Source organism: Dendrobates tinctorius, unplaced genomic scaffold, assembly GCF_039654945.1.
Source record: "Dendrobates tinctorius isolate UK_male_01 unplaced genomic scaffold, ASM3965494v1 ptg000016l, whole genome shotgun sequence".
Classification (NCBI taxonomy): Eukaryota; Metazoa; Chordata; class Amphibia; order Anura; family Dendrobatidae; genus Dendrobates; species Dendrobates tinctorius.
In genome coordinates this window covers 12,350,254-12,494,432 of record NW_027361684.1, presented here as the reverse complement: position 1 = coordinate 12,494,432, position 144,179 = coordinate 12,350,254, and the positions used below count along the sequence as shown (strand labels likewise).

The following is a 144,179-nucleotide window of genomic DNA, read 5'->3' as shown; positions in this document are numbered from 1 at the left end:
CCTTTAACTCCCGGTACACCGCGATCGCGTTTGATCGCGGTGTGCAAGGGGTTAATGTGTCGGGGGCGGTCCGTGACCGCCCCTGACACATTGTGCCGGGTGTCAGCTGTGATAATCAGCTGACACCCGGCCGCGATCAGCGGCGCTCACCACGTGGGCGCCGCTGATCGCGGTAGACGTACTATCCCGTCCCCGGTCATACGGGCCCGGGTACCGTGGACGGGATAGCACGTCTCATGTCAGGAAGGGGTTAAACTTGTTATCAGTATAAAAAGACACCTGTGCACACCCTCAAACAGTCTGACTCCAAACTCCACTATGGTGAAGACCAAAGAGCTGTCAAAGGACACCAGAAACAAAATTGTAGCCCTGCACCAGGCTGAGAAGACTGAATCTGCAATAGCCAACCAGCTTGGAGTGAAGAAATCAACTGTGGGAGCAATAATTAGAAAATGGAAGACATACAAGACCACTGATAATCTCCCTCGATCTGGTGCTCCACGCAAAATCCCACCCCGTGGGGTCAGAATGATCACAAGAACGGTGAGCAAAAATCCCAGAACCACGCGGGGGGACCTAGTGAATGAACTGCAGAGAGCTGGGACCAATGTAACAAGGCCTACCATAATTAACACACTACGCCACCATGGACTCAGATCCTGCAGTGCCAGACGTGTCCCACTGCTTAAGCCTGTACATGTCCGGGCCCGTCTAAAGTTTGCTAGAGAGCATTTGGATGATCCAGAGGAGTTTTGGGAGAAGGTCCTATGGTCTGATGAAACCAAACTGGAACTGTTTGGTAGAAACACAACTTGTCGTGTTTGGAGGAAAAAGAATACTGAGTTGCATCCATCAAACACCATACCTACTGTAAAGCATGGTGGTGGAAACATCATGCTTTGGGGCTGTTTCTCTGCAAAGGGGCCAGGACGACTGATCCGGGTACATGAAAGAATGAATGGGGCCATGTATCGTGAGATTTTGAGTGCAATCCTCCTTCCATCAGCAAGGGCATTGAAGATGAAATGTGGCTGGGTCTTTCAACATGACAATGATCCAAAGCACACCGCCAGGGCAACGAAGGAGTGGCTTCGTAAGAAGCATTTCAAGGTCCTGGAGTGGCCTAGCCAGTCTCCAGATCTCAACCCTATAGAAAACCTTTGGAGGGAGTTGAAAGTCCATGTTGCCAAGCGAAAAGCCAAAAACATCACTGCTCTAGAGGAGATCTGCATGGAGGAATGGGCCAACATACCAACAACAGTGTGTGGCAACCTTGTGAAGACTTACAGAAAACGTTTGACCTCTGTCATTGCCAACAAAGGATATATCACAAAGTATTGAGATGAAATTTTGTTTCTGACCAAATACTTATTTTCCACCATAATATGCAAATAAAATGAAAAACAAACAGACAATGTGATTTTCTGGATTTTTTTTTCTCAGTTTGTCTCCCATAGTTGAGGTCTACCTATGATGTAAATTACAGACGCCTCTCATCTTTTTAAGTGGTGGAACTTGCACTATTGCTGACTGACTAAATACTTTTTTTCCCCACTGTATATATACACACACATACATACATACATACATACACACACACACACACACACACACACACACACACACACACACACACACACACACACACACACACGTCATTGAGACACACACGCACACATTTTATATTTCACTGAGTTCTTCATAGCAGAATAGCCCTCTAATTAAATTGCCGGCTTCTGTCAAATCATTCCCCAACCCGACATGAAATGACACATGGTTTACATACAGTAAACCATTTCAGTTCATGTTTTTTTTTTATATATGTCCCTGACTAATAATTACATGAGGGTTTGTGTGCAAAATTTGTAGTTGTTAATTTAAGGGCTTAATTCGTTGTAAAAAAAAAAAAAATGCGTGGGCTCCCGCTGTAAATTGTCAGTGAGAGTCCCCGGCTGATCTGTGAATGAGCTAATGACCGTGGGAAAAAAGTCAGAAACTTTCCCATGGTAATTAGATCATCTACAGGCAGTATTTGAGGCTGCGCAGACGTGAATCAATTCATTTTGTAGTAGATTACAGTGAGGCTGGTCGCATTTGCATCGGCCCTCAATGTAAACTATTTAACCCCTTCTGATGGATTGCAGCGTGGGACATGACTGAACGGTGGAGAGGTAAGGATATTGGTGATTTTTTTGTTATTTTTGTTGCAGGTCATGGTTTTTTGGGATTACCAGACTAATAAAAATTTGTCAAAAACTTGGTGTATTTATTTCATTAAAAGACGTTTTAATTACTGTCTGTGTGATTTTTAACCCTTTCTTAGTATAGGGTCAATAATGGATCGATGTCTTATTGACACGTCTCCATTATTAATAATGGGCTTAATGTCACCTTACAATCGAATGGTGACATTAACCCTTTGTTATATTAACCCATTCACCACCGCTACAGGGCAATGGGAATAGAGGATAGGTGCCAGAATTGGCGCATCTTATAGATGCGCCATTTCTGGGGTGTCTGGGGGCAGATTTTTGTAGCCAGGGGGGTCCAAAAACAATGGTCCCTCTCAGGGCTATTAAAATCTGCCCTCACTCACCTGCTTTACCTCTCTGGTTGACAAATTACAGCAGGAGCCCACGCATTTTTTTTACAAACAATTAACCCCTTAAATTAACACCTACACCACGCAAATTTTGCACACAAACCTTCATCTAATTATTAGTCAGGGACATATAAAAAAAAACAAAACATCAAATGGTTTACTGTATGTAAACCATGTGTCATTTCATGTCAGGTTGGGGAATGATTTGACAGAAGCCGGCAATTGAATTAGCGGCTATTCTGCTATGAAGAACTCTGTGAAATATAAATATACGAGTATATACATATGAGTCTCAATGACATGTGTATATATATATATATATATATATATATATATATATATATATATATATATATTTTATGTGTCTAGATCTATTCTTTCATTTCTTTATTAAACCTATCAGTGTGAGTTTACTGTATCGTGCACTGAATTGCCGGCTTTTCTAAAAGACACCGGGCGCGAATTTCTCGCAAGTCACACGTGTGGTCCGTGTGTAATGCGCATTTTTAGCGCACCCATAGCCTTGCATTGGCGTACTACGGCCGTAGTACGCTGACAATCGCAGCATGCTGCGATTGGCACGGACCGTAAAATATACGCAAGAAAAATATGGCTGATGGGAGCTGCCCCATAGAGAATCATTGGTCCGTGGGCAATGTGTTTTTTTAACGCCTCTCACTCATCCGTATTCCTCTCTAGTGTGACGCCGGCCTTAGTGAAAATTCAGGACTTAATTTCCAGTGTGAATAAAAACCAGTTATTGAAAAAAGCAAAATTAAATTCATAGAATATTAAATTCATCTATATAGTGCTGCAGAATATGTTGGCGCTATAGAAATAAAATTATTATTATTATTAAGACAGGACATCCTGGAGACAGCAGCAAAAAACTTTGCGTTTCGAAATGGAATTTGTAAGTCAAAAGTTTTTTTTTTTTTTTACATATTTGTCGTTGCATGCTAAGGGTTTCCAGATGTTTTTGGATGATTTATCAATTGTGATTTTTTTTTTTTTTTTAAACTGAAGCAAAATTTTTTTTCACAAAAATGTACTCTAGCCCCCAAAGGCCCCTCTCTCCTCGCATTGAAGTGACTATGTCCATCTAAATTGTTTGGGCGTGCAAGGTTTGTGACATTTTAGCTCAAAAAGTCGTGTGTTCTGCTAAAACGTTTTCACAAATAAGTTAAAGGCAAAATGTATGAGACAGGTACACGACTTTAAAGAATTTTCCACAAAAGAGAAACCAATACCACAAGACACACACAAAATTTTTTTACCAAATTGACATAAAAAAAAGAAAATTGACCAATTGGCCCTTAATTCTTGTCTTGTGACATTCTATTCAGATTCCTGCTTCCTGTTAACCTACAAGCAGTAGCCGCAAGGACAGACTGCAGGGAATGCTCCATGACTGTGTTGGAAAAATAGGATATTGTGAAACAGAACTATTTGCCAGATTATTCAGTTGCCAATTTCAGATCTAATGGCTTCTACTCTTTAGCTGCAATTTTTTTCCCATATAACATGGACTCACGGGTAAAGTGGGAAGTATGGGACAGAGGATGCACTCAAACACATTTATAATTCCACTGTAATTAAAGGAGCCCGTCACCAGGAATAACACTATTACCCTGCAGATATGGGGTTAGTCTTCATGTTAGTAGCGTTCCTAACCTGCCCGGTGCCTGCATGTAGCAGGACACTGCAGGGAGAACATTAACTTTATTCCCCCCGGCAGCATTCAGTGTCAGTCATGGGGCGCTGGCGCTTCAGTCACTGCTCTGAGAATAGAGTGGCGGCTGTAACCGCACCCCCGGCCCTGACAGACAGCCGGCCCCAAGACAGAGCAAGCGTCAGTCGCTAAGTGCTACGGGCTATTAGCCTCGGACCCCAAGTGCAGATTTTGGGTAAGGCCTCTAAGAGAATAGAAATCAGCAGGTAAAGTGCTGTGATAAAGAGATATACACTTTCTATACCTATGCCATCTATATATGCGCCTCCCCACTGCTGATTCCTCATTGATACCTCTTAACTATAGTCAATCATTCAGCATTACTATTATATATAGTGTATCTGAGGTAATGAGTGGCTATATCACCATGGAGATGTACATTGGCTAGGCATTAACTATTTGAGCACTGACACTTTATATAAATTGTTGCTATTCTATTGGTCTTCCCATCCACCTAAATATGCTGGGTCCTGTTGCTTTACACCTTTGTTCCAAAACTGTCTACTTGGTCACTATGTTACGTTGTTATTTTCAGTGTATTAGTATTTTGTCATAATAAAATGTTACTTTTTATCTGGGATGTTTTTGCTCTTTGCTTTTATGTGTTTCTTATCAACCTGCAGATGTGGGGTTAATCTGCAGGTTAATAATGTTCTGAAGTTGCCTCGCTCCCAGGATGAAATTGACTTTACTCCTCCCGGCAGCCTCGGGTTTTCAGTTACCACACGCTGAGCACTGACTGACAGCCGGATTTTATGCCGAGTCAGGCTATGTGCGCACGATGAGTATTTGCTTGCAGAAATTTCTGTAAGGTTTCTGCATCTCTTGGCAGGAAAAACACTGCGCACTCAGCTACAGTGAGCTTATTAACACTATTCCAATAAACCCTCAGTGGTTAAATGTTGCACACAGCCTGGAGAGTATCCCACTTAAAAGTAAATTAAAACAACCTTTAATGAACCATTAAAAAGGACATAACACACAAAAACATTACAAAAAAGTGCTTTTCTATTTTTCCCCTCATCAGTGGGGGTGTCCACTACCGGATCCACTTGGGGCCTGTCCTTTTTAGGACAGGAGTAACGCTAGGGTACGACAGGGAGTGTAGGGGAATACTTTACATTAACACTGGTTTTCCCATGTCTCAGCTCCCCATGAGTGGATCGTCTCTCCAGCAGGATACGCCCTGATGCTGGAATGCTATATCTAATACCAATGGCGAGACCAAACCATTTTTTTTTTTTTTATTGAGCACTGGTTCATATGAGCAGTTTTTTGTAATGTTTTTGTGTGTTATGTCCTTTTAATGGTTAAAGGTTGTGTTTTAATTTACTTTATGTGGGATACTCTACGCTGTGTGCAACAGGAAAAACACTGCAGCAAAAAACAACCATTTTTGGCCCTTTTTTTGCATGCGTTTTGTACAGCAATTGTTTTCTGAGCTAAATAAAGATGTTTTTAAAGTTTTGTGACAATTTCTTGGTTCAACGACACCTTTTTCATGCTGATGCAGTGGCATCAAGGTAATAGGATTAGGGCTTGGTGTCAGCAGCTGTCATTGACACCTAGCCCTAGGTTTTAGTAATGAAAAGGTGTGAGCCCAACACCATCATTACTAAGCCAAGTAAACACAAACTACACAGCAACTGTTAATTTTAAAGAAAAAATATGAAAAAAAAAAAAATTGCACAGGCTCCCGGGTAATTTTAATAACCATCAGAGGGAAAGCAGATGGCTGATGTTAATATTTTGGGAAGGAGCCATAAAGGGTCCCAGTCGATTAATATCACCTTACAGCTGTTTACTTAGCTTTTACTGGTTAACTTACAGGGGGACCCCAGAATAAAAATTGTTATAGCGTCCCACTATAAAATCTAACCAGAAAAGGCTAGGCAGACAGCTGAGGGCTGATATTAATAGCCTAGGAAGGGGCCATGGAAATTAGCACCCCCAGACTAAAAACATTAGCTCTGAGCCGCTCCAGAAAAGGCACATCTATAAGACGCGCCAAATCTGGCGCTTAGCCTCGCTCTTCCCACTTGCCCTGTAGCAGTGGCAAGTGGGGTTCATATTTGTGGAGTTGATGTCACGTTTGAATTGTCAGGTAACAACAAGCCCACAGGTTAGTAATAGAGATGTGTCTATAAGACACCTATCCATTAGTAACTCCAGTTATTGTATAAAAAAAAATAAACTCCTTTATTTGAAATGGCAGAGTCCTTTAATGAATCTGAATTAAACCATAATCACCGAACGCCTAATCCACTGAAGCCAATGCCTCCTGCAACAAAAATAAAATAAACCACAATATTCCTCAACTGTCCGCAGAGAAGATAATCAATAATGTCCCACGATGATCCTGATCAATCACATCAGTGACTACTCTCAAAGTGCTCTCAAAGACAGCCGGCGATAAACTGACAGGAGTTAAATCGCAGTGTATAGCACTGAGTTGCTGTTAGAAAGTTCTCACGCTGCGGTGAAGTGAGAGCACCGGAGCTTTTCAGCTGATGAACTCTGGTGAACTCTCATGGCTCAGCGATACACTGCAGGAGCGATTACCTCCTGTCAATGTATTGCCAGCGGCTGGGTAGAGCAGTCACATCTCCCACTGTGACTGTTCTACACGCGAGATAGCCATGGGACACTTGGGATTACATGGACAGGTGAGCATATGGTGTTTTTTTTTATTTTTCTAGACTAGGGTTTTGGTGTTAGGTGAGTATAATAGTTTTTTAATAGTTTTTTATTTTTATCTGAATATGTAATTTTTTTAACTATGAACACAGGCGTCGGCTGATGAGACTACGTCTCCCATCAGCAGCACCTGCTGTCACTTATCAGTGACCGCAGACGTAGCCCGATGGGAGCAGTAGTCTCATCAGCCCGTGGCTGTTGACTTGTAGTAAGCTTTTTAATGCGGGTGACAGTCACAGCTTCGGGGTCACGCTGACATCAGACTGCATGACCCAGCAGCGCTCTGACCAACGGTCTTACCGGCAGTAGCATAACCGCAGATAAGAACTTCCGTACTGGAGCTTCCCACACTGTCACACAGATGACAGGGTGGGAAATACCATAGGAAGTACGTGAAAACGCAAACTCAGCAAATCCGCAAACATTTTTATGCCTGAGTTATCGACTGACTCAATTGAAGTGTATTGCTGAAAAATGCTACAAAAACGCACAAAGAATTGACATGCTGCAGGAAAAAAAAAAACGCACTGCAAATACTCAAAGGAAATTTACTGATCATGTGCACAACACTTCAGGATTGTCAATGAATTAGCTTGCATAAGGATTTCAAAGCGTTTTCAGCCCATTTCCAAGTGAAGAAAACGCGTCAAAAACGCACCGTGTGCACACAGCCTCAGCACCAGGATGTGGTTACAGCAGTCATTAGGTACTTAGCGGTGACTGAAGCCATGGCGGCCGCGCATCAGTGACTGATAGCCTGAGGCTACCAAGAGGACTAAAAGTTAATTTCCTCCCGGTAGTGGTGTTCTCGGTCCAAGTGCTGGGGAGTTCCAGATTCACTTGATTAACCCCATATCTGCAAATTAATAGCTTTTTTTTACATTACAGGTTCTTTTAATGTGCATTTACACTACACAATAATGAATAGAAAAATATTCAGGATTGAGAGTCCTCAGTAGTTGATACCTCTTAATGGCTAACTGAAAAGATGGTAACACATTGCAAGCTTTCGAGACTACTCGGGTCTCTTCATCAGGCTAGACTAATACAAAATCTGAAGTCACATATTTATGCACAATACAGCCTAGAAAAAATGCAATAGATAAGACAAGTGACGTGAAGCAGAACTATCAATATGGGAGAGGGAAAAACATAAATATAAACATTGGACCAGTTCATAGATAAGGAGTCCGGATGTTTTATGGTCCTCTGATTGGGGTCTAGTTTTAAAAGGAAATTCCTTAATTGATGTAAAAAGACATAAATGAATGTGTCGCATTGATTTATGTCTTTTTACATCAATTAAGGAATTTCCTTTTAAAACTAAACCCCAATCAGAGGACCATAAAACATCCGGACTCCTTATCTATGAACTGGTCCAATGTTTATATTTATGTTTTTCCCTCTCCCATATTGATAGTTCTGCTTCACGTCACTTGTCTTATCTATTGCATTTTTTCTAGGCTGTATTGTGCATAAATATGTGACTTCAGATTTTGTATTAGTCTAGCCTGATGAAGAGACCTGAGTAGTCTCGAAAGCTTGCAATGTGTTACCATCTTTTCAGTTAGCCATTAAAAGGTATCAACTACTGAGGACTCTCAATCCTGAATATTTTTCTATCCACTGGCTAACACGGTACAAAGATATACATCTTTCCTGTACAATAATGAATAAAAATTCATGGAAACGCCTATTTCATAGTAGTGGTGAAGTCTAAACAGGCTGCAACTCACTCAATGAGTGAGCAAAATGCTCTTATGGTTTGCCCAAAAAAATCATTCTCATCCGTGTAAACAGAACATGCGCTGTCAAAAACAACGACAGGCTATCCTCAATGCACGATCTATTACTGATCGCGGTGTGGGCATTGGAAGCAGGCTATTAGTCAACGGTTGACTGACAGTGGACGTCCAACTCTGCACATCGCGCAGTGAGCAGTCACTTATCTTGGGAGTAGCTTATACAGTAGTGTTCAAAATAATGGCAGTCCAATATGACTATCCAGATTAATCCCTGTTCTGGGTATAAATTTTGCCACATGTCAAAAAATTTACCAGTTGGTGCAGTAGATGATCTGCAGGTTTTTGAGTCTGTGTATTAGAATAATTAATTTATAGGGGAGTGTTCAAAATAATAGCAGTGTGGAGATCAATTAGTGAGGTCAATCATTGTGTGAAGAAACCGGTGTGAATCAGGTGGCCCTTATGTAAGAAAGAAGCCAGGACATGTTCTACATGCATTTCTCCTTGAAAGTCTGAGAAATATGGGTTGAGCGAGACATTCAAAAGAACAGCGTACTTTAATTAAAAAGTTGACTGGAGAGCGAAAACTTATGAAGTGCACATAGTGATAGGTTGTTCAGATAAAATGATCTCCAATGCTTTAAAATGGAAAACCAAACCAGAGAGACGTGGAAGAAAATGGAAGACTGCCATTGGAATGGATGGAATAGCCAGAATGGCAAAGGCTGAGCCGATGATCAGCTCCAGGATGATCACAGACCGTCTCAAGTTACCTGTGAGGACTATGACATCTAGAAGACGCCTGTGTGAAGCTAATCTCTTAGCAAGAAGTCCCCACAAAGTCCCACTGCTAAATAAAGGACATGTACAGAAGCGGATACAATCTGCCAAAGAACACGTCAACTCTGGCCCAAAAAGAAATGGAGAAACATTTTGTGGACTGATGAAAGTAAAATTGTTCTTTTTGGGTCTAAGGGCAGCAGACAGTTCATCGGACGACTCCCAAACTCTGCATTCAAGCCACAGTACACTCTGAAGACAGTGAAGCATGGTGGTGCAAGCATCATAATATAGGCATGTTTCTCTTTCTATGGTGCAAATTGAGGTTTGGAGTGGTCAGCCCAATCCTCAGACCTTAGTCTGATAGAACACTTGTGAGGTGACCTCAAAAATGCCATTTCTGAGGTGACGCCAACAAATGTCAAAAATTGTGGGATGTAGTGCAAGCATCCTGGGCTGGAATAACAGGTGCCAGACGTTGGTTGACTATGCAACATAGATGTGAAGCAGTTCTAAAAAAAACTGTGGGTATACAACTAAATATTACACTGTGTGCAGAATTATTAGGCAAGTTGTATTTGAGAGGATTTTTATTATTGAACAACAAATAATGTTCTCAATCAACCCAAAAGACTCAAATATCAAAGCTTACTATTTTTGGAAGTTGGAGTGGGTTTTTTTTTTTTTAGATTTGGCTATCTTAGGAGGATATCTGCTTTTTCAGGTAACTATTACTGTGCAGATTTATTAGGCAACTTAATAAAAAACAAATATATACCCATCTCACTTGTTTATTTTCACCAGGTAAACCAATATAACACAAAATTTAGAAATAAATATTTCTGACATTCAAAAACAACCCCCCCCCCCAAATAAACTGACAAATATAGCCATCTTTCTTTACGATGACACTCAAAAGCCTTCCACCCATAGATTCTGTCAGTTGCTTGATCGGTTTATGATCAACATTGCGTGCAGCAGCCACCACAGCCTCCCAGACACTGTCCGGAGAGATGTAATGTTTTCACTCCCTGTAGATCTCACATTTTATGAGGGACCACAGGTTCTCTATGGGGTTCAGATCAGGTGAACAAGGGGGTCATATTTTTTCTTCTTTTAGACCTTTACTGGGCAGCCACACTGTGGAGTATTTGGATGCATGTGATAAGCATTGTCCTGCATGAAAATCATGTTTTTCTTGAACGATACATACTTCTTCCTGTACCACTGCTTGAAGGTGTCTTCCAGAAACTGCCAGTAGGTCTAGGAGTTGAGCTTCACTCCATCCGCAACCAGAAAAGGTCCCACAAGTTCATCTTTGATGATACCAGCCCATACCAGTACCCCACCTCCACCTTGCTGGCGTCTGAGTCGGGGAGTGGAGCTCTCTGGCCTTTACTGATCCAGCCTTGGGCCCATCCATCAGTCCATAAAACCTTAGAAAAATCTGTCTTAAGATATTTCTTGGCCCAGTCTTGACGTTTTATCTTATGTTTCTTGTTGAAAGGTGGTTGTTTTTCAGCCTGCTTTACCTTGGCCATGTCCCTGAGTATGGCACAGCTTGTGCTTTTTGATACTCCAGTAACGTTGCAGCTCTGAAATATGGCAAAACTGGTGGCAAATGGCATCTTGGCAGCTTCACGCTTGATTTTCCTCAATTCATGGGCAGTTATTTTGCACCTTTTATCAACACGCTTCTTGTGACCCTGTTGGCTATTTGCCATGAAACGCTTAATTGTTCAGTGATCACGCTTCAAAAGTTTGGCAATTTCAAGACTGCTGCATCCCTCTGCAAGACATCTCACAATTCTTGACTTTTCAGAGTCCGTCAAATCTTTCTTCTGACCCATTTTGCCAAAGGAAAGGAAGTTGCCTAATAATTAAGCCCATCTTATATAGGGTGATGTCATTAGACCACACACCTCAGAGATGCAAATCACCTGATTTACATAATTGGCAGTTGGCTTTCAAGCCTATACAGCTTGGAGCAGAACATGTATAAAAAGGATGATGTGATCAAACTACTCATTTGCCTAATAATTCTGCACACAGTGTAGCTTAGTGATTCACAGGAATGTTAAATTGGCAAAAAACAAGTATATATTTTGAGTTTGTAAAGACAAATGCAGATGCTATTTTTTTTTAGAACTGCCCAATGTTCGTTTTTTGTTATTTTCTGTAAATTGGTTAAATAGTAGTGCTGGAGAACCTCTTTTACCAAATAACCAAACATCACAAATATGTGTTGTACTAACACTTAAAGGGAATGTCAGTAGTATCAGCCCTCAGGTTGTTTACATATTGCGTTTAGCTACACATTCATGGGGCTTGCGTCCGAACCCCGCCACAAAATGCATCACTTGTATTCACCTCCCAGACGGACACCCCGTCTCTGCTTTTGCAGCTGTAACCTTCTCATTCCATATGACCAGAACAGATTGAGGAATAGAGCTGGGAGAGTGGAGGCACAGCCCACTTCTGGAAAAAGAGAGCGGGTTTTATTTTCAACCCTGCAACCTTCTTAAGTTGTAACGTGGTGAGTTTTTTTTTTTCGGCGTGCTCGAAAAAGATGCTCGAGGCGCCGCTGCATGTCTTGTGGCTGTTCGACAACCGCAAAACGTGCAGGGATTTCCTGTTGGTTAGGCAATCAGTGCATATGTAGAGGCTGTCGAACAGCCGCGAGGCATGCAGTCATGGGGACTCAAGCATATTTTTCGAGCACGCCACACTCCATAATGCCACACTCGTTCATCACGTATGCAGGCACATCTGTGACTATTGAAGACCGTTTTGCGAACTTGAGCATCATTCATAAGTATTTTTCACTTTGTGAATTTCATTAAAAGAACATTAACCCATTTTAATATATGAAGCTATTCATATCAGGGGTGAGTTTTTATGTGGAAAGTGTCCATTTTTTCTCTCAGTTACGGATGAAAATTGCACGCAGAAGTCTATTTGAGAAAAAAAAAACCTCACGGAAAACAGCCACAAATTGCCATAAAAGCGCAATCAATGTCTGTTTGAGGTAAGGCGGAGCTTTGCAATTTTTTTTTTTTGACAATGGAAAATCAGTGATGGAACACTGATGCTGGAAACGTTCACATGCTGAAAATCAGATCCAAAAACACTGATAAAAAAATCTTTTTTTTTTCCTACCAATGAGAAAAATCACCATTTCCTGAATAAGGGCTTCATGCTACAACCAAAATAAATTGATTACAATTATTTCCCAAAAATAAAAGTTCATTGTAATCAATAGATTTTGGAATAATTTCCACAATTGGATGTGTTTAAGTAAAATGTCCCTGTGCCGAGAATCTTATAAATGTGCCTCTTCCCCCCATGGGATTGGGGGGGTCTCCATATCGGGACCCCACACATTAAACAGGTGCTACAACGCATGCTTTGTCATGCTTTTAGGAACGTAGGTGTTCTGTGCAGTATTTAGACCTCTTCAGTATTGTGAATTTTGCATTGTTCAATCTACCAACAAGAAGTGACCTGTTCTCTAATTCAGCAGTTTTGGAGATACAGGAATTCGCTTTTACCCACAATCATTTCATGCAGCGACAACATGGAAACGACCTTCACGTAACTGCAGAGAAATGTTTTATTAACAAGTTATTGAATTGGAACATAATACTGGACAAGATGTACAAACAGTGTGATGGATATACCTCATGTTAACAAACCGAAAGAAAAAGTGATCTAGTATCAGGGCTGTGGAACCGCACAAACAATAAAACATTCCCTGCATTAAAAGGCCGAGTAACAGCGTAACATAGCACGTTCCTGGACATCGAAGAAAACATGGTCATGAGTCGGTTTTTTTGGCAAATTAAGACCATTCTAGACAGAAGCAATTGTCTACCCAAATATGTCTCCCTGATTGGATAAACCTAATAAAAAAGTGTGAAAAAAAAACTACGCTACATTATTTTACCAACATGGACTGGTTTCAGATGCCTACAACTGTGTTACTGGCCTTTAACCAAAAAAAAAAAAAAAAAAAAGAAAAAGAAAACCACTAACCCCAAATCACATGCTGCTTTATAAAAGTGTTAAACCCCCTCTCGTCGCTGAAATACAGCACTTTTTGCTCCCTTTGATGGCGATACAGCATCTGAAATTGAACACCCCTTGAGGGCTTGTATATGGGTACAGGTAAAAAAAAAAAAAAATTGACAGTATTAACTGGTATTTTACAAAGTCAGTCATGCAAATAGATTTCTTAATATCTTATTGGTCAAGCATTATTGTTCTGATACAGATCCAAAATCTTTAGGGCATAAAAGCAGAGTAAAGTAATAATAGCATAGACAGAGATAACGGATAAAATTCTGCGTGCCTGCAGCTTTCAAAAGGGGGCACCGTAGGGCTTTCTGCACACTGACTCATGAGTCAACAGAACGAACAATCACTTTACAGTAAGTTCGTATGCTCCCACCAGTGGTGTCTAAGGCTAGTTTCACATTAGCGTTTACGGCCGCAGCGTCGGGCTGTGCACGGCCGCCGTCAAGCCCCGCCCCCTGCCGCGCCTCCGACGTAGCTACCGGCGGAGGCGCGGCAGGGGCGGGGCTTAGCGGCGGCTGTGCGCATCCCGACGCTGCGGCCGTAAACGCTAATGTGAAACTAGCATTAGGCTGCTTTTACACTTACCATGTTTTTGTGGGCCGATTTTGCCGCCCCAATAGATTTCTGTTTTTGCTTGCTCGATCTTTTATATGGCGTATGGACACGGCCCCCATTTTAATCAACGGGGCCGCAAAAACAAACAGAAGTTTGTTTTTGCGACGCACCGTGACTTCCAGTTTTGTGGAACGCCATTTTTTTCCCCCAATACTTTTTCCATAGTACTGGAAAAAAAACATGGCGATCCAAAAACTTTTTTGCAGTCCGTTATTGCGGCAGACCACAAAAAAGGCCGCAATACGGCCCGAAAAAAATGTGATAAGTGTAAAATAAGCCTTGGCAGGATGTCACACCCTAAACTACAAATATGCAGATAAAGCGCTTCCAAAATCCAGTCATACCTTTAACTAGCAAATCAGTTCCTCTGTAATTGGAAAAAATTGTGATTTCAATTGATATTCAAATGAGGATGAAGGAAGTTCTTGGGCCTGTGGAAGCACTTCTCAAACCTTTGATCTTGCCAGCTCCATTCCCCACCAAGCTCCTTTGCCTGAAGTCTCACAATAGGCTGTCAGTCAAGCAGAAGACAGAGCTGAACGGGAAACTGAGCTGGCAGGAGAGCAGAATTTAGGAAAGAGCCTCTACATGCCCTCAAAGCACTTCAACCTAATTTGCAAACTGATTCAAATGCAGATTTCTCAGTTATGGAGGGACAGAAGTTCTATGTAAAAGGTATGGATGAACTTGCCACACGCGCATAGAAAACAGTGACTGAAAATTATTATGTTAAATATTTTTGTACTCTCGATTAGGAAATAAAACCTGGTCTACGACCCAGCTCATCTCTACTAGAAACACAGTTAAACATTGCCGTTTTATTTACAATATTATTAAATTATAGGTATATATGACTTGAGTTCAGCTCAGGAGATCCCTCCAGTCTGAAAATCATGGCCTGTTTATGGACAATAAAAGAAAAGTGAAGTCCATCTTTTGTCAAGACGTCCATGAAAGAGTCCGTGTGTAGACCACGATAAACGGACTTGGCTGCAGGTCTCCCAAGCCAAACGTTATGCTCATGAGGCCTTTGAGCTCGGACCGGGGGTCTATCTGTATATCACGATGTGTACACAGAGGAGTTTGGATATTTTTTAATACTTGATTTGCAATATGCAAACTTGCCGGGTGTCAGCTAGACCTAAACGCTTAGACGAGCTTCTCTGGTAAAGCAACTCGCCATAACCAGGTCTGTACAGACAGCTCTGGCTGCAAAAATGATAAAAGTAGCGGGTTGTTTTTTTTAGCATAAGATTCTGCTTTTGCCATTCAATATTTTGTTATTCACAGCTGTCTGGAGATATATACCTATATGTGAAGGCAAAGGTCAAAAAGCCAGCACCGCGAGAACAACTTCATGAAAATTAAGCATAAATGAATAGCAAACTGAAAAACAGATTGTGGGGATTTTGCAAGAAGCGGAATAAACTGGGATAAAAATAGGAATTTGTTTTTTACTCATATACCCAGTTGCCAAAATCTGGAAAATTTTCCAACGAGTGCTTGTATTGATGAGCCAGAAGACCTTTCACCAAATTATTCAAGTTGAGCTAGACTTACCACGTAATACCGACTACAAATCAGATTAAAACGTTTTTCTTATTTCATCTCTCCGTTTTTGGAGATGTTAGGAATCAAGAGTATTGGCACCTAATGAGTTAGCCTAAGGGCCCCGTCACACATAGCGATCTCACCAGCGAGATCGTTGTGTGTGACAGCCATCAGACACCCTTCCGGTATAGCTCTTGGAAAGCCCTGGACATTTCTTTGATCGCTGGTCTCCCGCTGGCCAGCACACATCACTGCGTGTGACAGGCTGGAGACCAGCTGGTAACCAAGGTACACATCGGGTATCTAAGGGGCGTGCGTCACTTAGAAACCCGATATGTACCTTAGTTACCAGCTCCCTGCATCAGCGCGCTGGTAACTAAAGTACACAGCAACGCCGCGAGCCCGGCGTCGCTGTCAGCTCACCAGTGATCATGTAGCAACACCAGCGATCCTGACACGTTGATATCATTGTTGGGATCGCTGGTGAGTCGCTATGTGTGACGGGGCCCTAAGTCATATCCTGTTTTTTTTTTCCCCTGTAAGTTTGCTTCTCCTTAGTGGAGATGTTTGCAATAGAAGTATTGGGCACATAAGGAGTTTACTTTAGTTACTTCCAAGTGGATATTATCAGACAATTTTCACTGGGGGTCTGTACTTCTTCCCCTTGTATTAGTTGCTGTCTGAGAATACCCACTTGAAAGTTTACTCCTTATGTGCCAAATACTTTGATCGCAAATATCTCCACTAAGGAGAAGCGAAATTATAAAGAAAAAGCAACACATTGTAATCCACTCTTCAGCCAGTATTTGCGCCCAGTTCAACATGAAAAATTTGGTGAAAGGAGTTTTCCATTATAAAACAGTATTTCTGATTTTGCACAAAATACAGATCTGTTCAGTTATGGTTACATAGTTTCCGACGTGTTACACAGCAGAGATACATGGTTCCTTTAAAAGAAATGGCATTTAATTTTAAACTAAAAACTTTTCAAGTCAAAATCAGAATGGGACTCCTAAACCCATCAATCAGCTCTTCAGCAGGGGAAAAAAAAAAAAAAAAAAAAAAAAAAGACAATTCTGGAGAGTAATAGCAGCTGGAGAGAATCATGCTGGAGACTAAGGGGAGAAATAACACAAGAAAAAAAAATTAAAAGAAAAAAAAAAACTCTTATTGTACTTAAAAGGGGATAGTTATGACTTTTTTTTTAATAAAAAGTGCCTAAGAACTAACAGGCACCTACCTGCCTATTGTGCCTGGCACTGTTCTTTGCTGGCACAGAGCGATCACAGACCGCTTCTGCCGGCGATTCAGCTGCCTCTGCTGAGGTCATGTCGACAGAGGAGCGTTTTTTTTTCCGCCCTGTCAACGGGGCATGACTGTCGACATCATGCTGATTGACAGCCGGCTCCCCAGCGGGGATGCAATGGTTAATCACAATGGTGGCAGTCCTGCCCTGTCAACAGAGCAGGGGGGAAAAGAAGCCGCCGTTCTGTCAACGTGACGTCAGCAGGCACCTAATTCGGCGGCAGGAGTGGTCTGTGATCGTTCTGTGTCGGGGATGAACGGAGCCAGGCACAACAAGCAGGTAGGTAGAAACTACCTACCTGTTAGTGCTTAGGCACATTTTATTTTTACAAGACAAAAAAAACCAAAAACAAACAAAAAAAAAAAACTTTCCCAAATCTAAAAATTTAACTGTCCACCCTAGAAAAGGAAAGGCAGACATACACAGATTAAAATGGGTTAAACTGGTCATTATCATTGGGATTGGCTGGCAGTCTCTGGAGGCCTCCTGACTCTCCCTCAACTAACTATGTAAAAGACTAGCTGAAAAGTCAGATTTCCAACTGCCGATCCTTATGTGCTCTGAGATAAGCCGCCAGTCTCTAAGAGCGCTCGCCCAAGTCGAGCTCTCGTCAGTATGTAGGAGTTGTCTGGTTGCAACGTTCGGCCAAAGGATAGCTCAGCCTATAACTAACGTTGATAACGTAAAGACCAGGTGAGAACTGAAGGAGAGAGGTGTCTACAGTGTTAGGGTTCATTCTCACAGATACCACTTCTACTGAATAGGGCTGCTTACATGTCCGTGAGACGTCAGATTGTCGGTAACAATCCAAAGACATCTGTGTACTGTCCATTTATCACTGACTTCTGGATAGGAAGAAAAACTTTGTTTTTTATCTGAGAAAAACCCGATGAAGCTTAGACCAAACTGATGGTGAAAACGGGCACACTGACCAAACACCAATCATACTCAGATATTTATCATACGAGAAAATCTCTGAAATCTGATGTGCAAAAACCAGTTGAGACGCTAACTGGAGCCCTCCAAAAGTAAAAACACTTCCCTAAGTCACAAACCATTGGATGACACCACTTTGAATAAGACAAACAAGGACAAATCCATCAGAGATTCAACTTTTCGATTTGGGTAGAACTCACTTCAGGGCTACGTAAAAGGGAATGTGAAGGCATACTTTCCTGCCGGATTAAAGATTGGGTATGGAGAGACCCATATGCAGGGTGGGGCCAAAGTGGTGAGAGCAACATTAGGCTAGAGCTACACAGCAACTAGTGTCACCGAAATCGCAGCGAAACACTACAACATTGGATATAACTATCTACGGTGACGTGTTCAGACCTCCGAATGCAACAGCGGCAAATGTTTCCAAATGTGTTGGTTTTCTGTAGCAAGTCACAAACAATATACTTGCCATACTTAAACGCAAGTCACACGTGACATGCAACTTGTCTGCAACTTGGTTGTTTTATTTACAGCTCTAAAATAGTCCTAGAAAAGCAAGTTGCCCAAGTATTCTGGCCACCTGACGTGTCACTGCGGAGTCCCAGCCTAAGGCCAAGTTCACATTGGGAGTTTTTTCTGCTAATTTTCAGCTGCATTTGACAGAACCAGTTATGTCTGAGATTTCCGAAATCTCATGCACACAGCTTGTTTTGTCATCAGTATTTTGTGCTTTGCTGTGTTTTTTTGGACATAGCGCATGTCACTTCTTTCAGCGTTTTTCACCCATTGAATTGAACGGAAAAATCGCATGAAAAAAATGGACTAAAACGCCACAAAACCTTGCGTTTTAGCCGCAGCTTCTTTCCTGCCAAGCACTCAGGTTTTGCTGCAGAAAAAAAATGCAGCAAAAATGCCCAGTGTGGACTTAGCCTTAAAGGGAACCGGTCAGCAGGATTGTGTTGAGTAGCCTACAGACAGTGTCAGGTCGGCGTCGTTATACTGATTAAAATGATAATTTAGTTGATGAAAACCATCTTGTAGTTTAACTGCTACAGCGTAGGCATGGCTGGCGCCATTTTCAGACTTTTTTAAAATGTATGCATACCATCAAAAACAATTAAATACGCATTATAGAAGCTGTGCTGCCTGCAGAAAGTAATTTTTTTTAAAAAAAAAAAATATATATATAATATTCATTATGTAAACTAGGGGTCATGTCAGTGAGGGATCAGTGACCTGTCAGCAGCCATACTGATGAATACCTAATAAGACCACCACATGAAGACCCCCCACAGGCCGACCCAGAGCATGAACATATCATTAACTCAAAACTGAATATAAAGATTACACAACAACCACAAGATGGATTTCATTGTAATCAGTATAACAGCGCCGACCTGACACTGTCTGTAGGTTACTGAGCACAATCCTGCTGACAGGTTCCCTTTAATGTGAATAGGGTCCTTTCACAATACCCACTGGGCATTGAGACCGTTGTAATGATGAATGTACAGCACCAGTATGCCTTTGCCTCTCTTCATGACCAATGACATGATGGGAGAGTTTGCCTGCACAAACCCTTTAAAGGGTACGCCATCATCAGAAAATGAATTATTTTTTAAATCATGTTTTTATGTACACTTTAGTTTTCCACACTACAATCTAAATTACACAAAGAAAAGGAACCTTTCACACTGGCCACTATGTCCATTAGATTATTCTTTCCTGTACATCTCAGAAGGCTTTTCAACAGCCTCATTATCATCACAGACAGAATTAAAGTGGAACGTGACATCTCTATATACACAACATCCACCATTCAAAACAGCAGATGTTATAGCGCACCTCCTTACCCTACAATCACAATCACCTTTGCCCGGATCAGAGCATGATCAGTAACTACTTCTATACAAATAAATAGGGTCAGGGCTTAGTTTATTGATTCTTATATTCATGTGACTGCTGAATAGAACAGAATGGAGTCTAATATTTGGCCTAGTGGCCAGTGTGAGAATTGCAAGATTTATTTTAATATATACTAATCTTAAATTTACTTTTTTAATATAAAAATCATATTTAAACAATAGGTCATTTTCCAATGTCACATTCCCTTTAAGATCTTTGGCTGCCTTTATGGGCATACTGTTGATGCAGTGCTTCACAATACAATAATAGGTGTTCTAGATTTCTACAGAATCATCAGGTTAAGTTCACACGAAGAATTGTTCCAACTGCAGAACTCATGTTACTTAACTAAACACTAAGCAGATTTTAGGCCAATTTTTTTTTTTTTTACTTTTTTTGGTGTTTTTGTTCATTTTTACTTCATTGCCTTCAATAGAGTAGTTTCTGCACTTTACACAAACTTGTATATTATTTTACATGCAACAGTGCAATTTAGCTTTATGTATAGGCAATTCCTGAACGAATAAGAAAACAAAAACTTAGAAAAAGTCACATGTATAGAACGCAGACACGTGGCTTTGTGCAGTTTTGAACATGTTGCTCTGCAGTTATGGGTAGTAGTTGGGTTTCCATGTGATCGTACCCCTATTCTATTGACAGAAGGCCTAAATACTCAGCATCAACAAGCTACGCATCAAGACAGAACCATTAGGCCAGGTTTACACATTGCATTTTTTTTTTCCTCTTCGGTATTTTTTTTGTTTGTTTTTGCAGAGCAAAAAATGGATGATCCCAAAGAAAAGTCCGATCCGTAAAAAGAAAACTCACTCAGGGTACGTGCACACGCTGCGGATTCCGCCATGCGGTTTCACCATCTCCACAATGGAGGAGATAGGAATCCGCAGAAAGAATTGACATATCAATTCTTTCTGGGGTTTAAAAACCGCAGATAATCCCCGCGGAAAATTCCGCAGCGTCTGCACAGCGGTTTCCATTTCCCATAGGGAATAATGGTACTGCACACCCCATCAGAAACTGCTGCGGATCCGCAGCGGCCAAATCCGCTGTGGATCCGCGGCGTGTACACACACCCTAATATAAAAAGTGAATATATGCAATGTGTGAACCCACTTCTCATGTAATATTTAATATCATATCACAGTTTGAGACAATAAATACACAAACCGCTTGGCAAATAGAAAAAAAAATATACCGGTATATATACGACAAGACTACTTTCTGTATGGTTCCCAATATAGTCAGTAGTAACTATATGTGGCCATTTACAGAGTACAGATCTCGCCACAAAAAGGCTCAATTCAAATAAAATCTAACTAGTTAAGGATAGACACCTACAGGAATATTAAAATATATATATTCACTTGCATAACATGTATTTTGGAGCTTAACATTTTTACAAGTAGGTTTCATAAAAAAAAATTGCACCATTTAGCTTTTAATAGGAAGCATATTGCTGGCTGCAAACGGAGTTAAACGATTATCAGTCAGCGAGTCTGCTGCAAGATAGTCAAGGTGAGGACGGACAATGCAGTCACATCATGGCCAAGAATTGCAGCGGACAGGCGCTGTTGTAGGTTTCAAAAATGGCTCATTAAACAGTTGTTTGAAATTCCAAATGAAAACTGCTCTTTCACCTGGAAAGCTCAGCGGCTCCAACAATTGGTCAAGTAATTTTGTGAATGGGAAAAAAAAAAAAGCTGTTCCTGCTGTAAAATTAATAATTGTTTAATAGGTCATTTGAAAACCAGAGCGTCGCAGTGAAAGCCCCATAGTTATATTACTTTTGGAGCTCCTTTAAGTTGATTTATGAAGACAAGCAAAAGATTAGCTGAACTGTGATGTGGTCATAAATGAGAAGCGAAGCTCATAAACCGATAAGCGTTCCAAGCTCCTGATCAGGACCAGCTCACTGACAGATCCTCAGTTAACTTGTTCTGCAGATAACAATATGCAAGGAAACAAACCCAAAGTGTGAAAGCCTTGCAAAAATTTTTTTTTAGCCCAAAATACATGCATTTAAGAAAAAACAAAAAAAAGTGTCCCCATCCTTTAAATTATTAGGTATCCTAAACTGTTGGTTTTGTGGGATTTTTTTTTTTTTATTTTTTACACCTGGTAATGTTATCCACATATGCAATAACCATAAAAACTCACAATATCGTGAAGGAGAGAAATTTAACAAACTGAATGGTTATCAACTGTTTAGCATTTTGTCCCTATTTCCAGCAGTAAAATAAATAATTCCAAGCATGAATTAACCGATATGTACGATTTTCAATTCTCCTACAAAAAAATTAAAATAAAAAAAAGATGCAAAATATTAACCAAGCAGCCTTTCTAATAAAACATTTTTTTTTTTAATCAGAGTCCACGTACTGCATATTAATCACGGCGGCAAGAAATGGTTAAATTACCTTTCGACCTGGGGTGATATCAGGTGGACTTTTTGCAACCAAGATTAACCCCTATAAACGATGGAGGGGTCTGCAACAGGATAAAAAAAAAACCCCAAAAAAAAACACCTGTGAATTCTAAATATATATTTATAGCACCATTCGATTCTATATAACATTTGTTTTGTTGCAGAGGCACTCTCAACTATTGCCTGCATAGAAGCCCAACACGGTGTGCTCTGCATGAGTGATACATAACGAAGCATACAAGCATGGAGGACATTGCTTGAAGACAAAGCAAAAGTGAGCGACCGAGGAGCGGCGCTCCCAACGAGTGCCTACATACTGCATCAAACCTCCCGGTAGCATCCAATGCATTGCAAGCCACCCACTTAATGGAAAGGGTCAATACCTTTATTGCTAAAGTCCTGCTTCCAGTAATGTCCTTCATACACAAAGGGCACTCAAAATTATTAAAGAAAAAAATAATCCATAAACATTTTAGAAGCATACAGTTAAAAAATATATATGTAATCAGACCCCCTGTCAGAGCCATGGAGGATTTCATGGATGTTCATGTGCAATCAGCCGATATTCCATCCAACACAAGGGAAAAGCGGATACCCAAACGGACAGGAATTTGCAACACACAAGGAGATGATGCAGCCGGAGTCCAGAACAGCCTCGCGCAGCTTGCTCCCCTCTTTCATACATTGACATCAAACAGGGAACAGATTTGACTCTTTATATATATCTTTTCAATATATTAAATGCCTAAATAGATTAATTTTCTTTTGCGTTTTACTATTTTTTTTCTTCTTTTTTTATATTTTTTTTTTGTCTTTTGATTTTTAAATTTTAAAGCAACTTCTCTAGTCTTCAATAGATGGGACACAAACGGCAATGGTCAAAATTAAGAAACCTGCTTGTCCGATTTTTTTTTTTTTTCATTATCCAGAATTGAAAAGTGCATCTGTCTCCAGTTCTCATAAAAAAAAAAAAACTCAAAAATGAATTTAAGACAGCTTGCGTTTTTGTTGTTGTTGTTTGTTTGAGTTTTTCATTTGTAAGTCACAGAGAAAAACAGGAAAAAAAAAGCAATAGAAAGAAAAAAAAAACAAAAACTGATATATAAAGTGTTATTCCCAAACATAAAAAATGTGTTCATAGTTTTAGCCGGGATAAGTGTTGTCTACAGAAGCCATTTGAAAAAAATAGAAAACAAAATAGAAGGTAGAGGAATAAGACTGGGACCGTCTGGACAACCCCAAAAATGATACTATGTGCTCTCTCGTCATTGGCAAATAAGTACACAAGCATGATTTTTTTTTCCTCTTTTTCAAAGTGATCGCCACTTAATATGAGTGTCTACAAAGCTTATGTACTCGTTTCAGCACTTTAGTCTTTTGTGATGACAAAAGGGAAAAAAAAAAAAGTAAAAAAAAATGTACCAAAAATTCTTATTTTCTTCCTAGGAAAGGAGGCTACAGGTCCTGACGGGATCAAAACAGTTTTAATAATATTTTCATTTTAAATTTGTTTAAATAACTATATATTTATAGATATTTATATAGATAGACTTTTCTATACATAGTTATCTAAACAAAATATATATACGTGTATATATATATATATATTTATATAATTATATATCCAAAGATTTGATTCTGTTATGTTCTTGCTCTCCCCTCGGTTTCTTGCACGATTTTTTTTTTTCTTTTTTATCTTCTTTTTTCTTAAAGGAGCATGACAGCCAGATAATGTCCCTCATGCACTGATGAAATGACTTCGGAAAAGAAAAGCCAGCAGTCCCCTGGCAGTAATCTCAGAGATCGGAGCGGTCCATGGCTTCATTATATGTGATTATCCTACTGGGATCTGGGAAAAAAAAAAAAAAAAAAAAAAAAAAAAATTAAAAGCAAGTAAATTGTACGGTGCTTTCATTCGTTTGCTGACCCCCAGCATTCACACACTTGCAATGTGGCCCATTCACTATCATTGCTGCATTCAGTGACAGAATGTATAGTATAGAAATTACTAATAGCGTCCCAAAAAGAAACCAAACACATCACTCATTCATCAACTACTTGGCCAGTCGATTGGGCGTCAGTTTCCAGACTAGTCGGCTCTTTTTCCATGTTACCATGCCCCTGTAGGTGTGATATTTGCACGAGCCGGCCTCATCGTCAGTTCAGGCAAATCTACAACATGCGGTTGTTAGGTTCAGCAGCGGCAATGCTTCTATACAGGCGGGTGTACACTTCCTGGCTTGAAGCACACTGCGCACGGTCTGAAGATGGCTTCCGGTCATGAAGCCGGGAAGAGTACACCCGGCTTCAGACATGCATTGATGCTTCCGAGATGAGGGGTTCGCATGCGCTAGATTTTCAGGAGACCGGCTTGTGCAAATTTATCCCGCCCACAGGCGGCATGATAACATGCAAAGAGGGCTGACTAGTCTGGGCAACTGACACCTCATCAACTATTCAAAGCCCTCATTAGCATAGGAAAAAGGGACATTATAAAGGCTTTTTTAAAGCATTTATTTAACAGATTAACGTTACACAGGGCTGGTGAGGCAGGGAGTTTAATCATACATGGTTGAGAGGGCATGGCGATTGCAATTCCCAAATTATAAACTATTCCAAACAGAGCAACGAAGCATGGGCCAAAAAGGTAAAATTAAATGCCTACTAGGGTAGTGTACCTATAGACCAGTGTCATCATACAAAGCCTATCTTGTAGACCATAGTTATCGCAAATCTGCCAGGAAAATAATCCCAAACACAATAGCTTTTAAACCAAAGTTCAAATACAGCCAAAAATACATAATGTTTAAATCAAGTGTCATGAATCTGGGTGGCTGATTAGCAATTCTATTTAAACTTAATGCTTAAAGGTAAGTATATAGGCAATGTATTTAAAGGCTACTTATTAATACTGATTTAAGCTGTAAGATATATATATATATTATATATATAGAATTGCTGGTCATGCAAGTGGGACTGCAGGTCAATAAATATGGTACACAAAATGAAGTGCTGGTGCATATAGTGTCTATGAAGACTACAGCAATATGAACAGACGCCATTTGCATGTGAATCAAGAAGGTAGATGCCTCATGTGCAGCAGCAATTTAAATAGCAGCAGGATAATCAGTAAAGTGACCTGAGCATAGGTTAGCATAGGTTATAAGACCTAGTCAGGCAGTGCATGTTTCCCAGTGCAGCTTCTTTCTGGGGGAAGAAACACGCGTGGGGGATCTGCACTGCCTGACTAGGTCTTATAACCTTTGCTTACTTATGCACAGGACCCTATACTGATTATCCTGCTGCTTTTATCTGCTGCTATTTAAATTACTGCTACACATGAGGCATCTGCCCTCTTGATTCACATGCAAATGATGTCTGTCAATATTGCTGTAGGCCTCAGACACTAAATGCACCAGCACTTTATTTTATGCACCGCATTTATTGACATGCATTCCCACTTGCATGCCCAGCAATTTTACATGTCTTACAGCTTAAATCAGTATTAAGTAGACTTTAAATACATTGCCTATATACTTCCCTTTATGCATTAAGTTTAAATAGTATTGCAAAGAATTTCTTATTTAATCAGCCACCCAGATTCATGACAGTTGATTTAAACAATTTTACATATTTTTGGTTGTATTTAGTCTTTGGTTTAAAAGCTATTGTGTTTGGGATTATTTTCCTAGCACATTTTTTGATTACTATGGTCTACAAGATAGGCTTTGTATAATGACACTGGTCTATTCAAGTATAGGTATACTACCCTAGTAGGCAGTATCTTTTGCATCTCTATTTTATTGCTCTATTTTAGATTATTTGTTAAGAGGATTTAACTTTACCTTTTTTGGCCTATAGCCTAAGGCTATGTGCACACGCTGCGGATTCACCCGCGGATTTGTATTTGCAGATCCGCAGGTAAAATGACCTGCGGTTTTCCCCTGCGGTTTGACATCTGGACAATGGAATAGGTGGCAAACCGCAGCGGAATCCGCAGACAGAATTAACATGTCAATTCTTTCTGCGGATTCAAAACCACAGCTTTTCCGCAGTTGAAAATCCGCAGCATGTGCACAGCAGATTGTAAATCACATAGACTTACATTGTACTGTACGTTGTCTGCAGAACTGCTGCGGATCCGCAGAGGCCAAATCCGCAGTGGATCCGCAGCATGTGCACATAGCCTAATACGTTCCTGAGGAAGTAAAAAACCTTATGAGGCAGATGCCCATTGTCCCATACATAGGTAAAAATTCCTTTCGACTCAAGATATGCCAATCAGACAAGTTCCCTAGATCAGTGCCCAGGACGCGGTCCATCAGCCATGTGGAAGATTTGTGGCCAATGGTCAAGAGACCTTATAAGTCACCTTCCACCTCCCGGCATTAGCAGCTCTTCTTTTGATCAGCCAGCATGGCGCAATGTGGCAAGATGAAGATGTGACATCCCACCGGGCTGGCTAGTCTAATGAAGAGCCACACATGCCGGGAGGTAGGCGGTGCTTCTCAGAGATTACAGACATGTCCAATTGACCAAGTCCTGCCAAAAGGTTCACACAAACTCCAGTTAAGATGAAAAACAGACATGCTCAACACAAACGCTAAAAGAGCGTGTGCATGTGGCATTAACCAGCCTGACATTGAGTTCTACTTTCAGCCTCATTTGGATGTCATAAATCACGTTTGATCCAATAATTTCATGGCTAGAACAAGTGAACTATTGAAGACTATGGGCCAGTTCACATAACTTTTTTGCAGAAAAAGTGACCGATAATGTCTGTAAAGCGCTGTAGAATTAATGGCGCTATATAAGGGGGTAAAATGAATAAATGAATGAAAACAAGTCCATTTTGAACCAGAGTCTGAGATCAAATCATCGCTTAAAATAAAAAAAAGTTTTTGTTTGTTAAATTTAGTTTTATTTTCTTATATCATAAATCAGTATTAAAAATAAAAAATAGAAATCTTGCAATTTTCACACCAGTCAATGGGGTTTATGTAGACTAATTTCCCATTTCAGGATTTCCACATGCACCATATTAGCCACACTGGTCAGACTCCGACCCGATCTTTTAAGATGAAGCATCTAATGCGAGTACGCAAAGTGGGAATTGGAAGGAGCTGTGACATGGCCTACTGTGATTGGTGGATCCTGTGTTATCAGCTGTATGTAGAGGCGTTGCCAGTCAGTGTAATCCTGCCTCTGAAGAGGAGGAGACTGCTGAAAACTTTTCCAGAAAGGACAGGAAGAAGGCGTCTATCAACAGAAATCAGTGGAAATTGCAAGATTGCCGTACTAATTTTACAATCAGAAAATAACTTGTAATTAAAAGATATATATTAAATGTAAATCCATTGACAACTTTGAATCTTTTCTTGCTTTCTCAAGTAAATAGTGCTTTTATACTTACAGAAATGATGCATCAACTGCTCAAGACATGATAAAGCACTTAAAGGGAATCTGTCACCTTTTTTACGGCTTGCAGCTGCAGGCATAGACATCGGGGGCTTATTTACAGCATTCTGTAATGCTGCAGATAAGCCTCCGATGTAACCTGAAAGATAAGAAAAGATGGATTTTTGGTTCTTACCGTAAAATCTCTTTCTTGGAGCCTTCATTGGGGGACACAGAATACCATGGTGTGTATGCTGCTGCTGCTGCTAGGAGGCTGACACTATGCAAAACAAGAACATTAGATCCTCCCCGGCAGTATACACCCACCGACAGGCACTAGGCACCTCAGTTGGTGCAAAAGCAGTAGGAGAAGCAACGGAAACTCTCTAAACATATGTACCAACCCAACAGGGGACTCAAAGACCCAACACGGTACAATTTAAACAGGGAGGGTGCTGTGTCCCCCAGTGAAGGCTCCAAGAAAGAGATTTTATGGTAAGAACCAAAAATCCATCTTTCTTTATCGCCTTATTGGGGGACACAGAATACCATGGGACGTTACAAAGCAGTCCCAAGGGCGGGAACAGCAACAAGGAACGAAGGAACAGCAAAGGCTTAGGTCGGCCGGTGCGCCACCGCCGCCTGCAGAACCTTCCTACCAACAACTGCATCAGACGAGGCCTGGGTATGAACCCTGTAGAACCTCGCAAATGTGTGCAAGGATGACCAGGTCGCGGCCCTGCAAAGTTGCAGAGCCGAAGCCTGGTGTCGAACGGCCCACGAAGCTGCCACAGCCCGGGTGGAGTGAGCTCTCACTCCCGGAGGGGGCCGTCTTTCCTGAAGTCGGTATGCTTCCTGAATGGTAGAACGAATCCAGCGAGCGATCGTGGATTTGGATGCCGGAAGCCCTTTCCTGTGACCTTCAGAGATGACCAGCAATGAATCGGATTGACGAAGTGAAGCGGTCCTAGCGAGGTAGACACTCAAGGCTCTAACAACATCCAGCTTGTGGAGTGACCTCTCAAGAGGGTGAGAAGGAGCTGGACAAAACGATGGAAGAACGATATCCTCGTTGATGTGAAAGGAGGAAACCACCTTTGGCAGGAAGGAAGGAACAGGCCTGAGAACGACTTTATCCTGATGGAGCACCAGATAAGGAGAACGGCATGACAAGGCCGCTAACTCAAACTCTTCTGATGGATGTAATGGCGAACAAAAAGGTCACCTTCCATGACAGAAGCGACAAAAGGAATGTCCTGGATGGGTTCAAACGGCGCCTTTTGGAGAGCGCCAAGAACGAGATTGAGATCCCACGGTTCTATTGGTGAATGATGAGGAGGAGCCACATGAGCGGCTCCTTGGAGGAACGTCTTAACCTGCGGGAAGGAAGCGAGCTCTCTTTGAAAGAGGATAGACAAGGCAGAAACCTGGCCCTTCAGGGTGCTGAGAGACAGACCCGAATCAAAGCCAGACTGGAGAAAACCCAGTATGGACTGAATAGAAAAGGCCATTGGAAAAACTTTTTTATCGTCGCACCAGCGGAAAAAAGCCTTCCAACACCTGTGGTAAATGCGGGAAGAGGCTGGCTTCCTAGCTTTGATCATCGTCTGAATCACCTGGTTGGAAAAACCTGATTCTCTTAGGATTGCGGCCTCAACGGCCATGCCGTTAAATTCAGAGACCGAGAATTCTCGTGGTAAAGGGGGCCTTGCGAGAGAAGATCCGGACGGACTGGAAGTCTCCAGGGAACGTCCGCGAGCATGTTCACCAGTTCCGCATACCAAGGCCGTCTCGGCCAGTCTGGAGCCACAAGAATTACTGGAACGCCTTCCGATTTTATCTTCTTGACCACTCTTGGGATCAAGGCAAGAGGTGGAAAAAGATAAGGGAGTTGGAACTGGGACCACGGAATTACTAGGGTGTCGCAAGCGATGGCTAGAGGGTCCCTGGACCTGGCTACGAAGGGTGGAACTTTGTGGTTCATCCGAGATGCCATGAGGTCGACGTCCGGAGAACCCCAGCGCTTGCATATCTGATCGAAGACTGAGGGATGGAGAGACCATTCGCCTGACGCTAGGCCTTGACGACTCAGAAAGTCGGCTGCCCAGTTTTCCACCCCTGGAATGTGAACGGCGGAGATTGCTGGGACGTAACGTTCCGCCCAGCGCAGAATCCTGGCCACTTCTGACATGACTTGGTGGCTGCGCGTGCCGTCCTGATGGTTTATGTACGCCACAGCCGTGGCGTTGTCCGACTGAATGCGGATCGGCTTGCCGACGAGAAGGGGTTGCCAGCGAAGAAGGGCCAGAAAGATTGCTCTGATCTCGAGCAGATTGATAGGAAGAAGAGCTTCCTGAGGGTTCCAGTGTCCTTGAGCCATCCTCTGATGAAAAACCGCTCCCCAACCCAGGAGGCTGGCATCGGTGGTGATGACTTGCCACCGAAGCGGGAGGAAGGACCTCCCTTGGAGGACTGATGAAGACATCGTCCACCAAGTGAGGGATTGCCTCACTTTGAGAGGGAGAAGAATTGGCCGGTCTAAGGACCTCGTCGTCTTGTCCCAGGCTGAAAGGAGGGACAGCTGAAGAGGACGAAGGTGAAACTGTGCAAAGGGCACTGCTTCCAAGGAAGCTACCATCTTCCCCAGAACTTTCATGCAGAATCGAAGGGGAATGGGAGTCGGCCGTTTGAGGGCTCGAATCCCTTTGAACAGAGCCGCAAATTTTTCCCTCGGAAGAAACACCCTGGCCAGGTTCGTGTCGAACTCCATGCCTAAAAAAGGTCAGACGCTGAGTGGGGCTGAGGACGGACTTTTCTTTGTTGACTAACCATCCGAGACGGTCGAGAGTATCCAGGGTTATCTGAAGACTTAGGAGACAGTCTTGACGGGACGAGCCCTTGATTAAGAGATCGTCCAGATAAGGAATGATGAGAATCCCTCTGGATCGAAGGATGGCCATGACCGTCGCCATCACTTTCGTGAAAACACGGGGAGCGGAGGCTAGGCCGAAAGGGAGAGCCGTGAACTGGTAATGATCGTCCTGAATCGCAAACCTGAGATATTTCTGATGCTGCAAGCAAACAGGGATGTGAAGATAGGCATCCCGTATGTTCACAGAACAGAGAAATTCTCCAGGCTCCATTGAGGCTATCACCGATCGAAGAGACTCCATTTTGAAGTGAAGAATCTTCACGTGGCGATTGAGCAACTTGAGGTCCAGGGAACGGGAACAATCACTCCGGCGGAAAGAAGGGAGGAGACGGCCTGAAAGAATCCTGGAATGTGGGACCGTTGTCTTGGCGGACGAGAAAGGAAAAAACGCCTGTCTGGCGGGGAAGAAAATTCGATCTTGTAACCGGATGCGATGATTTCTCTGACCCAAGCGTCGTCGACAACCGACAGCCAAGCGTCCACGAAAAAGGAAAGTCTGCCTCCCACCCTGGAAAAATTTCCAGGTGGGGGTGCCCCATCACTTGGAGGCAAACCTACCGGAACGGGCACCTGAGGACCTGGAGTATTGTCCTCTAGATCTCCAGCGGGGAGCGGGCTTGTAAGAAGGTTTCTTCTGCTCTCGCTCCCTAGAAGCGGAAGGACGCTCTTGCTGGACAGATCTCTCTGTGGACGAGAACGGACGAAAGGGCCTAAAGCCCTTTCTATTAAAGAAGCGTCTTGGTCGAGACTGGGGGAGAGAAGTACTTTTACCCCCAGTGGCATCGGAAATTATTTGATCCAGTCTGGCCCCAAAGAGCCTAGAACCATGGAAGGGCAGATTGGTGAGCGACTTTTTTGAGGTGGTATCCGCATTCCATGACTTTAGCCAGAGAACTCGGCGTACAGCTACTATATTGCTGTTAGCCCTAGCTACACAACCGGCCGCATCTAAGGAGGCGGCTAAAAGGTATTTACCCGCGTGATTAATTTGATCTGCCAGATCTGCCAGCTCGTCCTGGGGAGCTGCCGTTAAGATGCCCCTGCGAAGAAAGATAGCTGAGGCAAACGTTCTAGGACCTGGACCAGGGACTGAGAAACTTTGGTCAGATCGGATACCGACTGAGACATGTCTACGGCCCATTCTGGGAGAGGAGAAGTGCCCCCATCACGGGGATCTGTGTGCTCCTGAGAGGCCGACATAGCTGCAGGACGGGCAGAAAGGAGATGGCTGACCTGAAGCCCACTTCCTTTTACAGCGCGCACAGGCGTAATGAGTAGCGGTGGGCCTGAAACAGAGATCCCCTGCAGGGTTGGGCATAAGGAAAACTGCGCTGAATGTCCGCGGAAATTGGGGAAAGAACTGCGGAGGAGGGCTAATATCTCTGCATAGAGCAGAGCCTACCTAGTTCCGGCGAGCAGCAGAAACGCTGAAGTGTCCCCCAAGCAGCGCAGAAAGCAGGATATGCCTGATGAGGAGCGGTGGGCGGAGCTTAGCGGCTGAGCCGCAATTGGAGCAGAGATGAAGGAAGGGGATGAGGAGCCCTGTGATGGGCTAAAAAAGGCGCGAGGAAAGCGCGCTCAGAAAGAGGAGGCGGCGCTCCGAGAGCGGGCAACAAAGTGAAAGTGAAAGTAAAAAGCAGCGCCGCAGCCCCGTGATTAAAACGACCAGGAGGAGAAGAGAAAGTCCCTGTAATGGAGGTACTGGCGCGCAGGAGAGCTGTGGGAAAACATGGCCAGCTATGAAAACAGGGAGAGAAAAAACCCCTGTATTCAGCCTTGTAATATGAGTGGAGAGGCGCGCGGCTGGTGACAGCGGCGCCCGACAGGCAGGTGAGGGGCGGGAAATTCAAATCCTGGTGATGTCCAGTTACCCACCAATGTGCCTTTTGGGGATGCTGCGGGCTGGAGGGATCGTTCAGGCACCTACCTGAAGTCCCTGAAGAGGAAGACCACAGGGGCCTCTCACTAGGGTAGTGGCCGCTGTCCTCTGTACCCGCTTTCTGCAGAAGACGGCATTAACCTCTTGATGGCGAGGGGAATCTTGCGATCGCCGTCTTCCTCTCAGCCCTGTCCCGAGAGAGGGGTGAGGAGGGGGATTTTTGGCAAGGACCAGCCACCTGTCCGCATCCCATAGCACCCGGAGGTGATATGGGACAAAGTCCTGCCAGCGCACTGAGAGTTGCGATGTGGGATCACCACACTGCTCGCTCAGCCGCCTGATATGGGAAATCAGAGTGAATTTTCACCCTGTTTCCCGACTTGAATCTGCAAATTAAAAGACAAGAGAATTAAAAAGTTCACACTAGAACACCTAAAGGAAGAAAAGGTTAATTGCGGATCTGGGAAGATCCCGGTCCGCCTCCTACAGACACTAAGCACAAACTGAGGTGCCTAGTGCCTGTCGGTGGGTGTATACTGCCGGGGAGGAGCTAATGTTCTTGTTTTGCATAGTGTCAGCCTCCTAGCAGCAGCAGCAGCATACACCCCATGGTATTGTGTCCCCCAATAAGGCGATAAAGAAAACGAGTTAGATTATACTCACCGGGGTGGGCGGTCCGGTCCGACGCCTCCCTTCTTCATGTGATGACGTCCTCTTCTCCCGCCCTGTAATGGCTGCAGCGCAAGCGCACTGCTCTGCCCTGTTGAGGGCAGAGCAGAGTCCTGCAGCGCGCAGGCGTCGGGAGAGGTCCGACGCCTGCGCACTGCAGAATTCTGCTCTGCCCTCAACGCCGCAGCCATTACAGGACAGGAGAAGAGGACGTCATCACATGAAGAAGGGAGGTGTCGGACCGGATCGCAACGTCCACCGGACCGGACCGCCCATTCGGGGGGGGATAATCTAACTCGTTTTTCTTATCTTTCAGGTTACATCAGAGGCTTATCTACAGCATTACAGACAGCTGTAAATAAGCCCCTGATGTTTATGCCGGCAGCTGCAAGCCAAAAGGGTGACAGATTCCCTTTAAAGCTCTGCGCCCAGAACCAGCCTCTTTAGTTTGATAGCGCTCTGTCTGTGTGACCAGGGCTGTGGAGTCGGTGCTCATTTTGGTGGAGTCGGTAAAAATGGACCGACTGATAAAATATATAATAAATTGGGTAAAGTAGTTAAATGCAGAATGTGCTGAATATTTTTTCATAGGAATTTGGGAAAGTTATGAAATGTCCTATAAATGGCTGTTCTAAGGCATGTGTCACACACAGCATTTTTCCTGCGTTTTGAGGATACGTTTTTCAGCTGCAAAAGCAGATCAGATTTTTAAAAACCACATCACCTGAAAGGTTTTTGAGCTCATAGATGTTTTCAATAGCAAAAGCAGATTAGAAATCTGCTCTATCTATCCATTTATCCATATCTATCTGTCCATATCTTATCTGTACCAAAAAGAATGAAAGCCGGGTAGCACACAGACTTAGGGCCCCGTCACACATAGCAATCTCGCTTTTGTGACACAACAGCGATCTCACCAGCGAGATCGCGGTGTGTGACAGCGATCAGCCCCCCTGCCGGTATCGCTGCAAGAAACCTCTGGACATTTTTTTCGTCGCTGATCTCCCGCTGGCCAGCACGCATCGCTGCGTGTGACAGGCGGGAGACCAGCGATCAGATGTAAAATAATAAAAAATATTGTTATTCTCACCTTCCGGCGTCCCGCGCAGTCTTCCCGCCTCTCTCCACGCTCCCGGTCCCAGTAATCCTTTGTAAGAATGACAGCGAGACTTCACGATCCCGCGAGAACGGACGTCATCGCGGTAATTCTCGCAAAGGATTACTGGGACCGGAGCGTGGAGAGAGGCCGGAATGCTGCGCGGGACGTCGGAAGGTGAGAACAATATTTTTTATTTTAATTCTATTTTTGACATGAATATTTCATCAGCGCTAACGAACACAGCGATGCCGTGCGCGCGGCGTCGCTGTGCTAATCGCTGGTGAAGCTGTCTGACAGCTCACCAGCGATCACATAGCGACTTACCAGCGATCCTGACATTGATATCGTTGTCGGGATCGCTGGTAAGTCGCCATGTGTGACTCCAGCTTAAGGGTCCCGTCAGATTTAGCGATGCACCAGCAATCCCGACAACGATATGACCCGGTCAGGATCGCTGGTGCATCGCTAAATGGTCGATAGTGAGCTGCCAAACAGGCAGATCTCACCAGCGACGTAGCAGTAGTCGGCGGTCGTTACTTACCTGTCAGACGCAGCGATGAAGACGTCCTCCCGCCCGCGTCCACGCGTCGCTCGTCGGCGCCAGCAGGAAGCAGCAGACGAAAAACGGTCCAGGACGTTCTCGCGCGATCAGCGATAGCCAGGCATCACACATAGCGATATCGCTAGCAATATCGCTGCTGCGTCGCAAAATCAGTGACGCGCTAGCGATCTCGCTTATTGTGACGGGCCCTTTAGGCTGTTCGTTTGGATCAGATGACTCATGGTCGATCCAGACATTGCGGCTGCATATGGATATCTGAATTCATCCTTAAAGGGAATCTGTCACCCCATTTTAGCCCTATCAGCTGCCGGCACCGCCATCAGGGACTTATCTACAGCATTCTGTAATGCTGTAGATAAGCCCCGATGTAACATGAAAGAGAAGAAAAAAAGAGATTATACTCACCCTGGAGTTCTGTCCGGCGCCTCCCATCTTCACACGATTATGTGCCCAGGACAGGCATTGCTCGTCTTCAGTAACACATCAACATTGATAGTTGGAATAAATAGACTGCATTCATCACCACATCTTAAGGTGCTGGCTTTATTTTCAAATGTAGGGGTGTGCAGTATGAGGTTCTGCAGCAGCTGAGGTGTGCAGTATGAGGGTCTGCGGAACAGTATGAGGTTCTGCCCCCCCCCAGGTTTGATCCTGGCTTCGCCCATGGTGTGAATGTAGCCTGAGGATCTAGGCTTTGTCTTAGCTGAGAGAAGTCATAATGAGAGAGATTATATATATATATATATATATATATATATATATACACACACACACACACACACACACACACACACACACAGATAGATATATATAAATATATATAAATAAATATATCTCTATTACAGACCAAAAGTTTGGACACACCTCATTCAAAGCGTTTTCTTTATTTTCATGACTATGAAGATTGTAGATTCACTCTGAAGGCATCAAAACTATGAATTAACACATGTGGAATTATATAATTAGCAAAAAAGTGTGAAACAACTGAAAATACTGTATGTCTAATATTCTAGGTTCTTCAAAGTAGCCACCTTTTGCTTTGATTACTGCTTTGCACACTCTTGGCATTCTCTTGATGCGCTTCAAGAGGTAGTCACCGGAAATGATTTTCACTTCACAGGTGTGCCCTGTCAGGTTTAATAAGTGGGATTTCTCGCCTTATAAATGGGGTTGGGACCATCAGTTGTGCTGTGAAGTCTGGTGGATACACTGCTGATAGCCCTACTGAATAGACTGTTAGAATTTGTATTATGGCAAGAAAAAAGCAGCTAAGTAAAGAAAAACGAGTGGCCATCATTACTTTAAGAAATGAAGGTCAGTTAGTCCGAAAATTTGGGAAAAACTTTGAAAGTGTCCCCAAGGACAGTGGCAAAAACCATCAAGCTCTACAAAGAAACTGGCTCACATGAGGACCGCCCCAGGAAAGGAAGACCAAGAGTCACCTCTGCTGCGGAGGATAAGTTCATCCTAGTCACAAGCCTCAGAAATCGCAGGTTAACAGCAGCTCAGATTAGAGACCAGGTCAATGCCACACAGAGTTCTAGCAGCAGACACATCTCTACAACAACTGTTAAGAGGAGACTTTGTGCAGCAGGCCTTCATAGTAAAATAGCTGCTAGGAAACCACTGCTAAGGACAGGCAACAAGCAGAAGAGACTTGCTTGGGCTAAAGAACAGAAGGAATGGACACTAGACCAGTGGAAATCTGTGCTTTGGTCTGAGGAGTCCAAATTTGAGATCTTTGGTTCCAACCACCAAGTCTTTGTGCGACGCAGAAAAGGTGAACGGATGGACTCTACATGCCTGGTTCCCACCGTGAAGCATGGAGGAGGTGTGATGGTGTGGGGTGGTGCTTTGCTGGTGACACTGTTGGGGATTTATTCAAAATTGAAGGCGTACTGAACCAGCATGGCTACCACAGCATCTTGCAGCAGCATGCTATTCCATCCGGTTTGCGTTTAGTTGGACCATTATTTATTTTTCAACAGGACAATGACCCCAAACACACCTCCAGGCTGTGTAAGGGCTATTTGACCAAGAGGGAGAGTGATGGGGTGATATGCCAGATAACCTGGCCTCTACAGTCACCAGACCTGAACCCTATCGAGATGGTTTGGGGTGAGCTGGACCGCAGAGTGAAGGGCCAACAAGTGCTAAGCATTTCCGGTGACTACCTCTTGAAGCTCATCAAGAGAATGCCAAGAGTGTGCAAAGCAGTAATCAAAGCAAAAGGTGGCTACTTTGAAGAACCTAGAATATAAGACCTGTTTTCAGTTGTTTCACACATTTTTGTTAATTATATAATTCCACATGTGTTAATTCATAGTTTTGATGCCTTCAGAATGAATCTACAATTTTCATAGTCATGAAAATAAAGAAAACTCTTTGAATGAGGCGTGTCCAAACTGTTGGTCTGTACTGTATATATGTAAGCGATATTACATAGTGTATTACATATTTACATTTTATTAGTTTGTGTTCTAAAGTTGTATTCCAATAAATATATATTATGTTCTATCTAAATATCTTGATTATTGTATCATAAAAATGATTTAATGTCTGATGTTCACATTGTACTACAATAAATATTTCACTTAAATATAAGCAATATATGTGGGAGTCGGAGTCGTGGAGTCGGTGTAAGGGAAATTGAGGAGTCGGAGTCGCAGGTTTGGCTTACCGACTCCATAGCCCTGTGTGTGACGCCAGGCGATAACAGACAGTAAGCAATCGATGAAGCAAGAGGCTGGTGGTGAGCGGGGAGACCGTGGCTTGTTAAGTGCTGTGGCATGCCCAGAGCACTTGCCACCATATTCACATGTGAAAGAAAACGCCAATTACTTGAGAAAGCAGCAACAAAAAGATACGAAGGCGACGGTGGATTTAGATTTCAAAAATACGCATGCCCATTTGTGTGTGGTTTTAGGAGAATGGGAGTTGATCTTTTAAGACAGATACCCTTTACCCATTACAAGATGCTATGAACAGCAGGGGTCACCGTGTCAATGTAACAATGGCCTTCATAAACAGCCCAGTGCTAGGAGTGGGCCTGGGCCATGTTAATGATTACAAGAACATGAAAGAAACAGATAAGGTACTTGTTTAGTCAAGGTAAGTAAATGCCAGCCCAATACCTTTAGGTTTCAGCTTACCTTGTTTTTGCAAGTTCAAAATAGATTCCATTTCTGTTAACAGAGGAGAAAGAAGATGTTAAGATCATGGAGAATTCTGGATAGAAACCACATTGGAAACGTACAATAATCTGGTTCTCTGAAAACACAATATTCTTATATACAACTTGGGCTGATCTGTTTCAGGGAAGAAGCATCCTGATAACAGGTTAATGTAATAAAAAAAAACTTTGGGCAAAAAAAAAAAAAAAAAAGCGTCAACAGTGGCACGCTCACTTCAAATGAGTGTCCTTTTTTGTATGAAGAAGTGAGAGTGAAGCAGACACTGATTGACAGCATGGCTCACGTGACAATGTCACACAAAGCCCGGGAAATCAGGAGCTGACACGGCTGGATCGGCGCCAGCATCGAGGCGATTGTATCTGCTATTATTTTACCTTATTATGTACCAACGTAGTAGACAACACCTTTAAAGAAATAACTTCCTTTCCATCATGTCTGAAAGTAAACCTTCTGCAAAGAGCTGAACTTGTTCAAAGGTTATTTTTGGGATGGTTTAAGTTATACATCTGTGTACATTAATTAAAACATTTTGTCTTCCTAAAATAAGCTATTCGTGTCAGGTGAAAACCCAGAAACCCCTGTAAGGAATAGTCTCTTTAAAATGTATCCCGCTAAACAGATTTTCATTGGGAAATCCATATCACTGCAGAGAAAATATAGTAGTACACAGAGCTCAGATGAATGGCCAACCACGTAGTACAAGGAGTCCTGACTCCAGCAAAACTGGTGCCGCTTGTTATTAAGGAATGTGATGTCCACACGCCCAATTTTTTATATTTTGTAGGGCCTTTAAAGGCATTATCTAAAATGTAAAGTGCTGTGGAGTATGTTGGAGATATAGAAATAAATTATCCTTAGGACAGATCATCAATATCTGATCGTGAGTTGAGCGAAATCTGGCACCCCACCAAACATCTGTTCTCAGTGCTGAGCAGATGTGCTCAGTTGTGGAGCTGCACAGCACAGTCATGCCACTATGGATTTGATCAGTGGGAAGATGTGCAGTACCTACTCACTGCCACTATCCAGTTAACCAAGCTGTTCAGCTCTGCAACGGTGAACATCCAGCCCCTGCCGGGAGCAGGAGATTGGCAGGGGCACCGGGTGTCGCACCCCAACTGATCAGATATTTATGACAGCCTAAGGATGGACCATCAACTAAAAAGTCATAGATAAGCCATTATCGAAGGTTGCGGGTCTTTGAAATTCCCACCCATCACTAAGACTGCTCAGAAGCCTTCAGCTCAAGAGGCAGAAGCATTCAGCTCCAAAGATCATATAGGGAGCAGCATGTGAATGCAATAGAAAGTCTATGGGTCCTTACACTGCTCTGCAAACGATTAGGCAGGAGCTGCACACTCATGCTCAGTGTTTTGGGTAATCAGTGGGGTTCCAGCTCGTGAGACTGAAGGACATTTACTAGGCCACAAAATAAGGGGAATGAAACAAAAAAAAAAAAAAAAAAAACCCTCAAAAGTCTGGTTACACTTAACCCCTGGAACAACATGCACTTTCTATGACCATATTAGAAAAAAAAAATTGTCTTTTCTTTATACTTCTTTTTGGATCTACTCCTTTCCTTAGATCAGTGTTTCCCAAACTCCAGTCCTCATGGCCGTCAACAGATCATGTTTTTAGGATTTCCCCAGTATTGCAAAGGTGATGGAATAATAAATCAAGACATCAGAAACTGTGCAATACTAAGGAAATCCCGGAAACATGATCTGTTGGGGGCGGTGAGGACAGGACATTGAGAAACATTGCCTTAGAACAAAAGTGTCCACAAGAACTGTACTTGTGATTTCAGCCTGAAAATGCTCATATAGACCATTTATTGTGATGGCCACAAACTCATCTCACAGCAAGCGTGCAAGAAAAGGCTTGAGTTTAGTAGATTTACACATGCCAGATCCCATATTTCTCCTGGAGGCAAACCACAGCGAGAGGTAACTACTACAAGGGACTAAACCAATACCTTAAAAACACATGCACATTAGCAGAATGTAAGTCAGGAGGACTCGCTCTCCACTCCATTATAAAAGGATATTTCATGTACATAAATGGGAGCGCCTGCTGACTCTTCTACTGAAGTTTATAGGAATATTAGGTAAGGAGCATTCTGCCTATGCTTTCAGGAAAATATATACATTTCCAGCACTTCATATACATGCAATCAAGATATGGATCACAAAATATAAACCAGGCACACACATCTTATTGTGTTGGTCACACACATCTTATTGTGTTGGTCTGAGGAATGGTCCACAGAAATTTTAAATCCCTCCTAAAACTGGCAGAATCAACCATAATTTAGGCATTTATTGCCATCACTGAGTGTGCCTGATGCCGAATACTAAACTTCATTTTTCCTCATAAATTACATAGGACCTTTACCTTTAGTGTGATAGATTATAGCAGCCCTCAGGTCAAAAGAACCCCAGGTATCTTTGCAGTCAAGATCTCCATGGTACCTCTTATCTTTGGCGGAGGTCTGTAAAGTGTTTTTCAGGAAGGTCTGAGGAATTTCTTCGCTTTCACAGACCCTGGCTTGAAACACTATCAAACCCTGGCTAGCAGCTTCTGGCTTTAGCAGTTCCCCTATATGCAGGGTTTCTAAGGATAATGCACCTCCATCTACTCCAGAAGCATGAGCTGCTTTCAGTGTGGTACCATCTGGAATTTGAGGGCTAGTCCGTTTCTCCAGCTCGTAGGCCTTGGGAAAAACAGGGCGCACATTTCCTGAGGGAACAGTTTCAGCACCCTGTGAAACAGGAGGGGTTGGGTGTTCCCAAACCATCTGTCCAGTGTCTGGCTTATTGGTTCCAGCCTCAGGGCCGGCACTTGGTTCATTTATAAAAGACAAACCCCACTGGTTCTGGAAAATGTCTCCCAAGCTTTGCTGATTGGACTGTCCAGACTGGTCTGCCTGCAAAGCATCTGGCAGGGCATGTTGCATATTTGAAGGATAAGTAAAAAGGCCAGATTTCTTTTGTTCAGAGGGGTTTGTAGAGGCAGAAGAGGATTCGGTGGGCAAAGGCTCTACTCCCCCAGGCAGTGTGTGTGAAACAGTACTAGCAGCAGTAGCCATAAAACCCCCATCAGCTCCTACTAAAAGGGGTCCATTGGCAAAATTAATTGTAGATACAGACTTCATGGCGGACATGGGAACCTGGGACACACAGTTTGATGAGGTCATTTCCCCACTTTGACAGGAGAAGGAGAGGGGTGAGGGAGAAGTTGTGTTGTTCTGGGCTGCTTTATTGAGGTTCTCTTTAACTTTACTTGCATAACTAATTTTGGGAACTATTTTAGCACTACTGTTATCAACAGGGAAAACAGGAGGGGGTTTAAACAATGTCCAAGAGTCCTCCTTAGTGGAGCTAATTGGAGATGCCTTCCCCTTGGGCCGGTCATCAAACTTCTTCCCTACAACGGGTTTGCCATCAGAGTTCTTCCTCGGAATATCTCCGGTGCTTAATTTACTCCGACCGATGCCCGTGGCTGAAGGTTCACTTTTCCAAGTGGCTTTCCCGTTATCTGCCCGAGATATTGTTTTCTGATCTGCAAACAAATCTGGCTTTAAATTTTCAGAATCCAGTTTTGTTTCAACGTCTGACATTTTGCCACTCAAAAAGCTGGAGTTCTCGATAGGCTTGGTGATCGTGAACTTGGCTTTCCTTTTGTTAGCTGTGGCATATCCACTCTCGGAACCGCTGCCATCGTTCTCAGCACCTTTGCCTACATAGCCGTTAGTAATAAAACCAGAGCTGTTAGACAGCAAACCATTGTGAATCTCCCCTTTGTCTGTGCATTTGATATCCCTAGGTTTGCTTTCATAAGATTTCTCATTCTGTTTGTCCATACTGTTTTTATGAAGCAAAGTTTTAGGTTTGTTGTTTGCCTTTCCAAAGTTAATAGTCTTTGCTAGGTGCTTGGAATTGGTGCCAATTTCTGCAGGGCCTTGCTGGCTACCGTTGGGAATTCTGGAGGCAGTCTGGTTTGCAGATTTGTCAAAACCCAGGGTCTTGCGGTTTCCTGTAGTACCATTTAGCTCTCCATGTACTAAAGGAAGAAAAAAAAAAAATTATTATGAAACAGAAATTACAACATCCAGAAATTCTCACCATCTCATTACAAAGGTAAAAGAACGAGCACTGCTGTCATGTTAACACTACCATACCGCTAAAGTATGCCAAGACCTAACAACCGGTGAGAATCGGAAGGATAAGACCACCACCAAGCATCTACATGATAAAAGAACATCTCCTGACTATAAATGTGTAGAAGAAAAACTCTGCAGCTGTGCCTCAATTCTGGTGACCCTCCTTCCGCACACATTGACTTTTATCCAAGCAGACCTGCCAATTTCATGAGGATCGTCTGACTAAGGCCGGGGTCAGACATGCGAGAAACTCGGACGAGTCTCGCATGTCAATACCAGGCGCTGCCACCAGCACTTTGATAGGAGCGTTCAGCTGCATGTATTTCTATGAAGCTGCACGCTCCGGTCCCGAGTGCCGGCGGCAGTGCCGGGGTATTGATGAGTGAGACTCATCCGAGGTTCTCGCAAGTCTGACCCCGCCCTAATGTGCATAGAAGTCTCTCAAATGTCCTGAGGGTATATGCCACAGAACATGCTTAATACTTTGGATGAAGGGTCTGGTAGTTATTTATTCTCCTCAATCCATTAAAAAGAAAATAAGAGTTCTTAGCCGGGTGTGCATAGTTAGGACTAGTGATGAGGGAACGTGCTCGGATAAGGTGTTATGGAGCATGCTCGAGTGCTAACCGAGTGTCTTCGGTGTGCTTGAAAAACGAGTAAATCCCCGCGTGTGCATGTATCCCGGCTGCCGCAACACATGCATGCATTGCCTAACAAAGAGGACATCCATGCATGTGTTGCAGCTGTCGAAAAGCTGCGAGACATGTAGCTGCAGAGACTCGAGCATAGTATTTGAGAACGCTGAAGACGCTCGGCTAGCACATAAGCATGCTCAGATAACTCCTCATCAGAGCATGTTCGCTCATCACTAGTTAGGACTTCTTGACTGGTACAACATACTGCACGAATCAGACACTACCATGCATGTCTTAGCTACACTCAAACAGCCAGGTGTTACTATCCGAGAGAAACTGCCCTTTTTCTTAGGTGTAATCCTAGATGCTTTTTAGTTGCATAAATTTCCTACTGGAACAGAAAGTGAACTTTTTTTAATCCATTAACTCTTAATCAGTTAAACAGATCAAATTAGGAAAAACTCAGAAGATATACAAAGTCTGCATATCTTGTTCCATCCGGGTCTCAAGAATCTGTATACACATTAACAGCAAAATGTGATCCGCAACACTCATGAGAATACGACCTGCTCAGAGTCTCTCGGACCAGTTTCTAAAACTGATGTGTATGGCCTAATGAAACTAGACAGCATTTGGACAGGACATGACACACGGATGTGTGAACGTAGCCTTACTCTGCGGCACTTTACGCTTAGTGAAGCAGTCATCTCAGATGAATTGTCCGAGGCTGTTCCTTGTCACTCCCTAGCCCCTCTAGACTGAAACGTATGTGTAAAAGGAGAAACCGGTCAGTCAGGGGGATCAGGGAAAGCCAAAGGATACATGCTACAGGCAACTTGTTTGAGTTTCATGGTCCTCAGCAGGCTTCCTCTGAAAGATGGCAGCATCGTTTCAGAGGGAAAGCTCTTTCAAATTAGTTTTTCCACGTACAAAGGCTGTATTGTTCATGGATGGCACTCACACGTAGAATAATCTATAGGATAGTTCACATGCCAAATTTTTTCCCACTCCTCCAATATTGATCCAATTGTTGGATCAGAGTCACCAATTCAAGTTTATGGTAAAAACGGACATCGCCCAAACTCCGATGAAACACAGGACATTTTTTTGCATACGATTTTAAATCACTGATGTCAGAATGAGCCCTAAAACCCACATGACTAATAACCCAGCCAGTGAGATTCACGCTGCCCATGTCATTAATCAGATGACAAGTTCCCTTTAAGGCACGGCTTATCAGATCATATATTATAAAGTGCTGTAATCACAAAACCCCATTAAAAAAAGAACATGAAGCATGGCAAACATCACACTGAATAATAAGATCTCCGAGTTCCCGACTGTCAGTTCTTTCATATTTAAGAAAGCAGAGTCTCAAAAGATAGTGTCATTACGGTCCCAAATAAAGGGTGGCCAGTCAGTAATTTCTAACGCCCAGCACAGCAAATCCACAAGTCCATGGCAGCATTACACAGCTGGAATTATTTAACATTGAGGAAAACTAGTGATTGCGTCGGGACTGTTTGAGTACTGGACAAACTTTAACCCCTTTACCCCCAAGGGTGGTTTGCACGTTCATGACCGGGCCAATTTTTACAATTCTGACCACTGTCCCTTTATGAGGTTAAATAACTCAGGAACGCTTCTATGGATCCCAGTGAATCTGACATTGTTTTTTCGTGACATATTGTACTTCATGTTAGTGGTTAAATTTCATTCCTATAACTTGCGTTTATTTGTGAAAAAAATGGAAATTTGGCAAAAATTATGAAAATTTCGCAATTTTCCAACTTTGAATTTTTATGCCCTTAAATCACAGAAATGGCACACAAAAAACTTAATAAGTAACATTTCCCACATGTTTACTTTACATCAGCACAATTTTGTAACCAAAATTTCTTTTTGTTAGGAAGTTATAAGGGTTAAAAGTTGACCAGCGATTTCTCATTTTTACAACACCATTTTATTTTTAGGGACCACATCACATTTGAAGTCACTTTGAGGGGTCTATATGATAGAAAATACCCAAAAGTGACACCATTCTAAAAACTGCTCAAAACCACATTCAAGAAGTTTATTAACCCTTCAGGTGCTTCACAGGAATTTTTTGAATGTTTAAAAAAAAAAAAAAGAAAAAAATGAACATTTAACCTTTTTTCCCCACAAAAAAATTACTTGAGGTCCAATTTTTTTTTTTATTTTACCAAGGGTAACAGGAAAAATAGGACCATAAAAGTTGTGCAATTTGTCCTGAGTACACCGATACCCGATGTGTGTGTGTGTGTGGGGGGAACCACTGTTTCGGCGCATGGCAGAGCTCAGAAGGGAAGAAGCGCGATTTGACTTTTTCAACGCAAAATTGGCTGGAATTGAGATTGGACGCCATGTCACGTTTGGAGAACCCCTGATGTGCCTAAACTGTGGAAACCCCTCCACAAGTGACCCCATTTTGGAAATTAGACACCCCCCCCCCCCCCAAGGAACTTATCTAGATATGTGGTGAGAACTTTGAAGCCCCAAGAGCTTCACAGAAGTTTATAAACGTACAGCCGTACAATTAAAAAATCATTTTTTTCCACAAAAATGATCTTTTCACCACCAATTTTTGTTTTCCCAAGGGAAACAGGACCCCAAAAGTTATTGTGCAATTTGTCCTGAGTACGCCGATACCCCATATGTGGGGGTAAAACACTGTCTTGGCGCACGGCAGAGCTCAGAACGGAAGGAGCACCGTTTGACGCAGAATTGGTTGGAACTGATATCGGGCGCCATGTTGCATTTGGAGAGCCCCTGATGTGCCTTAACAGTGGAATCTCCCCACAAGTGACCCCATTTTGGAAACTAGACCCCCCAAGGAACTTATCTAGATGTGTGGTGAGCACTTTGAACCCCCAAGTGCTTCACAGAAGTTTATAACGCACGGGCGTGAAAATATAAAAATCATTTTTTCCACAAACAAGATCTTTTAGTCCCCAATTTTTTTTTTTAATTTTCCCAAAGGTAATAGGAGAAATTGGACCCCAAAAGTTGTTGTGCAATTTGTCCTGAGTACGCTGACGCCCCATATGTGGGAGAAAACTACTGTATGAGCACACATTGGGGCTCGGAAAGAAGTAGTGACGTTTTGAAATGCAGACTTTGATGGAATGGTCTGCGGGTGTCATGTTGCGTTTGGAGAGCCCCTGATGTGCCTAAACTGTGGAAACACCCCACAAGTCACCCCATTTTGGTAACAAGACCCCGCCCCCCCAAGGAACTTATCTAGATGTGTGGTGAGCACATTGAACCCCCAAGTGCTTCACAGAGGTTTATAACGTAGAGCCATAAAAATAAAAAAATCATTTTGTTTCCAAAAAAATTATATTTTTGCCCCCAAATGTTTATTTTCCCAAGGGTAACAGATGACACTGTATGGCGGCTCGTTTTTTGCGGGACAAGATGACGTTTTCAGCGGTACCATGGTTATTTATAGAAGTCTTTTTCATCGCGCACTATTGAACTTTTTTGTTCGGCGGTGTGATAAAGCATTTTTTTTTTTTTTTTTTTAGGGGTTCACTAAAGGGGTTACCTAGTGGGAAAGTTTTATAAGGCGGGTCGTTACAGACGCGGCGATACTAAATGTGTACTGTAATTTTTTAATAATTATTTTTACACTTTTTTTAACTTTATTATATTGTCCCAGTGTGGGACAATATAATAAAGTGTCAGATCGCTGATTGACACTTTGCAGTGCAGTCTCAGATCAGCGATCTGACAGGCACTGCTGCAGGCTTTCTTAGCACCAGCTCTCAGTGGGCACTGAGGAAGCCGCCTCCTTGCAAGGAAGGAGGCCCTCGGAACAGCGAGATCACATTGCACTGCTCCAGGGGTCTCAGGGAAGCAGGGAGGGAGCCCCCTCCCTGCGCGTTTCTTCCCTGTGCTCCCGGTACACTGCGATCATGTTTGATCGCAGTGTGCCAGGGGTTAATGCGCCGGGGCGGTCCGTGACGGCCCCTGGCACATAGTGCCAGGTGTCAGCTGTGATAATCAGCTGACACCTGGCCACGATCAGCGGCGCTCCCCCCATGAGCGCAGCTGATCGCGGTGACTTACTATCCCGTCCCCGGTCATACGGGCCGGGGTACCGTGAACGGGATAGTACGTCACATGTAACAAAGGAATTAAAGGACGCAGAAATTTTTTCTTGTGCGTTAAAGGGAGTAAATCAAGATTTTAGGGATCCCCCCCTTTTTCCCTTTAGGCCCTCTCATAGACTTAAAAATGATTTGATTTCAAGGATTAATTAATAACAAATATAGTTAAAATATATAATAGAATGTAAGTTTTTTACCTATCTACTATGAATAAAAGCATGGATGGTCAAGCAAGATTGCATCACTTAAAAAAATAAACAGCAGGGGATTACAGGTGATTCTTTTTGTAAGGTAAAACATTTCCTATTTTTAAACAATCTTTTACCTCAAAGAATCATACTATATGCACACAAACTTCTGAAATGAAATGTTATATATATATATATATATATATATCTGGCGTAATTCACTGCACTTTCCAGCCACTCATCACTGTCCACATTGAAGCTCAGTGTAAATTCCCTATCAGTATGTCTTTAGGAAGTGCGAGGAAACTCACACAAGGAGAGAACATACACACACAGATATCTATTATATACCTCACACCTAATATTTAAGACATTATATATTTACACATACCTCTGCAGCGTACACACACACTACAGCCCACACCCCCTCTGCAGTGTCCACACACACACACACACACACACTACAGCCCGCACCCCCTCTGCAGTGTACACACAGACACATTACAGCCCGCTCCCCCTCTGCAGTGTACACACAGACACATTACAGCCCGCACCCCCTCTGCAGTATACACACGCACACTACAGCCCGCACCCCCTCTGCAGTGTACACACACACACACTACAGCCCGCACCCCCTCTGCAGTGTACACACACACACTACAGCCCGCACCCCCTCTGCAGTGTACACACACACACTACAGCCCGCACCCCCTCTGCAGTGTACACACACACACACACACTACAGCCCGCACCCCCTCTGCAGTGTACACACACACACACTACAGCCCGCACCCCCTCTGCAGTGTACACACACACACACACTACAGCTCGCACCCCCTCTGCAGTGTACACACACACACACACTACAGCTCGCACCCCCTCTGCAGTGTACACACACACACACACACAGCTCGCACCCCCTCTGCAGTGTACACACACACACACACATTACAGCCCTCACCCCCTCTGCAGTGTACACACACACACACTACAGCCCGCACCCCCTCTGCAGTGTACACACACACACTACAGCCCGCACCCCCTCTGCAGTGTACACACACACACTACAGCCCGCACCCCCTCTGCAGTGTACACACACACACACACACACACACTACAGCCCGCACCCCCTCTGCAGTGTACACACACACACACTACAGCTCGCACCCCCTCTGCAGTGTACACACACACACACTACAGCTCGCACCCCCTCTGCAGTGTACACACACACACACTACAGCTCGCACCCCCTCTGCAGTGTACACACACACTACAGCCCGCACCCCCTCTGCAGTGTACACACACACACACACATTACAGCCCACACCCCCTCTGCAGTGTACACACACACACACACACACACTACAGCCCGCACCCCCTCTGCAGTGTACACACACAGACACATTACAGCCCGCACCCCCTCTGCAGTGTACACACACAGACACATTACAGCCCGCACCCCCTCTGCAGTGTACACACACAGACACATTACAGCCCGCACCCCCTCTGCAGTGTACACACACACACACACTCACTCTACAGCCCGCACCCCCTCTGCAGTGTACACACACACACACACTACAGCTCGCACCCCCTCTGCAGTGTACACACACACACACACTACAGCTCGCACCCCCTCTGCAGTGTACACACACACACACACACATACATTACAGCCCTCACCCCCTCTGCAGTGTACACACACACACTACAGCCTGCACCCCCTCTGCAGTGTACACACACACACATTACAGCCCGCACCCCCTCTGCAGTGTACACACACACACATTACAGCCCGCACCCCCTCTGCAGTGTACACACACACACACACACTACAGCCCGCACCCCCTCTGCAGTGTACACACACACATACAGCTCGCACCCCCTCTGCAGTGTACACACACACACATTACAGCCCTCACCCCCTCTGCAGTGTACACACACACACACACACACTACAGCTCGCACCCCCTCTGCAGTGTACACACACACACACACACATTACAGCCCGCACCCCCTCTGCAGTGTACACACACACACACACACTACAGCCCGCTCCCCCTCTGCAGTGTACACACACACACACACATTACAGCCCGCACCCCCTCTGCAGTGTACACACACACACATTACAGCCCGCACCCCCTCTGCAGTGTACACACACACTACAGCCCGCTCCCCCTCTGCAGTGTACACACACACACACACACACACACATTACAGCCCGCACCCCCTCTGCAGTGTACACACACACACACACATTACAGCCCGCACCCCCTCTGCAGTGTACACACACACTACAGCCCGCTCCCCCTCTGCAGTGTACACAGACACACACACACACACATTACAGCCCGCTCCCCCTCTGCAGTGTACACACACACACACACACACACACACATTACAGCCCGCACCCCCTCTGCAGTGTACACACACACACATTACAGCCCGCTCCCCCTCTGCAGTGTACACACACACATTACAGCCCGCTCCCCCTCTGCAGTGTACACACACATTACAGCCCGCTCCCCCTCTGCAGTGTACACACACATTACAGCCCGCACCCCCTCTGCAGTGTACACACACACACTACAGCCCGCTCCCCCTCTGCAGTGTACACACACACACACACACATTACAGCCCGCACCCCCTCTGCAGTGTACACACACACACACACATTACAGCCCGCTCCCCCTCTGCAGTGTACACACACACACACACACATTACAGCCCGCACCCCCTCTGCAGTGTACACACACACATTACAGCCCACTCCCCCTCTGCAGTGTACACACACACATTACAGCCCGCTCCCCCTCTGCAGTGTACACACACACATTACAGCCCGCTCCCCCTCTGCAGTGTACACACACATTACAGCCCGCACCCCCTCTGCAGTGTACACACACACACACACTACAGCCCGCTCCCCCTCTGCAGTGTACACACACACACACACACACACACACACATTACAGCCCGCACCCCCTCTGCAGTGTACACACACACACACACATTACAGCCCGCACCCCCTCTGCAGTGTACACACACACTACAGCCCGCTCCCCCTCTGCAGTGTACACACACACACACACACACACACATTACAGCCCGCACCCCCTCTGCAGTGTACACACACACACATTACAGCCCGCACCCCCTCTGCAGTGTACACACACACTACAGCCCGCTCCCCCTCTGCAGTGTACACAGACACACACACACACACACATTACAGCCCGCTCCCCCTCTGCAGTGTACACACACACACACACACACATTACAGCCCGCACCCCCTCTGCAGTGTACACACACACATTACAGCCCGCTCCCCCTCTGCAGTGTACACACACACATTACAGCCCGCTCCCCCTCTGCAGTGTACACACACACATTACAGCCCGCTCCCCCTCTGCAGTGTACACACACATTACAGCCCGCTCCCCCTCTGCAGTGTACACACACATTACAGCCCGCACCCCCTCTGCAGTGTACACACACACACACACATTACAGCCCGCACCCCCTCTGCAGTGTACACACACACTACAGCCCGCTCCCCCTCTGCAGTGTACACAGACACACACACACATTACAGCCCGCACCCCCTCTGCAGTGTACACACACATTACAGCCCGCTCCCCCTCTGCAGTGTACACACACATTACAGCCCGCACCCCCTCTGCAGTGTACACACACACACACTACAGCTCGCACCCCCTCTGCAGTGTACACACACACACATTACAGCCCGCTCCCCCTCTGCAGTGTACACACACATTACAGCCCGCTCCCCCTCTGCAGTGTACACACACATTACAGCCTGCTCCCCCTCTGCAGTGTACACACACATTACAGCCCGCACCCCCTCTGCAGTGTACACACACACACTACAGCTCGCACCCCCTCTGCAGTGTACACACACACACACTACAGCCCGCACCCCCTCTGCAGTGTACACATACACACATTACAGCCCGCTCCCCCTCTGCAGTGTACACACACACACACACTACAGCCCGCACCCCCTCTGCAGTGTACACACACATTACAGCCCGCTCCCCCTCTGCAGTGTACACACACATTACAGCCCGCACCCCCTCTGCAGTGTACACACACACACACTACAGCTCGCACCCCCTCTGCAGTGTACACACATTACAGCCCGCACCCCCTCTGCAGTGTACACACACACACTACAGCCCGCACCCCCTCTGCAGTGTACACACATACACACATTACAGCCCGCACCCCCTCTGCAGTGTACACACACACATTACAGCCCGCACCCCCTCTGCAGTGTACACACACACACACTACAGCTCGCACCCCCTCTGCAGTGTACACACACACACACATTACAGCCCGCACCCCCTCTGCAGTGTACACACACACATTACAGCTCGCACCCCCTCTGCAGTGTACACACACACACACATTACAGCCCGCACCCCCTCTGCAGTGTACACACACACACTACAGCTCGCACCCCCTCTGCAGTGTACACACACACACACTACAGCTCGCACCCCCTCTGCAGTGTACACACACACACACATTACAGCCCGCTCCCCCTCTGCAGTGTACACACATACACACATTACAGCCCGCTCCCCCTCTGCAGTGTACACACACACATTACAGCCCGCACCCCCTCTGCAGTGTACACACACACACACACACACACACACATTACAGCCCGCTCCCCGAGCTCTCGCTGTGAATGAGGAGACCCCGCGCTCCGCTTGTGCGCCCCCCGCCGTCACTACCTTGTCCGGGCTGCAGTTGCCGTCGGTCACCTTGACTGCAGGGTCCCGAGTCCGAGCTGCAGCAGGGCGGGCGGGCGGCAGGAGGAGGGCAGCGGCTCTCGCAGCGTCAGACCTGTATCCAGACTCGTCTTCACTACAAGACCGGGCGCTCCTGACTTGTTGCCGCCAGCAGCAGCGACGCCGCCGCCATCTTTCCTCCCGCAGCTCCAGAACCGGCCGCCGGCTGCACTGTCCCGGCTTCTGCTCCCACTCACCATTCAGCACCGTGCCGGAAAGTCTCGCTTCGTAAGAACTTACAGTTCACGCGAGACTTTCTAATCAGTACTGCGCATGCCTACACTATAGTCATCAACGCGAGAGGAGCCCGGCGAGAGTCTGCGTCACATCGCACACAAGAACGCATGCGCGACCCCGCCCTTCTTCACTCCTAGTTCACCAATCAGAGACGGAGACGTGATATGTGGCGTTGGCTCTAGTCTGAACTGTACGCGAAAGCGAGTAGTCACAGCAGAAGCCGAGGCGCTGGCAGCAATGGCGCCGGAGCCCAGGCATGGTGCACGACAATGAGCCTGCCGGGTGCCGCAAAGCGACATTACAGAAGCCTGTGAGCCCGGGAGTAGTATGCGATCGGCTGCTCCCCTGAGAAATACGGGGCCTTATTTACAATGAGGTTTCAAGTTACGGAAAATATAGTGTGGAAGCCATAATATGCAAATCGGGCTGAGGCGCATTAGAGGCGGGTCTAGTAGCAGCCAAAGTGTATGGGGACACGCCCTGAATGCGCCTCAGTCTGATTTGCATAATTTGGGACTTCAGATGCCTTCTTCTCGCTGTCGGGGTACCTCAGGGCTCAGTCCTTGGACCCCTTCTCTCTCTACACGGCCCCAATTGGACAGACCATCAGCAGATTTGACTTTCAGTACCATCTTTATGCTGATAACACACAACTATATACGTCATCCCCCGACCTTACCCCCGCTGTACTACAGAACGCCAGTGACTGTCCGCAGTCTCCAACATCATGTCCGCTCTCTATCTGAAACTACTTCTGCTCCCGCCGTCTACTAAACTCCCTAAATCTGACATTTCCCTCTCCGTGGGTGGCACCATAACAACACCCCGGCAGCTGGCGCACTGTCTGGGTGTTATGTTTGACACCAATCTCTCCTTCACATCCCAGATACAATCTCTAGCCCGCTCTTGCCGCTCACACCTAAAGAACATCTCCAGAATTCGCCCTTTTCTCACCATGGAAACAACAAAAACCCTCACTGTCGCATTGATCCACTCCCTCCTGGACTACTGCAACGCTCTATTAATTGGCCTCCCCGTCACTCGACTATCCCCTCTCCAGTCCATACTTAATGCAGCAGCCAGGGTCATCTACCTGGCTAATCGGTACTCGGACACGTCCACTCTTCGCCAGGCCTTACATTGAATTGGATCTTATAATGAGTGGGCAGCCAAAGTACTTGTTCTCCCCCACAAAGCTCTCCACAGTGCAGCACTCCCCTACATCTCCTCCCTCATTTCTGTCTATCGGCCTAGTCGACCGCTGCGCTCTGCAAAAGACTTTCGACTAACCTCTGCACTAATCCGCACCTCCCACTCCTGACTCCAAGACTTCTCCCGCACTACGCCAATCCTCTGGAATGCTCTACCCCAAGAAATTAGGACTATCCACAATTTGCACAGTTTTAGGCGCTCTCTCAAAACACATCTATTCAGAGCAGCCTATCACATTCACTAATCGGTCATTTTATGTGCAAGTGAGTATGTAGCCCATTCACTATCTCTGTCCCCCACCTTCTCAAGATGGCTGGACCATCATTGTAAATACACACCTGTACTTTGTATCTCCCCCACCTCATTGCAGATTGTAAGCTCTCACGAGCAGGGTCGTCTTATTTTTGCTTTAATTACTGGATTGTTAACGTTCATAGAATCATAGAATCGTAGAGTTGGAAGGGACCTCCTGGGCCATCTGGTCCAACCCCCTGCTCAAAGCAGGATTCGCTAAATCATCCCAGTTAGATGTCTGTCCAGCCTCTGTTTGAAGACTTCCATTGAAGGAGAACTCACCACTTCTCGTGGCAGCCTGTTCCACTCATTGATCACTCTAACTGTCAAAAAGTTTTTTCTAATATCTAATCTGTGTCTCCTCCCATTCAGCTTCATCCCATTGCTTCTAGTCTTTCCTTGTGCAAATGAGAATAAAGTTGATCCTTCTACAATGTGACAGCCCTTTAGATATTTGTAGACAGCTATTAAGTCTCCTCTCAGTCTTCTCTTTTGCAAACTAAACATTCCCAAATCCTGCAACCTTTCCTCATAAGACAGGGTTTGCAGACCGGTCACCATTCTGGTCGCTCTTTTCTGAACTTGCTCCAGTTTGTTGATGTCTTTTTTAAAATGTGGTGCCCAAAATTGGACACAATATTCCAGATGAGGTCTGACCAAAGAGGAGTAGAGGGAAATAATGACTTCACGTGATCTAGACTGTATGCTTCTGTTAATACATCCTAGAATTGCATTTGCCTTTTTTGCTGCTGCATCACACTGTTGACTCATATTCAGTCTGTGATCTATTAGTATACCCAAGTCTTTTTCACATGTGCTGTCACTTAGCCCTATTCCTCCCATTCTATATATGCTTTTTTCATTTTTATTGCCCAGATGTAGCACTTTGCATTTCTCCCTGTTAAAAACCATTCTGTTAGTTGCTGCCCACTTCTCCAGTTTATTTAAATCTTTTTGAATCCTCTCTCTCTCTTCTCTAGTATTAGCTATCCCTCCTAGCTTTGTGTCATCAGCAAATTTAATCAGTTTACCCTCAATTCCTTCATCTAAATCGTTGATAAAGATGTTGAACAATACAGGGCCCAGGACAGAGCGTTGTTACTTATGACTTGTGTTTTGAAACTGTAAAGCGCTGCAGAATATGTTGGCGCTATATAAAGATTATTATTGTTATTATTCAGATCCCTACATACAAGACACGGTTTTTATCAGGGGAGAAGCACAGCACATACGTAAGACAATGGCGACAGGTTCCCATGGACGCTTATTGTGCCAGAACATCCGGTACAGGGGTGGCCAAAATCCTCAAAAATCAGAGGCGACTCTCTGCATTAGGTGGCCTGGCGCTGTGACATTAAAGGGAACCTGTCAGCTGTTTCGGCCGCTATAAGATGCGGCCGCTGTCGTTCATGGCTTATCTACAGCGTTCTATAATGCCGCATATCTGCCCTCGATCCGACCTGCAAGAGAAGAGAAATAAGGAGAATCATCACCTTCAAAATGTGGATTGGAGATGGATGATCTCAATATCACGGATGGCAAGAAGAACAAACAAGTCAATTTTGGAACAAATCAAGCCAGACATGTCACTGGAAGCCAGGATCATCAAGCTGCAACTTCCCCAAGTCTGGACACATCAGGTAAATATCTGCGTATTGGTCTGCGGTTTATCACCTCTACAATGGAGGAGATGGTAAACCGCAGCAGAATCCGCAGAAAAGTAGCGACATGTCAATTCTTTCTGCGGATTAGAAACCGCAGCAAATCCACGCGGAAAAATCGGCACCGTCTGCACCGCGGTTTCCATTTCCCATAGGATATTATGGTACTGTACACCGCAGCAGAAACTGCTGTGAATCCGCAGCAGCCAAAACCGCTGTGGATCCGCAGCAGAATCCGCAGTGTGTGCACACACCCTAAAAGTCTGGATCTGCCGTTGCAATATACAAGGTTCATCATTTGCTTGCCTTTTTTTTTTTTTTTTTTTTTTTAACTTTTTTTTGGGGACATTATTTCAGTTGTTTTTTTTCTGGACAAAACTCTTCAGCGCGTTTGCAGAGTGAGCTGCACTCCTAGGACACTAAGCGGTGACTAAAATCAATCACCTGCACCGACCGCGGGACTCGTATGGAGCCGTTACCAGGAGATTACACGGTGATTAAGGCTGTGTGCACACGCTGTGGATTTTGCTGCGGTTGCGCAGCGGATTTGGCCGCTGCAGACCCGCAGCAGTTTTTGCTGCGGTGTACAGTACCATGATTCCCTATGGGAATCAAAAACCGCAATGCAGACGGTGCAGAATTTTCCGCGCGGATTATCTGCGGTTTTCAATCCGCACAAAGAATTGACATGTCAATACTTTCTGCGGATTTTGCTGCGGTTTGCCATCTCCTCCATTGAGGAGATTAAAAACCGAAGGGCAAAACCTTCTTTTGACCTGCGGTTTCACCTGCGGATTTTACAAAATCCACGCGGATGAATCCGCACCACAATCCGCAGCGTGTGCACACAGCCTAAAACTTCATTTTCTGTGTGTAGCCGCACGTCAAGTCAGCCGGGTCCACAGGATAGGTCGCCATTAATCTGCAGGTTTTTTGGTGATGTCAGGCTCATTTTTAAAAATCTTTAAAGATCACTTTTCATTGAACAGCCTCTATGAGATCGCTGCTCTGCAAGAATGGAGCAGTCTGACAGGTGTGGAAAAGCGGTTTCCCACTTGTAAAAACAATAAGAATGTTTTGCATTTGACAGAGGGAAGAAAAGCAGTTCCAACCTGGGAGTGGAGAACAGAGTCTGTGTGTTAGAACATTTTAAAATAAGGGTAGGAATAAAATACAGGCTGAAAGAGGGAACGTGTAGATAAAAGGGCAGAGGCTTAGTTTGACTGTACCTCATTGCAGACAAAACAATATAGAAAGATTTCTGCAGCCTCATGGCCAATGGCAAAATTGCCTTTCAGTAAAAATAAAAAAAACAGATCACAAAGTTATTCAACTGGGCAGTGACTCCCTCTGGATGAATGTTATTTGTCCGTAGGAGGGGAGAGTGACGTGGCTGCTGATTATGTCACATAATCCCCAAGAGAGTCAGTGCCGACACCGAACGACCGATGCCGGCACTGGAGGGGAGTATAGCTGTTATTTAACAAGGGGAAACATTGGGATTTAGAGAGGGTTGTCCGAGTAGTGGATAATAATAATAATAATAATAATTTTTATTTATATAGCGCCAACATATTCCGCAGCACTTTACAATTAAGCGGGGACATGTACAGACAATAAATTCAATACAAGTTAAGACAATTCAAACAGTGACATTAGGAGTGAGGTCCCTGCTCGCAAGCTTACAATCTACAAGGAAATGGGGGGACACAGTAGGTGAGAAATGCTTGTTAATTCAGGTCTGGCAATTATAATAGGGATTTTCATATAAAGCTGCATAATCCGGTCATCAGCCCGTGTGTTTAAGTGCAATAGACAAGTATCAAGTGCAGTTATCATGTGCATGAAGGGTGTGGAGACAGATGAATAGTAGGGTGCAGATTCAGAATAATATTTGGAAGGAGGGAACAGGGCAAAGTTAGCTTGCTGAGTAGTTGATGTGGTAGGCTTGTTTGAAGAGATGGGTTTTCAAAGTGCGCTTGAATAGGTCAGGGCTAGGTATCAGTCTGATCGTCTGGGGAAGTGCATTCCAGAGAGCTGGAGCAGCACGAGAGAAGTCTTGGAGACGGAGGTGCGAGGTTCGGATTACGGGGGATGTTAGTCTTAGGTCATTTGTAGAACGGAGGGCACGTGTAGGGCGATAGACAGAGACGAGAGAGGAGATATAAGGCAGTGGAGAGCTTTGTGGGTGAGAGAGATGAGTTTATACTGGACCCTGTAGCGAATAGGTAGCCAGTGTAATGACTGGCACAAGATGGAGGCATCGGTGAAGCGGCTGGACAGAAATATGACCCTGGCTGCCGCATTCAAGATGGATTGGAGAGGAGAAAGTTTGGTAAGAGGGAGACCGATCAGAAGAGAGTTGCAGTAGTCCAGACGAGAATGAATAAGAGCGACAGTAAGAGTCTTAGCAGTTTCAAAGGTGAGAAAAGTTCGGATTCTGGAGATGTTTTTAACATGCAGGTGACAAGAGCGACTGAGTGATCGGATGTACGGAGTAAAGGAAAGTTCAGTGTCGAATATGACCCCTAGACAGCGGGCATGCTGCTTGGGAGTTATGGTTGAACCCTCCAGGGTTATTTCGATGTTAGGTAGAGTGAGGTTAGTAGAGGGGAGAAACACAAGAAGTTCAGTTTTAGAGAGATTTAGTTTCAGATAGAGGGAGGACATGATGCTAGAGACAGCAGACAGACAATCCTTGGTATTTTGAATTAGGGTAGGGGTGATGTCAGGGGAAGAAGTGTATAATTGGGTGTCATCAGCATAGAGATGATACTGGAACCCAAATCTGCTGATTGTTTGTCCAATAGGGGCAGTGTATAAAGAGAAGAGGAGGGGGCCTAGGACTGAGCCCTGCGGGACCCCGATAGTAAGGGGACGAGAAGAGGAAGAGGAGCTGGAAAAAGATACAGTGAAGGAGCGGTCAGAGAGGTAGGAGGAGAACCAGGAGAGGGCTGTGTCCTTGAGGCCTATAGAGCAGAGCATAGTGAGGAGGAGCTGGTGATCCACAGTGTCAAATGCGGCAGAGAGATCCAGTAGAATCAGCAGGGAGCAATGACCTTTCGATTTAGCTGTTATTAAATCATTAGAGACTTTAGTGAGGGCAGTTTCAGTAGAGTGTAAAGAGCGGAAACCAGATTGTAAGGGGTCGAGAAGAGAGTTATCCGAGAGATAGCGGATTAGACGGGAGTGGACCAGGCGTTCCAGGAGTTTAGAGATGAAGGGAAGGTTAGAGACAGGTCTGTAGTTAGCAGTGCAGTTCTGGTCCAGGGATGGCTTTTTAAGTAAAGGGGTTATGATGGCATGTTTAAATGAGGAGGGAAATATACCTGAAGAAAGAGAGAGGTTAAATATTTTAGTCAGGTGAGTGGTGACCACTGGTGAGAGAGACTGCAGGAGCTGTGAAGGAATAGGGTCACTGTTGCAGGTTGTAGGCCGAGCAGAAGCGAGGAGCTTGGAAACTTCTTCTTCTGAAACAGGCTCAAAGATGTCTAGTGAGCTTGAGGTGCGGCAGGGAAGGGGATCCAGGCACTGAGGAGATAGGGCTGAGATATCCTGATGTATGTGGTTGATTTTTTCTAGGAAATAAGTGGCCAGATCCTCACCGCTGAGGTTGGTGATGGGGGCCTGTACTTTAGGTTTCAGGAGGGAGTTTAAGGTTTCAAAAAGTCGTCTTGGGTTGTTGGATAGTGAGGTGATGAGGGTGGTGAAGTAGGATTGTTTGGCCAGATGGAGGGCAGAGTTATAGGTTTTGAGCATGAACTTATAGTGGCTGAAGTCTTCTGCTAAGAGAGATTTTCTCCACTGCCGCTCTGCACACCTCGAGCAGCGCTGAAGAAAGCGTGTTTGCGTTGTGTGCCAGGGCTGCCGTTGTCTGTGTCGGGTCTTTCTGCGTATAGAAGGTGCTGCTTCATCTAGGGCATTCTTCAGTGTATTATTGAAGTGTGACAATGCTATGTCTGGACAGGAGAGGGTGGAGATGAGGGCTAAAGATGTGTGGAGATTGTCCCTAAGCTGTTGGGTATTAATGGTACGTGTATTCCGATAAGTGTGGTAAGTGGGGGTGTCCCGGGTGAGGAGACAATTCTTGACAGAGAAGGAAAGAAGGTTGTGGTCCGAGAGCGGGAGAGGCGAGTTAGTAAAATTGTGCAGCGAGCCGGGACGGGAGAAAACCAGGTCCAGAGTATTCCCGTCCTCATGTGTAGGAGAATTAGTAAACTGTGAGAGGCCGAATGAAGAAGTTAGAGAAAGAAGATGAGAGGCAGACTGGGAGAGCGGATCATTGATGGGGATGTTAAAGTCTCCCATGATGAGGGTTGGGATGTCACAGGATAGAAAGTGAGTAAGCCAGGTGGTGAAGTGGTCTAGAAACTGGCGGGAGGAGCCTGGAGGGCGATAAACAACCGCCACTCGTAAGGAGAAGGGCTTAAAGAGTCTGACGGCGTGGACTTCAAAGGAAGGAAATGTAAGTGAGGGGAACCGGGGGGGATGACCTGGAAAGCACATTGTGATGAAAGGAGCAAACCAACACCTCCACCCTGTCTGTTCTCAGGTCTGGTGGTATGTGAAAATTTCAGCCCACCAAACGAGAGAACGGCAGCAGCGGTGGTGTCTGAATGCTGGATCCAGGTTTCTGTAATAGCCAGAAGGTTAAGGGAATTAGAGAGAAAAAGATCGTGAATGTAAGTCAGTTTGTTACACACAGACCGTGCATTCCAGAGAGCACATTGGAAAGTGAGAGAAGGCATGCACTAAATGTTAATAAGATTAGCAGGGTTTCTATATGCAGCTGGAGGAGAGTAACGTATGCTGGTGGAGGGAGGCCCAGGGTTGGGGGAGATGTCACCTGCAGCTATTAAAAGGATAAAAAACAGAAAAAGCAGGTGGTGGGATGATTTGTATGAACGTTTTGAGTGCTGCATGGTGGTTTTGGATGGTTTGGTGTGGGTAAGATATGTCAATAGAGCATCAGAGTTATACATGGGAGAGGGGGAAAAGGGAGGGGTGGATATGCAGAGAGTGCACAGAATGTGTAAAAGGGCAGGCGAGTTGTTAGAAAGCAGAGGTGAAGACAAAAAAGCAGCAGGTTGATATGATCAATGCATATGTAGTACGACTGACCAAGAAGCATGCGTGCATGAAAAATTTATGCACCTTACCTGTCTCCTGCCCTGTCCAACTGCATTGTCTAACTGCAAAACACTTGATCCTGTTGCACTTAATATCTGTTGCACGCGTGCTATCCCAGCCAGAGCTAAATATATATGAAATGAAATGTCTGCTAGCTTCAGCCACCAAAAGGCCACAATCAGTAATTAACCAATTAGCACAAGGCCAGAGCAGGCATTACTATGCAGGGTAAATAACTAACGCTGGACAAGGCCATCAAACAGAGAAAGGGAAAAGAAAAAAAAAACACCTTTCTACACTTCAAAGAAGAAACCAAATAGATAAAAAAGAAAGACCCACCACAGGAGTGATGGAATGAAATACCATAAAAATATCTAGCAATATATGATGCAGTTCACACTTGTCAGACAGCACACATGGATGATGGAATGAATTACCATGGCCATTACCGTGGACAACCCCTTTAATAGCTGCTGCTATAAAAAAACGAATTGCACAAGGATGACAAATGAGAAAAATATTAATAGTTTTCTGGATGAACCTCTGATTTTTTTTATATGGAAATGGGAACCTACATTTACAGGGTTTTATCCGATACTTACATGACCAATCCTTAAAATAGGTGAAAAATATGAGGTCCTTTGGGGTCCATCACCAATCAACTGCAGTGGAAATGGTTGGATGTAAACAGTGTATGAAGCCAGAACAGCACAGCTCTGAACACTGTAGTGGCCGTTGTCAAATCGTAAGGTTCACCTCCTATTGACTTCAATAGGAGAGGAGCTGCAGTACCAGAGAATGACCACTTCACAGTGCATGGAGCGGTGATGTTTAAGTTTTGTACTCTGCTTACATCCACACACTGCTATACATGCTGGTTACTGGGTACGTCAGTAGTGATGATCGAGCGTGGTTGGATAAGGTGTTATCTGATCACGCTCTTGTTTTAATCAAGTATTTTTGGCATGGTCTAAAAATATGCTCGAGTCCCCACGGCTGCATGTCTTGGGGCTGTTCGACAGCCGCAACACATGCAGGGATTGCCTATTTGTTCTGCATGTGTTAAGGCTGTCGAAGAGCCGCGAGACATGCAGCCATGGGGACTCGAGCATATTTTTAGAGCACGCCAAAATGCTCTGATAACGATGACACCTTATCCAACCATGCTTGATCATCACTAATTGTCAGTTGTCAGACTCCCACCGATCCTATGGATGAGTGATCACCAGCAAAATTGTGGGTCAAATACTAACAAACTGTTTAAAGGTCTGAGTTCCATCACTTGTCACGGAGGGTTTTCATGAACTCAGGAGGAAAGGTTAGGCTAAATGAGTTCATTTGTGTTCAACAAAATGTACCATATATCCTCAACTGTGACATGGATCAAAACCTGACTTTTTTTTTTGGGTGGGTATTATGAAAGGAGTTGCAGGTATATTTCCACCATGCCTAGCTTTAGAGATATTCTGATCTACTGCTATGTAGAAAGTCTAAATTACAAGGTATATACAGTGGGTGAAATAAGTATTGCACACATCACCAATTTTCTAAGTAAATATATTTCTAAAAGGTGCTATTGACATGAAATTCACAATCAGATGATGTTAACAACCCGCTGAATCCACACAGGCAAAGAAATCAAAACACAGAGGTCCATAAATTATGTGTAATAATGGGAAATGACACAGGGAAAGTATTGAACTGAGATTCATTTAAATACTTTGTATAAAAGCCTTTGTTGGTGATGACAGCTTCAAGACTCCTGTATGGAGAAACTAGTCGCATGCATTGCTCAGGTGTGATTTTGGCCCATGCTTCTACACAAACACTCTTCACATTCTGAAGCCTCCGTGGGCTCCTTCTATGAATTAAGCTTTTAGTTCCTTCCATACATTTTCTCTTAAGTTCAGGTCAGGTGAGTAGCTGGTCCATTCGAACAGCTTTACTTTATTTCTCTGAAACCAATTGAGTTTCCTTGGCTGTGTTTTTGGGATCATTGTCTTGCGGAAACGTCCATTCTCGTTTCAGCTTCACCAGATGGCAGCAGATTTTTATCAAGAATGTGTCTATACATTTGTCCATTCATACTTCCTTCGATTACATGAAGTATGACAGTTCCGTATGCTGAAAATTGGCCCCACACCATGATGTTCCACCTCCAAACTTCACTGTTTGTACGGTGTTCTTGGGGTGATATGCAATGTCTTTTAGCCTAAATCTATGGTATTATGGCATCCAAAGAGTTCAATTTAGCTAGACTATATTCTCTCAGTATTATTATTACTAAATGTTGAGCAAACTTTAACCCCTTAACAACCGCCGATAGAAATTAAAAAAAACGGAGGCCACTAGGGGGCTTTATTTCCTCATCGCTGTTTTAAAACGGAGATCGGGAACAAAGATATTGCACCCCTAGAGCCTGAAAATCTACTAGGGATAGCGGAAACCCTGGAGAGCACGATCAGTGCCAGATTTTTTGGTTCCCGATCAGGTGATCATTATTCAATGAATCGCAGACACTTTTTCTATTGGTTCCTTTTGATCACAGTGATAGTTAGTAAATCAACCCCCACCACTGTATAGTTACCTTAGAGGGATTAATTTTTTTATTTTATCATTCTTCGAGATTAGGGTTGAGGTTTTGTCAAAAGTTAAAAAAAAAAAAAAAAACACAAACGAACTAGTGTTGAGCAAGTGCTCGCTACTCAAGTTTGCATCGGTTGCTTGGCTGTCTAACACATGTTTTTTTGGCTGTCTAACCAATGCCATCAGTATGTTATACAACAATAAGGTTGCGAAGGTCTTCAGACAGTCACTGATTTTGCTCATCATAAGATGTTTATTCTGTGGCACCTTGGTAATGAGACACCCTTTTTATAGGCCATCAGCTGATATTTTTTATTAAATGGCAGGATTATTTTCTAATTACTGATAGATTGAGCTGGTGTCATGACTTTCCATGGCTTTTTATACCTCTTTTTTCATGTTCAATACTTTTTCCCTATGTTATTTCTCATTATTACACATAACTTAATTTAGCTTGGTGATATCTTTGCCCGTGTGGCTGGGACCTCTGGTGAGAATTTCATGTCATAAGGCACTTTTAGAAATAAATATACTTAGAAAATTGAATTGGTGACGTGTTCATTACTTATTTCACCTGCTAAAGGTGTATACTTGGCCAGGGCTGTGGAGTCGGAGTCGTGGAGTCGGTGTTCATTTTGGTGGAGTCTGAGTTGGAGTCGGTATAAAATGGACCGACTCCTAAAATATATAATAAATTGGGTACAGTAGTTCAATGCAGGATGTGCTGAATATTTTTTCATAGGAATCTGGGAAAGTTATGAAATGTCCTATAAATGGCTGTTCTATTCCTGATCTAAGGCTACATTCACACACAGCGTTTGTCCTGCGTTTTTTGAGGATAAGTTTTTCAGTTGCAAAAGCCGATCAGATTTTTAAAAAACCGCATCACCTGAAAGGTTTTTGAGCTCATAGATAATGTTTTCAATAGCAAAAGCAGATTAGAAATCTGCTCTATCTATCCATTTATCCATATCTGTCTATCCATATCTTATCTGTACCAAAAAGAATGAAAGCCGGATAGCACACAGACTAACACTCCTTTTTTTTTTTTTAGCACCAGTCAGGGAAACCTCATAGCTGCCCAAAAGGATGCCCAGGACAGGCATTGCTCGTCTTCAGTAACACATCAACATCAATTGATAGTTGGAATAAATAAACTGCATTCATCACCACATCTTCTTAAGGTTAAGGCTCTATTTTCAAGTGTAGGGTTGTGCAATATGAGGTTCTGCAGCAGCTGAGGTGTGCAGTATCAAATTGTGCGGAACATTATGAGGTTCTGCCCCCCCCCCCCCCAGGTTTGATCCTGGCGACGTCCATAGTGTGAATGTAGCCTGAGGATCTAGGCTTTGTCTTAGCTGAGATAAGTCATAGTGTGTATATATATATATATATATATATATATATATATATATATATATATATATATATATATATATATATATATATATATATATAGAGAGAGAGAGAGAGTACAGACCAAAAGTTTGGACACACCTTCTCATTCAAAGTGTTTTCTTTATTTTCATGACTATGAAAATTGTAGATTCACTCTGAAGGCATCAAAACTATGAATTTACACATGTGGAATTATATAATTAACAAAAAAGTGTGAAACAACTGAAAATATGTCTTATATTCTAGGTTCTTCAAAGTAGCCACCTTTTGCTTTGATTACTGCTTTGCACACTCTTGGCATTCTGTTGATGAGCTTCAAGAGGTAGTTACCGGAAATGATTTTCACTTCACAGGTGTGCCCTGTCAGGTTTAATAAGTGGGACTTTTTGCCTTATAAATGGGGTTGGGACCATCAGTTGTGTTGTGCAGAAGTCTGGTGGATACACAGCTGATAGTCCTACTGAATAGATTGTTAGAATTTGTATTATGGCAAGAAAAAAGCAGCTAAGTAAAGAAAAGCGAGTGGCCATCATTACTTTAGGAAATGAAGGTCAGTCAGTCCGAAAAATTGGGAAAACATTTAAAGTGTCCCCAGGTGCAGAGGCAAAAACCATCAAGCACTACAAAGAAACTGGCTCTCATGAGGACCGCCACAGGAAAGGAAGACCAAGAGTCACCTCTGCTGCGGAGGATAAGTTAATCCGAGTCACCAGCCTCAGAAATCGCAGGTTAACAGCAGCTCAGATTAGAGACCAGGTCAATGCCACACAAAGTTCTAGCAGCAGACACATCTCTACAACAACTGTTAAGAGGAGACTTTGTGCAGCAGGCCTTCATGGTAAAATAGCTGCTAGGAAACCACTGCTAAGGACAGGCAACAAGCAGAAGAGACTTGTTTGGGCTAAAGAACACAAGGAATGGACATAAGACCAGTGGAAATCTGTGCTTTGGTCTGAGGAGTCCAAATTTGAGATCTTTGGTTCCAACCACCGTGTCTTTGTGCGACGCAGAAAAGGTGAACGGATGGACTCTACGTGCCTGGTTCCCACCGTGAAGCATGGAGGAGGAGGTGTGATGGTGTGGGGGTGCTTTGCTGGTGACACTGTTGGGGATTTATTCAAAATTGAAGGCATACTGAACCAGCATGGCTACCACAGCATCTTGCAGCGGCATGCTATTCCATCCGGTTTGCGTTTAGTTGGACCATCATTTATTTTTCAACAGGACAATGACCCCAAACACACCTCCAGGCTGTGTAAGGGCTATTTCACCAAGGAGGAGAGTGATGGGGTGCTACGCCAGATGACCTGGCCTCCAAAGTCACCAGACCTGAACCCAATCGAGATGGTTTGGGGTGAGCTGGACCGCAGAGTGAAGGCAAAAGGGCCAACAAGTGCTAAGCATCTCTGGAACTCCTTCAAGACTGTTGGAAGACCATTTCCGGTGACTACCTCTTGAAGCTCATCAAGAGAATGCCAAGAGTGTGCAAAGCAGTAATCAAAGCAAAAGGTGACTACTTTGAAGAACCTAGACTATAAGACATATTTTCAGTTGTTTCACACTTTTTTGTTAATTATATAATTCTACATGTGTGAATTCATAGTTTTGATGCCTTCAGAGTGAATCTACAATTTTCATAGTCATGAAAATAAAGAAAACTCTTTGAAGGAGAGGTTTGTCCAAACTTTTGGTCTGTACTATATATATGCAATCGATATTATACAGTGTATTACACATTTACAATTTATTACAGTTTTTTGTGTTCTAAAGTTGTATTCCAATAAATAGATATTATGTTCTACCTCAATATCTTGATTATTGGATCATAGAAATGATTAAATGTCTGATGTTCACATTGTACTACAATAAATTTTTCACTTAAATATAAGCAATATATGTGGGAGTCGGAGTCGTGGAGTCGGAGTAAGGGAAATTGAGGAGTCGGAGTCGCAGGTTTGGCTTACCGACTCCACAGCCTTGACATTAATACAGATTTATTGTGCCATCCAATAGTAACAATCATTACAGGTGCCTGACTGGACTACATACTTTGGAAGGTAATATTTCCATAAACTGATAAACAATATTTCTGCAAGTCCCATAAATTTACTATGACTCCTGTTTCTAGCGTTTCAGATTAATGGGATTCTACGATGAATTAACATTAGATCAACAGTGATGAACCACTCGGGCTTTTCCTAAGGCTATGTGCACACAGAGTTTTTAGGCTCTGCGGATTTTGTAGTAAAAACCGCAGATAAATCCGCAGGACTTTTCTGCGGTTTTACACCTCATAATGGATGAGATGTGAAACTGCAGCATTTCTGCACTAAAGAATTGACATGCTGCGGATTGTAAACTGCAGCAAAACCGCGCGGAAAAATCTGCAGCATGTGCACAGGGTTTTTCAGTTTACCATTGAAAACAATGGTACTGCACAACACACCTAAATCTGCTGCGGACCCACAGCTGCAGAAACGCTGGGGATCCGCAGCAGAATCCGTACCGTGTGCACATACCCTAAAAGGTACATACATAATTCTTTTTATAAGCCATTGTTATGGAGAACCAGATGCATCCTGTTGGAGGAAAAGTTGCAAAATCTCGAAGAGAGGTTAGCTACGTTGAAGATCATTAAGGAAGGTGAAGAGTTCTTGGACAGAGCAGAATTATCTCTTCATGTTACAGAAAGAGAAGAAATTCGTAGTGCACCTGAAGAAACAGAGGAATGGAGACATGTGACCCGGAGGATCAGGAGGCAGTCAGCGCCCATACTGCTCAGAAACCAGTACCAGGCTCTCACGCAGGAAAACGATGAAGAAATACATCAGGATAAGACTTTGCCAACAAACAGCAACCTTGTACGCCTTCAGAGTCCTCCTGGATGGAGAAAGAAAAATGTTGTGAAGAAGAAACGGAGAGTGGTGGTCATGGGGGATTCCCTGTTGAGAGGAACAGAGGCCGCTATCTGCAGACCGGATATAACTTCAAGAGAAATGTGCTGTCTTCCAGGTGCAAAAATTAAAGATGTGTCTGACAGGATATCAGGACTCCTCAGACCTACAGATGACTACCCATTCCTGTTACTACATGTGGGGACAAAATGACACCGCAAGAAACGACCTGGAAACCATCTGCAGAGACTTTGAAGACTTAGGCAAGAAAGTGAAAGAACTGGGAGCGCAGGTGGTCTTCTCTTCCATCCTCCCAGTGGATGGCCATGGAACAAGGAGGTGGAATAAGATTCTGCAGGTGAACAACTGGCTACGTCGATGGTGCCGTCAGCAACGATTTGGATTTCTGGATCACGGAGTGAACTACTTATACGATGGACTACTTGCTAGAGATGGGGTGCACCTTACGAAGACTGGAAAGCATGTATTTGGAAGTCGCCTTGCTACACTTGTAAGGAGAGCTTTAAACTAGAACAACATGGGAAGGGAAGCAAAAGACCAGAAAAAGCCATACACCTGACAAATGCTATTGAGAACTCTGCTATTAGAAGTGGAAAGGAAGAACAAAGACAAAAGAATCTAATTAATAAAAATATTGGAGAAAGAGAAACCAATCACAAACTAAAATGTTTCTATACTAATGCACAAAGCATGGGCAACAAACAAGGAGAATTGGAACTACTAACACAGGAAAATAAATATGTCATTGGAATCACTGAAACTTGGTGGGACAATACACATGATTGGAATACAAGACTAGAAGGATACAACTTATTTGCAAGAAACAGACTTGATAAACGAGGAGGGGGTGTCGCATTGTATGTCAGAAACGCGTATATCTGCACAGAGATTGAAGCTTCAGAGACTGGGAGTTCTGTGGAAACTGTTTGGGTAAGAATACAAGGACAGAACAATGGAAAGGACACCATTGTAGGCATTTACTACAGGCCACCTGTGCAAGCTGAAGATATGGATGAACTCTTTATGCATCAAATGGCCAAGTTCTCCAAAAAATATGGGAGATTTCAACTATCCAGACATTTGTTGGGAATCTCTCTCAGGCAAAACTAACAGGTCAAGGAAATTCTTATCCTCTCTTGCTGACAACTTTATCTTCCAAAAGGTAGGGGAGAAAACAAGGGGAACTGCTACCTTGGATCTAATCCTTATAAACAGGGAGGAAATGGTTGAGGAGGTAAAAGTGGCTGGGACCCTAGGAGGTAGCGACCATGCTATTTTAGAATTTTGGATAACTAGAGGCGGAAGACCTGTGAAGACTCAGACGTCAAGGTTAGATTTCAGAAAGGCAGATTTTAAGGGATTCAGAAAGAGAATTGGAGGGATCCAATGGCTGGATATCCTTAAGGACAAAAATGTCCAGGAAGGATGGGAAATCTTGAAAAATGAAATTCTCAAAGCACAGTTGTTAACAATTCCGAAAAGAGGGAAGAATAGGAAGCATTTAAGGAAACCAGGATGGATGAACACAAAACTTAAGCACATGCTAAAAAGGAAGAAAAAAATGTTTATAAAATGGAAAGAGGGAGGCATATCTAAAGAAGAATATAATGCAGTCTGCAGAACCTGCAGGGCACAAATCAGATTAGCTAAAGCTGAAAATGAATTGAGGCTTGCAAGAGATGTCAAAAGCAATAATAAAGGATTTTGGGGATATGTCAAAAGTAAAAGAAAAGTCAAAGATGCTATAGGATTTTTACAGGATGAAAATGATGAAATGGTAAGACAGGATATTGAGAAGGCTGAACTTTTAAATTCCTATTTTGCATCTGTTTTCTCTCAGAAAGGAAATGTAATATCAACTGTTATTCACTGTCCTATTAAGGGAATAGAAGAATCCAGGATATCTATAAACAGAAAGATAGTGAGGAAACACTTAGCTAACCTAAATGAATTCAAGTCTCCAGGTCCAGATGAATTACACCCCAGAGTACTGAAGGAGATAGCAGAAGAAATTTTTGAACCCCTCTCCATAATCTTTGAAAATTCTTAGAGAACAGGAGAAGTGCCAGAAGACTGGAGAAGAGCAAATGTTGTTCCTATCTTCAAAAAGGGGAAGAAGGTGGACCCAGGCAACTATAGGCCGGTGAGTCTGACTTCTATACCAGGAAAGATCTTTGAACAAATTATTAAACAACATGTATGTCAATACCTGGATAAGAATGAAGTGATTACACAGAGTCAGCATGGGTTTGTAACTAATAAGTCATGTCAGACTAATTTAATTTCCTTCTATGACGGTATCACTGATTGGGTGGATCAAGGAAATGCTGTAGATATAGTATATCTTGACTTCAGCAAAGCATTTGACAAAGTCTCTCATACAATCCTTATTGAAAAAATGACTAAGTATGGAATGGACAAGGCAACTGTTAGGTGGATTCATAACTGGCTTAGTGATCGGACCCAAAGAGTGGTCGTAAATGGCTGCACATCCAGTTGGAAGAATGTCTCAAGTGGGGTACCACAGGGCTCTGTCCTGGGCCTTGTATTGTTCAACATCTTTATCAATGATTTAGATGAAGGAATTGAGGGTAAACTGATTAAATTTGCTGATGACACAAAGCTAGGAGGGATAGCTAATACTAGAGAAGAGAGAGAGAGGATTCAAAAAGATTTAAATAAACTGGAGAAGTGGGCAGCAACTAACAGAATGGTTTTTAACAGGGAGAAATGCAAAGTACTACATCTGGGCAATAAAAATGAAAAAAGCATATATAGAATGGGAGGAATAAGGCTAAGTGACAGCACATGCGAAAAAGACTTGGGTATACTAATAGATCACAGACTGAATATGAGTCAACAGTGTGATGCAGCAGCAAAAAAGGCAAATGCAATTCTAGGATGTATTAACAGAAGCATACAGTCTAGATCACGTGAAGTCATTATTTCCCTCTACTCCTCTTTGGTCAGACCTCATCTGGAATATTGTGTCCAGTTTTGGGCACCACATTTTAAAAAAGACATCAACAAACTGGAGCAAGTTCAGAAAAGAGCGACCAGAATGGTGACCGGTCTGCAAACCCTGTCTTATGAGGAAAGGTTGCAGGATTTGGGAATGTTTAGTTTGCAAAAGAGAAGACTGAGAGGAGACTTAATAGCTGTCTACAAATATCTAAAGGGCTGTCACATTGTAGAAGGATCAACTTTATTCTCATTTGCACAAGGAAAGACTAGAAGCAATGGGATAAAAGTGAATGGGAGGAGACACAGATAAGATATTAGAAAAAACTTTTTGACAGTTAGAGTGATCAATGAGTGGAACAGGCTGCCACGAGAAGTGGTGAGTTCTCCTTCAATGGAAGTCTTCAAACAGAGGCTGGACAGACATCTGACTGGGATGATTTAGCGAATCCTGCTTTGAGCAGGGGGTTGGACCAGATGGCCCAGGAGGTCCCTTCCATCTCTACGATTCTATGATTCTATGCATCGGTGGGCCCTAATAATAATAATCTTTATTTATATAGCGCCAACATATTCCACAGCGCTTTACAGTTTCAAAACACAAGTCATAAGTAACAACGTTAACAATACAGTAATCAAAGTAAAATAAGACGACCCTGCTCGTGAGCGCTTACAATCTGCAATGAGGTGGGGGAGATACAAAGTACAGGTGTGTATTTACAATGATGGTCCAGCCATCTTGAGAAAGTGGGGGACAGAGATAGTGAATGGGCTACATACTCAATTGCACATAAAATGACCGATTAGTGAATGTGATAGGCTGCTCTGAATAGATGTGTTTTGAGAGAGCGCCTAAAACTGTGCAAATTGTGGATAGTCCTAATTTCTTGGGGTAGAGCATTCCAGAGGATTGGCGTAGCGCGGGAAAAGTCTTGGAGTCTGGAGTGGGAGGTGCGGATTAGGGCAGAGGTTAGTCGAAAGTCTTATGCAGAGCGCAACGGTCGGCTAGGCCGATAGAGAGAAATGAGGGAGGAGATGTAGGGGGGTTCTGCACTGTGGAGAGCTTTGTGGGTGAGAACAAGTACGTTGAATTGGACCCTATAATGAATGGGCAGCCAATGTAAGGACTGGCGAAGAGCGGACGCATCCGAGTACCGATTAGCCAGGTATATGACCCTGGCTGCTGCAATAAGTATGGACTGGAGAGGGGAAAGTCGAGTAGCGGGGAGGCCAATTAGTAGAGCGTTGCAGTAATCCAGGCGGGAGTGGATCAATGCGACAGTGAGGGTTTTTGTTGTTTCCATGGTGAGAAAAGGGCGAATTCTGGAGATGTTCTTTAGGTGTAGGCGGCAAGAGTGGGCAAGAGATTGTATATGGGATGTGAAGGAGAGATTCGTGTCAAACATAACACCCAGACAGCGTGCCTGCTGCCGGGGTGTTATTATGGTGCCACCCACGGAGAGGGAAATGTCAGATTTAGGGAGGTTAGTAGATGGCGGGAGCAGAAGTAGTTCTGTTTTTGAGAGGTTAAGTTTCAGATAGAGAGCGGACATGACGTTGGAGACTGCGGACAGACAGTCACTAGCGTTCTGTAGTACAGCGGGGGTAAGGTCGGGGGATGACGTATATAGTTGTGTATCATCAGCATAAAGATGGTACTGAAAGCCAAATCTGCTGATGGTCTGTCCAATTAGGGCCATGTAGAGAGAGAAGAGAAGGGGGCCCAAGGACAGAGCCCTGGGGTACCCCGACAGCGAGAGGAAGAGGAGATGACGTGGAGCCAGCGAACAAAACACTGAAGGAGCGGTCAGAGAGATAGGAAGAGAACAGAAGAGAGCAGTGTCCTTAATGCCTAGTGACTGGAGCCTATGGAGTAGGAGACGGTGGTCAACAGTGTCGAAAGCTGCAGATAGGTCAATAAGAATGAGCAGAGAGTGTTCACCGTTACATTTTGCTGTCAGAAGGTCATTGGTCACTTTGATGAGTGCAGTTTCAGTCGAATGTAGGGGTCGGAAGCTAGACTGTGAAGGGTCTAGGAGGGAGTGAGTGGAGAGGTAACGGGTAAGGCGGGAGTAGACTAGGCAAACAAAAGTTTAGAGATGAAGGGGAGATTGGATACTGGTCTGTAGTTGTTTGCGCAGGATGAGACAAGAGCAGGTTTCTTTAATAATGGAGTAATAATAGAGTGTTTGAAGGAGGATGGGATGGGAAAATGTCCGAGGAGAGGGAGAGATTAAAGATTGTAGTTAGATGAGTTGTGATGACTGGCGAGAGAGACTGGAGGAGATGTGAGGGCATGGGGTAGGTAGTGCATGTAGTTGGGCGAGAAGAAGAGGAGAGGAGTCTGGAGACTACTTCTTCTGTGATGGGATCAAATATGGAGAGTGAGCCAGGGGAGATGCAGGAAGGGATGGGAGTCACAGTACTTGGTTGGGAGCGGATTTCCTGACAGATATCTATTTTCTCTATAAAATGGGAGGCCAGGTCATTTGCACAAATGTCTGAGATAGGAGCTTGTGCTTTTTGCCTGAGGAGGGAGTGCCAGGTGTCAAAAAGTTTCTTGGGGTTGTTGGCTAGTGAGGAGATCAGGGTGGTGAAGTAGGTCTGTTTGGCGAAGTGAAGGGCAGAGTTGTAGGTTCTTAGCATAAATTTGAAGTGGATGAAGTCTTCTGGTGTGCGGGTTTTTCTCCATCGGCGTTCAGCACTCCTAGAGCATCTTTGGAGAAATAGAGTTTGCGATGTGAGCCAGGGCTGTTTTACTCTTGTGTTTGGAGGTTCTGATGGTGAGGGGCGCTACCTGGTCAAGGGTGGTTGTAAGAGTGTTGTTTTAGTGATGAACAGCCAGATCAGGACAGGAAAAAGAGGAGATTGGGGACAGGGAAGATTGTAGGGAGTCAGAAAGTGTTTGAGGCCCTACTCTACTTCTGTATGCCTATAACCTTATACTGAGGATTTCAGGGCTGTGGAGTCGGTAAGCCAACCCTGCGACTCCAACTCCGACTCCGACTCCTCAATTTCCCTTACACCGACTCCGACTCCAACTCCGACTCCACGACTCCGACTCCCACACATATTGCTTATATTTAAGTGAAAAATTTATTGTAGTACAATGTGAACCTCAGACATTTAATCATTTTTATGATCCAATAATCAAGATATTTAGATAGAACAGAATATATATTGGTGTACTACCCGGTTTTCATTCTTTTTGGTACAGATATGATATGGATAGACAGATATGGATAAATGGATAGATAGAGCAGATTTCTAATCTGCTTTTGCTATTGAAAACATTATCTATGAGCTCAAAAACCTTTCAGGTGATGCGGTTTTTTAAAAAGATGATCAGCTTTTGCAGCTGAAAAACGTATCCTCAAAAAACACAGGAAAAACGCTATGTGTGAATGTAGCCTTAGATTAGGAATAGAACAGCCATTTATAGGACATTTCATAACTTTCCCAAACTCCTATGAAAAAATATTCAGCACATCCTGCATTGAATTACTGTACCCAATTTATTATATATTTTAGGAGTCGGAGTCGGTCCATTTTATACCGACTCCAACTCCGACTCCGACTCCACCAAAATGAGCACCGACTCCGACTCCGACTCCACGACTCCGACTCCACAGCCCTGGAGGATTTACCAATAATTTTTTAGGAGATTTCATCATCTGAACATTATGCACATTAAAGGGCGTCTGTCAGCACAGAATGACTGTTCAAACCAAGTATAGGCGCTCGATGCATCCTTTTCTTGGCAAAATATTTAAGTACACCTACTTGTTTTCCCTCCATCTCCACCCTGGAGACCCCGAAACCCTCGATTTTGAAGTATATGTTGCCCTGTTCTCTGCCATTCAGATAAGACAAATACGTCCGGGAAAAAGAGTGAATGGAGAGTTGGATCTCACCATTCAAGTCTATGGCATTTACAAGAACAGCAATACAAGTTGGCAGCTGTCACTAACTATAAAAAGACTTGAATGTGTAAAATCCTGCCATGTGCTCCCATCTCTCCATCTATACAAATATGGCCGACCTGCTCATCTGCTGAAGCAAGCATCAGACTCCTATTCCGTCTATAGGTGGGGGCATATATTTATGGAGGACATGACCCAGGTCTAGGGGGTTACGTACTGACGCCAGGCTCTTGTTGCAGACGTTTTTTCGCTCAGTCTCTTTCTGCAGACTAGCATCATAAACATTTTTTCAACATGTCACTATTTCCCAAACTCAAATAAATGCAGATATTTGTATACATTATATCCCCTTCTCCTGTTATTAAAGAGAATTTGCTAGCAGGATTTCACGCCAAAAAATACAACTTAAAAAAGGTGCAAAGCATCTGATGAATAGTTGCAAATCAAAAAGCCACAGAGGTATTCATGCCAAAATTATTGGGAATTAAGAATGAGTGAACCCGAATGGTAAAGTTCGGCGTTCGTACCAGACACCTAGTGTAAAGTCACCGAACACAGACTTTTTACTGCACATTCGGTTTCGCCAGTCTAATAAAACTTGTTAAAACTTAAGGCTGCATCGCAGCCAATCAGCAAACTTTTCGATCATGGACACTTCAGGAGCCATCACAGCCATGCCAAATATTGGCATGGCTGTGACTGGCCAGCGCAGTGTGTGACCCGGCCACTATAATGCTCTCAGTGTAGGGATAGCACGCAGCTGGAGTGAGGGACAGACTCAGAATGCACACTTTGCAATCCATATCTGTGGGAGCACAGTGCTAAAAGCCATTGCGTGGCCTCTGCACCCATATCTGTGGGAGCACAGTGCTAAAAGCCATTGCGTGGCCTCTGCACCCATATCTGTGGGAGCACAGTGCTAAAAGCCATTGCGTGGCCTCTGCACCCATATCTGTGGGAGCACAGTGCTAAAAGCCATTGTGTGGCCTCTGCACCCATATCTGTGGGAGCACAGTGCTAAAAGCCATTGCGTGGCCTCTGCACCCATATCTGTGGGAGCACAGTGCTAATAGCCATTGCGTGGCCTCTGCACCCATATCTGTGGGAGCACAGTGCTAATAGCCATTGCGTGGCCTCTGCACCCATATCTGTGGGAGCACAGTGCTAATAGCCATTGCGTGGCCTCTGCACCCATATCTGTGGGAGCACAGTGCTAATAGCCATTGCGTGGCCTCTGCACCCATATCTGTGGGAGTACAGTGCTAAAGGCCATTGCGTGGCCTCTGCACCCACATCTGTGGGAGTACAGTGCTAAAAGCCATTGCTTGGCCTCTGCATCCACACCTGTGGGAGTAGTACTAAAGGCCATTGCGTGGCCTCTGCACCCACATCTGTGGGAGTACAGTGCTAAAAGCCATTGCTTGGCCTCTGCATCCACATCTGTGGGAGTACAGTGCTAAAGGCCATTGCGTGGCCTCTGCACCCATATCTGTGGGAGTACAGTGCTAAAAACCATTGCTTGGCCTCTGCACCCATATCTGTGGGAGTACAGTGCTAAAAACCATTGCTTGGCCTCTGCACCCATATCTGTGGGAGTACAGTGCTAAAGGCCATTGCGTGGCCTCTGCACCCATATCTGTGGGAGTACAGTGCTAAAAGTTTTACCCAGATCAGAAATATAACAGACCTTGCATAACTTTCCCAAATTCTTATAAAAAATTTACAGCACATCCTGCACTGAACTACTGTACCCAATTTATATTTTTTAGGAGTTGGAGTCGTTACATTTTATACCGACTCCACCAAAATGGACACAGACTGACTCCAAAGCCCTGGCCACAAGATGTTGAAAAGGTGTTAGATTGGATGGTTAAGTGGTTTCAGTTCCTTCACATTATCTTCCACCTGGTTTACTACATAAAGTGCACAGTTGGCATTGAGAACCATGCTCATCCGGCTTCCACCCCCTTGCAAATCAAGAAAAAGAACAAAGTAAGGAGAAACAGCGAAATTACACTATATTAAAATAGTAATGTGAATAAACAATAATATATCGCTGGAGAGTGTTGGACAGTTAGTAGGACAGTCGTGTTGCAAACACCAAACTTACAGAAAAAAACGACCAAAAAGTCCCAGAAAGATAATGTATTTATTGAGTCATTATAAAAAATTATTTAAAAAACATACAGTTAAAATGTATAATACATATACTGAACAAAAAAGAGGGGTTATGCTACCCAGATATGAGGCATAAAGTATATACGACAAAATTGTATAAACAAAAATAGTGATTAAACAAAATAGGTATTGATATTTATAAAAAATAATAATAGATAGTAAACAATATAAAGTGCACAGACACCAAAGAGTATATACTAGAAACCATAAACATAAGTGTAAACCACTACCACCGTAAACCTATATATATCAATATACCAATATAGTGCATCTGTGTGGTAGGCTGAAAAAGGACACAATGTGTGTCACAATATTACAATGTCTGCCGACCAGGAAAGGGGAAAATGGTGTAAAAATAATAAAAATATGTGAAAATACATACAACCTCTCCTGGTCTCCTGGGAAAGCAACCCGGTCCCGACGCGCGTTTCGCGCTAAGCCTTCATCAGCATATTTTTATTATTTTTACACCATTTTCCCCTTTCCTGGTCGGCAGACATTGTAATATTGTGACACACATTGTGTCCTTTTTCAGCCTACCACACAGATGCACTATATTGGTATATTGATATATATAGGTTTACGGTGGTAGTGGTTTACACTTATGTTTATGGTTTCTAGTATATACTCTTTGGTGTCTGTGCACTTTATATTGTTTACTATCTATTATTTTTTATAAATATCAATACCTATTTTGTTTAATCACTATTTTTGTTTATACAATTTTGTCGTATATACTTTATGCCTCATATCTGGGTAGCATAACCCCTCTTTTTTGTTCAGTATATGTATTATACATTTTAACTATGTTTTTTAAATAATTTTTTATAATGACTCAATAAATACATTATCTTTCTGGGACTTTTTGGTCGTTTTTTTCTGTAAGTTTGCCCCTTGCAAATCAGCCAAGCACACTGAGCCAAGTCATGCAGCAGTCTTTTTTGCTTTTTGATGACTGCTGGCTGGGGTTCTTTCGTCCATCCACCTGGCCCTGCCCCATAAGGCTATGCGCACACGCTGCGGATTCACCTGCGGGTTGTTCTCGTGCGGATCCGCAGGTAAAACCGCAGGTAAAGTGACCTGCGGTTTGACACCTGGACCATGGAACAGGTGCCGAACCGCTGTGGAATCCACAGAAAGAGTTGACATGCTGCGGTTTGTAAACTGCAGCAAAACCGCGCAGAAAAAACCGCAGCCTGGGCACAGCGGTTTTGAAAACCCATAGGATAACAAGGTACTGCACCATGTCTGCAGAACTGCTGCGGATCCACAGGGCCAAAAACGCTGCGGAACCGGACCGCAGCAGAATCCGCCGCATGTGCACATACCCTAAGTGGATGTGATTTGAGTGCACTGATGCCCAACCACTTATTTTGGATAATGACTATGTGTGGGTCAGTGGACCACTGCAGCACATGTCAGAGGATGACAAAACTCAGCTGCCAATTGCAGCATCTTTCTGCAGTGTGCAGACTGGCAAGGACTGCAGGGTTGAGTTGTGGAAGATGATGCGGGAGATGGAGGTCCTAGACCCCACATGGAGAAGAGGCCATCCTAGCGATGTGCACAGTTTGGAGCAAGATGAGGTGGCCATGCTGCCACTAGACCACAGCAAAAGAGGGAGCATGGTGCTACGGCACATCAGGCAGCCCCTAGCCAGTAGGCTGGCTGATACAGCCTACCATGCCGCTGAAATCATTACACCAAACACAGCTCAGAAGAGATCCGTGGCAAGATGTCCACATTTTCCTCCACTCGTACCTACACCCTCCTGGTTATAGATTGCTAGTTTTAGTTTTGTAAATTCTAGGTTGTTTTAAGTCTGTTCCATTACTAAAATAAAAAATAAAATAAAAAGTGTTGGATTACTCCTCCCTTGACTGTTTATTTTACTAATATAGCGCCATTAATTCCACAGCGCTTTATAGACATTATCAGCACTGTCACCATTGTGGCTCACAATCTAATTTACCTATCAGTATATCTTTTGGAGTGTGGGAGTACCGGGAAGAAACCCACGCAAACACAGGGAGAAGATACAAACTCCTTGCAGATGTTGTTCTTGGTTGGATTTGAAACCAGAACCCCAGCGCTGCAAAGTTGCACTGCTAACCACTGAGCCACCGTGCTGCCCTGTATCTCCACTTCCTCCTCCACTTGCTCCTGTTCCTTCTGGTTCAAGATTCTGATTTTTTTTTTTATTTCTGCTCTGCTTAGCGTAGGGACAGGACGCAGCTGTAGTGAAGAACAGTATTAGGTTTTGTGTGTGCGCAGTTTACCAAAAACATTGTGTACTCTGCAGCCATGTCTGTGATAGTACCGTGTGCAACCACAAGTTTTTACAATCTTGATAATTTTCAACTGTGTCAGTGGGAGTGAGGTGTATCTAAAACACATTTTTGTTCTCTTATGCAATCATGTCTTTGATAGTACTGTGTCAAAAGCCACTGTGGGTGTTCTTTAACCCATATATGTGGGAGTACTGTGCCTTTAAGATGCTGTGTGTACCCTGCAACCCTGCCTGTGGGGGTATTGTGCCTATTGTCTGGGTGTGAATTTTTTTTAATCAGCTTTTGTAGGGGAAATGTGGAAACATGCTCTGTGGGTGAAATTTGTTAGTACCTTCTATGAGGATACTGTGCCTAAAAGCCTCTGTGCATTCTGCAGCTGTATCTGTACCAGTAGCGGGCCTAAAAAATTATTTTACTCTTCTTTGCAACCGGGCCTAATGCTTAGTAAAGGATTTAACTACTCAAATTACAGAGCCTCTAAATTTTCATGAATGGCTATTCTGTCTCGCTAGATCAACTGCTGACTCAGGTGAGAAGTGGTTAATTTGCTTGACTGCTGCATTCCTTGGATGTGCTACCTGTTTAATCAGGCTGTCTCTCCAGAATAGCACCCCGATTCTCCATTACCCGTGTGTACTCTGCAACCCCTCCCGTGGGCGGTTTGAGATTGGATGGCTGCGCAGTGCCTGTAGCTCCTTCATTTTGTGTTCCACCGGGTCCACGCAATCATGGCTCCAGTTCAAACAAACAAGAAAATAGAAACGGAGTACAATTCTATTATGCCTAGCTGAAGTATTCAGGCATGGTTGCCTGCTCTGAACAATAATTTTTTCAATGGAAATACTTTGGGTCCCCAGGACCCTAAGGCACCAGTACTGGAGAAGCATCCCAAGGCTGAAGGGCTGTGACTAGTGGAAGCAAGCCTCGCGTTGGACCTCCACTGTATCCAGAATCAAACTACAAACTTTTTATCTGCAGTCACTCTACTGTATGAAGAAAGTTTGGCTCTGTGGGCAAAATTTGTAAGCTGCTTCTGTAGAGGTACTCTGCCTCATGCTCTGTGGGTGACATTTCTATCTGGACTGCCATTAGCCACCCTCACGAAGGACCGCCAGCTCGACCCAAGATCATACTACCAGCTTGCAATGTACACAACTGGAGTTGAAATTTTGGAGTTGTGGGGGTAATATGAAAACATGCCCTGTGGGTGACATTTTTAAGATTCTGTGGGGGTATTATGCCCAATGCTCTGTGGGTGACATTTGTAAGCTGCTTCTTTAGGAGTACTCTGCCACATGCTCTGTTGGAGAAATTTCTAACTGGACAGTAGCCAGCCTCAGTCTCCGTGAGGACACCTATTTTATGTTATTCACGTACTTCCTATTTTACCATGATTGCTATGGTGACAAAACCCCTTTAAGTCATTTTCCCATCTATCCACATTCATCTGCAATTGTCCTTCGCTTACCCCCATTTTGCTTCCTTTTGCAGCCCCCTAGCCTTTACTCTGACAATTTTACAACACTGAGGTTTGGGTCCCCATTGACTTGAATGGGGTTGGAGTCCGGGGTCAAGTTCGGGTCCCGAACTGAACTTTTTAAAAAGTCCGCCCAAACCCAAATAAACAAGGTTTTGCTCATCACTACTGGTAACCTCTGCTGATTAATAAGTCCGGCGACGTATGGAGGTGCAGTACGACATTACAGTCATGACGTTGCTGGGATCTACTGTTCTGATGGGGCGTCAGGGATACTGGCAGCTATTAGACAGTTTGCAGAGCTCTGCCACAGAGTAACATGGTAATGTGGCTGCTGGACCAAGGTACTGCAAATCACTTTGCTCATGCCTGGGTTCCAAAGTTTAGCAATTTTTCAAACCTTGCATGACGTTTTATGACTCTTTGCATATACACCGTATATTTTTTTTTTTCAAGAGCACATGAAAAGTTTTTGTTTTTTTTTAAAAAAAAAGGTTTTCCCCCCACGAATAAAAGGCGATGGTTGCTTTAGCAATATGAAGAATTTACAATAAAAAATGCTTACGCCTAAACACGACAGTATTTTAATTCTGTTTAGGGCGTGTTCACACATTGCGCCTTTTCAGCGGTTTTTTAATGCAAATTTTCAGCAGCGTTTTACAGTACCAGCAAAGCGCATGAGATTTCAGAAATCTCACGCACACACTTTGGTTTTTCTGTCCTCCGTATTTTGTGCTTCGCTTCCTTTTCGCAGAATGCAGCATTGTCACTTCCTTCAGGGTTTTCCACTCATTGTAAGCAATGGGGGCTGAATAAACTCAGGTGTCAGATTTTGCTGCATATTTGGGCCAAAACCTAATGAAGCAGAATGAGATTTTTATTTTTAATGTACGTTTTTTTTTTGTTTTGTTTTTTTAACTTGAGACCCCATTGGTAACACTGTATAAGTAGAGAATGGTACGACTGATAACAGACCGTACAGCGCTACAGAACAAGTCGGCATTATACGAGGGATGGAAAAGAACACTGATCAAATCTGCCATCATGATAGTTGTGAATACATGGGGAAAAATAAAACTATGGATTACTTTCATTAATTGTGCTGCCAGAGTTATCATAAGCTGCATGATCAGGAAATGTACAGTCGGCCAAAAGTTTAGAGAATGACACAAATATTATATTTTCACATGATCTGCTGCCCTCTGGTTTTTATGTGTGTTTGTCAGATGTTTTTATCACATACAGAAATATAATTGCAATCATATTATGAGTAGCAAAAGGTTATATTGACAGTTAGAATGAGTTAATGCAGCAAGTCAATATTTGCAGTGTTGACCCTTCTTCTTCAGGACCTCAGCAATTCTCCCTGGCATGCTCTCAATCAACTTCTGGATCAAATCCTGACTGATAGCAGTCCATTCTTGCAAAAAAAATGCTTTTATTTTGTCTGAATTTGAAGGTTTTTGTTTGTCCACCCGTCTCTTGATGATTGACCACAAGTTCTCAATGGGATTAAGATCTGGGGAGTTTCCAGGCCATGGTCCCAAAATCTCTGTTTTGTTCCCTGAGCCATTTAGTTATCACCTTTGCTTTATGGCAAGGTGCTCCATCATGTTGAAAAAGGCATTGTTGATCGCCAAACTGCTCTTGGACGGTTGGAGAAGTTGCTCTTGGAGGACATTCTGGTACCATTCTTTATTCATGTCTGTGTTTTTAGGCAAGACAGAGAGGAAGAAAAAAAAAAGTGATCCAGCTGGAGACTGAGGCGGCTGCAATTTACAAAGCTTTATTGGACAACTTAAAAATATATTGGTTCTTTAAAAATTTCTTATAGCAAACACCATGCACACCAGTGAGGAGGATCAACGCGTTTCAACTAAAAAATAGTCTTAGTCATTGCAGCCGCCTCCGTCTCCAGCTGGATCACTTTTTTTTTTCTTCCTCTTGCTCCTAATTCATGTGGATGCTCACCACAGTCCGTGCTGGGCGTTGGCAGGCTTGGGGATTGCTCTGCAGACGGGTAAGCTGACTACAACTTTTTTTTTTTAACTAAGACTGAGAGAGAGCCCATTCCCTTGGCTGAGAAGCCACCCCACACATGAATGGTTTCAGGATGCTTGACAGTTGGCATGAGACAAGACTGGTGGTAGCGCTCACCTGGTCTTCTCCGAATAAGCCGTTTTCCAGATGTCCCAAACAATCGAAAAGGGGATTCATCAGAGAAAATGACTTTACCTCAGTCCTCAGCAGTCCACTCCCTGTACCTCTTGCAGAATATCAGTCTGTCCATGATGTTTTTTCTGGAGAAAGTGGCTTCTTTGCTGCCCTCCTTGAGACCAGGCCTTGCTCCAAGAGTCTCCGCCTCACAGTGCGTGCAGATGCACTCACACCTGCCTGCTGCCATTCCTGAGCAAGCTCTGCACTGCTGGTAGCCCGATCCCGCAGCTGAAACACTTAAGAGACGGTCCTGGCGCTTGCTGGTCTTTCTTGGGCGCCCTGGAGCCTTTTTGGCAACAAGGGAACCTCTCTCCTTGAAGTTCTTGATGATGCGATAGATTGTTGACTGAGGTGCAATCTTTCTAGCTGCGATACTCTTCCCTGTTAGGCCATTTTTGTGTCAGTGCAATGATGACTGCACGTGTTTCTTTAGAGATAACCATGGTTAACAGAAGAGAAACAATGATGCCAAGCACCAGCCTCCTTTTAAAGTGTCCAGTGGTGTCATTCTTACTTAATCATGACAGATTGATCTCCAGCCCTGTCCTCATCAACACCCACACCTGTGTTAATGGAGCAATCACTGAAACGATGTTAGCTGGTCCTTTTAAGGCAGGGCTGCTATGATGTTGAAATGTGTTTTGGGGGATAAAGTTAATTTTCTAGGCAAATATTGACTTTGCAAGTAATTGCTGTTAAGCTGATCACTCTTTATAACATTCTGGAGTATATGCAAATTGCCATTAGAAAAAATGAAGCAGTAGACTTTGTAAAAATTAATATTTGTGTCATTCTCTAAACATTTGGCCATGACTGTAAGTGCTGCTCATGGTGACATTTACAACAGACATTGATCAAAAGAACCATCACTAGCCAACAATGACACCCCCTGCGCCGGATCGTAAAGATGGAAATGTCAGTCAGATCCTCCGGCCATGACTTATCAAATCAACTAAATTGTTTGTCAGTGATTTAGAAAGTTGGCAGTAGTGAGTCACAGACCTGAACTACTACTGTATCTTCATCGGGATGTCTAAGATTAGAAAAACATGGCGGCTTTCTTTAGAAAACAATGACCCCCAACCATTGGATGTGTATGGCAGCTCAGCTCTATTCATTTCAACGGGGCCGAGTTGTAATACCAAGATGCAACCCATGGTCAGGGATGGCGCAATTTATGAAAGAACGCAGCCATGCTCTTCTAATCCTGGACAAACTCTTTCAGGAGTTAAAGCACCACTCCAGCATTTTTTTTTTTTGCGGCACTGGAGTGGTGCAACTAATGCAAGATCCCTGACTTAAGCGTTATACTCGTCACCAGTCGCCATCGTGATCAGTTATCAATGTCGCTCTTTCGTCCCGATCGGAAGTCAAAGTTAACACTCACAAGCTCTCAGTATAAGTTTATGATTGCCCCATTCTAGCTCTCAAACTTACACTGGGTTGTGACTTCCGGATCTTCCAGCAAACACTGGAGCCACCTGCAGAAGAGGACCAGAACGGCGCCGGTATATGATGAAACTGATGGCTGGTAAGTATAATGCTATGGGCCAGGGAGCTTGGACTAGTTGCACCACCCCAGTGCTGCAAAAAATAAAAAAATGCTGGAGTGGTGCTTTGAAATATATAATGACAATGTTGGATCAGTGGGAGTCCAACCTTCAAGTCCCCAATAATCAGCTTAGTAGGGAGAAAGCAGAACAGTGCACACCGTGTCCCTTCATTGGTTATAAGCCTAGTCCTATTTTAAGCTTGCATAAGATCAGAAGCAGAAAATTGCACAGACTTGTGCCATGATCATGGTGCTTTCCAGCCCCATCTGTTTCCCAAGTAAGGCCAGGGTCACACATGCAAGAAACTCGCATGAGTCTCGCATCTCAATACCAGGCACTGCCGCCGGCAAACGGACCGAAGCACTCAGCTGCATAGAAATACATGCAGCCGCACACTCCGGTCCCAAGTGACGGCGGCAGTGCCGGATATTAAGATGCAAGACTCGTGCGAGTTCTTTGCATGTGAGACCCTGGCCACCTTTTGTTACCACTCCATGGTCAAGTTTAAGCTCACATGCCCATTGTACACACTTTCAGTAGTGGACATCAGTTTTTAACACCCTCTATTGGGCAGATCAAAAGTGGGCAGGGGAGTACTGTTAACAGGCAAAGAAGGGAAGCCACGTATTACCATTAAACTGTTCACACCAGATTAAAGGGAATCTGTCACCCCATTTTCGGCCTATAAGCTGCGGCCACCGCCATCAGGGGCTTATCTACAGCATTCTGTAATGCTGTAGATAAGCCCCCGATGTACCCTGAAAGAGAAGAAAAACACGTTAGATTATAATCACCGGGGGGCGGGGGTGGTGGGTGTCGCGGTCCGGTGCCTCCCATCTTCACACGATGACGTCCTCCTTCTTGCTTCTCCCTCGGCTCCTGTGCAGGCGTATTTTATCTGCCCTGTTGAGGGCAGAGTAAAGTACTGCAGTGCGCAGGCGCCGGGAAAGGTCAGAGAGGTCCGGCGCCTGCGCACTGCAGTACTCTGCTCTGTCCTCAATAGGGCAGATAAAGTACGCCTGCGCAGGAGAAGCAAGAAGGAGGACATAATCGTGTGAAGATTGGAGGCGCCAGACGGGACGGCGACACCCATCGGACCGGACAGAACGCCAGGGTGAGTATAATCTCTTTTTTCTTCTCTTTCAGGTTACATCTGGGGCTTATCTACAGCATTACAGAATGCTGTAGATAAGCCCCTGATGGCGGTGCCGGCAGCTGATAAGGCTAAAATGGGGTGACAGATTCCCTTTAAGGATGAATTCAGACATCCATATGCTACCGCAATGTCTGGATCGACCATGAGTCATCTGATCCAAACTAACAGCCTAAAGGGCCCGTCACACTAAGCGAGATCGCTAGCGATATCGCTAAAGAGTCACCGATTTTGTGACGCAGCAGCGATATTGCTAGCGATATCACTATGTCTGATACCTCCAACCGGCTCCCCCGCTGGTTATCGCTGATCGTGCGAGAACGTCCTGGACCGTTTCTCGTCAGCCGCTTCCTGTTGGCGCCGACGAGCGACACGTGGACGCGGGCGGGAGGACGTCTTCATCGCCACGTCTGACAGGTAAGTAACGACCGCCGACATGTCGCTGGTGAGATCTGCCTGTGTGGCAGCTCACTAGCGACAATTTAGCGATGCACCAGCGATCCTGACCAGGTCGTATCGCTGGTGCATCGCTAAATGTGTCGGTACCTTTAGGGTATGTGCTTCCAACATCTTCAGGAAACGCCAGCAATTTTTTCCTGATGCTTCTTTAGTGTTTTGGGTTTTTTAAATTGTTTCCCGAGCACTTTTTCGACACTTTTTGGCAGTAATTATGAACGTCTTTTTACTGGCATTCAACAATGAAGAAACCACTAGCGAATATTCAAGCAAAAATGTTGTCAAAACACTCAGGGCGCCTGTCGAGCCATCCCACTGACTTGTATTAGAAAATGCAAAGCAACTACAAAGTGGAAAACACCTGAAGAACGATCAGGTCACTTCTTTTAACTAGTTGGAGACCCCAAGTGGATAAATCAGGCTCAAAAAGACTGAATGTGTGGACAGCAAGTTGTTTTCACGTATAAATTAACACATTAATTCTTTTGTTTAGTTGGTGGGTTTCAGAGCGGAGCCACATGAAAAAGGATGGTGTGCACACAAGTGGCTCAGTGGTTAGCACTGCAGCCTTGCAGCGCTGGGGTCCTGGGTTCAAATCCCACCAAGGAGTTTATAAGTTCTCCCCGTGTTTGAGTGGGTTTCCTCCCACATTCCAAAGACATACTGATTGGGAATTTAGATTGTGAGCCCCATCGGGGACAGTGATGATGAGGTCTGTAAAGCGCAGAGGAATTAATAGTGCTATATAAGGGAGTAAAATAATTAAAACAAATATACCTTATAGGCATGTCTGAAAATGTTAGTTCAGGTCATAAGAACCATCTTCGGTTCCGACATTGTGGATCACATATGGACCTTGAAATACGAACGTGGGAATTCAGCCTGAGAAGTAGTACCAATGTGACAGAAGCAATAGACGAATTGCGACTTTCAGAAAAATTATGAAAAACTAGATGAGAGTTGTACCTCTCCGCATGCCTGATAAAGGCGATCGCATTGCTACTAGTTCTTCCTACTTTTACGATAATGCCTATGCAGCGATATTTTTTATTTGTGAAAGTGTAAAAGACTAAAATTGTCTTTCATCAACATCGATAAAAAAAAAAAAAAAAAAAAAAAAATGTACCCAAGCTTATAGAACAGCACACGGCACGTTCTCCGTCCTGCCAGAACATCTCTCGTAGACACACAATCCCATTATATAACGTAGACGCCAGGGCCGAGAGCCACATCTTCTAGAATATTCATCTGATACAACTTGTTTCCACCCGTATAGAGGAAACAATGACAGCGACACAATAGCCAATAGCACACGACGTTATCACCGTCCACATCTACATGGACTCAGTGACCCGGGAGCAGTCGCCCCAGATCTGTCTACACGCGATACAGGCATTTAGGCGAGTCCTGAGCTCTGGCTGCGGACACTAGGCCATATGAAGCAGCTGACTGGAGAGGAGGAGGAGGCACATAGCCGGCTTCCAGAACTCAATTACCCCCTGCAGCAAGCAGCCGGCCTGAGTGGTTTTACGTAACTACACACATCCCCTAAAACAGGGTTCCCCAACTCCAGTCCTCAAGGCCCACCAACAGGTCATGTTTTCAGGATTTCCTTAGTATTGTTCACGTGATAATTGCATCACCTGTGCAATACAAAGGAAATCCTCAAAACATGATCTGTTGGTGGGCCTTGAGGACCGGAGTTGGGGAACCCTGCCCTAAAAGAAAACCCTACAATAAAACAATAAAACATGGCAAGAATAACAAACAGAATGAGACACTAGTGATCCGCCATAAGGGGCATTCTAGTGATCCGCCATAAGGGGCATTCTAGTGATCCGCCAAAAGGGGCATTCTAGTGATCCGCCATAAGGGGCCACTCTGTGCACTAGTGATCCGCCATAAGGGGCATTCTAGTGATCCGCCAAAAGGGGCATTCTAGTGATCCGCCAAAAGGGGCATTCTAGTGATCCCCCATAAGGGGCATTCTAGTGATCCCCCATAAGGGGCATTCTAGTGATCCGCCATAAGGGGCATTCTAGTGATCCCCCATAAGGGGCATTCTAGTGATCCCCCATAAGGGGCATTCTAGTGATCCCCCATAAGGGGCATTCTAGTGATCCCCCATAAGGGGCATTCTAGTGATCCCCCATAAGGGGCATTCTAGTGATCCCCCATAAGGGGCATTCTAGTGATCCCCCATAAGGGGCATTCTAGTGATCCGCCATAAGGGGCATTCTAGTGATCCGCCATAAGGGGCATTCTGTGCACTGCACCCTAAATTGGGTATTAACATCTAGAAGCAACACTAGTAAAACACCCAATGATCTTATGTGGGGTCCGGGCCCAGGCAGCCGCTCACACCCCAGTGTCTGCCGTTATATATATATACACCAGGGTGTGATCTATCAGCTCAATTGTTTCTAGATTTACAAAAACAATCATTTTGTAATTGCAACAACGCATCTTGTAACAGACAAAAGACTAAGCGTGTGGCGCAGGCCTTTGTTCCAGGCTATGCCACAGGCAATTTAGTGACTATGTACCCAAAAAATTCCTCAATAAGTTGGGGGACCCCGGCTGTAAGTTTTCTTGCACATCAGTCACACTCCATAGAAGTCTCAATCACACATAACAGCGGTCAGGCACAAGACCACCCCATAGACCCCAATACTTGGCGACAAGCAACCTCTCCATTCAGTCGCAGGCGTTATGAGCCACAGCGCTGGTGACCTGGTCAGGGGGCTGAGTCTCAGTGTGGGGGGCAACGAGCAAAACCAATATCCAATGACCAATGCAATTATCGTTTCACAGTACAAGCCACAGCCTGGCATACGGCGTGTGCCCGGATAACCCACGGATGGCATTGCCAAGTCACTGGCACAGAGAAGCCATGGCCGCTCTGGCCAGCACCCCCAGACTTCCATGCTTCCCCCCACCCATGCACCCCCTGTAGTGCCCCCCAGGAGCCGACCTGTTTTCTTCTGGTGTGTTTCCTGCTGCTGTAGGGCGTGTTTCTGCTCATGTTTTATCGGCTTTGGCTGGTACTTGGCGCTGCCCTCGGCTCCATGCTGCAGGCTGCTGCTGGCCGTGTAGTAGTAGTAGCTGGGCGAGGAGTGCAGATGGTGGTGGTTGTGCTGCTGCTGCTGTGGGCCAGGCTGCTCCTCCATTGAAAGTGTGTGCTCCCCCTGTGCTGGCTGCAGAGCACGGAGCCCCTCTCCGGACGTGGGGTGCAGATGGGCCTCCTCCACTCAGGCCCAGCCGGTTGGTTCAAGGACTTTCTAGAAACGATTGACTGTCTCTCTCCAGCAATCAGGCATCTCCAAGTGCCCGTGTTCTCCTCCCCCGGCCCTCTGTGCGGCCTCCCCCATGTCTCCCCTCCCTGCACTCCGCTTCTGCAACCTCACAGGGCTGGGCTTCAACGTCAGCACTATGGCTGCCACTATGTGCAACAGCAGTGTACACACAGCAACCACAGGGCAGGAGGCCGAGGAGGACTACTCCCCTCACTGGACCCGCACCAGCCTCCACACCACCCACCAGCCTCCACACCACAGCTGACTTGTGCTACATTATCATAAAAAGACAATGTGTTTATGTAATGGACGATGCACATAATCCAGCTATCTACATAACACTATTATATACCACAATACTGTCCTCATATACTGTGCACAACACATCACTACAGTGCCATATACAATACATAACATACACCATAACACTATTATATACCACAATACTGTCCTCATATACTGTGCACAACACATAACTACAGTGCCATATACAATACATAACGTACACCATAACACTATTATATACCACAATACTGTCCTCATATACTGTGCACAACACATCACTACAGTGCCATATACAATACATAACGTACACCATAGCACTATTATATACCACAATACTGTCCTCATATACTGTGCACAACACATCACTACAGTGCCATATACAATACATAACATGCACCATAACACTATTATATACCACAATACTATCCTCATATACTGTGCACAACACGTCACTACAGTGCGATATACAATACATAACGTACACCATAACACTATTACATACCACAATACTGTCCTCATATACTGTGCACAACACATCACTACAGTGCCATATACAATACATAACATACACCATAGCACTATTATATACCACAATACTGTCCTCATATACTGTGCACAACACGTCACTACAGTGCCATATACAATACATAACGTACACCATAACACTATTACATACCACAATACTGTCCTCATATACTGTGCACAACACGTCACTACAGTGCCATATACAATACATAACATGCACCATAACACTATTATATACCACAATACTGTCCTCATATACTGTGCACAACACGTCACTACAGTGCGATATACAATACATAACGTACACCATAACACTATTATATACCACAATACTGTCCTCATATACTGTGCACAACACGTCACTACAGTGCCATATACAATACATAACATACACCATAGCACTATTATATACCACAATACTGTCCTCATATACTGTGCACAACACATCACTACAGTGCCATATACAATACATAACATACACCATAGCACTATTATATACCACAATACTGTCCTCATATACTGTGCACAACACATCACTACAGTGCCATATACAATACATAACGTACACCATAACACTATTATATACCACAATACTGTCCTCATATACTGTGCACAACACGTCACTACAGTGCGATATACAATACATAACGTACACCATAACACTATTATATACCACAATACTGTCCTCATATACTGTGCACAACACATCACTACAGTGCCATATACAATACATAACATACACCATAGCACTATTATATACCACAATACTGTCCTCATATACTGTGCACAACACGTCACTACAGTGCCATATACAATACATAACGTACACCATAACACTATTACATACCACAATACTGTCCTCATATACTGTGCACAACACGTCACTACAGTGCCATATACAATACATAACATGCACCATAGCACTATTATATACCACAATACTGTCCTCATATACTGTGCACAACACATCACTACAGTGCCATATACAATACATAACATACACCATAGCACTATTATATACCACAATACTGTCCTCATATACTGTGCACAACACGTCACTACAGTGCCATATACAATACATAACGTACACCATAACACTATTACATACCACAATACTGTCCTCATATACTGTGCACAACACGTCACTACAGTGCCATATACAATACATAACATGCACCATAACACTATTATATACCACAATACTGTCCTCATATACTGTGCACAACACGTCACTACAGTGCCATATACAATACATAACGTACACCATAGCACTATTATATACCACAATACTGTCCTCATATACTGTGCACAACACATCACTACAGTGCGATATACAATACATAACATACACCATAACACTATTATATACCACAATACTGTCCTCATATACTGTGCACAACACGTCACTACAGTGCCATATACAATACATAACATACACCATAACACTATTATATACCACAATACTGTCCTCATATACTGTGCACAACACGTCACTACAGTGCCATATACAATACATAACATACACCATAGCACTATTATATACCACATTACTGTCCTCATATACTGTGCACAACACATCACTACAGTGCCATATACAATACATAACGTACACCATAACACTATTATATACCACAATACTGTCCTCATATACTGTGCACAACACATCACTACAGTGCGATATACAATACATAACATACACCATAACACTATTATATACCACAATACTATCCTCATATACTGTGCACAACACGTCACTACAGTGCGATATACAATACATAACATACACCATAGCACTATTATATACCACAATACTGTCCTCATATACTGTGCACAACACGTCACTACAGTGCCATATACAATACATAACGTACACCATAGCACTATTATATACCACAATACTGTCCTCATATACTGTGCACAACACGTCACTACAGTGCCATATACAATACATAACATACACCATAACACTATTATATACCACAATACTATCCTCATATACTGTGCACAACACGTCACTACAGTGCGATATACAATACATAACATACACCATAGCACTATTATATACCACAATACTGTCCTCATATACTGTGCACAACACGTCACTACAGTGCCATATACAATACATAACATACACCATAGCACTATTATATACCACAATACTGTCCTCATATACTGTGCACAACACGTCACTACAGTGCGATATACAATACATAACATGCACCATAACACTATTATATACCACAATACTGTCCTCATATACTGTGCACAACACATCACTACAGTGCCATACACAATACATAACATGCACCATAACACTATTATATACCACAATACTGTCCTCATATACTGTGCACAACACGTCACTACAGTGCCATATACAATACATAACGTACACCACAACACTATTATATACCACATTACTGTCCTCATATACTGTGCACAACACATCACTACAGTGCCATATACAATACATAACGTACACCATAGCACTATTATATACCACATTACTGTCCTCATATACTGTGCACAACACATAACTACAGTGCGATATACAATACATAACGTACACCATAGCACTATTATATACCACAATACTGTCCTCATATACTGTGCACAACACATAACTACAGTGCGATATACAATACATAACATGCACCATAACACTATTATATACCACAATACTGTCCTCATATACTGTGCACAACACGTCACTACAGTGCCATATACAATACATAACATACACCATAACACTATTATATACCACAATACTGTCCTCATATACTGTGCACAACACATCACTACAGTGCCATATACAATACATAACATACACCATAACACTATTATATACCACAATACTGTCCTCATATACTGTGCACAACACATCACTACAGTGCCATATACAATACATAACATGCACCATAACACTATTATATACCACAATACTGTCCTCATATACTGTGCACAACACGTCACTACAGTGCCATATACAATACATAACATACACCATAACACTATTATATACCACATTACTGTCCTCATATACTGTGCACAACACATCACTACAGTGCCATATACAATACATAACATACACCATAACACTATTATATACCACAATACTGTCCTCATATACTGTGCACAACACATCACTACAGTGCCATATACAATACATAACATGCACCATAACACTATTATATACCACAATACTGTCCTCATATACTGTGCACAACACGTCACTACAGTGCCATATACAATACATAACATACACCATAACACTATTATATACCACAATACTGTCCTCATATACTGTGCACAACACATCACTACAGTGCCATATACAATACATAACATACACCATAACACTATTATATACCACAATACTGTCCTCATATACTGTGCACAACACGTCACTACAGTGCCATATACAATACATAACATACACCATAACACTATTATATACCACAATACTGTCCTCATATACTGTGCACAACACATCACTACAGTGCCATATACAATACATAACATGCACCATAACACTATTATATACCACAATACTGTCCTCATATACTGTGCACAACACGTCACTACAGTGCCATATACAATACATAACATACACCATAACACTATTATATACCACAATACTGTCCTCATATACTGTGCACAACACATCACTACAGTGCCATATACAATACATAACATACACCATAACACTATTATATACCACAATACTGTCCTCATATACTGTGCACAACACATCACTACAGTGCCATATACAATACATAACATACACCATAACACTATTATATACCACAATACTGTCCTCATATACTGTGCACAACACATCACTACAGTGCCATATACAATACATAACATGCACCATAACACTATTATATACCACAATACTGTCCTCATATACTGTGCACAACACGTCACTACAGTGCCATATACAATACATAACATACACCATAACACTATTATATACCACATTACTGTCCTCATATACTGTGCACAACACATCACTACAGTGCCATATACAATACATAACATACACCATAGCACTATTATATACCACAATACTGTCCTCATATACTGTGCACAACACATCACTACAGTGCCATATACAATACATAACATGCACCATAACACTATTATATACCACAATACTGTCCTCATATACTGTGCACAACACGTCACTACAGTGCCATATACAATACATAACATGCACCATAACACTATTATATACCACAATACTGTCCTCATATACTGTGCACAACACGTCACTACAGTGCCATATACAATACATAACATACACCATAACACTATTATATACCACAATACTGTCCTCATATACTGTGCACAACACATCACTACAGTGCCATATACAATACATAACATGCACCATAACACTATTATATACCACAATACTGTCCTCATATACTGTGCACAACACGTCACTACAGTGCCATATACAATACATAACATACACCATAACACTATTATATACCACAATACTGTCCTCATATACTGTGCACAACACATCACTACAGTGCCATATACAATACATAACATACACCATAGCACTATTATATACCACAATACTGTCCTCATATACTGTGCACAACACGTCACTACAGTGCGATATACAATACATAACATACACCATAGCACTATTATATACCACAATACTGTCCTCATATACTGTGCACAACACGTCACTACAGTGCCATATACAATACATAACATACACCATAACACTATTATATACCACAATACTGTCCTCATATACTGTGCACAACACGTCACTACAGTGCGATATGCAATACATAACATGCACCATAACACTATTATATACCACAATACTGTCCTCATATACTGTGCACAACACATCACTACAGTGCCATATACAATACATAACATACACCATAGCACTATTATATACCACAATACTGTCCTCATATACTGTGCACAACACGTCACTACAGTGCCATATACAATACATAACATACACCATAACACTATTATATACCACAATACTGTCCTCATATACTGTGCACAACACATCACTACAGTGCCATATACAATACATAACATACACCATAGCACTATTATATACCACAATACTGTCCTCATATACTGTGCACAACACGTCACTACAGTGCCATATACAATACATAACATACACCATAACACTATTATATACCACAATACTGTCCTCATATACTGTGCACAACACGTCACTACAGTGCCATATACAATACATAACATACACCATAACACTATTATATACCACAATACTGTCCTCATATACTGTGCACAACACATCACTACAGTGCCATATACAATACATAACATGCACCATAACACTATTATATACCACAATACTGTCCTCATATACTGTGCACAACACGTCACTACAGTGCCATATACAATACATAACATACACCATAACACTATTATATACCACAATACTGTCCTCATATACTGTGCACAACACATCACTACAGTGCCATACACAATACATAACATGCACCATAACACTATTATATACCACAATACTGTCCTCATATACTGTGCACAACACGTCACTACAGTGCCATATACAATACATAACATACACCATAACACTATTATATACCACAATACTGTCCTCATATACTGTGCACAACACATCACTACAGTGCCATATACAATACATAACATACACCATAGCACTATTATATACCACAATACTGTCCTCATATACTGTGCACAACACGTCACTACAGTGCCATATACAATACATAACATACACCATAACACTATTATATACCACAATACTGTCCTCATATACTGTGCACAACACATCACTACAGTGCCATATACAATACATAACATGCACCATAACACTATTATATACCACAATACTGTCCTCATATACTGTGCACAACACGTCACTACAGTGCCATATACAATACATAACATGCACCATAACACTATTATATACCACAATACTGTCCTCATATACTGTGCACAACACATCACTACAGTGCCATATACAATACATAACATGCACCATAACACTATTATATACCACAATACTGTCCTCATATACTGTGCACAACACATCACTACAGTGCCATATACAATACATAACATGCACCATAACACTATTATATACCACAATACTGTCCTCATATACTGTGCACAACACGTCACTACAGTGCCATATACAATACATAACATACACCATAACACTATTATATACCACAATACTGTCCTCATATACTGTGCACAACACATCACTACAGTGCCATATACAATACATAACATGCACCATAACACTATTATATACCACAATACTGTCCTCATATACTGTGCACAACACATCACTACAGTGCCATATACAATACATAACGTACACCATAACACTATTATATACCACAATACTGTCCTCATATACTGTGCACAACACGTCACTACAGTGCCATATACAATACATAACGTACACCACAACACTATTATATACCACATTACTGTCCTCATATTCTGTGCACAACACGTCACTACAGTGCCATATACAATACATAACGTACACCATAACACTATTATATACCACATTACTGTCCTCATATTCTGTGCACAACACGTCACTACAGTGCGATATACAATACATAACGTACACCATAACACTATTATATACCACATTACTGTCCTCATATTCTGTGCACAACACGTCACTACAGTGCCATATACAATACATAACGTACACCATAACACTATTATATACCACAATACTGTCCTCATATACTGTGCACAACACGTCACTACAGTGCCATATACAATACATAACGTACACCATAACACTATTATATACCACATTACTGTCCTCATATTCTGTGCACAACACATCACTACAGTGCCATATACAATACATAACATACACCATAACACTATTATATACCACAATACTGTCCTCATATACTGTGCACAACACGTCACTACAGTGCCATATACAATACATAACGTACAGCATAACACTATTATATACCACATTACTGTCCTCATATTCTGTGCACAACACATCACTACAGTGCCATAGACAATACATAACATGCACCATAACACTATTATATACCACAATACTGTCCTCATATACTGTGCACAACACGTCACTACAGTGCGATATACAATACATAACGTACACCATAGCACTATTATATACCACAATACTGTCCTCATATACTGTGCACAACACGTCACTACAGTGCCATATACAATACATAACGTACACCATAGCACTATTATATACCACAATATTGTACTCATATACTGTGCACAACACGTCACTACAGTGCGATATACAATACATAACATACACCATAGCACTATTATATACCACATTACTGTCCTCATATACTGTGCACAACACATCACTACAGTGCCATATACAATACATAACATGCACCATAACACTATTATATACCACAATACTGTCCTCATATACTGTGCACAACACGTCACTACAGTGCGATATACAATACATAACATACACCATAGCACTATTATATACCACAATACTGTCCTCATATACTGTGCACAACACATCACTACAGTGCGATATACAATACATAACATACATCATAACACTATTATATACCACAATACTGTCCTCATATACTGTGCACAACACGTCACTACAGTGCCATATACAATACATAACATACACCATAACACTATTATATACCACAATACTGTCCTCATATACTGTGCACAACACATCACTACAGTGCCATATACAATACATAACATGCACCATAACACTATTATATACCACAATACTGTCCTCATATACTGTGCACAACACGTCACTACAGTGCCATATACAATACATAACATACACCATAACACTATTATATACCACATTACTGTCCTCATATACTGTGCACAACACGTCACTACAGTGCCATATACAATACATAACATACACCATAACACTATTATATACCACAATACTGTCCTCATATACTGTGCACAACACATCACTACAGTGCCATATACAATACATAACATGCACCATAACACTATTATATACCACAATACTGTCCTCATATACTGTGCACAACACATCACTACAGTGCCATATACAATACATAACGTACACCATAACACTATTATATACCACAATACTGTCCTCATATACTGTGCACAACACGTCACTACAGTGCCATATACAATACATAACGTACACCATAACACTATTATATACCACAATACTGTCCTCATATACTGTGCACAACACGTCACTACAGTGCGATATACAATACATAACGTACACCACAACACTATTATATACCACATTACTGTCCTCATATTCTGTGCACAACACGTCACTACAGTGCCATATACAATACATAACGTACACCATAACACTATTATATACCACATTACTGTCCTCATATTCTGTGCACAACACGTCACTACAGTGCGATATACAATACATAACGTACACCATAACACTATTATATACCACATTACTGTCCTCATATTCTGTGCACAACACGTCACTACAGTGCCATATACAATACATAACGTACACCATAACACTATTATATACCACAATACTGTCCTCATATACTGTGCACAACACGTCACTACAGTGCCATATACAATACATAACATACACCATAACACTATTATATACCACAATACTGTCCTCATATACTGTGCACAACACGTCACTACAGTGCCATATACAATACATAACGTACACCATAACACTATTATATACCACATTACTGTCCTCATATTCTGTGCACAACACATCACTACAGTGCCATATACAATACATAACATACACCATAACACTATTATATACCACAATACTGTCCTCATATACTGTGCACAACACGTCACTACAGTGCCATATACAATACATAACGTACACCATAACACTATTATATACCACATTACTGTCCTCATATTCTGTGCACAACACATCACTACAGTGCCATATACAATACATAACATGCACCATAACACTATTATATACCACAATACTGTCCTCATATACTGTGCACAACACGTCACTACAGTGCGATATACAATACATAACGTACACCATAGCACTATTATATACCACAATACTGTCCTCATATACTGTGCACAACACGTCACTACAGTGCGATATACAATACATAACATACACCATAGCACTATTATATACCACATTACTGTCCTCATATACTGTGCACAACACGTCACTACAGTGCCATATACAATACATAACATACACCATAACACTATTATATACCACAATACTATCCTCATATTCTGTGCACAACACATCACTACAGTGCGATATACAATACATAACATACACCATAACACTATTATATACCACAATACTTTCCTCATGTTCTGTGCACAACACGTCACTACAGTGCCATATACAATACATAACGTACACCATAACACTATTATATACCACATTACTGTCCTCATATTCTGTGCACAACACATCACTACAGTGCCATATACAATACATAACATGCACCATAACACTATTATATACCACAATACTGTCCTCATATTCTGTGCACAACACATCACTACAGTGCGATATACAATACATAACATACACCATAACACTATTATATACCACAATACTGTCCTCATATTCTGTGCACAACACGTCACTACAGTGCCATATACAATACATAACGTACACCATAACACTATTATATACCACAATACTGTCCTCATATTCTGTGCACAACACATCACTACAGTGCGATATACAATACATAACATACACCATAACACTATTATATACCACAATACTGTCCTCATATTCTGTGCACAACACGTCACTACAGTGCCATATACAATACATAACGTACACCATAACACTATTATATACCACATTACTGTCCTCATATTCTGTGCACAACACATCACTACAGTGCGATATACAATACATAACATACACCATAACACTATTATATACCACAATACTGTCCTCATATTCTGTGCACAACACATCACTACAGTGCCATATACAATACATAACGTACACCATAACACTATTATATACCACATTACTGTCCTCATATTCTGTGCACAACACATCACTACAGTGCGATATACAATACATAACATACACCATAACACTATTATATACCACAATACTGTCCTCATATTCTGTGCACAACACATCACTACAGTGCCATATACAATACATAACGTACACCATAACACTATTATATACCACATTACTGTCCTCATATACTGTGCACAACACATCACTACAGTGCCATATACAATACATAACATGCACCATAACACTATTATATACCACAATACTGTCCTCATATTCTGTGCACAACACGTCACTACAGTGCGATATACAAAACATAACGTACACCATAACACTATTATATACCACATTACTGTCCTCATATTCTGTGCACAACACGTCACTACAGTGCCATATACAATACATAACATGCACCATAACACTATTATATACCACATTACTGTCCTCATATTCTGTGCACAACACATCACTACAGTGCCATATACAATACATAACGTACACCATAACACTATTATATACCACATTACTGTCCTCATATACTGTGCACAACACATCACTACAGTGCCATATACAATACATAACATACACCATAACACTATTATATACCACATTACTGTCCTCATATACTGTGCACAACACATCACTACAGTGCCATATACAATACATAACATGCACCATAACACTATTATATACCACAATACTGTCCTCATATTCTGTGCACAACACATCACTACAGTGCCATATACAATACATAACGTACACCATAACACTATTATATACCACATTACTGTCCTCATATACTGTGCACAACACGTCACTACAGTGCCATATACAATACATAACGTACACCATAACACTATTATATACCACAATACTGTCCTCATATTCTGTGCACAACACATCACTACAGTGCCATATACAATACATAACGTACACCATAACACTATTATATACCACAATACTGTCCTCATATACTGTGCACAACACATCACTACAGTGCCATATACAATACATAACATGCACCATAACACTATTATATACCACAATACTGTCCTCATATTCTGTGCACAACACGTCACTACAGTGCGATATACAAAACATAACGTACACCATAACACTATTATATACCACATTACTGTCCTCATATTCTGTGCACAACACGTCACTACAGTGCCATATACAATACATAACGTACACCATAACACTATTATATACCACAATACTGTCCTCATATACTGTGCACAACACATCACTACAGTGCCATATACAATACATAACATACACCATAGCACTATTATATACCACAATACTGTCCTCATATACTGTGCACAACACGTCACTACAGTGCCATATACAATACATAACATACACCATAGCACTATTATATACCACAATACTGTCCTCATATACTGTGCACAACACGTCACTACAGTGCCATATACAATACATAACATACACCATAGCACTATTATATACCACATTACTGTCCTCATATACTGTGCACAACACGTCACTACAGTGCCATATACAATACATAACATACACCATAGCACTATTATATACCACAATACTGTCCTCATATACTGTGCACAACACGTCACTACAGTGCGATATACAATACATAACGTACACCATAGCACTATTATATACCACATTACTGTCCTCATATACTGTGCACAACACATCACTACAGTGCCATATACAATACATAACATACACCATAGCACTATTATATACCACAATACTGTCCTCATATACTGTGCACAACACATCACTACAGTGCAATATACAATACATAACATACACCATAGCACTATTATATACCACAATACTGTCCTCATATACTGTGCACAACACGTCACTACAGTGCGATATACAATACATAACGTACACCATAGCACTATTATATACCACAATACTGTCCTCATATACTGTGCACAACACGTCACTACAGTGCGATATACAATACATAACATACACCATAGCACTATTATATACCACATTACTGTCCTCATATACTGTGCACAACACATCACTACAGTGCCATATACAATACATAACATGCACCATAACACTATTATATACCACAATACTGTACTCATATACTGTGCACAACACGTCACTACAGTGCGATATACAATACATAACATACACCATAGCACTATTATATACCACAATACTGTCCTCATATACTGTGCACAACACATCACTACAGTGCGATATACAATACATAACATGCACCATAACACTATTATATACCACAATACTGTCCTCATATACTGTGCACAACACGTCACTACAGTGCCATATACAATACATAACATACACCATAACACTATTATATACCACAATACTGTCCTCATATACTGTGCACAACACATCACTACAGTGCCATATACAATACATAACATGCACCATAACACTATTATATACCACAATACTGTCCTCATATACTGTGCACAACACGTCACTACAGTGCCATATACAATACATAACATACACCATAACACTATTATATACCACATTACTGTCCTCATATACTGTGCACAACACGTCACTACAGTGCCATATACAATACATAACATACACCATAACACTATTATATACCACAATACTGTCCTCATATACTGTGCACAACACATCACTACAGTGCCATATACAATACATAACATGCACCATAACACTATTATATACCACAATACTGTCCTCATATACTGTGCACAACACATCACTACAGTGCCATATACAATACATAACGTACACCATAACACTATTATATACCACAATACTGTCCTCATATACTGTGCACAACACGTCACTACAGTGCCATATACAATACATAACGTACACCATAACACTATTATATACCACAATACTGTCCTCATATACTGTGCACAACACGTCACTACAGTGCGATATACAATACATAACGTACACCACAACACTATTATATACCACATTACTGTCCTCATATTCTGTGCACAACACGTCACTACAGTGCCATATACAATACATAACGTACACCATAACACTATTATATACCACATTACTGTCCTCATATTCTGTGCACAACACGTCACTACAGTGCGATATACAATACATAACGTACACCATAACACTATTATATACCACAATACTGTCCTCATATACTGTGCACAACACGTCACTACAGTGCCATATACAATACATAACATACACCATAGCACTATTATATACCACAATACTGTCCTCATATACTGTGCACAACACATCACTACAGTGCAATATACAATACATAACATACACCATAGCACTATTATATACCACAATACTGTCCTCATATACTGTGCACAACACGTCACTACAGTGCGATATACAATACATAACGTACACCATAGCACTATTATATACCACAATACTGTCCTCATATACTGTGCACAACACGTCACTACAGTGCGATATACAATACATAACATACACCATAGCACTATTATATACCACATTACTGTCCTCATATACTGTGCACAACACATCACTACAGTGCCATATACAATACATAACATGCACCATAACACTATTATATACCACAATACTGTCCTCATATACTGTGCACAACACGTCACTACAGTGCGATATACAATACATAACATACACCATAGCACTATTATATACCACAATACTGTCCTCATATACTGTGCACAACACATCACTACAGTGCGATATACAATACATAACATGCACCATAACACTATTATATACCACAATACTGTCCTCATATACTGTGCACAACACGTCACTACAGTGCCATATACAATACATAACATACACCATAACACTATTATATACCACAATACTGTCCTCATATACTGTGCACAACACATCACTACAGTGCCATATACAATACATAACATGCACCATAACACTATTATATACCACAATACTGTCCTCATATACTGTGCACAACATGTCACTACAGTGCCATATACAATACATAACATACACCATAACACTATTATATACCACATTACTGTCCTCATATACTGTGCACAACACGTCACTACAGTGCCATATACAATACATAACATACACCATAACACTATTATATACCACAATACTGTCCTCATATACTGTGCACAACACATCACTACAGTGCCATATACAATACATAACATGCACCATAACACTATTATATACCACAATACTGTCCTCATATACTGTGCACAACACATCACTACAGTGCAATATACAATACATAACGTACACATAACACTATTATATACCACAATACTGTCCTCATATACTGTGCACAACACGTCACTACAGTGCCATATACAATACATAACGTACACCATAACACTATTATATACCACAATACTGTCCTCATATTCTGTGCACAACACATCACTACAGTGCCATATACAATACATAACGTACACCATAACACTATTATATACCACAATACTGTCCTCATATACTGTGCACAACACATCACTACAGTGCCATATACAATACATAACATGCACCATAACACTATTATATACCACAATACTGTCCTCATATTCTGTGCACAACACGTCACTACAGTGCGATATACAAAACATAACGTACACCATAACACTATTATATACCACATTACTGTCCTCATATTCTGTGCACAACACGTCACTACAGTGCCATATACAATACATAACGTACACCATAACACTATTATATACCACAATACTGTCCTCATATACTGTGCACAACACATCACTACAGTGCCATATACAATACATAACATACACCATAGCACTATTATATACCACAATACTGTCCTCATATACTGTGCACAACACGTCACTACAGTGCCATATACAATACATAACATACACCATAGCACTATTTTATACCACAATACTGTCCTCATATACTGTGCACAACACGTCACTACAGTGCCATATACAATACATAACATACACCATAGCACTATTATATACCACAATACTGTCCTCATATACTGTGCACAACACGTCACTACAGTGCCATATACAATACATAACATACACCATAGCACTATTATATACCACATTACTGTCCTCATATACTGTGCACAACACGTCACTACAGTGCCATATACAATACATAACATACACCATAGCACTATTATATACCACAATACTGTCCTCATATACTGTGCACAACACGTCACTACAGTGCGATATACAATACATAACGTACACCATAGCACTATTATATACCACATTACTGTCCTCATATACTGTGCACAACACATCACTACAGTGCCATATACAATACATAACATACACCTTAACACTATTATATACCACATTACTGTCCTCATATACTGTGCACAACACATCACTACAGTGCCATATACAATACATAACGTACACCATAGCACTATTATATACCACAATACTGTCCTCATATACTGTGCACAACACGTCACTACAGTGCCATATACAATACATAACATACACCATAACACTATTATATACCACATTACTGTCCTCATATACTGTGCACAACACGTCACTACAGTGCCATATACAATACATAACATACACCATAACACTATTATATACCACAATACTGTCCTCATATTCTGTGCACAACACATCACTACAGTGCCATATACAATACATAACGTACACCATAACACTATTATATACCACAATACTGTCCTCATATACTGTGCACAACACGTCACTACAGTGCCATATACAATACATAACATGCACCATAACACTATTATATACCACAATACTGTCCTCATATTCTGTGCACAACACATCACTACAGTGCCATATACAATACATAACATACACCATAGCACTATTATATACCACATTACTGTCCTCATATACTGTGCACAACACATCACTACAGTGCCATATACAATACATAACGTACACCATAACACTATTATATACCACATTACTGTCCTCATATACTGTGCACAACACATCACTACAGTGCCATATACAATACATAACGTACACCATAGCACTATTATATACCACAATACTGTCCTCATATACTGTGCACAACACATCACTACAGTGCCATATACAATACATAACATACACCATAGCACTATTATATACCACAATACTGTCCTCATATACTGTGCACAGCACGTCACTACAATGCGATATACAATACATAACGTACACCATAGCACTATTACATACCACAATACTGTCCTCATATACTGTGCACAACACATCACTACAGTGCGATATACAATACATAACGTACACCATAGCACTATTATATACCACAATACTGTCCTCATATACTGTGCACAACACGTCACTACAGTGCCATATACAATACATAACATACACCATAGCACTATTATATACCACATTACTGTCCTCATATACTGTGCACAACACATCACTACAGTGCCATATACAATACATAACGTACACCATAGCACTATTATATACCACAATACTGTCCTCATATACTGTGCACAACACATCACTACAGTGCCATATACAATAGATAACATACACCATAGCACTATTATATACCACAATACTGTCCTCATATACTGTGCACAACACATCACTACAGTGCCATATACAATACATAACATACACCATAACACTATTATATACCACAATACTGTCCTCATATACTGTGCACAACACGTCACTACAGTGCGATATACAATACATAACGTACACCATAGCACTATTATATACCACAATACTGTCCTCATATACTGTGCACAACACGTCACTACAGTGCCATATACAATACATAACATACACCATAGCACTATTATATACCACAATACTGTCCTCATATACTGTGCACAACACATCACTACAGTGCAATATACAATACATAACATACACCATAGCACTATTATATACCACAATACTGTCCTCATATACTGTGCACAACACGTCACTACAGTGCGATATACAATACATAACATACACCATAGCACTATTATATACCACAATACTGTCCTCATATACTGTGCACAACACATCACTACAGTGCGATATACAATACATAACATACACCATAGCACTATTATATACCACATTACTGTCCTCATATACTGTGCACAACACGTCACTACAGTGCGATATACAATATATAACATACACCATAGCACTATTATATACCACAATACTGTCCTCATATTCTGTGCACAACAAATCACTACAGTGCCATATACAATACATAACATACACCATAGCACTATTATATACCACAATACTGTCCTCATATACTGTGCACAACACATCACTACAGTGCCATATACAATACATAACGTACACCATAACACTATTATATACCACAATACTGTCCTCATATACTGTGCACAACACGTCACTACAGTGCCATATACAATACATAACATACACCATAGCACTATTATATACCACAATACTGTCCTCATATTCTGTGCACAACACATCACTACAGTGCCATATACAATACATAACATACACCATAGCACTATTATATACCACAATACTGTCCTCATATACTGTGCACAACACATCACTACAGTGCCATATACAATACATAACATACACCATAACACTATTATATACCACAGTACTGTCCTCATATTCTGTGCACAACACATCACTACAGTGCCATATACAATACATAACATACACCATAACACTATTATATACCACAATAATGTCCTCATATACTGTGCACAACACATCACTACAGTGCGATATACAATACATAACGTACACCATAACACTATTATATACCACAATACTGTCCTCATATACTGTGCACAACACATCACTACAGTGCCATATACAATACATAACATACACCATAACACTATTATATACCACATTACTGTCCTCATATACTGTGCACAACACATCACTACAGTGCGATATACAATACATAACGTACACCATAACACTTTATATACCACAATACTGTCCTCATATACTGTGCACAACACATCACTACAGTGCGATATACAATACATAACGTACACCATAACACTATTATATACCACAATACTTTCCTCATATACTGTGCACAAAACATAACTACAGTGCCATATACAATACATAACATACACCATAGCACTATTATATACCACAATACTGTCCTCATATACTGTGCACAACACATCACTACAGTGAGATATACAATACACAACGTACACCATAACACTATTATATACCAAATTACTGTCCTCATGTACTGTGCACAACACGTCACTACAGTGCGATATACAATACATAACGTACACTGTTATGATTGAGTCACCGTAGGAGGCAAAAATAGAAATGCTAGCTAAGTCCAGAAAATCAGAGAGGTTGGCAGCTATCGGATTGCAGACCCCTGAACCTATCAACACAACTAGCAGTAGCCGTGGGGGGCTCCTACGATGCCCTAGGCCCCTCGATCACAGCCGGAGGACTACATAGCCTAAAGACAGAAAGGGAAATCTAAACTGCCCCAGAGCAGACCCCAAAGCAAAAGGCAGCCCCCACATATAATGACGGTGAAGCAAGAAGAAAAAACAAAACACAGACAGAAAAATAGACTGAGCAAAGATGGGGCCCAAACTAACTTAGAAAGGAAAGGACAGGAAGGCTGCTGTCTGCAATCCGTGAAAAACCCTATGAAAATAAGAACCAACAAACTGACAGTAAAAAAGACCCTGAAGACGCTAGGCTTCAAAAAAGGCTATGTCAGTACTCAGGAATATTCTGAAGACAGAGCAACAGGCAAAAGGAGATTCTGCTCACCCCAGCAGGGAATGGCAAAATCCAGAAAAGCAGGGAAAACAAAACACTAATGCAAAAAGGCAAAGCAGAAATCTTAGCTTTAGAGGACCAGGAATCAGACTGGTTTCCTAGAAGTCCACAGAGAAATCACCCGCAGGCCAGAAGGGCGTCGGCAGCCTTATATCCAGTCATTAACTCCACTCAGCCAGTCATCATCATCAGCCCCTGGTGTTTGACAATCAGGCTCACTACCTTTCTTCACCAGAAGAGGGAGTTCCTCGGGCCTCAGTAGTGAAGGGGAAAATTAACTCACAACAGTACCTCCCCCTTGAGGAGGGGTCACCGAACCCTCAACCACGCCACCAGGGCGATCAGGGTGAGCCCGATGAAAGGCACGCACCAATCTTTTGGCATGAATATCAGAGGCAGAGACCCAGGAATTATCCTCCTGACCATAACCTTTCCACTTAACCAAATACTGGAGTCTCCGTCTAGCCAGACGGGAATCCTGTACTTTCTCTACCTCATATTCCATGTTATCTTCAACCAATACAGGGTCTGGAGGTGCCACCCCCGGAACAACAGGTTCAACAAACCTCTTCAACAAAGATTTATGGAACACATTATGGATTTTAAATGTGACAGGAAGAGCCAAACGAAAAGAGACCGGATTAATAATCTCCAAGATCTTGTAAGGTCCAATAAATCTAGGTTTAAACTTAGGAGAAGCCACCTTCATAGCAATATTTTTTGATGATAACCACACCTTATCACCAATCTTAAACTGGGGACCAATGGTCCTATGTCGGTTGGAAAACCGCTGGGCCTTTTCCTGGGAGAGAGATAACTTATCCACCACTTGGTCCCAGATCTGGTGCATTCTCTCCACCACAGTGTCAACACCTGGGCAGGCAGAGGGCTCCACCTGCCCTGAAGAAAATCGAGGATGAAACCCAAAGTTACAAAAAAAGGTGACATCAAAGTGGCAGAACTAGCTCTATTATTTAAAGCAAATTCGGCCAAGGGCAAAAATGAAACTCAATCATCCTGATCAGCAGAAATAAAACATCTCAAATATGACTCCAAGGTCTGGTTTGTTCTCTCTGTCTGCCCATTGGTCTGAGGGTGAAAAGCAGAGGAGAAAGACAACTGAATTCCCAGCTTGGAACAGAAAGTTCTCCAAAATCTAGACACAAACTGGACTCCTCTGTCAGATACAATGTTCTCAGGAATCCCGTGCAAGCGAACCACCTGTTGTAAAAACAGGGGCACCAATTCAGAGGAAGACGGCAACTTAGGGAGAGGTACAAGATGAACCATCTTAGAGAACCTATCACAAATCACCCAAATAACAGTCATCCTTTGAGAGACAGGCATATCAGAGATGAAATCCATTGAAATATGGGTCCATGGCCTCTTGGGGACAGGCAAAGGCATCAACAACCCACTAGAGCGTGAACACGATTTAGACCGGAAGCACGTCCCACAGGACTGCACAAAATTCCTGACATCACGAGACAAGGAGGGCCACCAAAAAGACTGACTCACCAGATCTCTAGTACCAAAAATACCTGGATGACCAGCCAAAGCAGAGCAATGAACTTCAGACATCACTCTCTTCTTCCACTGGTCAGGAACATACAACTTTCCACTGGGACAACGCTCAGGTTTGTCCTCCTGGAACTCTTCCAGAGCACGTCTCAAATCGGGCGAGATGGCAGAAAGAACTACCCCTTCGCCTAAGATGGTAGCAGGCTTTTGTCACCACAGGAGAATCAGCAAAGAAGCTCCTAGAGAGGGCGTCAGCCTTGACATTCTTAGTTCCAGGAAGAAAAGAAACCACAAAATCAAAACGTGTAAAAAACAAGGCCCACCTAGCCTGTCTAGGGTTCAAGCGCTTAGCCGACTCTAGGTAAATCAAATTCTTGTGGTCAGTGAGGACCACGACTTGATGCTTAGCTCCCTCCAACCAATGTCTCCACTCCTCAAATGCCCATTTCATGGCCAACAGTTCCCGATTCCCCACATCATAGTTACGTTCGGATGGAGAGAACTTTCGGGAAAAGAAAGCACAGGGATTCATTTTAGATGTTACAGGATCCTTTTGGGACAAAACAGCTCCTGCACCAATCTCAGAAGCATCCACCTCTACCTGAAACGGAAGTGACACATCAGGTTGCCGCAAAACCGGGGCGGAGGTGAATCTTCGCTTCAGCTCCTGAAAGGAAGAAACAGCCTCCGGAGACCAATTTAACACATCAGCAGCACCCTTCTTAGTCAAATCAGTCAATGGCTTGGCAATACTAGAAAATTTTGCTATAAATTTCCGATAAAAATTAGCAAAACCCAAAAACTTCTGGAGGGCCTTCAAAGAAGTGGGCTGAACCCAATCGTAAATAGCCTGTACCTTGGCCGGGTCCATTTCAATAGTAGACGGGGACAAAATAAATCCCAAAAAAGAAATCCTCTGTACTCCAAAAAGGCATTTCGATCCTTTGACATACAGGGAATTCTCCCTCAAGATCCGGAACACAGTCCGAATATGTTCCACATGAGAATCCCAATCCTTGGAGAAGATCAAAATATCATCCAGATAGATAATCAAAAATTTATCGACAAAATCTCGGAAAATATCGTTCATGAAGCACTGGAAGACAGAAGGGGCATTAGTGAGCCCAAAAGGCATCACCAGGTACTCAAAATGTCCCTCCGGAGTATTAAACGCTGTCTTCCATTCATCCCCATGCTTAATGCGAATAAGATTATACGCCCCCTGAGGTCAAGCTTGATAAACCAGCAAGCACCTTTAACTCTGGAGAATAGATCAGAAATCAGGGGTAACGGATACTGATATTTAACAGTAATTTTGTTGAGGGCACGATAATCAATACAAGGTCTTAATGATCCATCCTTTTTGGCTACAAAAAAAAAAACCGGCACCTAAGGGTGACGAGGATGGTCTAATACAGTGGTCCCCAACCTTTTTTGCACCAGGGACCGGTTTCAAGCAAGACCATTCTTCCATGGCCCGGCAGGGCGGGGATGGAGGTGTGGCAGGGGCGGGGCTTTGGTCATAAGGGGGCGGGGCTATGGACATGGTTGTAGTGTAGCAGTGCATACTTATAATTAAATAACATTTATAATGTGACTCAACTCACCATAGGTTTTGAATAAGTGCTCCATCACCCCCTTCTCCCCATCATTGCCTTCACCCCATCACTTCCTTCTCCCCATCATTGCCTTCACCCCATCACTCCCTTCTCCCCATCATTGCCTTCACCCCATCACTGCTGTCTCTCCATCATTGCCTTCACCCCATCACTGCCATCTCTTCATCATTGCCTTCACCCCATCACTCCCTTCTCCCCATCATTGCCTTCACCCCATCACTGCCATCTCTCCATCATTGCCTTCACCCCATCACTCCCTTCTCCCCATCATTGCCTTCACCCCATCACTCCCCTCTCCCCATCATTGCCTTCACCCCATCACTGCCATCTCTTCATCATTGCCTTCACCCCATCACTGCCATCTCTTCATCATTGCCTTCACCCCATCACTGCCATCTCTCCATCATTGCCTTCACCCCATCACTCCCTTCTCCCCATCACTGCCATCTCTCCATAATTGCCTTCAGCCCATCACTCCCTTCTCCCCATCACTGCCATCTCTCCATCATTGCCTTCAGCCCATCACTCCCCTCTCCCCATCATTGCCTTCACCCCATCACTCCCTTCTCCCCATCACTGCCATCTCTCCATCATTGCCTTCACCCCATCACTCCCTTCTCCCCATCATTGCCTTCACCCCATCACTCCCCTCTCCCCATCACTGCCATCTCTTCATCATTGCCTTCACCCCATCACTCCCCTCTCCCCATCATTGCCTTCACCCCATTACTCCCTTCTCCCCATCACTGCCATCTCTCCATCATTGCCTTCAGCCCATCACTCCCCTCTCCCCATCATTGCCTTCACCCCATCACTGCCGTCTCTCCATCACTCCCCTCATGGCCTTCTCCTCATGTCCCCATCTCCTCCAGGGCCAGGCTACACAAACACAGACCAACACACACACATACATGTACACACACAGACAGACATACATACACACACATTATACACACACAGACAGACAGACAGACAGACAGACATACACACACACACACCACCTCCTCTCACCTGCCCGCCGCCCGCGCTTCCTCGCTCTGACACAGCAGCGGCCGCGCTCTCCTCTCTGTGTCAGTCAGAGACAGGAAGCGCGGGCGGCGGGCAGGAAGCTGGATGGGTCCTTGCAGCTCCGCTCCTGCTATTCCCTCTTGCAGGCAGCGGAGCTGCTTGATCGCTCCCTGGCCGCCGCTAAGAACTGCTGCGTGCCGCCCCATCCCCCGCTATGCCACTGACCGCCCCTGGCTCCCCTTGTGTCCGCGGACCGGCAAGGGCACTGCAGCGGCCCGGTGCTGGGCCGCGGACCGGCGGTTGGGGACCCCTGGTCTAATATGACCCTTCTCCAACGCCTCCTTAATATAGGATCGCATAGCCTCGTGCTTGGGTACAGATAAATTGAAGAGCCGACCCTTGGGAAATTTACACCCCGGGCTCAGTTCAATTGCACAGTCATAACTCCTATGAGGAGGCAGAGACGCAGACTCATTCTCACTAAATACATCATAAAAGTCCGCCAAATAATCAGGAACATCATGCGACTGAGGAGAGGTGGAAAACACCAGAGCCTCACTAAAGGCACACCGACAACCCCAACTCACCACAGACACATATTTCCAATCCAAAACTGGATTATGAATTTGTAACCAGGGAAACCCCAGAACAATAGTATCATGCAGATTATGTAACACCAAAAACCTGCAATTTTCTTGATGGTCTGGGGCGACCCGCATTACCACCTGGGTCCAAAACTGAGGTTTATTTTTAGCCAAAGGAGTGGCATCAATCCCCCTCAAAGGGATAGGCGTCTGCAGAGGTGTCATCGGAAATCCACAACGTTTAGCAAAATCCAAGTCCATTAGGTTTAGGGCTGCTCCCGAATCCACAAAAGCCTTGGCGGAAAATGTGGACAGGGAGCAGATCAGAGTAATAGCCAGAAGAAACTTAGGTTGAACACCACCAACAGAAAACGTGTGTGCAAAGCGTTTCTCGCGTTTAGGACAGACAGAAATAATATGCGAGGCATCTCCACAGAAAAAACACAACTTATTACGCCTTCTGAACTCCTGACGCTGCTCTCTGGAAAAAACTCTATCACATTGCATAGGTTCAGACATCTGTTCAACAGGTGGCAACACTTCTCGTGCAGCTCTGCGTTCACGCAAACGCCGATCAACCTGAATGGCCAAAGACATAGAATCGTCAAGACCAGAGGGAACAGGAAATCCCACCATAGTATCTTTTACGGTTTCTGACAACCCCTTCCGAAAGAGAGCAGCCAAGGCATTGTCATTCCAGGTAGTAAGTACTGCCCACCTTCGGAATTTTTGACAGTACAATTCTGCAGAATCACGACCCTGGTTCAATGCCAGCAGGGTCTTTTCAGCCTGATCAATGGCATTAGGTTCGTCATACAACAACCCCAAGGCCTGAAAAAATGGGTTCACATTAGTCAGAATAGGATCATCTGGTTTCAAAGAAAACGCCCAATCCTGGGGATCGCCACTCAGCAAAGAGATGACAATTTTGACCTGCTGCGCGGAGCTCCCTGACGAGTTAGGCTTCAAGGCAAAAAATAATTTACAATTATTTTTGAAATTCAAAAATTTAGACCGATCCCCAAAAAATACATCAGGTGTAGGAATCTTTGGTTCAGCAGCATGTGAATGAGCAAGGTAGGCGGAAATTCCCCGCACTTCCGCAGCGAGCTGCTCCACACGATCAGACAATTGCTTTATCTCCATTGAGAGAAAAAAAAATTCCCCCTACGGCCTCAGAGATATAGAGGAAAAAATATACACTTTTTTTTTTGTTTTTTTTGTTTTACAATTCTTTCCTGCTATTGAGTACCCTAGAATCTGCGGTATGGCGGGTGATTCTGTTATGATTGAGTCACCGTAGGAGGCAAAAATAGAAATGCTAGCTAAGTCCAGAAAATCAGAGAGGTTGGCAGCTATCGGATTGCAGACCCCTGAACCTATCAACACAACTAGCAGTAGCCGTGGGGGGCTCCTACGATGCCCTAGGCCCCTCGATCACAGCCGGAGGACTACATAGCCTAAAGACAGAAAGGGAAATCTAAACTGCCCCAGAGCAGACCCCAAAGCAAAAGGCAGCCCCCACATATAATGACGGTGAAGCAAGAAGAAAGAACAAAACACAGACAGAAAAATAGACTGAGCAAAGATGGGGCCCAAACTAACTTAGAAAGGAAAGGACAGGAAGGCTGCTGTCTGCAATCCGTGAAAAACCCTATGAAAATAAGAACCAACAAACTGACAGCAAAAAAGACCCTGAAGACGCTAGGCTTCAAAAAAGGCTATGTCAGTACTCAGGAATATTCTGAAGACAGAGCAACAGGCAAAAGGAGATTCTGCTCACCCCAGCAGGGAATGGCAGAATCCAGAAAAGCAGGGAAAACAAAACACTAATGCAAAAAGGCAAAGCAGAAATCTTAGCTTTAGAGGACCAGGAATCAGACTGGTTTCCTAGAAGTCCACAGAGAAATCACCCGCAGGCCAGAAGGGTGTCGGCAGCCTTATATCCAGTCATTAACTCCACTCAGCCAGTCATCATCATCAGCCCCAGGTGTTTGACAATCAGGCTCACTACCTTTCTTCACCAGAAGAGGGAGTTCCTCGGGCCTCAGTAGTGAAGGGGAAAATGAACTCAAAACAGTACACCATAGCACTATTACATACCACATTACTGTCCTCATATACTGTGCACAACACATCACTACAGTGCGATATACAATACATAACGTACACCATAGCACTATTACATACCACAATACTGTCCTCATATACTGTGCACAACACATCACTACAGTGCGATATACAATACATAACGTGCACCATAACACTATTATATACCACATTACTGTCCTCATATACTGTGCACAACACATCACTACAGTGCGATATACAATACATAACGTGCACCATAACACTATTATATACCACATTACTGTCCTCATATACTGTGCACAACACATCACTACAGTGCAATATACAATACATAACATACACCATAGCACTATTATATACCACAATACTGTCCTCATATACTGTGCACAACACATCACTACAGTGCAATATACAATACATAACATACACCATAACACTATTATATACCACAATACTGTCCTCATATACTGTGCACAACACGTCACTACAGTGCCATATACAATACATAACGTACACCATAGCACTATTATATACCACAATACTGTCCTCATATACTGTGCACAACACATCACTACAGTGCGATATACAATACATAACGTGCACCATAACACTATTATATACCACAATACTGTCCTCATATACTGTGCACAACACATAGCTACAGTGCCATATACAATACATAACGTACACCATAACACTATTATATACCACAATACTGTCCTCATATACTGTGCACAACACATAGCTACAGTGCCATATACAATACATAACATACACCATAGCACTATTATATACCACAATACTGTCCTCATATACTGTGCACAACACATCACTACAGTGCCATATACAATACATAACGTACACCATAACACTATTATATACCACAACACTGTCCTCATATACTGTGCACAACACGTCACTACAGTGCGATATACAATACATAACGTACACCATAACACTATTATATACCACAATACTGTCCTCATATACTGTGCACAACACATAACTACAGTGCCATATACAATACATAACATACACCAAAGCACTATTATATACCACAATACTGTCCTCATATACTGTGCACAACACATCACTACAGTGCCATATACAATACATAACATACACCATAACACTATTATATACCACAATACTTGTGAGAATCATGTGGGTATAGTGGATGAGGGCAGGTATATCTCGCCCAGATTCCTTTCCTATGTGGCCTAATCTGGTCAGTATCGCACATGCTTGCTAATGAATAATGGGAGGTGGATATAAAAGGATGCAAGGTGGTTGTGTGAGTGTCTCAGCCTGGGAACACAGAGAGCCTGTCTGTGTGAGACACACACGTGAGTGGAAGCAGTGCCCACTGCAACTGTGGTTTGGCTGGACGGGAGAAGCCCGCCAGTTGGTAGTTAGGTTGTCCATTGTTTAGTTAGTGCCGGACAGGCAAGGATTTGTTTTATGTTTTATTTCCTTTTGCATTGCTTTCACCGTTAATAAACCTGACCCAGGGTCAGTTATACACGAATCCCAGCTCTGCGCCTGAGTTTAATGCTGAACGCACGTGACCTTTGACCCCAGCAAAGGCGATCCCAGAGTGTTTTATCACATTGTGGTGGAGAATGCGGGCATCACGTTGCAAGCATGAACATGGAGGACGTGGTGAAAGCACTGGTACAGTCCACCGCCGTCCAGCAAGAAGCTAATCGGGTGATGATGGCCCAGCTGAAGGAGTTGGTGGACATGACAGTTACCGATCGTTCGCTTCTCCAGCAGGTGGCGCAGCGCTTGGCAAGCTTACCTGAGCTTAACCTGGAAGCCAAGTCGAGAGTGATTCACGTGAGTCGGTACTGGCAGAAGATGACGACCGAAGATGACGTCGAGGCATACCTGACCACGTTTGAACGGACGGCGGTGCGAGAAAAATGGCCGAAGGCACAATGGGCCGGCCTGATTGCCCCGTTTCTTTCCGGTGAGGCCCAAAAGGCTTATTATGACTTAGAGCCTGAAGCCGCACAGGACTTTGACAAATTGAAAGCCGAGATCTTGGCCCGGCTGGGAGTGACGACCGCTGTCCGTGCACAGAGAGTGCATCAATGGACTTATCAGCCGGATAAACCACCGCGGTCCCAGATGTTCGACCTGATCCACGTGATGAAGAAGTGGCTACAACCCGAGGTGTTGACAGCGCCAGAGATAATCCAGAGTCATCATGGACAAGTACCTGAGAGCTCTACCGCCAGCACTGAGGAAGTGGGTAAGCCATGGAAATCCTACGACAGCAGATCAACTGGTGGATCTGGTTGAACGTTACTCCGTGGCGGAAGGACTCCGAGACGACGCTACCCCACCTCGTTCTTCATCATCTCCACGTGGAACCGGTAAGACTGTTCCAGGGAGTAGGGGAGATGGAAAAATCCCTAAGACAGTGGGGGAGGAAAACGGGACTGCCCGCACTGCGAGGCCGAGAGTAACGAACTATGGTCTAAGCAAGGGGCCCGTTAGGTGTTTCCGCTGCCAAGAGATGGGACATATTGCTGCGAACTGTCCGGTCACTACTGAACCCATCCAGTGCGACGTCACAGACTCTAAAAACCGCATGTCTATGGTTGCACGGGTGGTGAGTGAGAATGCCTGTCAAAAGGATGTGGAAAAACACTTGTGTGATTTAACTGTTGATGGCAAAAATGTGGTGACATTGTTAGACTCGGGAAGTGTGGTGACTCTGGTGAAGGCCAGTCTGGTGTCAGCCCCGACTGGAACATCAGACAAATTTTCTGTAACATGTGTGCATGGAGACACCTGTTCGTACCTCACCACGGTCATATGCATTACTACTTCCTATGGGTCTGTGCAACATAAAGTGGGACTCGTCCCGGCGTTATTGCATGATGTTATCCTGGGCCGGGATTTTCCCCACTTCTGGCAATTGTGGGAGAATCAGTTGATACCCCAGGGTAATAGTGTACATGATTCTTCTCCCAGGGTGCGTGTGGGTCCCGAACCCCTGGAAGAGGTCTCCCCGGAAGACTCTGGGGAAGAGTCTGCGGGAAATGACCTGCCGTTCCCGTTTTCAGTCATGGCGGGTGATACGGAGGAGACCGGGGAAGAGGAGGAGGCTGACAGCCGTCCACCTCCCCATTTGCCGGATTTAGAAGTTCAGAAAAATGACTTCCAAAGCGAGCAAATAAAGGATCCTACCCTTTCTCAGGCTAGGACAAATGTAAAAGTGATAAATGGGGTACCCGTAGAACCTGGCTCTAGGCTGGCATATCCTTACATGGTTCTGGAGAATGATTTACTCTATCAGATAGAGAAAAAGGGGGAAGATACGGTGCAACTATTAGTCGTGCCAAAACCCTACCGGCGGCAGGTGCTGGACCTGGCCCACGGACATGTGATGGGAGGTCACCTGGGAGTCCAGAAAACCACCGAAAGGATATTACACTGTTTTGTTTGGCCAGGCATGCATCACGATATTCGTGTATATTGTGAGTCTTGTCCTGACTGCCAAGCCTCTGCACCTAAGCCCCGGTTCTGTAGCCCTTTGGTACCCCTACCTATTATTGAAGTCCCGTTTGAGAGGATTGGGATGGATTTAGTTGGGCCCCTTCCACGGTCTGCACGTGGACACCAACATATCCTGGTCATCTTGGATTATGCCACTCGTTACCCGGAGGCCATCCCTTTGCGTAACACGGCCACCAAGACGATTGCCAAGGAACTGGTGCATGTGTTTAGTCGGGTCGGTATACCAAAACAGATACTCACCGACCAGGGGACCCCCTTTATGTCCAGGATAATGAAGGAGCTCTGCCGATTGTTACAAATCGAACCGTTACGCACATCCGTGTATCACCCTCAAACAGACGGGTTGGTTGAACGGTTCAATAAAACTCTGAAGCAGATGCTGAGAAAGGTGATAGACAAGGATGGGAAGAACTGGGACTATTTACTTCCGTATTTGCTTTTTTCCATCAGGGAAGTACCCCAGTCTTCCACGGGATTCTCGCCTTTCGAGTTATTGTACGCCCGACGTCCTCGCGGACTGTTAGACGTTGCAAAAGAAACCTGGGAGGGTCAGGTCACTCCATTTAAAACAGTGATAGTTCACTTCACACAAATGCAGGACCGTATTGCGGCTGTTATGCCTATTGTCAAAGAACACATGATACAGGCTCAAGGAGCCCAAAAAAGAATCTATGATAGGGGCGCCAAGATCCGTACGTTTGCACCCGGAGATAGGGTGTTGATCCTGGTCCCCACGGTGGACAGTAAGTTCCTGGCAAAGTGGCAGGGCCCCTTTGAGATCAAGGAAAAAGTTGGTGAAGTAAACTACAAAGTATACCAGGCAGGTAAACGGAAACCTGAACAGATTTATCATGTAAATCTGATAAAGCCCTGGAAGGATCGGTCTGCCTTGTCAGCGGAGCTGGCCAGTCCTGTCTGCCCGCATACCGTGCCGGAGGTACGGGTTGCAGAGACTCTCTCGGAGCAGCAAAGGACTGAGGTCAGCCAGTTTATACTTCACAACCAAAAGTTTTTCTCAGAAAAACCCGGGCAGACTATGCTAATGAAACATGACATCGTAACGGAACCTGGTGTCACAGTTCACGTAAAGCCCTACCGAATCCCGGAAGCGCGCCGTGAAGCCGTTTCCCGAGAAGTGAAGGCAATGTTAGAGTTAGGAGTCATTGAGGAATCGCACAGTGCGTGGTCCAGCCCGATTGTGCTAATTCCTAAACCGGACGGCACCATCCGGTTCTGCAATGACTTCAGGAAACTGAATGCGGTCTCAAAATTTGATGCCTATCCTATGCCCCGGGTCGACGAGTTAATAGATCGGTTAGGAAAAGCCCGGTATATTACGACCCTAGATCTAACAAAGGGGTATTGGCAGATCCCTCTGGCTGAGGCTGCCAGAGAAAAGACGGCATTTGCCACGCCGGAAGGTTTATTTCAGTATGTGTATATGCCGTTTGGACTGCACGGGGCACCGGCGACCTTCCAGAGACTGATGGATCGAGTCTTGAGGCCACATAGACGGTACGCTTCGGCCTATTTGGATGACATTGTCATTTACAGCTTGGACTGGGAGACTCATCTCCAGAAAGTACAAGCTGTGATTGACGACCTGTGGGAGGCAGGTCTAACCGCGAACCCCAAGAAATGTCACATCGGGCTAGAAGAAGCCCGGTATTTGGGGTATGTAATTGGGAGGGGTGTTGTTAAACCCCAGGTTGATAAGATTCAGGCGGTTCAGGACTGGCCACAACCTGTCAACAAGAAGCAGGTGCAAGCCTTCCTGGGGATCGCCGGCTATTATCGCCGGTTCATACCCAATTTTGGAGCCATCGCTACCCCCCTGATGGATCTTACAAAAGGGAAAGACTCCGTCATGATTAAATGGAGTTTAGCGGCTGAAGAAGCCTTCCATAGCCTAAAACGGGCACTTTGCTCTCAGCCCGTACTGGTGACTCCGGACTTCCGCAGCGAGTTTGTGGTACAAACGGATGCCTCTGATACCGGTATCGGGGCCGTACTCTCACAAGTGAGGGACGGAGTGGAACACCCAGTCCTCTATCTCAGCAGGAAGCTGAATAAACACGAGCAAAGGTATGCAGTCGTAGAAAAAGAGTGCCTCGCCATTAAGTGGGCTCTAGAGGCCCTCAAATATTACCTGGTGGGCCGAAGGTTCAGGCTGATCACTGACCATGCCCCTCTCAAGTGGATGCACTTGAACAAGGAACGGAATAGCCGGGTGACCCGGTGGTTCCTTGCCCTGCAAGCCTACACTTTTACGGTGGAGCACCGCCCAGGGGTACAGATGGGGAATGCAGATGCCCTGTCCCGAGTGCACTGTTTGGCGGGTGTCATTGCTCGACCAGAGTTGTCTGAGCAGAGGGGGGGATATGTGAGAATCATGTGGGAATAGTGGATGAGGGCAGGTATATCTCGCCCAGATTCCTTTCCTATGTGGCCTAGTCTGGTCAGTATCGCACCTGCTTGCTAATGAATAATGGGAGGTGGATATAAAAGGATGCAAGGTGGTTGTGTGAGTGTCTCAGCCTGGGAACACAGAGAGCCTGTCTGTGTGAGACACACACGTGAGTGGAAGCAGTGCCCACTGCAACTGTGGTTTGGCTGGACGGGAGAAGCCCGCCAGTTGGTAGTTAGGTTGTCCATTGTTTAGTTAGTGCCGGACAGGCAAGGATTTGTTTTATGTTTTATTTCCTTTTGCATTGCTTTCACCGTTAATAAACCTGACCCAGGGTCAGTTATACACGAATCCCAGCTCTGCGCCTGAGTTTAATGCTGAACGCACGTGACCTTTGACCCCAGCAAAGGCGATCCCAGAGTGTTTTATCACATACTGTCCTCATATACTGTGCACAACACATCACTACAGTGCGATATACAATACATAACGTACACCATAGCACTATTACATACCACAATACTGTCCTCATATACTGTGCACAACACATCACTACAGTGCGATATACAATACATAACGTACACCATAGCACTATTACATACCACAATACTGTCCTCATATACTGTGCACAACACATCACTACAGTGCGATATACAATACATAACGTACACCATAGCACTATTACATACCACAATACTGTCCTCATATACTGTGCACAACACATCACTACAGTGCGATATACAATACATAACGTACACCATAACACTATTATATACCACATTACTGTCCTCATATACTGTGCACAACACATCACTACAGTGCGATATACAATACATAACGTACACCATAGCACTATTATATACCACAATACTGTCCTCATATACTGTGCACAACACATCACTACAGTGCGATGTACAATACATAACATACATCATAACACTATTATATACCACATTACTGTCCTCATATACTGTGCACAACACGTCACTACAGTGCCATATACAATACATAACATACACCATAGCACTATTATATACCACAATACTGTCCTCATATACTGTGCACAACACATCACTACAGTGCGATGTACAATACATAACATACATCATAACACTATTATATACCACATTACTGTCCTCATATACTGTGCACAACAAATAACTACAGTGCGATATACAATACATAACGTACACCATAACACTATTATATACCACAATACTGTCCTCATATACTGTGCACAACACATAACTACAGTGCCATATACAATACATAACGTACACCATAACACTATTATATACCACATTACTGTCCTCATATACTGTGCACAACACATCACTACAGTGCGATATACAATACATAACATACACCATAACACTATTATATACCACATTACTGTCCTCATATACTGTGCACAACACATCACTACAGTGCGATATACAATACATAACATACACCATAACACTATTATATACCACATTACTGTCCTCATATACTGTGCACAACACATCACTACAGTGCGATATACAATACATAACATACACCATAACACTATTATATACCACATTACTGTCCTCATATACTGTGCACAACACGTCACTACAGTGCCATATACAATACATAACATACACCATAACACTATTATATACCACATTACTGTCCTCATATACTGTGCACAACACATAACTACAGTGCCATATACAATACATAATGTACACCATAACACTATTATATACCACAATACTGTCCTCATATACTGTGCACAACACATCACTACAGTGCCATATACAATACATAACATACACCATAACACTATTATATACCACAATACTGTCCTCATATACTGTGCACAACACATAACTACAGTGCCATATACAATACATAACGTACACCATAACACTATTATATACCACAATACTGTCCTCATATACTGTGCACAACACATAACTACAGTGCCATATACAATACATAACGTACACCATAACACTATTATATACCACAATACTGTCCTCATATACTGTGCACAACACATCACTACAGTGCCATATACAATACATAACATACACCATAACACTATTATATACCACATTACTGTCCTCATATACTGTGCACAACACATAACTACAGTGCCATATACAATACATAACGTACACCATAACACTATTATATACCACAATACTGTCCTCATATACTGTGCACAACACGTCACTACAGTGCCATATACAATACATAACATACACCATAGCACTATTATATACCACAATACTGTCCTCATATACTGTGCACAACACATAACTACAGTGCCATATACAATACATAACGTACACCATAACACTATTATATACCACAATACTGTCCTCATATACTGTGCACAACACATCACTACAGTGCCATATACAATACATAACATACACCATAACACTATTATATACCACATTACTGTCCTCATATACTGTGCACAACACATAACTACAGTGCCATATACAATACATAACGTACACCATAACACTATTATATACCACAATACTGTCCTCATATACTGTGCACAACACGTCACTACAGTGCCATATACAATACATAACATACACCATAGCACTATTATATACCACAATACTGTCCTCATATACTGTGCACAACACATCACTACAGTGCGATGTACAATACATAACATACATCATAACACTATTATATACCACATTACTGTCCTCATATACTGTGCACAACAAATAACTACAGTGCGATATACAATACATAACGTACACCATAACACTATTATATACCACAATACTGTCCTCATATACTGTGCACAACACATCACTACAGTGCCATATACAATACATAACGTACACCATAACACTATTATATACCACATTACTGTCCTCATATACTGTGCACAACACATCACTACAGTGCGATATACAATACATAACATACACCATAGCACTATTATAGACCACAATACTGTCCTCATATACTGTGCACAACACATCACTACAGTGCGATATACAATACATAACATACACCATAACACTATTATATACCACATTACTGTCCTCATATACTGTGCACAACACGTCACTACAGTGCCATATACAATACATAACATACACCATAACACTATTATATACCACATTACTGTCCTCATATACTGTGCACAACACATAACTACAGTGCCATATACAATACATAATGTACACCATAACACTATTATATACCACAATACTGTCCTCATATACTGTGCACAACACATAACTACAGTGCCATATACAATACATAACGTACACCATAACACTATTATATACCACAATACTGTCCTCATATACTGTGCACAACACGTAACTACAGTGCCATATACAATACATAACGTACACCATAACACTATTATATACCACAATACTGTCCTCATATACTGTGCACAACACGTCACTACAGTGCCATATACAATACATAACGTACACCACAACACTATTATATACCACATTACTGTCCTCATATACTGTGCACAACACGTCACTACAGTGCCATATACAATACATAACGTACACCATAACACTATTATATACCACAATACTGTCCTCATATACTGTGCACAACACGTAACTACAGTGCCATATACAATACATAACGTACACCATAACACTATTATATACCACAATACTGTCCTCATATACTGTGCACAACACGTCACTACAGTGCCATATACAATACATAACGTACACCACAACACTATTATATACCACATTACTGTCCTCATATACTGTGCACAACACGTCACTACAGTGCCATATACAATACATAACATACACCATAGCACTATTATATACCACATTACTGTCCTCATATACTGTGCACAACACATAACTACAGTGCCATATACAATACATAACATACTCCATAACACTATTATATACCACAATACTGTCCTCATATACTGTGCACAACACATCACTACAGTGCGATATACAATACATAACGTACACCATAACACTATTATATACCACATTACTGTCCTCATATACTGTGCACAACACATCACTACAGTGCGATATACAATACATAACGTACACCATAACACTTTATATACCACAATACTGTCCTCATATACTGTGCACAACACATAACTACAGTGCCATATACAATACATAACATACACCATAGCACTATTATATACCACAATACTGTCCTCATATACTGTGCACAACACATCACTACAGTGCGATGTACAATACATAACATACATCATAACACTATTATATACCACATTACTGTCCTCATATACTGTGCACAACACGTCACTACAGTGCCATATACAATACATAACGTACACCATAGCACTATTACATACCACAATACTGTCCTCATATACTGTGCACAACACATCACTACAGTGCGATGTACAATACATAACATACATCATAACACTATTATATACCACATTACTGTCCTCATATACTGTGCACAACACGTCACTACAGTGCCATATACAATACATAACATACACCATAGCACTATTATATACCACAATACTGTCCTCATATACTGTGCACAACACATCACTACAGTGCGATGTACAATACATAACATACATCATAACACTATTATATACCACATTACTGTCCTCATATACTGTGCACAACAAATAACTACAGTGCGATATACAATACATAACGTACACCATAACACTATTATATACCACAATACTGTCCTCATATACTGTGCACAACACATAACTACAGTGCCATATACAATACATAACGTACACCATAACACTATTATATACCACATTACTGTCCTCATATACTGTGCACAACACATCACTACAGTGCGATATACAATACATAACATACACCATAACACTATTATATACCACATTACTGTCCTCATATACTGTGCACAACACATCACTACAGTGCGATATACAATACATAACATACACCATAACACTATTATATACCACATTACTGTCCTCATATACTGTGCACAACACATCACTACAGTGCGATATACAATACATAACATACACCATAACACTATTATATACCACATTACTGTCCTCATATACTGTGCACAACACGTCACTACAGTGCCATATACAATACATAACATACACCATAACACTATTATATACCACATTACTGTCCTCATATACTGTGCACAACACATAACTACAGTGCCATATACAATACATAATGTACACCATAACACTATTATATACCACAATACTGTCCTCATATACTGTGCACAACACATCACTACAGTGCCATATACAATACATAACATACACCATAACACTATTATATACCACAATACTGTCCTCATATACTGTGCACAACACATAACTACAGTGCCATATACAATACATAACGTACACCATAACACTATTATATACCACAATACTGTCCTCATATACTGTGCACAACACATAACTACAGTGCCATATACAATACATAACGTACACCATAACACTATTATATACCACAATACTGTCCTCATATACTGTGCACAACACATCACTACAGTGCCATATACAATACATAACATACACCATAACACTATTATATACCACATTACTGTCCTCATATACTGTGCACAACACATAACTACAGTGCCATATACAATACATAACGTACACCATAACACTATTATATACCACAATACTGTCCTCATATACTGTGCACAACACGTCACTACAGTGCCATATACAATACATAACATACACCATAGCACTATTATATACCACAATACTGTCCTCATATACTGTGCACAACACATAACTACAGTGCCATATACAATACATAACGTACACCATAACACTATTATATACCACAATACTGTCCTCATATACTGTGCACAACACATCACTACAGTGCCATATACAATACATAACATACACCATAACACTATTATATACCACATTACTGTCCTCATATACTGTGCACAACACATAACTACAGTGCCATATACAATACATAACGTACACCATAACACTATTATATACCACAATACTGTCCTCATATACTGTGCACAACACGTCACTACAGTGCCATATACAATACATAACATACACCATAGCACTATTATATACCACAATACTGTCCTCATATACTGTGCACAACACATCACTACAGTGCGATGTACAATACATAACATACATCATAACACTATTATATACCACATTACTGTCCTCATATACTGTGCACAACAAATAACTACAGTGCGATATACAATACATAACGTACACCATAACACTATTATATACCACAATACTGTCCTCATATACTGTGCACAACACATCACTACAGTGCCATATACAATACATAACGTACACCATAACACTATTATATACCACATTACTGTCCTCATATACTGTGCACAACACATCACTACAGTGCGATATACAATACATAACATACACCATAGCACTATTATAGACCACAATACTGTCCTCATATACTGTGCACAACACATCACTACAGTGCGATATACAATACATAACATACACCATAACACTATTATATACCACATTACTGTCCTCATATACTGTGCACAACACGTCACTACAGTGCCATATACAATACATAACATACACCATAACACTATTATATACCACATTACTGTCCTCATATACTGTGCACAACACATAACTACAGTGCCATATACAATACATAATGTACACCATAACACTATTATATACCACAATACTGTCCTCATATACTGTGCACAACACATAACTACAGTGCCATATACAATACATAACGTACACCATAACACTATTATATACCACAATACTGTCCTCATATACTGTGCACAACACGTAACTACAGTGCCATATACAATACATAACGTACACCATAACACTATTATATACCACAATACTGTCCTCATATACTGTGCACAACACGTCACTACAGTGCCATATACAATACATAACGTACACCACAACACTATTATATACCACATTACTGTCCTCATATACTGTGCACAACACGTCACTACAGTGCCATATACAATACATAACGTACACCATAACACTATTATATACCACAATACTGTCCTCATATACTGTGCACAACACGTAACTACAGTGCCATATACAATACATAACGTACACCATAACACTATTATATACCACAATACTGTCCTCATATACTGTGCACAACACGTCACTACAGTGCCATATACAATACATAACGTACACCACAACACTATTATATACCACATTACTGTCCTCATATACTGTGCACAACACGTCACTACAGTGCCATATACAATACATAACATACACCATAGCACTATTATATACCACATTACTGTCCTCATATACTGTGCACAACACATAACTACAGTGCCATATACAATACATAACATACTCCATAACACTATTATATACCACAATACTGTCCTCATATACTGTGCACAACACATCACTACAGTGCGATATACAATACATAACGTACACCATAACACTATTATATACCACATTACTGTCCTCATATACTGTGCACAACACATCACTACAGTGCGATATACAATACATAACGTACACCATAGCACTATTACATACCACAATACTGTCCTCATATACTGTGCACAACACATCACTACAGTGCGATGTACAATACATAACATACATCATAACACTATTATATACCACATTACTGTCCTCATATACTGTGCACAACAAATAACTACAGTGCGATATACAATACATAACATACACCATAACACTATTATATACCACAATACTGTCCTCATATACTGTGCACAACACATCACTACAGTGCCATATACAATACATAACGTACACCATAACACTATTATATACCACAATACTGTCCTCATATACTGTGCACAACACGTAACTACAGTGCCATATACAATACATAACGTACACCATAACACTATTATATACCACAATACTGTCCTCATATACTGTGCACAACACGTCACTACAGTGCCATATACAATACATAACGTACACCACAACACTATTATATACCACATTACTGTCCTCATATACTGTGCACAACACATAACTACAGTGCCATATACAATACATAACATACACCATAACACTATTATATACCACAATACTGTCCTCATATACTGTGCACAACACATCACTACAGTGCGATATACAATACATAACGTACACCATAACACTATTATATACCACATTACTGTCTTCATATACTGTGCACAACACATCACTACAGTGCGATATACAATACATAACGTACACCATAGCACTATTACATACCACAATACTGTCCTCATATACTGTGCACAACACATCACTACAGTGCGATGTACAATACATAACATACATCATAACACTATTATATACCACATTACTGTCCTCATATACTGTGCACAACAAATAACTACAGTGCGATATACAATACATAACATACACCATAGCACTATTATATACCACAATACTGTCCTCATATACTGTGCACAACACATCACTACAGTGCGATATACAATACATAACATACACCATAACACTATTATATACCACATTACTGTCCTCATATACTGTGCACAACACGTCACTACAGTGCCATATACAATACATAACATACACCATAACACTATTATATACCACATTACTGTCCTCATATACTGTGCACAACACATAACTACAGTGCCATATACAATACATAATGTACACCATAACACTATTATATACCACAATACTGTCCTCATATACTGTGCACAACACATAACTACAGTGCCATATACAATACATAACGTACACCATAACACTATTATATACCACAATACTGTCCTCATATACTGTGCACAACACGTCACTACAGTGCCATATACAATACATAACGTACACCACAACACTATTATATACCACATTACTGTCCTCATATACTGTGCACAACACGTCACTACAGTGCCATATACAATACATAACGTACACCATAACACTATTATATACCACAATACTGTCCTCATATACTGTGCACAACACGTAACTACAGTGCCATATACAATACATAACGTACACCATAACACTATTATATACCACAATACTGTCCTCATATACTGTGCACAACACGTCACTACAGTGCCATATACAATACATAACGTACACCACAACACTATTATATACCACATTACTGTCCTCATATACTGTGCACAACACGTCACTACAGTGCCATATACAATACATAACATACACCATAACACTATTATATACCACAATACTGTCCTCATATACTGTGCACAACACATCACTACAGTGCGATATACAATACATAACGTACACCATAACACTATTATATACCACATTACTGTCCTCATATACTGTGCACAACACATAACTACAGTGCCATATACAATACATAACATACACCATAACACTATTATATACCACAATACTGTCCTCATATACTGTGCACAACACATCACTACAGTGCGATATACAATACATAACGTACACCATAACACTATTATATACCACATTACTGTCTTCATATACTGTGCACAACACATCACTACAGTGCGATATACAATACATAACGTACACCATAGCACTATTACATACCACAATACTGTCCTCATATACTGTGCACAACACATCACTACAGTGCGATGTACAATACATAACATACATCATAACACTATTATATACCACATTACTGTCCTCATATACTGTGCACAACAAATAACTACAGTGCGATATACAATACATAACATACACCATAGCACTATTATAGACCACAATACTGTCCTCATATACTGTGCACAACACATCACTACAGTGCGATATACAATACATAACATACACCATAACACTATTATATACCACATTACTGTCCTCATATACTGTGCACAACACGTCACTACAGTGCCATATACAATACATAACATACACCATAACACTATTATATACCACATTACTGTCCTCATATACTGTGCACAACACATAACTACAGTGCCATATACAATACATAATGTACACCATAACACTATTATATACCACAATACTGTCCTCATATACTGTGCACAACACATAACTACAGTGCCATATACAATACATAACGTACACCATAACACTATTATATACCACAATACTGTCCTCATATACTGTGCACAACACGTAACTACAGTGCCATATACAATACATAACGTACACCATAACACTATTATATACCACAATACTGTCCTCATATACTGTGCACAACACGTCACTACAGTGCCATATACAATACATAACGTACACCACAACACTATTATATACCACATTACTGTCCTCATATACTGTGCACAACACGTCACTACAGTGCCATATACAATACATAACGTACACCATAACACTATTATATACCACAATACTGTCCTCATATACTGTGCACAACACGTAACTACAGTGCCATATACAATACATAACGTACACCATAACACTATTATATACCACAATACTGTCCTCATATACTGTGCACAACACGTCACTACAGTGCCATATACAATACATAACGTACACCACAACACTATTATATACCACATTACTGTCCTCATATACTGTGCACAACACGTCACTACAGTGCCATATACAATACATAACATACACCATAGCACTATTATATACCACAATACTGTCCTCATATACTGTGCACAACACATAACTACAGTGCCATATACAATACATAACATACACCATAACACTATTATATACCACAATACTGTCCTCATATACTGTGCACAACACATCACTACAGTGCGATATACAATACATAACGTACACCATAACACTATTATATACCACATTACTGTCCTCATATACTGTGCACAACACATCACTACAGTGCGATATACAATACATAACGTACACCATAGCACTATTACATACCACAATACTGTCCTCATATACTGTGCACAACACATCACTACAGTGCGATGTACAATACATAACATACATCATAACACTATTATATACCACATTACTGTCCTCATATACTGTGCACAACAAATAACTACAGTGCGATATACAATACATAACATACACCATAACACTATTATATACCACAATACTGTCCTCATATACTGTGCACAACACATCACTACAGTGCCATATACAATACATAACGTACACCATAACACTATTATATACCACAATACTGTCCTCATATACTGTGCACAACACGTAACTACAGTGCCATATACAATACATAACGTACACCATAACACTATTATATACCACAATACTGTCCTCATATACTGTGCACAACACGTCACTACAGTGCCATATACAATACATAACGTACACCACAACACTATTATATACCACATTACTGTCCTCATATACTGTGCACAACACATAACTACAGTGCCATATACAATACATAACATACACCATAACACTATTATATACCACAATACTGTCCTCATATACTGTGCACAACACATCACTACAGTGCGATATACAATACATAACGTACACCATAACACTATTATATACCACATTACTGTCTTCATATACTGTGCACAACACATCACTACAGTGCGATATACAATACATAACGTACACCATAGCACTATTACATACCACAATACTGTCCTCATATACTGTGCACAACACATCACTACAGTGCGATGTACAATACATAACATACATCATAACACTATTATATACCACATTACTGTCCTCATATACTGTGCACAACACATAACTACAGTGCCATATACAATACATAACATACACCATAGCACTATTATATACCACAATACTGTCCTCATATACTGTGCACAACACATCACTACAGTGCGATATACAATACATAACATACACCATAACACTATTATATACCACATTACTGTCCTCATATACTGTGCACAACACGTCACTACAGTGCCATATACAATACATAACATACACCATAACACTATTATATACCACATTACTGTCCTCATATACTGTGCACAACACATAACTACAGTGCCATATACAATACATAATGTACACCATAACACTATTATATACCACAATACTGTCCTCATATACTGTGCACAACACATAACTACAGTGCCATATACAATACATAACGTACACCATAACACTATTATATACCACAATACTGTCCTCATATACTGTGCACAACACGTAACTACAGTGCCATATACAATACATAACGTACACCATAACACTATTATATACCACAATACTGTCCTCATATACTGTGCACAACACGTCACTACAGTGCCATATACAATACATAACGTACACCACAACACTATTATATACCACATTACTGTCCTCATATACTGTGCACAACACGTCACTACAGTGCCATATACAATACATAACGTACACCATAACACTATTATATACCACAATACTGTCCTCATATACTGTGCACAACACGTAACTACAGTGCCATATACAATACATAACGTACACCATAACACTATTATATACCACAATACTGTCCTCATATACTGTGCACAACACGTCACTACAGTGCCATATACAATACATAACGTACACCACAACACTATTATATATCACATTACTGTCCTCATATACTGTGCACAACACGTCACTACAGTGCCATATACAATACATAACATACACCATAGCACTATTATATACCACATTACTGTCCTCATATACTGTGCACAACACATAACTACAGTGCCATATACAATACATAACATACACCATAACACTATTATATACCACAATACTGTCCTCATATACTGTGCACAACACATCACTACAGTGCGATATACAATACATAACGTACACCATAACACTATTATATACCACATTACTGTCCTCATATACTGTGCACAACACATCACTACAGTGCGATATACAATACATAACGTACACCATAGCACTATTACATACCACAATACTGTCCTCATATACTGTGCACAACACATCACTACAGTGCGATGTACAATACATAACATACATCATAACACTATTATATACCACATTACTGTCCTCATATACTGTGCACAACAAATAACTACAGTGCGATATACAATACATAACATACACCATAACACTATTATATACCACAATACTGTCCTCATATACTGTGCACAACACATCACTACAGTGCCATATACAATACATAACGTACACCATAACACTATTATATACCACAATACTGTCCTCATATACTGTGCACAACACGTAACTACAGTGCCATATACAATACATAACGTACACCATAACACTATTATATACCACAATACTGTCCTCATATACTGTGCACAACACGTCACTACAGTGCCATATACAATACATAACGTACACCATAACACTATTATATACCACAATACTGTCCTCATATACTGTGCACAACACATAACTACAGTGCCATATACAATACATAACGTACACCATAACACTATTATATACCACATTACTGTCCTCATATACTGTGCACAACACATCACTACAGTGCGATATACAATACATAACATACACCATAGCACTATTATATACCACAATACTGTCCTCATATACTGTGCACAACACATCACTACAGTGCGATATACAATACATAACATACACCATAGCACTATTATATACCACATTACTGTCCTCATATACTGTGCACAACACATCACTACAGTGCGATGTACAATACATAACATACATCATAACACTATTATATACCACATTACTGTCCTCATATACTGTGCACAACATATAACTACAGTGCCATATACAATACATAATGTACACCATAACACTATTATATACCACAATACTGTCCTCATATACTGTGCACAACACATAACTACAGTGCCATATACAATACATAACGTACACCATAACACTATTATATACCACAATACTGTCCTCATATACTGTGCACAACACATAACTACAGTGCCATATACAATACATAACGTACACCATAACACTATTATATACCACAATACTGTCCTCATATACTGTGCACAACACGTAACTACAGTGCCATATACAATACATAACGTACACCATAACACTATTATATACCACAATACTGTCCTCATATACTGTGCACAACACGTCACTACAGTGCCATATACAATACATAACGTACACCACAACACTATTATATACCACATTACTGTCCTCATATACTGTGCACAACACGTCACTACAGTGCGATATACAATACATAACGTACACCATAACACTATTATATACCACATTACTGTCCTCATATACTGTGCACAACACATAACTACAGTGCCATATACAATACATAACATACACCATAACACTATTATATACCACAATACTGTCCTCATATACTGTGCACAACACATCACTACAGTGCGATATACAATACATAACGTACACCATAACACTATTATATACCACATTACTGTCCTCATATACTGTGCACAACACATCACTACAGTGCGATATACAATACATAATGTACACCATAGCACTATTATATACCACATTACTGTCCTCATATACTGTGCACAACACATCACTACAGTGCGATGTACAATACATAACATACATCATAACACTATTATATACCACAATACTGTCCTCATATACTGTGCACAACACATCACTACAGTGCGATGTACAATACATAACATACATCATAACACTATTATATACCACATTACTGTCCTCATATACTGTGCACAACAAATAACTACAGTGCGATCTGTACACCATAACACTATTATATACCACAATACTGTCCTCATATACTGTGCACAACACATCACTACAGTGCGATATACAATACATAACATACACCATAGCACTATTATATACCACATTACTGTCCTCATATACTGTGCACAACACATAACTACAGTGCCATATACAATACATAACATACACCATAACACTATTATATACCACAATACTGTCCTCATATACTGTGCACAACACATCACTACAGTGCGATATACAATACATAACGTACACCATAACACTATTATATACCACATTACTGTCCTCATATACTGTGCACAACACATCACTACAGTGCGATATACAATACATAATGTACACCATAGCACTATTATATACCACATTACTGTCCTCATATACTGTGCACAACACATCACTACAGTGCGATGTACAATACATAACATACATCATAACACTATTATATACCACAATACTGTCCTCATATACTGTGCACAACACATCACTACAGTGCGATGTACAATACATAACATACATCATAACACTATTATATACCACATTACTGTCCTCATATACTGTGCACAACAAATAACTACAGTGCGATCTGTACACCATAACACTATTATATACCACAATACTGTCCTCATATACTGTGCACAACACATCACTACAGTGCGATATACAATACATAACATACACCATAGCACTATTATATACCACATTACTGTCCTCATATACTGTGCACAACAAATAACTACAGTGCGATCTGTACACCATAACACTATTATATACCACAATACTGTCCTCATATACTGTGCACAACACATCACTACAGTGCCATATACAATACATAACATACACCATAGCACTATTATATACCACATTACTGTCCTCATATACTGTGCACAACACATAACTACAGTGCCATATACAATACATAACATACACCATAACACTATTATATACCACAATACTGTCCTCATATACTGTGCACAACACATCACTACAGTGCGATATACAATACATAACGTACACCATAACACTATTATATACCACATTACTGTCCTCATATACTGTGCACAACACATCACTACAGTGCGATATACAATACATAATGTACACCATAGCACTATTATATACCACATTACTGTCCTCATATACTGTGCACAACACATCACTACAGTGCGATGTACAATACATAACATACATCATAACACTATTATATACCACAATACTGTCCTCATATACTGTGCACAACACATCACTACAGTGCGATGTACAATACATAACATACATCATAACACTATTATATACCACATTACTGTCCTCATATACTGTGCACAACAAATAACTACAGTGCGATCTGTACACCATAACACTATTATATACCACAATACTGTCCTCATATACTGTGCACAACACATCACTACAGTGCGATATACAATACATAACATACACCATAGCACTATTATATACCACATTACTGTCCTCATATACTGTGCACAACACATCACTACAGTGCGATATACAATACATAACATACACCATAGCACTATTATATACCACATTACTGTCCTCATATACTGTGCACAACACATCACTACAGTGCGATATACAATACATAACATACACCATAGCACTATTATATACCACATTACTGTCCTCATATACTGTGCACAACACATAACTACAGTGCCATATACAATACATAACATACACCATAACACTATTATATACCACAATACTGTCCTCATATACTGTGCACAACACATCACTACAGTGCGATATACAATACATAACATACACCATAGCACTATTATATACCACATTACTGTCCTCATATACTGTGCACAACACATCACTACAGTGCGATGTACAATACATAACATACATCATAACACTATTATATACCACAATACTGTCCTCATATACTGTGCACAACACATCACTACAGTGCGATGTACAATACATAACATACATCATAACACTATTATATACCACATTACTGTCCTCATATACTGTGCACAACAAATAACTACAGTGCGATCTGTACACCATAACACTATTATATACCACAATACTGTCCTCATATACTGTGCACAACACATAACTACAGTGCCATATACAATACATAACGTACACCATAACACTATTATATACCACATTACTGTCCTCATATACTGTGCACAACACATCACTACAGTGCGATATACAATACATAACATACACCATAGCACTATTATATACCACATTACTGTCCTCATATACTGTGCACAACACATCACTACTGTGCGATATACAATACATAACATACACCATAGCACTATTATATACCACATTACTGTCCTCATATACTGTGCACAACACATCACTACAGTGCGATATACAATACATAACATACACCATAGCACTATTATATACCACATTACTGTCCTCATATACTGTGCACAACACATCACTACAGTGCGATATACAATACATAACATACACCATAGCACTATTATATACCACAATACTGTCCTCATATACTGTGCACAACACATAACTACAGTGCCATATACAATACATAACGTACACCATAACACTATTATATACCACAATACTGTCCTCATATACTGTGCACAACACGTAACTACAGTGCCATATACAATACATAACGTACACCATAACACTATTATATACCACAATACTGTCCTCATATACTGTGCACAACACGTCACTACAGTGCCATATACAATACATAACGTACACCACAACAGTATTATATACCACATTACTGTCCTCATATACTGTGCACAACACGTCACTACAGTGCCATATACAATACATAACATACACCATAGCACTATTATATACCACATTACTGTCCTCATATACTGTGCACAACACATAACTACAGTGCCATATACAATACATAATGTACACCATAACACTATTATATACCACAATACTGTCCTCATATACTGTGCACAACACATAACTACAGTGCCATATACAATACATAACGTACACCATAACACTATTATATACCACAATACTGTCCTCATATACTGTGCACAACACGTCACTACAGTGCCATATACAATACATAACGTACACCACAACACTATTATATACCACATTACTGTCCTCATATACTGTGCACAACACGTCACTACAGTGCCATATACAATACATAACATACACCATAGCACTATTATATACCACAATACTGTCCTCATATACTGTGCACAACACATAACTACAGTGCCATATACAATACATAATGTACACCATAACACTATTATATACCACAATACTGTCCTCATATACTGTGCACAACACATAACTACAGTGCCATATACAATACATAGCGTACACCATAACACTATTATATACCACAATACTGTCCTCATATACTGTGCACAACACATAACTACAGTGCCATATACAATACATAACGTACACCATAACACTATTATATACCACAATACTGTCCTCATATACTGTGCACAACACGTCACTACAGTGCCATATACAATACATAACATACACCATAGCACTATTATATACCACATTACTGTCCTCATATACTGTGCACAACACGTCACTACAGTGCCATATACAATACATAACATACACCATAGCACTATTATATACCACAATACTGTCCTCATATACTGTGCACAACACATAACTACAGTGCCATATACAATACATAATGTACACCATAACACTATTATATACCACAATACTGTCCTCATATACTGTGCACAACACGTCACTACAGTGCCATATACAATACATAACGTACACCATAACACTTTATATACCACAATACTGTCCTCATATACTGTGCACAACACATAACTACAGTGCCATATACAATACATAACGTACACCATAACACTATTATATACCACAATACTGTCCTCATATACTGTGCACAACACGTCACTACAGTGCCATATACAATACATAACGTACACCACAACACTATTATATACCACATTACTGTCCTCATATACTGTGCACAACACGTCACTACAGTGCCATATACAATACATAACGTACACCATAACACTTTATATACCACAATACTGTCCTCATATACTGTGCACAACACATAACTACAGTGCCATATACAATACATAACGTACACCATAACACTATTATATACCACAATACTGTCCTCATATACTGTGCACAACACGTCACTACAGTGCCATATACAATACATAACATACACCATAGCACTATTATATACCACATTACTGTCCTCATATACTGTGCACAACACGTCACTACAGTGCCATATACAATACATAACATACACCATAGCACTATTATATACCACAATACTGTCCTCATATACTGTGCACAACACATAACTACAGTGCCATATACAATACATAATGTACACCATAACACTATTATATACCACAATACTGTCCTCATATACTGTGCACAACACGTCACTACAGTGCCATATACAATACATAACGTACACCATAACACTTTATATACCACAATACTGTCCTCATATACTGTGCACAACACATAACTACAGTGCCATATACAATACATAACGTACACCATAACACTATTATATACCACAATACTGTCCTCATATACTGTGCACAACACGTCACTACAGTGCCATATACAATACATAACGTACACCACAACACTATTATATACCACATTACTGTCCTCATATACTGTGCACAACACGTCACTACAGTGCCATATACAATACATAACATACACCATAGCACTATTATATACCACAATACTGTCCTCATATACTGTGCACAACACATCACTACAGTGCCATATACAATACATAATGTACACCACAACACTATTATATACCACATTACTGTCCTCATATACTGTGCACAACACGTCACTACAGTGCCATATACAATACATAACATACACCATAGCACTATTATATACCACATTACTGTCCTCATATACTGTGCACAACACATAACTACAGTGCCATATACAATACATAATGTACACCATAACACTATTATATACCACAATACTGTCCTCATATACTGTGCACAACACATCACTACAGTGCCATATACAATACATAATGTACACCACAACACTATTATATACCACATTACTGTCCTCATATACTGTGCACAACACGTCACTACAGTGCCATATACAATACATAACATACACCATAGCACTATTATATACCACATTACTGTCCTCATATACTGTGCACAACACATCACTACAGTGCCATATACAATACATAACGTACACCACAACACTATTATATACCACATTACTGTCCTCATATACTGTGCACAACACGTCACTACAGTGCCATATACAATACATAACATACACCATAGCACTATTATATACCACATTACTGTCCTCATATACTGTGCACAACACATAACTACAGTGCCATATACAATACATAATGTACACCATAACACTATTATATACCACAATACTGTCCTCATATACTGTGCACAACACATAACTACAGTGCCATATACAATACATAGCGTACACCATAACACTATTATATACCACAATACTGTCCTCATATACTGTGCACAACACGTCACTACAGTGCCATATACAATACATAACGTACACCATAACACTATTATATACCACATTACTGTCCTCATATACTGTGCACAACACATCACTACAGTGCGATATACAATACATAATGTACACCATAGCACTATTATATACCACATTACTGTCCTCATATACTGTGCACAACACATCACTACAGTGCGATGTACAATACATAACATACATCATAACACTATTATATACCACAATACTGTCCTCATATACTGTGCACAACACATCACTACAGTGCGATGTACAATACATAACATACATCATAACACTATTATATACCACATTACTGTCCTCATATACTGTGCACAACAAATAACTACAGTGCGATCTGTACACCATAACACTATTATATACCACAATACTGTCCTCATATACTGTGCACAACACATCACTACAGTGCGATATACAATACATAACATACACCATAGCACTATTATATACCACATTACTGTCCTCATATACTGTGCACAACAAATAACTACAGTGCGATCTGTACACCATAACACTATTATATACCACAATACTGTCCTCATATACTGTGCACAACACATCACTACAGTGCCATATACAATACATAACATACACCATAGCACTATTATATACCACATTACTGTCCTCATATACTGTGCACAACACATAACTACAGTGCCATATACAATACATAACATACACCATAACACTATTATATACCACAATACTGTCCTCATATACTGTGCACAACACATCACTACAGTGCGATATACAATACATAACGTACACCATAACACTATTATATACCACATTACTGTCCTCATATACTGTGCACAACACATCACTACAGTGCGATATACAATACATAATGTACACCATAGCACTATTATATACCACATTACTGTCCTCATATACTGTGCACAACACATCACTACAGTGCGATGTACAATACATAACATACATCATAACACTATTATATACCACAATACTGTCCTCATATACTGTGCACAACACATCACTACAGTGCGATGTACAATACATAACATACATCATAACACTATTATATACCACATTACTGTCCTCATATACTGTGCACAACAAATAACTACAGTGCGATCTGTACACCATAACACTATTATATACCACAATACTGTCCTCATATACTGTGCACAACACATCACTACAGTGCGATATACAATACATAACATACACCATAGCACTATTATATACCACATTACTGTCCTCATATACTGTGCACAACACATCACTACAGTGCGATATACAATACATAACATACACCATAGCACTATTATATACCACATTACTGTCCTCATATACTGTGCACAACACATCACTACAGTGCGATATACAATACATAACATACACCATAGCACTATTATATACCACATTACTGTCCTCATATACTGTGCACAACACATAACTACAGTGCCATATACAATACATAACATACACCATAACACTATTATATACCACAATACTGTCCTCATATACTGTGCACAACACATCACTACAGTGCGATATACAATACATAACATACACCATAGCACTATTATATACCACATTACTGTCCTCATATACTGTGCACAACACATCACTACAGTGCGATGTACAATACATAACATACATCATAACACTATTATATACCACAATACTGTCCTCATATACTGTGCACAACACATCACTACAGTGCGATGTACAATACATAACATACATCATAACACTATTATATACCACATTACTGTCCTCATATACTGTGCACAACAAATAACTACAGTGCGATCTGTACACCATAACACTATTATATACCACAATACTGTCCTCATATACTGTGCACAACACATAACTACAGTGCCATATACAATACATAACGTACACCATAACACTATTATATACCACATTACTGTCCTCATATACTGTGCACAACACATCACTACAGTGCGATATACAATACATAACATACACCATAGCACTATTATATACCACATTACTGTCCTCATATACTGTGCACAACACATCACTACTGTGCGATATACAATACATAACATACACCATAGCACTATTATATACCACATTACTGTCCTCATATACTGTGCACAACACATCACTACAGTGCGATATACAATACATAACATACACCATAGCACTATTATATACCACATTACTGTCCTCATATACTGTGCACAACACATCACTACAGTGCGATATACAATACATAACATACACCATAGCACTATTATATACCACAATACTGTCCTCATATACTGTGCACAACACATAACTACAGTGCCATATACAATACATAACGTACACCATAACACTATTATATACCACAATACTGTCCTCATATACTGTGCACAACACGTAACTACAGTGCCATATACAATACATAACGTACACCATAACACTATTATATACCACAATACTGTCCTCATATACTGTGCACAACACGTCACTACAGTGCCATATACAATACATAACGTACACCACAACAGTATTATATACCACATTACTGTCCT

At 42.2% G+C, this 144,179-nt stretch overlaps 1 protein-coding gene across 1 annotated transcript; it reads right to left on the bottom strand.

The window, feature by feature from the left end:
• Window positions 1-22,755: 22,755 nt before the first annotated feature.
• Window positions 22,756-89,201, bottom strand: NUFIP2 (nuclear FMR1 interacting protein 2). The gene is made up of 4 exons (XM_073565476.1): window positions 88,686-89,201; window positions 40,519-42,186; window positions 38,083-38,115; window positions 22,756-24,241 (listed from the first exon to the last, which is right to left on the bottom strand). Exons 1-4 carry the CDS (start codon window positions 88,879-88,881, stop codon window positions 24,189-24,191), a joined length of 1,950 nt encoding a protein of 649 aa, XP_073421577.1. The 5' UTR covers window positions 88,882-89,201; the 3' UTR covers window positions 22,756-24,188.
• Window positions 89,202-144,179: the final 54,978 nt, after the last annotated feature.

What these genes read in the sequence shown, in the direction of transcription:
- NUFIP2 (XM_073565476.1), bottom strand. Translation starts at nt 88,881, where the DNA reads ATGGAGGAGCAGCCTGGCCCACAGCAGCAGCAGCACAACCACCACCAT. An exon ending in AACACACCAGAAGAAAACAG is followed by an intron (nt 42,187 to 88,685) that starts GTCGGCTCCTGG and finishes TTCTTCCTTTAG; the next exon opens with TACATGGAGAGCTAAATGGT. An exon ending in TTTGAACTTGCAAAAACAAG is followed by an intron (nt 24,242 to 38,082) that starts GTAAGCTGAAAC and finishes TTTTTTTCCCAG; the next exon opens with ATCCCAGTAGGATAATCACA.